We start from the raw sequence: 140,697 nt of genomic DNA on the forward strand, positions 1-140,697 counted from the left end.
CCTGAGAGGTGATTGCCTTTCTTTTGGATGGTGGCCAGATCCTGAGCCTGTGCCTACACTCTGCTGAAGGCACAGGTAGAGTCCCTGTTGGCTTGCCACAAGTCTGTTCTGGGTGTTGTCCCACGTTTTCCTTTTGAGATCTACATTTGGTGGTGGTTGTGAGGGAGAAGGAGTGGGGCTCATGTGTCTTTCTAGCCATTCAGTCTGTCCACCATTCATGTACCCAGGTTGCCCATTGTAAACCAAAGGAAAAGGAAGAGGGGTGCATCAACCCTCCTGGCTCTGGATGTCTCAAAAGTCTGGATCAAGGGTCACGCTTAAGGTTGTCCTTTTAGGCTTTGGATGGAGAAGGGAGGCAGGGGAAGAGGAAGCATGGAGCTGTGTGGCATGTATCGGGTCTCACTGGCCTTCAGAACAGCCCAGCTACAGGCTTTAAAAAAAAATGTGTTGATCATGGGGTTTGAACTCTGGGCCTGGACACTGTCCCTCAGCTCTTCAGCTCAAGGTGAGCACTCTACCACTTGAGTCACAGAGCCACTTCTGGTTTTCTGATGGTTAATTGGAAATGAGTCTCAGGGACTTTCCTACCGGGGCTGGCTTTGAACCGCGATCCTCAGATCTCAGCCTCCTGAGTAGCTAGGATTCCAGGCGTGAGCCAGCAGTGCCTGGCTCCAGCTGCAGGTTTCTGACTGAGGAAACTGAGGCTGGGAAGGACAAGAGGCCACACCTGGGGGGAGTCACAGGGGTCTTCAGGCAGGTGTGATGGATGGTGTGGGTCTTCAGGTGGGGAGAGTGCTTGGCTTTTGGCCACAGGCATGTCAGCTGGGAGACTGAGACGGGTCAGCTGGGGTCTGCCAACCCTTAAATGAGCCAGGCCTGGCTCTGGCTCCCAGGAACACATTTTTTTTTTTTTTTTTTTTAAGGCAGGGGACAGGATTTTGCTATGTAGCCCAAGCTGGCCTCAAACCCAGATATCTTCCTGCCTCTGCCTCTCAGAATTCTGAGACTAAACATATGAGCAACTGGCTCTGTTTGACCTCTCATACCTGCTCTTGGGAGAGGGAGGACTTCAGTGAACAGGAAAAGCTGCCATCTTGGGAAGGCGGTAAGTGGAGAACCAAGCAGAGCTCAGCAAGTTGCTGCCTCGGGGTCCCAACTATGGAATGCTGCCACCCTAGAAGCACCGGAGCAGACTGGACTCTGTTAAATGGCTGTGGAGCCCCAGCCCCTCTTGGCCCAGCTGCTCCCCGTAGCAGGGAGGGAGGAGGGGGCAGCGCCACACAGGCTCCGGTGTGGGGTCCAGGGATGGTCTCGGGTGGCCGTGGGAAGGCCTGGATCCTCTGCCTAGGCTCGTCCTCCCCTCTCCAGGTGGGGTCTACCAGGACACTGAGCTTGGCTTGGTTTCTGGGCCTTTCCATTTGTAGACTGGATTTGTGGCCCTGGTCCTTCCACCCCAGGCCTGTGCAGCAGAAGCTCCACTCTGCCGATTACCTCGAAGAGCACCTTGCAGCCCTGGGTGGCTGAGCCCCTGTCCCTGCCCCCACGCCTAGCGGAGCCCAGCCCTGCCCGGCTGCCCGGCTCCCTTCACCCCAGCCAGGTTCACACCTGCCTGGCTCCTGGTTGTCCCCTCGGCTTCATCGTGGGGCCTCGTGCCCCACTCCAGCTGCTTGGAAGTCTATTAATATTTCAGTTTGATGAATTAAAGATTCTTTTCTACCCTCCTCCTTCTGATGTCCCAGGAGAGAATTAAAAGCGCATCCGATCCAATCAAACGCCATTAAAATGCAGCCCACGAGGGTAGGAGCTGGCGGGTGTGGGCTTTTCTTCCCCAGCCATGCTTTGTCCTCTTTGGGGGGGATCTGTGTGGATGAGGGGGGGTTGAGGAGGAGGGCTGGGGCTGGTATGTGTCAATGATGCTGCCCAAGGGGAGCCAACCCAGCACCCAGAGCAGCTCAGGGAGGTGTGGGGAGGTGTCTGGGAGTGGGGGGCAGTGGGGCGGTCCAGCCATGACCTCAGCACCCCCCCCCCCAGGATACTCCTCTTCCTTGGCCCCTGTGGGATTTTTTCTGGGTCATCCGGCCTCCCTGGCGCTGTGTGCTTTGGAGACTCCACCACCCAGGACGAGCTCTGAAGCGGTGTCACCATCCCAGGTCCCGAGCTCTGCCAGCAGAAGCCTCAAGGTCCTTCCCCGTGTCCACCCAGCAGGACGGGGCTTGCTGGACAGGCCTGCGGATCTCCAGTGGGTGGGAGGGGGCCCAGGGAGGGGGGGCCAGGGATCTCCCCTCCTGCCCACCACCTGGCCCTCACCCTGGTCCCAAGGGCCTGGGTGGAGGACAAGGGCTACCAACCGTGGGCGTCTCTTACAAGCACTTCTCATTCCTGTTCACTTTCTGTCCATCCCCATGCAGCCCCTAGCTAGAGAGCCACCCCACGGAGATCACACCCCCACCCCACCAGAGATGACACCCTACCCCACCCGACATCACACCCCATCCCACAGAGCTCACACCCCCACCCCACCTGACATCATACCCCCATCCGACAGAGCTCACACCCCCACCCCACCCAACATCACACCCCATCCCACAGAGCTCACACCCCCACCCCACCCAACATCATACCCCATGCCACAGAGCTCACACCCCCACCCCACCCAACATCACACCCCATGCCACAGAGCTCACACCCCCACCCCACCCATCACACCCCATCCCACCCATCACACCCCACCCCACCTGCGATCACACCCCCACCCCACCTGACATCACACCCCACCTGACATCACACCCCACCCCACATCACACCCCATCCCACAGAGATCACACCCCCACCCCACCCATCACACCCCATCCCACAGAGATCACACCCCCACCCCACCCAACACACCCCCACCCCACCCGACATCATATCCCACCCCACCCGACATCACATCCCACCTGACATCACACCCCACCCCACCCGACATCACACCCCACCCGACATCACACCCCACCCGACATCACACCCTCACCCCACAGAGATCACACCCCACCCCACAGAGATCACACCCCACCCCACAGAGATCACACCTCACCCACCTGACATCACACCCCACCCCATCCCACCCGACATCACACCCCACCCGACATCACACCCCATCCCACCCGACATCACACCCCACCCGACATCACACCCCACCCCACCCGACATCAGATCCCACCCGACATCACACCCCACCCCACCCCACCCGACATCACACCCCACAGAGATCACACCCCACCCGACATCACACCCCACCCGACATCACACCCCACCCGACATCACACCCCACCCGACATCACACCCCACCCCACCCCACCCGACATCACACCCCACCCGACATCACACCCCACCCCACCCGACATCACACCCCACCCCACCCCACCCGACATCACACCCCACCCCACCCCACCCGACATCACACCCCACCCAACATCACACCCCACAGAGATCACACCCCACCCGACATCACACCCCACGGAGATCACACCCCACCCGACATCAGATCCCACCCGACATCACACCCCACAGAGATCACACCCCACCCGACATCACACCCCACAGAGATCACACCCCACCCGACATCAGATCCCACCCGACATCACACCCCACTTGTCTGAGATCACACCCCACCCAACATCAGATCCCACCCGACATCACACCCCACCCCACCCGACATCAGATCCCACCCGACATCACACCCCACCCCACCCGACATCAGACCCCACCCGACATCAGACCCCACCCCACCCGACATCACACCCCACCCCACCCGACATCACACCCCACCCCACCCGACATCACACCCCACCCCACCCGACATCAGATCCCACCCGACATCACACCCCACCCCACCCGACATCACACCCCACCCAACATCACACCCCACAGAGATCACACCCCACCTGACATCAGATCCCACCCGACATCACACCCCACCCGACATCACACCCCACTTGTCTGAGATCACACCCCACCCCACTGAGATCACACCCCTCCACACCTAGATCACACCGTCCACACCTCCATCGAGATTCACATTTGACAGTTCATGGACTGCTGGTCAGTACAGTAGATGTAGACCAGCAGTGTGGCCAGGATGATAAGAATGTCTACCTGAGATGGGGAAAGGGAAACAGGGTGGGAAGGGGAGGGGGAATAGGAGGGAGAAGGAGGAAGAGGAAGAAGAGGAAAGGGAAGAGGAGGAAGAGGCTGGCAGTCTGGTGAGATGGAGTGAGTGGCCAGCAGGAGGCGCTCAGGGGATGCAGCTGAGCTCTTGGCAGCTCTCCCCTGCCAGCTGGATGGTGCCTCCCCCTCCCCCCGCGTGTCACTGGGCGGCTCCCCTGGTGCCCAAGTCCTGCCACTCTGCCTAAGGAACTGGCTGGTGAGAGACTGAGGACGGGAGGGGCTTTTAAATGTTAATTGTATTTTGACATCAGGGCTGGTGACATCCATCCTAATGACATTTGGCTCCAGGCTGACAGCCCCCAGCCTTGGGGAGGGAGGGAGGGGAAGGGGGAGGGAGAGAGGGAGAGACAGAGACAGAGAAATTGCAGTGTGGCAAAAAAAAAAAAAAAAAAAGAAAAAGGCTGGAAAATCCTGAGTCTTAAGAAAAAAGAGAGGGAAGGAGGAGAAGGAGGCAGGTGCTCCTGCAGTCGGGTCAGCCATCCATTGCTTAGCTATGGAACATGTATTGAGCACCTACTGTATGCTTGGCACGCTGTCTGCCTTGTGGAGGGTCCAGGTGCTCAGTGTGGCTCTGTACCTCGCACCCACGTCTCTCACTTCTGAATCCTGCCCATCTTCCAAGGCCAGGCAGAAGCTCTCCTGCAGCTCTCTGCCTGGGAGGCCCCTCATTCCTGGACATCCTGGAGGCTTTGGGTAGCAGTAAGTGCTCAGTGCCACAAGAGAGGCCCCATCAAGACCTGTGCCCTGGAGCCTGGGGCCTCTATTTCAGAGGTGACCCTCTTGGGAACTGCCCTGCTACTTCCTGCCCCACCTTGGTGTGAAGCCTGGGGCAGGAGGGGCTCATTCTGGCCTCTCAAGGATCCTGCCTCACAGACTAGAGGCCCAGGATGGTGTCTCCTAAACAGATGCACCTGTGACCAGCATCCTGCTGGGGGCAGGGGGGGGGGGCGGGGGAGGGAATAGCATCTCCCAGAGTCAGGTTTTGGTGTTGGATGACTGTCAGGGCATTCTGGACTACAGAGTGCTAGCAAGGGGACACCATTTCAGTGGACTTGCTACTGTGAGCTGGGGTGGTGGGGAGGGTTCCTGGAGGCAGGTCCACAACAGATCTTCCCTGATGGGAGCACTTGTGCCAGAGCCCTGGTCATGCCTGTAATCCTAGCTCCTCAGGAAGCTCGATCTGAGGATCATGGTTCAAAGCCAGGCCCAGTGGGATTCTCCCCCCCCCCCCCCCCCCCAGTCCTGGGGCTTGAACTGAGGGCCTGGGCGCTATCCCTCAGCTTCTTTTGCTGAAGGCTGGTGCTCTACTACTTTGAGCCACAGCACCACTTCTGGCCTTTTCTGTGTATGTAGAACTGAGGAATTGAACCCAGGGCTTCATGCATGCTAGGCAAGCTCTCTACCACTAAGCCACACTCCTAGCCCAAGTCCATGGGACTCATCTCCAATTATCCACCAGAAAACCAGACGTGGCATTGTGGCTCAAAGGGATAGAGTGTTAACCCTGAGTAAAAGAGCTCAGGGACAGCACCCAGGCTCTGAATTCAAGCCCCATGACTGACCCTCCCCCCCAAAAAAAGGGAGAATGGTTTGCCCCAGGACTCTGACCCTGGGGGTGTGTGGGCGGAGACCCCACCAGCCTAGAACTCCTCCTTGGTGCCTAGAGGCGGCTGTGTCACCAGGCATTGTGTTCTGTCCAGCCTGCTTTTCATCTTGAGATGCCCTGCCCTGAGCAGTTAGTGTGCAAACCGACCCTCCACCCTAGCACACTTTCTACCTAAGGGCTAGTTTGGGGGAACTAAATCCCAGGAGATGCAGGGGCTTTGTGGTGGCTGGTTTGCTCATCACGGAGATCATTCACCAGGTGTCACAAGTCTGCTAGCCTCTTCTGGGGTCCTCAATCCTTTCCAACTCACTTTGACTTGTTTCAACAAGTCCTAAATTCAGAACTTTCAGAGACAATAAACCTTGTGTGTGTGCTCTCTCTTTGTCTCTCTCTGGTACTAGGGTTTGAACTCAGATCCTGGGAGCTCATTCAGCTTGCTTGTTTGGCGGGTACTTTGCCTTTCGGGCCATGTCTCCAGCCCTGCTTTGTGCTGGCTATTTTGGAGATTGAATCTCTCAGACTTCTCTTGTCTGGTGTGGCCCAGGACGGCTGTCCAGAAGAGCTAGGCCTCAAGCTGAGAACCTCCACATAGGCTGAGCCCAGAAACCCAGCCATCTGCCAAGCCAGCAGTGTTTCTTTTTTTAACCCTTGGGAAAAAATACAGCCTGCCCAGTCTTCTGTGACACAGCTGGTAGAGGGTGGGGATAGGATAATTGCGGCCAGAGTGAAGTCAATTCTGAGGGGCAAGGGGTGGGAAAGTAGCTGAGTTAGTTTCTCAATAAACTACAGCTTGTGTTATTTTCAGTTTCATCCATCCAACAAAAGGGTATTGATGATTGTATTCTCTATTAGGAAGTGCTGTGGCTCCTACTTACTTGTGGGTGCTAAACATGGCACAGATGCCATGTATACATTATTCCAGTCCCTTTTCTACCCTCTGCGTAAGCAGGGCCCAGACACTAGGGGATGAGTGTGCCAGCTGCAGCCTCAAGTTGTGGTGCCAACTCCCTGTGCCCCTTACCCTGGGGACCCCGTGCAGTGAATCACCCACAGCTGTCACCCTGGCACGCTGGCTGGACCCCGGCAGGCTGACCCCAGGGATAACGCCTCTCCAGGGATGGTTGGAGTCCCCTGTAAGCCTGGAGTGTGTGCACACATGGCTGGGTGGCTGGGGCTTTCCTGGCCTTTGCTTATATTTCCAAAGTGTTTGTGCTGAGGTCTGAGTGGCCTGTATGCACCCCTTCAGGGCAGGGTCACCATTGTATCGCTTATGTGTTCCCAGGGCCTTGACAAGAGCAGGATTTTGGTTACACACACACACACACACACACACACACACGTGCGTGCTGAATGAATGAATGCATGAATGGCCTGATCCCTTCCATCAGGCTTTAGACTGATCAGGTAAATGAGACATGTATTTGAGCCATTTCACAGGACAGTGAAGAGTACATGCTTGGCTAATAGTTATTCATTCACCAAACAGTCCCGGGGCTCACTGTGGTGGTGGTGGGGGGTGCCAGGCACTGAAGGAAAGATGTGGAATAGGAAGAGTTCTAGCCTGCATAGTCACAGCCAGGGAGGAGGGGGACCAAGCTGGTCTTGGGAAGAGGCAGGGCATTGGGTGATGGTCATGGAGGGAGAGAAGCTGAGGAGGAGGGACTCAGTCTCTTATTCCCAGACATGGCTCTGTGGTGGAGCATCTGTGAACATGAGGGGGTGGGCTGTGAGGGTGGCTGAGCGCCCCAGGCCTGGGCATGGCCACACACCAGGGGGCACTCTGCAGGTCAGCCAGGATGGCCAAGGGACTTGTGAGGAGTGCCCCTGGCCAGCCTCTTCCTCTGCCGCTAGACCCAGACTTCCTCTGGTTCCCTGGCACGGTGCTGTGCACCCTTCCTGGGACAAGGACTGCCACCCGCCAGGGCTCTGATGGAAGCCATTTCAGCAGTCTGGAAGGAGATGTTGTGGTTTTGTCTCTTGTTTCCTCCAGGCCCAGTCTAAAGCTCCTGGGATCTTCCAAGTCCACTTGAAGGCAGGCAGGCAGGCAGGCAGGCAGGCAGCCCGGCTCCCGCCTCCAGGGGCCGAGTAAATCTTTGCCAGACTCCCTGAAGGCCACCTGTTACATACCCAGCCGGCGTGGCCCTGCGGACAGCAGGGGTGGGGTGGGGGTGGGGGTGGGGTGTGGGGATGGTAGGGGGCTCGGAGGAAGCGTCCCCTCCCCTCGGCCTAGGGCAAGTGGAACCTCCTGTCTCACCGGCCGCAGTTTCCCCCTTTATGTGCTAGAGCTGGGGTGCTGGGGTGGTGGGGTGGGCCACCGGAGAGGCCACACGGCCCCGCCCGCCCTTCGTGCGCGTGGCTGTGTGGACGCAACGCCGCGGCTGGGGGTCCTGGCGGCCCGCAGGGTGGCAGTGGCGCACCCCTTGGCTCTGCTGTACTTTTCGGGGTGCGTGCGCGCGTGGGGAGGCTCTGATCCCCGACTCAGGGCCGTGCAGGGGCGGGGGGGGGGCGTCTCCGCTTTATCTTTGGGGTGGGGAGGGGTGGCACGGGCCCAGAATGAGGGGGCAGAGGGGGGTTCCGGGGGAGCGCGGCGGTGGATCGTGGTGATGGGGGGGCCCCATGACGGAGGTGGGGGTGCGGGGAGGTGGGGTGCGGGTCCCGTGGTCGCGCAGCGGTCTCTCTTTAAAGGCCGGCGGGAGCGCGGCGCCCGGCCGCCCTCGCGCCACTCTGGCAGCGCAAACTTGCGGGGCTGGGCTGGAGGCTCCCGGCGCGCGGCTGCGGCCCCGGGGCCCCGCGCTCCCGCCCTCCGCGCCCTCCCCGCGGCTGCCGCGCTCTCCAGTCTCCCGCTCCCTCGCTCGCTCTCCGGCGCGCTCGCTCGCTCGCTCGCTCGCTCTCATTTTCTCCCTGCCGCTGCTGCTGTCGTTGCCGCCGCGGCGCCGCCAGGCGTCCGCACCTCGGCTGGCTGCGCTCGCGGCTCCGCTCCCGCTCCGCTCGCTTCCGAGCCCGGAGCCCCGGCCGGACGCGGCTCCTCGGGTCGCCTCGTCCGCGCTCTCGGCTTGGACCCCGAGCTCCGCGGTAGCCGGAGCCGAGCTCGCCGCCGCTCCCGGCTGGCTCGCTTGCTGGCCCTCGCCGGAGCAGCCGCCGAACGCCGCGCGGCCGCCAGCTCCGAGACTCCGGGCGGCCCCGCGCCGGGCTCGGTCCGCAGCGTCAGCGCCGCCCGCCGCGGCCCGGGCTCGGGGCACCCCGAGAGCCGGGCGTCCAGCCTCCGCCCCCCGGCGCCCCCCGGCCGGCAGGAGCGCAGCCGACCCCCGGCCGCGGCTGAACCCTCGCCGGCGCGCGGTGAGTTGTGGCCCGAAGGGGACGGGCAGAGGAGACCGTGCCCGGCCTCGGGGGAGCGGGCGGCGGAGGGGACCCCAACGCGGGGCAGGCGGCCTCCGCGGGCGCCCGGCTCCAGCGGGGGAAGGGCCCCGCAGACGAGGCCGGGAGGCGCGGGACCCGGTCGAGGGTCCCCCCCCCCCGCCACCCCGGGGCGCCCTGGGGCCTCGGGAGGGACCGGGGAAAGTAGTGTGGTGTGCGGGCACGGGTCGGGCTCCCGGGGAGGTGGTGCCGACTCCCGGTGGGGGCGGCGGTGTCAGCGCCCCTCTGCGGAGAGGCCGGGCGGGCGGGCGCGGGCCATCGCCGCACCTCCGCCCCGAGGTCTCCGGGCAGCCCGGCAGCGCCGCCCCGGCGCCTCCGCTCCTCTCCGGGCACCGCCTTCGCCACCGGCCGGAGCGGGACAACCGCTGGCCCGCAGCTGCCGCGGACCTGGGGCGTCGCTGCAGACCTGGGGTCCCCCGGACTTGGGGCTCTGTGTGGACACTCGGGGCCGTCCCTCTGCGGGAGCCGGACCTCGCGCGGTCGTGTGTCCGCGTGTGCGGTGTGTGTGCGGGGGCGCGCGTGCGGCGCAGGAGGCCCTGCGGGTCGGGGTCGGTCTCCCCAGCGCCCCGCGGGCTGTGCGGCCCCCCTCCCCGCGTGGAGGCGGGGCCGGGAGCTCGAGGCCGCGACTGCGAGGGGCGCCCCCGCACCCCGCGGTCTCGGTGCTGCGCTGGGGTGGCGCGGGCGGGCGGCGGGGAGTCCTGAGACCTGCTGAACCGACCGACGAGCGCCCTCTGCCCCTGGGCCCGGAGACGCTCCTTGTGGAGGGGCCACCTCGTCTCACCTACCTGCTGGGGGCTGGGAGAAATCTGGCTTGGGGAGGGGGGGACACCGACAGCCTAGCTTGCAGGGTTGGGGTGCCTGAAGCCACACGTTTTGTCAGCCTGCTAGGCACTTGGAGGGGTGACGGGCTGGGGCGGGGGCCCGGGTGGGAGGGAGTGAGGTTCGGTCTCCAGTCATCATGCCTCTTGTCCATTCCGGAGGGATTTTTAGGCATTAGGAGGCCAGGGGTCTAAGGGTGTCGATACTGAGCACCACAGTCCCACAGCAGCCTCACGGCCCCCCTCCCCCCTCCCCCCCCCCCCCCCCCCGCCTCCCCCAGCCCTCGGCAGAAGTGGAGAAGCTTCGCAGGTCCCCACTCCAGCTCTTGGGATGTCGCCCCCTCATTCTGCTGGGCCTCAGGGGCTGACGAAGAACGGGGGACTCCAGGGGAGCTTTCCTGAGCAGCAGGGAGCGCCCTGAGGGCGCTGAGTGGGGTTCCTGCGGGAGGCCCAGCCCTCCTGGGCAGGCTGTGGGGCGATGGAGCGGGCCTGCGATGGTGAGGAGGGCATGTCGGAGCCTTCTTTCTGGTTCTCCCCCCAGAGGACCACTTCCCCGGGGGCTCCCCCTTCTCCCTAGCCATTGATCAGAGTCCTGTTTGGGATGGTACCCCTGAGCCTCCACTTAGCCCTGGGGTGGGCATGCCTGCCCACTTGGGAATTAGGTGACCACTGTCTTTATCTCCCCGACTTTTGTCCTTTTAAGATGCAAGCTTTCCCCACCTGCCCACAACTTCACACCTTAAGGATAAACTCACCCCCAAAAGTTGTACCCTTCCAGCAAGCCAGCAAGGCTTTTACCCAAAGGAATGTTCTGTGGATGGATTGTCAACCACTTGGGTGGGGGTGGGGGGCACCGCCTGTCACTTGGAGCACGTCTCCAGCAGGGGGGGCGGTGGGGAGGCAGGAGTGTGTCAGGACTTGAGCTGCTTTCCAGGCCTCAGTGGCCTGGTGCAGGCTGCTCCTCCCTCCTCCTTTCTCCTTCCCTCCTCCTTCATCCCTACTCCGACCTGCTTCTGGGCTACTTCAACTTCATTCTGTAGAAGTGGTGATGTCTCTGGTGGCAGCAGGGCTGGCAGGCCTGTGAGGGAACAGGCCAGAAGATCTGTGGAGAGGTTGGGGCAGAAGGGCTCTGCAGCTCCACCCCCTTCCCGAAGGCCCCACAAAGTGTTGGTAACCAGACCCAGTGGACCCTTGAGCCTTGTAATTATAGCCGACAAACCATCCTCTTCCCTAGACAAGCATGGAGCCTGCAGCCCCTAATTACCACCCATCCCAAGACATCTGCCCACCCCTGCCTGCTGTCCTCCTCTGCTCAGCCTAGAACCCAGCTTCCAGTGGGCAGGCTGTGCTGGCAGCCTGGGCAGCTGTGGGCTGGAAGGTTATCTCCCCTCTGCATAGTGGCAGCTGTGTCCCTGCCTGGAGGAGATATGGGGGCGTTGGCATCTTGATCCTTGCCCTACCCCCTGGGGCTGGCAAGAGTGCTGCCAACTGAGCAGGTCCACAGTGGGGAGAGGCCCTGATGGGTAGCAGGCCTGGGGCAGGGAGCAGCAGCTTTCTGTGGCTCCCAGCAGCTCCTGGGAAGAGTGAAGAGGCTTGTTGTGTCACTTCTGTCCTTGTTATCTGGGACCATTGGCACTGATCTGAGAGGTGGCCCTGCCCGATCCTGTAAAATGCAGACTGCTTTCCCTCCCTGTCCTCCTTGCTCTGTTCAGAGTTTCCTGTGTGGTCTGGGTCTCCTTTAGCCTCTCTGCTTCTTTCTCCCCATTTTTCCTGCCTTAGTTCCTCTGTTCCCTCCCGGGTCTGGCCCAGTCCACTGTTGCCAGTCTCCTAACCCCCCGGCAGTGGACAGAGGCTATTCTGAAATGTCTGTTTTTCTTCTGGGAGAAACAAGCATCCCTGAATACCAAACATTGTTCCTTAAATTCTAGGTGATGACTCCCGCTGAAATGCTTTATTATGAACCTCGTTGACTGGTCTCGTGGCACCACGAGGCATAAATATATGTGTACTCACATACATTAAGTAAGTCAGGAGACAGTGTGTAATGACATTATTGGGACCCGGCTCAATTAAGGTAGATATTATCTGTAGTAATTGGAAAGTGATAGCCCCTGACAGCCCGTGGTGTGTTGGGCAGAGTGACTGCCTGTCCTGGAGAAGGCCAGGCCACCTGTCAGTGTAACCAGACTGCAATGACTATGAGTCCAGGAGCGCTCAGCCACTGCTCCCCTCAGCTGACCCACTGCACTGGAGCTACGAGTTTGGGGTTCTGCGTGGTACCCCATCCCTGACACCCCCAGTCATTTCCCGTTCCCTAAGGGGACAGCTACTGCTTCCTGTCAGGCAGAACTTCTAGGACTTCTAGTAAAATTACTGTCCTCGCCACAGGACCATTTTGAGGTTTAAATATAGAAATGAAGATGGGGACACGACCTGGATTCCAGCTTCTGATGGGCCATGTCTCAGATGGCACTCACTGCCCCTTCTTGGTGCGTGGCCTTCTTGTGGCCTAAGGACCAAGTCTAACCAAGCAGGGCAGGGGAGTTGGGTGTGGGTGGGAGCTGGTATGAGGAGGAGGACCGGAAGAGGAGGAGAGGAAGCAGTGGGGGTGATGAAACCACAATAATAGCACCAGCTGCAGACCAGTCACTTGCCTGCTTGGGTCTGTGCTGCAAAGCCAGGGATGGTGGTGGCTCCAAGGAGAGGGGAGGGGAAGGAGGGGGGAGTCTACTGGACAGGAGAGCCTGCTGGTTGGGGAAGACCTGGCGATGTGGACATGGTAACTGAGGAGGAGGCAAGCCAGCACTGGGTGTTTTCTGGGCTGGACTGGCGATAGAGGGTTGGTGACACCTGCCTGTCTTGTGCCTGGCCATGGAGCACGTTGGTGAGATTTCCACCTTATGTGGGCTGTGGCTTTCACAGGTGGCCATCCTTCTGTTTCTCTTGTCACAAGTCCCTGTTTATTGCTGTGCTCTGAGCGCTCCAGGAGCCCTTCAAGGAACTCCTCATGTCTGTCTACACTGTAGCCCATGAAGTCTGGCTTGACTTTGGCTGGGCACCTTCTCTGGTTTCATTTCCTTATCAGTCCCTCTTTCTTCCCACTACCCCTCAGCCATGTTAGTGTCTCTACTAAGCCTTGCTTAGTACACTGGGCATTTGCACTTGTTCGTCTATCTGGATAGCCACAGGGCTCCTCCCTTTCCTGCTTTCAATCTGAATATAACCTCCTCAGAGAAGACTTCCTTGATGTTCCATCCCCCACTGGAATGGGAGCTCCACAGGTGTGTGTGTGTGTGTGTGTGTGTGTGTGTGTGTGTGTGTGTGTGTGTGTCTTTGTCACAGCAGGGCAGGTGCACAGTGGGTGCTCAGCTCACGTGTGAATGACACAGGAATAGCTGAATGGCCGTGGTGGGAATGACTGCCTTCACTGGGTCACACAGCAGGGCTGGAGAAATTTGGTGCAAGGTTGGAGACCCCCTCTGTGGAGGTAAATGCCCCTGTAGATCTTGCCGTGGGCTCTGCCTCTGCCTCAGAAGTACAGGTGGTTTAGGGGTTTTCCTCTTCCTCATTCTTGCTGGCGTTCAGGGAAGGAGTGACTTCTTGCATCCATCCTTCCTCTCTCCTGCCTTCTGTCCTTCCATATGTGTTCACACAGGGCTCTCTGCCCAGCACAGAACCAGGCCCTTGTTCTGGCTCAGGAAGTGGGCTCTGGGTTTTGGATCCCAGGCTGGGCGGCAGGGGCTGATGCAGCCCAGGGGAGCAAAGAGTAGTGGGAACAGAGGTGCCTTCCTTCTTGCTCTTAGAACTTGTCCTGAACCCATGCCCCAGATCCCACTATTATAGCCCTTCCTCTGCACAGAGACTCCTGTGAATACCCCACCCCACTTTCCCAGGCCTGCTGGGGTGCCAGGCATGAATGGCCACGGCACAGAGACTGAGGTAAACAGGGGCTCATGTCCATCTGGGGAGGGCTGTGTGCTGGGATTGCAAGGACCGAGTCAGCTATGACAGTGAGGCTCAGACTATGGGCTTTGTCACGGGGGCAGCTGCTGGTGGACAAGGGCAGGTTGGGATGGGGGTGCTTTGGGTGACCTCATCCTGGGTCTAGGCTCTGTCCATCCCTGTCCAGTAGCCACACCACCACTTAGCAGTGCAGGTCCTTGTGGCCTTAGGACCACAGGTGAAGAGAGGGGAGGCCTTTGGTGCCCCCAATCTTGCACTTTGGGGGAGCAGAGGGGAAGCATCTGTACAGCTCTGGAAACTACACAGATTTCACATGTCCATTTCTAGTCTGCAGCTTCTTGGGCATTTGGGCAAGGCCAAGGTGTGGAGAGCTTAGGGAGGCAATAGGCAGGCCAGGAGAGCTGAGGGTGTGTGCTGGGCTCCAAGCTCGAACCCAGGGGTCTCTTCCTTCTGAGCCTCCCCCACCCCCCAGCCATCCTGTGGACCGTGCCCTCAGAAGGCCAAGTTCAGCCCTGGCTTTACCCTGAGCCAAGCACAAGACGGGCTGTTCCCTCCCCATCCATGCCCTTTACTGTGGTGTTTGGGTTTTGTTCTGTTTCATTGGTTTTGCAAGAATGAGAAGCAGCTCAGTGAAAAATAATTGGGGGTTTAGTGAATCATGGTGGTTGTCTTGGGCTCTGGTTGTTGTTTTGTGGTTTGTGGTTCTCCCTGGCGTGGCCGTGGCTGGGCGGGAAGGACTTAGGTCAAAGAGCGTGAAGCGCCTCCTTGTTAAGACAGCAGTGCCACAGAGGCTGGGGAGGGGGTCCCCCGAGCCCCTCAGCAGCACAGACCCCCTCCCTTCTGCTGTCTTGTCTTCTTCCTCCTGTGAGAGCTCTGTCCTCCTTGGGACCAGAGATTAGCTAGGACCAGAGAAAAGGAGGGAATGGGGAGATGGTGGGCAGGCAGAGGGAAAGAGAAGGGAGAGAACCCCTGGGGGTGGTTGTCACATACCTGGGCCTGCAGACATCCTGGTGGTCTCTTCTGGGAAAGGGTTTCCCCCCATCTGCCCCAGGTCTGCACTTCCAAGCTATTTTGGAATTGCTAGGGAAAGGACTTCAGAGAAGAACCCCCTCCAGGCGGCCCCAGCCCCTCCTCCCTCTGCAGGTGGAGGCAGGCGCCCGGCAGCCCCAGCTCTGCTGCTGGCTGCTTTCACTGGGGTATTTTTACTTTGCCTTGTTCCTGTTACACGATCAAAGGAGAGAGGGGAGGCTGAGAGAGGCCGTGTGTGCGCGTTTGCCCAGCTCTTTGGAGGAGCTCAGCAAAGGCAGGCCTGGCAAGCCTGAGAGGACCTGCTGCGGTCAGAGGCTGGGGCCTCATCCCAGAGGAAGGCCTTGAGGGGATCTGATCAGAGGGAGCAGGGCCCAGGCTGCAGGGCTCAACGTGCTAACTGCTGACGTAGGGGGAGCCCACCTTTCACCTTTCTCTCCTCCTAGACTTCCTTCACTGCAGGCCTCTGTCCTTCTTGGGTGTGTGAATGTATAGCATGTGTGTGCATATGTGACTGTACATGAGACTGGGGTGAGTGCATGTGTGTCTATGGTGCCAGTGTGCATGTGTTCATGTAAGCATGTGTGCACGCATGTGAATAAATGTGAGTGTGAGCATGCATACATGTGCATTTAGTATGTTTGTGTGCAGAGTATATGTACATACACATGCACACACTTGTGTATGAGCATGTACACACATGTGTGACCACATGCACAAACCAGATGTGCATGAGTCTGTATATGTGAACATGTACACGAAGGAATGCACACACATGTGAGTGTATGTGCAAACTACATGTGTGTGGGGTGTGCAGGTGTATGTGCATGTGTGAGCATGCATGTGAATGTATGTGTGTGCCCAGCATATGAATGTGTATCCCTGTGTGTGTACACTGTTCAGCCCAGATGTGCTTGGCCTCCAGGGGAAGCTGTGTTGACCCCAGGAAGGATCTAGAAGCTGATGTTAGGTTTGGCTCAGGAGCTGCTGTGTCTCCCCCAGCCTGAGTTGGCCTGCTGTGGCCCAGTCATAAGGCCAGCATCTCTCCATGTGACATTCCTGGGGACAGTTGTTACTCCCTGAGTTAGGACTGGCAGGCCATGGAAGCCAATGGCTACTCAGTGTCCCCATGTTCTGTCACTGAAGTCTGAGTGCCTCAGTTTCCTCAGCTCATAGGGCTCAGGGGGCTGTGGGTTCCACCAGGCCTTGTGAGTGCAGCAGCATGGGCCTGGTACACAGTGGTGTGCTGTCATTTTCTGTGGACCACTTTCATTTGGACAGCACAGCATGCTGGTTGTCCCTGCCACAGAGGGCCAGGTGGCATCTCTGAGCCCGGCCTGAATGCAGGCAGCAGGTGGCTCCCCCACACGCTGCGTTAAACCCTTCCCAGAGCACTGGCCTGCCTGGTTCCAGAGGTCTGGGTCCTGGATGGTGGCATCACGTAGTATTCCATGGGCTCCTTAGATTCTCTCAGTATGGCTGATACTGGCTTCCATACCTTGATTTGCTGTGTGACTTTGGAGAGTTATGCAGTGCTTCTGAGCTCTTGGTTCACCTGAAGAATGAGGCTGAGTGGACTTGGTAGCCATATTCTTGCCTCTGAGGAGCTAATGGGGAAGGAACAATTTGTTTTGTGGCACAGGGCTAAGCAGGTGCTCTATCACTTGAGCCATGCTCCCAGCCCTTTTGCTTTTTTCTGTCTGTCATGGGGCTTGAACTCTGGGCCTGGGCACTGTCCCTCAGCTCTTCAGATCAAGGGGAGTGCTCTACTACTTGAGCTACAGTGCCACTTCTGGTTTTCTGAGTGGCTTATTAGAGATAAAGACTCTAATGGGCTTTCCTGCTGGGGCTGGCTTTGAACCGTGATCCTCAGATCTCAGCCTCCTGAGTGGCTAGGATTACAGGCATGAGCCACCAGTGCCAGCTGCTTTTGTTTTTGAGATGGGACCTTGCAAAGTTTTGGGACCTTTGCAAAGGCTGGTCTTGGATCTTGATCTTCCTGTCTCCCAGGTAGCTCCTGTCTCCCAGCCTAGGGAGAAACCCTTTGATGAGGGAGTCAGAAGTGAAGTAAGTGTCCCTGAGCACAGAGAAGATCACATGTTCAAGCTGGATTCTGGGGTATGCTTGTCCCTTGGCCCAGAACAGGAGCAGTTAGGGCTCAGGGGGAAAGACAGGTGAAGAAAGATGGCTCCAAGACCCGGCTCAACCTCTATGGCAGCACCATGTCTTTGGCCAAAGTTTCCAGTCTCAACACAAGTCTCTTTCAGCTTCCTGGGAAACTGAGGCACGGTATAGACAAATGCCTTGCTGGTCTTCATTGGACCAACCCACAGGGAAAGGCCTTGGTGTGCCTTCCCAGTCAAGCCCTTATCCCTGTGGTACCCACGTGTAAAGGAGGGAGCCTCTGAGCAGGGAGGCGGGGGTGAGGGAAAGAACCCCAGGGGAAATTAGCCCAAATTAGCAGTGAGAATAAGGAAGAGCTGGTGTTCTTTCCTCTACCCTCGCAGATAAATATTTAATCACAACAACAATAATAATGACGATGACCGTGATAATGTGCAGGAGCAGGCTGTAACCCGAGCCCCACTCAGAGGAAGGAAGAGCAGTGGAGAAGTAGAGAGAGGAGGAAAGCCAGAAGGGGGGCAGAGGAGCAAGTAGAAGAGGACTGGACACAGGGTTTACACCTGCCTAGGGCCTTTAGGCAGATGGGACGGTCGTGTGGGAAAGGAAGTTGCTCCTCGGGCTTTCTGATGTAGGAGAGTTCAGGGCCTCCTCAGCCCTGCCTCTCTCTGGCTTTCCTGCCACCTGCAAAGCAGCAGCTCTGGGCCTGGGCTCCCTGTGCACCCCAGCCTCGCAGGCTGCTTGTATTTCCAGAGGCCTGGGAAGGTTCCTTGGGACCTCAGTTTTCTCTTCTCCATCATGGGGTTGGGACAGCCAGATTGGCTTCTTGCCTTGTCTCCCCAGCCTTTCCCACAGCTCCTGGGGTGCTCTAAGGCCCCAGCCTCTGAGGGCAATGGGCACGGGCCCTGAGAAGTCTTCAAACGTGACCTAGTTTCTGCCTCCAGCTCTCCCATTTCAACCAGAGTTGAGCCGCAGCCTGGAGGAAACCAAGTCGAGATTTATGGAGGCCTTGGCGATAACCTCCCTCTCCTAGGCTTCTGATGAGAGATCAGAATAGCTAATGTCTTCTCTGGGCTTGTGTTTGATAGTCTCTCTCTCTCTCTCTCTCTCTTTCTCTCTTCCTCTCTCAGGTCGGTAGGAGGAGAGGAGCTGTTTTCTGCTTGATGCCAAGATACGCCAGGCTAGGAGCACCCTTCCCTTCCCACGGGCACCAACCCAGAGTAGGCCTAAAGGACGAGGGCACAAGCATCAAGGCTATCCTGCAGCCCCGGCCACTCCCTGCCGCCTGCGGGCCTGGACTGTTCAGGCACCTGAGCACTGAACAAGTGCTGAAGAGGAGGAGAAGGAGGAGAAGGGAGAGAGCTCAGGCATGGTCTGCCCCGTTGGCCACACTTGGCAGTCCTGCTGCTGAAACAGTCCTGCCCATGTGCACCCAGGCCGCGGGGCCGGTGGCCTGCCGGAGCTAGGAGGGAGGCCCACCGTTCATGGGTCTCTAGGGACTTCCGAGATGCCTGGAAAGAGAGGCTGGGGCTGGTGGTGGGCCCATCTGCCCCTCTGCCTGCTCCTCAGCCTTTCTGGCCCCTGGGTGCCTGCCCTGGCAAAACCCAAGGGCCATCCCCACATGAACTCCATCCGCATAGATGGGGACATCACACTGGGAGGCCTGTTCCCTGTGCATGGCCGGGGCACAGAGGGCAAGGCCTGCGGAGAGCTGAAGAAGGAGAAGGGCATCCACCGCCTGGAGGCCATGCTGTTTGCTCTGGACCGCATCAACAACGACCCGGACCTGCTGCCCAACATCACGCTGGGCGCCCGCATTCTGGACACCTGCTCGAGGGATACCCATGCCCTGGAGCAGTCCCTGACCTTTGTGCAGGCGCTCATCGAGAAGGACGGCACGGAGGTCCGCTGCGGCAGCGGCAGCCCGCCCATCATCACCAAGCCCGAGCGCGTGGTGGGCGTCATTGGTGCTTCAGGGAGCTCGGTCTCCATCATGGTAGCCAACATCCTCCGCCTCTTCAAGGTCAGTGTCCAGTTGGCCTTGTAGGTGCTTCTACCAGCAACGTAGCTCTCCCCAGCCCAGGGTGCCTGGCCAGCTAGTCCCTTCCTTCTCCCCGTCCTACCATCGAGAGAGTTTCCCTTTGGATCAGTGTCAGGGAATTGAGACCGTTCTCTGCTTCCAGGCCTCATCCTGCGGCCTGGCCCAAGTATGGACATGGCCGATTGGGGGCAGGGAATGGAGCCTCCAAACCCAGCTCTAGGTGCTGACCCTGGTGCTGAAGCAGCATCTGCCTCCAAGCTGAGTGAACACTACGCCCTCCTCTGGGAACAGCAGCAGGACAGGTGACTGAGGCAGAAAGACACACAGAGAGACAGACAGGTGGATGGATAGAAGGACAGACAGATTAAAAAAAAAAATGAACAGAAATAGGAATGCCAGAGATTGCAGAGAGAAAATGTGAGACTTGTTTTGACATTGTTTTCAAATGATTGCAATTCCCAGGAAAGAGATGTTTTTCTTTTGGTTAGTGGAGGGAGCCCCCAGCGGCCCTCCCGCTCCACCCCGTGACTGCGGTTGGAGAACTGGTTCTATATATATGATTTTTTTGGATGGGGTGTGGCTGGCTGGGCCTGATGGGATGAAATGCAGGTGAGGATGGGCACACAGGCCAGGCCATGGGGCTGCTGAGTCTGGAGCCCAGCTTCCCGTTCCTCCCCTCCCTCCTCACACACCTTTCTCCCTTTCCTCCACGAGCCCCGCCCTGCCCCCTCCACGAGCCTCTCCTCCTCTCTTCCGGGGGTAAGAGCTGCTGATTTGCAATTCAATTGGAGCCAAGTGCTTCGCTAAGCTGCTAAAACAACTGAAAGCTACTGGGTAGAGAGAAAAACATTACAAGCATTTTACCAATAATTATGTGCCCGATTTTTTCTCCCTGAGCCTGCCTTGTTTGCTCTGTGTGCGGCTGTGCGAAAGCGTGTGAGGGAGATAATGGGATGGGGAAGGGACAGGGAGGCTGATGGGTCCTGCGCTCACTATGGGGTCACTTTCAGCCCTTCTCAGTCTCCAGTTGGCAGAAGGCTGGGAGACATTGCACCACTGCTGTGTAAGGCAGGAAGAGCAGAGGCCCGATCCTGCTCACCTGAGCTCTTTCAAGAATCCATTTGCCCAGATGCTAGAATTCATCAGTGGTGGTGGTGGTGGTGGTGGGGCATCTCTGGAGGCTGAGGTGGGGGTGGAGTGAGTAGAGAAGAAAGTCCCTGTGTGGGGAGTGAGGGAGGAAGCTGGTGGCCTCTGCCAGTATGGGCGTCCAGGGCCCTCTCTCAGCTGGCTGGCTTTACTTGGTGATCTGGGTAGAAATGTGGTTTTAATTACAAATGGATGCATGTGAAGAAAGCCAAATGTGTGTGTGTTCTAAGAGGATCAGGAGGCCTAAAGGAAACTCTGCTCCTGTAGGGGACAAGGTAAAGAACCCTTGGGGACCCGAGTTGCCTGGCCGTGCCTCAGCTCCCAGAGGGTGCTTTGGGAATGGGTGGCTGGTGGGTCTGGTCTTGCACTGAGGTGTGGAAGTGGACAGTGGGGAGGGCAGGCTGACCACGTGGACCCAGGATGTCTGGTCTGGCTGAGTCATCATTTTGGCTGCCTGGCCAGGCCTGGGAGGGAGGCTGCCTGGCGGCAGAGGGACAAGCCCTGGGCTCCCTGTCTGCCTCTGGGAAGGCTGCTGTGGTCCCCTGACATGAGCTCTGCATTCAAACCTCTGAGACTCAGAGTGCTTTAGAAGGACGGGGTAAAGCAGCCTGGCCAGGCAGGGGCTGGAGCTATGACATCAGTGGACGTTCTTTGAATGAAAGGAGGGAGGTTGCCTGGTTTACCAGGACAGGCTCAAAGGGGCTGACAGGTACCACCAATCTGTGTGTGTGTGTGTGTGTGTGTGTGTGTGTGTGTGTGTGTGTGTGGTGTGACCTGACACATACAGAGAGGGGTGTCTCTGGGTATTAGGTGCCAGACAGTCCTTAGCTGTGACTTTTGTGCTCTTTTCTCCTGGGATGGGGAAGGTGGGGTGGGGGAGGGACCACGGTTACCTGCCAGGACTCATAGGGGCACCTTACTGTCTGTCTCCCTGGGCAGAAATGAACATGGTGAGCTGGGCATGGTGGCACATGCCTGTAATTCCAGTTACCTACCTGGGAGGCAGAGATCAGGAGGTTCAAGGCCAGCCTGGACAAAATGTTAACAAGAAATTTCCACCAACAAGCTGGGCATGTGATATTTGCCTGTCATCCCAGTTATTTGGGGAGTCATAGGAGGGATGTCACAGTCAGGGGATGGCTCCAGGTAAAAACTCAAGACCTTACCTGAAAAATAACAAATTGGGTGCCAGTGGCTCATGCTGTAATCCTAGCTACTTAGGAGGCTGAGATCTGAGGTTAGTGGTTTGAAGCTAGTTCAGGCAGGAAAGTTCTTGAGACACTTCCCTCTAATTAACCACCAAAAAGCCAGACATGGAGCTGTGTCTCCAGTGGTACAGCACAAAAGCTCAAAGACAGCACTCAGGCCCTGAATTGAAGCCCCAGGACTAGCATTAAAAAAAAAAAAATTGAACAAAAAGGGCATGGCTGAAGTGGTCGAGTGCCTACCTAGCCAGATCAAAGCCATGCAAACCCCAGTACAGGAAACTTCTTTGAAAGAAAAAAAATAACGAAATGAATGATGTAGCCTGTCTGAGTTGGATCATAGTGATAGAGTGGCTGAGACAGAGGTCAGAGGGGTCAGAGATGGGACTAGAGGTAGAGGCCTGGGGAGTGGATGGGGACCCAGGGGGCCTTGCTAAGAAGGAGCGAGGGGAGGTAGGAACCCAGATAGCTGTGGTCTGTGTTCCCTGGGTCCCTTTTAATAGTGTGAATGGCCTAGCTGGCGACAAGAGGCTTCCTCAATAATTAAACTGGTAGAAATGAGAGATGAGAGGCTGGGTGAGAAACTGAAAAGCCATTTACAGAGGCAGAAAGATTGCACGTTGGGGAGGGAGGTCAGGGGCCCAGGCTTGGGGAGGAGAGGCTGAGGGAGGGCACCTGAGGCCAGCAGGTGTCTGTTTCTCAGGCAGACACTGTCCCCAGGCCTGTGCCTGTGCCCTAGGAGCTGGACTCTTGAGGTAATGCTCCCAGCTTTCCTTGCTCCTCCCAGAGGAGACCTGACCTGGGTGGGAAGTAGGGAACAGGAAGCTCACTTCCTGCCTGGATAAATGCTACTGAGGTGCCGACAGGCCCCAGAATGAGCAAAACTCACCAATGTGAGACTGCAAGGGGCTGACTCCCAGCCTGGGGATGTGGAGGCTGGCCTCTGATTACAGGGCAGGGCTGGTGTCATGTCCCCTGTCCACATGCCTGGTGCCCTCCACACTGCTGCTCTTCACATGACGCTAGCTGTGACAGTGCATACTCCTGACTTCCTGCCCCTACCGCCTCCCTTCATTTAATGTTTGTCCCCTTCTCCCAGGTCCAAGAGCAGAGACAGGTGTGTTTACCCCCAGAGCGTATACAGTGCCATGCTCTGGGATCACCCAGATTCTGGAGTCAGACAGGCTCTAAGCTTGATTCCCTCATCCACTAGACTCACCTCACCTCCATATCTGTCATTAAAACCCTAGTGTGAGTGAGAATAGCCAGCACTGAGTGGGGAGTGGGGTACAAAGAGGGGGCAGAACAAACAGAGTTCAGGCGCCTGAACTACAGAGCAGTTTCCCAAATCTGGACTTGTAAGAGCTGTTAGGCATCCAGAAACCATTTTTCTGAGTCCCACATTGATTTTTGCAGTAGAGAGAAATGGGGTCCTCCACAAAGAGGAGGGTGTATACAGGTGGTGAACTTGAAGTCTGGCCAGACAGGCCAGGGCCTGACCATCTCGTGCTTGCCGAATGAGGCTGATGCTCATCCTTCCCAACCTAGCAGGCTGTGTGGGCACTGTGAGTGAGCGCTGAGCAGCCAGCATGGTGCCTGGCACACAGTCAGCCTACAGGAAATGTCATGGCGCAGCCTGGGCTGGACCTCAGCATGAGAGACTCCACTCGTGCAGAAGAGCATGGCGAGGGCGGGCAGTGACAGACGGTGACCTTTGAGGTGGATCCCAGAGAGTTCCCGCCATCTGCACTGGCGCCTCGCTTGCTCAGGGCACTGGCCGAGCAGCCGGCTTTGCTTTTGGACAGCAGCAGTAATTCTGCGGTGGCCTGTGGGCCCAGGAGGGAGGAGGAGTCTTGGTGCTGCCCTGACTCCGGCCCTGTCCTCACCAGGAACACTGAGGAGGCTCTGTTGCTTAGGTGACACCAGACTTCCTGTTGAGGACGTGGCTTTTGTGGCTGAGGAATGTTTCATGTGTGGCTTAGCCAGGAGGAACAGTACACAGGTGCTTTGTCTTTCCAGCTGCTACCTACAAACAGTTATATGTACTGTCTTCTTTATGTTCCTTGAAGATACCGCAGGGCCTCTGGAGACATTGACACCCTGGGGGCAGGGGTGGTGCTGATCCCTTTGGTTATCTCCATTGTCTTGTACCCTACCCCTCCCCTCCCCTCCCCTGCCAGACAGAAAGATCCCCTGGTGGGTATTCAGGCAGGCAGACAAATCTGGAGAGAGCCAGTGGCCCTAGGATGCGGTGTGCAAGAGAGTGTTGGGCCTGGCTTGTGGTCTGGAGGCCTCGATTTGAGGGTCAGCCCCGCCATCCTCCCTCCCCACCACGAACAAGCAGCGTGGCTTTCATTTTTTTTTTTTTCCAATTGACTAAAGCAGCATGTGTATGACCCAGGCAGGTTGGGCAGGAAAAGGCAAATGCTACTTTTTATTCAAGCGGACTTCTCTGCTTGCCAGGGGGCTGTGCTGGGGCGAACCCAGGAGACACAGGCCAGGCTTGCTCCAAAGTGCCAGAGCTGCCATGTGCAGCGATGGCTGGAAAGTATATTGTCCCGTAGGTTCACTCCTTTCTTCTTTGGAGTGGAGAGGCCCTAACTGGTTCTGTGAAGCCGTGGCCAGGGCGGTGTTTACCTCCTCTCTGTCCCCCAGGGCTATGGTCTGGAGGAGGAGGGGCAGCATTGGCTCTGTCAGGGCCTCCTCCCCATTCCTACCTTAGATTCTGGAATCGGAGATTCAGAAATCCAGTGTGGCCCCCATACTGGTACGTGGGAGGGGAGCAATGCTTAACCCCAAGGGATAAGTTCCAGAAGGAGACCAAAGGTTTAGGACAGAGCCTCTGTGTGTGTGTGTGTGTGTGTGTGTGTGTGTGTGTGTGTGTGTGTGTGCGTGTGCGTGTGTGCGTCCGTGCGCACACGTGTGCGCGCGCTCCAGTACTGGGGCTTGAACTCAGGACCTGGATACTGTCCCTTAGCTTTTTTTGCTCAAGATTAATGCTCTACCACTTGAGCCACACTTCTACTTCTGACTTTTTGGTAGTTAATTGGAGATAAGAGTCTCATGGACTTTGCTGCTTGGACCTCAATCCTCAGATCTCAGCCTCCTGAGTAGTGAGCCACTGGTGCCCAGCCCAGCTGGTCTTTTGTTGTGTCTCCACTGAGGGCCTTCTCCCTTCCACAGACATACTTGTGTTTTTTATTGTTTTATGTGGTGGATGGAGCCCAAGGCCTTGAGCCTGCTAATACTTACACACACACTACCACTGAGGCCTCCACCCAACCCCCCGTTATATATCTTGCAAATGATTCTAAGCATGTGGCAATGATAGTGAATACCGTAATGGACAAGCCATACCTACCACCTGGCCACATATTGATTTTTGCTCTAATAGCATCCAAACTTGTTTTTATCTTAGGATGAAAGGCCGCTTCCCTTCTTTTCCTCCAGGGCAACTGCTGCTTGGTCCTGGATATGTTTGCTTAAACCTTTTTATTCTCATGGACTTGAAGAAATATCTAACCATGAATAGTGTTTGGTTTTGTGTGCTTTAACTTGATAAAAATGAGACCTTATTCTATGCATTCTGCTGTTTTTTTTCCTCTTTCTCACAGTTTACCTGTGTTTTGCTCTGTTTCTTTTTCTGGCTGCATAGTGTTCCATAGCAGGACTCTGTCCCTGTGTATTTATGTATCCATTCTCCTGTGCTGTCACTCAGGCATTTCTGAGGACCTTCTTTGTGTGACAATGTTCTTGTAGCATAGCAGAATTGCACGATTGTGGGAACAAGCGTGCTGATCCTCCCAGGGGCTGATGCCTTACAGTTCCCGTTCTGTGCAGGGCAGGGCGCTACTTTGAGACCTGCTTCTGATGGGAATACTCTTGGGTTCATAAAACCACAAGCTTCTCAGTGTATCTGGGCCTCTGCTACACAGCCTGTGAAGTGACTCTCAGGGTACGGGGTTTTCTCCCATGCTCTTGGACTTGCATTTGGAGGTGTCACTGTCCAGCTCTTTTTTGGTTTTCTGGAGTCCTTGCTGGCTCACCACTCACTGGTTGTGAGCCTTTGGGGGAAGTTCTGGGCTGTGTCCTCATCTGTGGGCTGGGCAGGGTATGAGCCAGGACTTCCTGTGGGAGGTGGGTGGTGGCTGACACTCAGGGGCTATGATTGCCAGGTGAGGGATTTCCAGAGGAGGGAACACCGAGTACAAAGCCTGGCGGTCACAGGCCTCGGGGTGGGGGTGGGGGGTGCAGAGGTGGCTGTTGGGCCTCTGGGAGGCTGCTGGGACTGTGGGTCACTATGGTCATGGCCTGCAGAAGCTGGGGACGTGACAGGTGTCCTCTTCTCTGCTCCGGTGGCTCTGCAGGCCAGGCCTCGAGGGCAGCTGGAAGGGGCTTTCTAGAATGTCTAAGTGTGAGGAAATGTTAAGTGCCTTGTAAGTACTTTGATTATTTTAAATAGCTTAAGTGGTTTTCCAAGATGGTCCTAAGTATCCTGAGGACACAGATGTAAAATCAATTAGGAAAGTTCAACACACCATGGGGAGGGAAGTAGCTCCTCACCTGCCCCTGCCCCCACCCCTGCCAGGGCCTGGGCCATCTCTCTTTCTACCCTTGCTGCATGGAGCTCTGCTGGCCTCAGGATCTGCCTCCCTCTGGGCGTCTCAGGCTGCTGAGGCTTGGGTGGATGGGAGATGTGCCTGAGAGGGTCTCCTCTAAAGACTTCTCTCCTTGACTGGGTCTTTACCCAGCTGCCCTTGGGGGCCTGGAGTGCACCCTCTTCCCCACCATGGTCTCGTAAGTTATAGTGTACTGTTTAGTGCATAATCCATTCCTATGTTCTGTTTCAAGGTCCCAGCACCCAGGCTGGCACACGCAGGCTGCGAACTCTGGCACCCACTCACTGGTGGCCTTTGCTGCAGTCAGGGTAGGAAGCAACTGGGCACGCCCACCTCTCCCCCTCCACCACAGCCGACACCCCATGACCTCACCTCAGGGTATTGCTGGGGATTGGTGTCAACAGTGCACAGGCCCTTTCCTCTGTGAGGGTGCTTCCCATCTCCCCCTCAGGGAGCCTGCTGGGTCATGGTACTGATTACCTTGTATAGCTGTGCACTGGTCTGAGGGTGGATGTTTGTGGAATTTCCATAGACATGGCCACCTTAGCCTTCCCATCAGTAAGTGTGAGGGATCTCAGTGGTGCCCGGCAGTGGGGATCCCAGCCCTGTGGCCAGCCAGTCAGGGCATGACGGAGGTGGTTCTGGGGCCATCCCCACTGGCCTCCATAACCCATGCAGCAAGTCAGCACAGGGTTTTCTGTTTCTTCTATGGATCTCCACAGAATGCAATGGGAAGGCCAGAAAGAATATTTAATGAGAGGTGTCACTATGAGGAAAGCCATGCCCATGACCAGCTCAGAGCCAGCCGGACACAGGCAGCAGGTACCTGGTTCAGCAATGGATGGGCTTCCTGCTCATGAGGGGTCAGGTGAGTGGGTTTGGGCCTGTTCATATAGTTTTCTATAGTTGGTAAATTTTATTAAGGAGCTGCTGACTTGTTCTCAAACAAGGCGTGCTTTTCTTTTTTCTTTCTTCTTCTTGCTACTGAATAAGGAGGGTCTTTCTCTTCTTCCTCTGCTTCCTCCTCCTGTTCTTCCTCCTTTCTCCTTTCTCACTTTTCCTCCTTCTTTGGTACTGGAGATTGAACTCAGGCCTTGCTCTTGCTAGGTAGGTAGTGTTGTTCCACTTGAGTTGTGCCTCCAGTTCTCCTCAGAGCTTGTTGGTCTCCAAATGGGTTCCCGTGTATATATTTGAAGTGTGTCTTGGGGTTCAGCACTTGAATGTGGCTCACAGTGTTGGGAACTTTTAGATCAGAGCTGTGGACAATTTCTTAGAAGCTGTGGAGACAGAGGAAGGAGCTGGTGGAGAATGTAAAAAGGGAAATCCTGAGAGGCTTGTGTGTGTGTGTGTGTGTGTGTGTGTGTGTGTGTGTGTGTGTGTGTGTGTGTGTGTGTGTGTGTGTGTGCTGGCTTAAACTCAGAACCCGGGCACTGTCCCTAAGCTTTTGTGCTCAAGTCTAGTGCTCTACCACTTTGAGCCATAGGAACATTTCTGGCTTTTTGGTGGTTAGTTAGAGATAAGAATCTCACAGATTTCCTGCCTGGGATGGCTTTGAATCTCAGTCCTCAGTCTCAGCCTTCTGAGTAGCTAGGATTACAGGCTGGTGCCCATCAGTCCTGAGAGTTCTTTATAACCTTTCATAGTCACTTCTTGATCAAAATGGACAGGACACCTGTCCTGTTTCACAGATGGGAAAGCTGAGCCCCTGAGAAGTTAAGGGGACCACAAGCCAGAAGTCCAGCCTAGAGCTCTGTCCTTTGTATGGCTGGAAGCCATGGCCACATTGCTCTGGTCTTGTAGGTGCTTTTGGTCAGGAATTGGAAGGTGGCTATTGAGAGTCTGAAGGCTGGGGTCAGATGGACCCTCCCTCTGTCCTGAGCACAGACAGATGGTGGTGTGTGAGTGTGGCCTGATGCTCTGACTTCTTCCTGTTGTGGTTATAAAGAGCCAACATGTTGGTTGCAGGTTTCTGGAAGGAACTAGAAAAACATAAAGAAGCAAGTAGAAATTGCTCAATTATCCCCCTATCCAGGTGACAACCTTGATCCATTTGTGTATTTCCTCCAGGCTCTTCTGTGTAATTTACCAAGTCGATATGAAAACATCTATATGTTTCTGTAGCCAGTGTTTGTCCACCTACTGTAGTAGTGAGTGCTTTATAATCTCCTTAAACTGTCTGTGAGGCATAGCATTTGACGGCTCTAACCAGCACTGGAGCCTGGTATCTTTGAGGTACCATGTCCTCTGGGTAGGGGGTGGTTTGGATATGGAGTCTCAGTCAGGCTGCCTCATTGGACCCTTCTGTGCTTTTTTGGGTGAGAGGCTATGACAGTGTGGCCTGCAGCTATGTGGGGGTGCAGTAGGTGGGAGGCTCTATTGAATTGAAGTAGTTATACTGGAAAAGACAGGTGTTCAGTGGAGGATGAGTGGGAAGGTAGAGTGGAGGAGTCAGAACCCAGTGTCCTGGCAATGTGGGGGTCTAGGGCTCTGCTGAATCCTGGGCATGGAGGCCAAGGATGCTGGGTTTCACTGTAGCCCACTCAGGACTAAAGTCCTTGGAGCCCTGGAAATTAAGCTCAGAGACTTAAATCAAGCCTCTTGGCTGAGGGAGGGGTGGGCAGGGGGCCAGGCTGGCAGGGAGGGCAATGGCCTCCTGAGTACCAGTTGCTGTGGACAGGTGGCATATGTGGTGGGAAGGGCCTGGAAGGAGGAGGTGGGCACCCTGGGGGCACCTGGACTGGCATTACCACAGAAGTCCTATAGGGCCTGGCACCTTGTATTTGGTCACCTCAACTTAATTCCTTCCCTCCGGCCCTGCCATGGGACTGGTTCTCTGGGCCACTCCCTAAGCTCCATCTGCTGGCCCCTGTGCCTGATGGTCCTGAAGATTGCTCTGCATCTTTTGCCCCCAAACTTCTTGGCGTAACTTACCTATCATGAAATGCAGGCTTCATGTGTATAATGTATGAGGGATTTTTTGCTTTTGTTTTTTTTTCTGGTTGTGGGTCTTGAACTTGGGTCCTGGGTGCTGTCCCTGAGTTCTTTTGCTCAAGGCTATTGCTCTACCACTTTAAGCCACAGCGCCACTTCTGATTTTCTGGTGGTTAATTGGAGATAAGGGTCTTATAGCCTTTCCTGCCCTGGCTGGCTTTGAACCATGATTCTCAGATCTCAGCCTTCTGAGTAGCTTGGATTATAGGCATGAGCCACCAGCTCCTGGCTGTGTGTGTGTGTGTGTGTGTGTGTGTGTGTGTGTGTGTGTATGTGTATGCCAGTGCTGGGGCTTGAACTCAGGGCTTTGAGCAATTCCTTAGCTTATTTGTTCAAGACTGGTGCTCTACAACTTGTGCCATACCCCTATTTCTGGCTATTTGGTGGTTAAATGAAGATATGAGTCACAAACCTTCCTTCTCAGGCTGCCTTTGACTGTGATCCTCCACATCTCAGCCTTCTAAGTATCTAGGATGACAGGTGTGAGCCACTGACTCCTGGCTCAACCTGTGTGTTTTGATGGATGCAGGTATCTAAATGCCCATCATCACAGTATTGCCAGGGTCTAGAAAGTTCCCTTGAGCCCTCATAAACAGGTTTTCCTGCAGCCTGGTTCAGAGTGTCAGACCTGAGCTTCATCTGATGCCCATACTGAGTGCTTCCGGATTGGTTCTTTTGCTCCTTTGTGAGCCTAGCCCTGGGGCTAGGTGTGTTGATGGCTTACTCTTTTTTGTGGTGTTGTACTATTCCATCATGCCATTTAATTTCAGTAGTTATCCATTCTGTTACTGTTGGACATTTGGGCTGTGCCAAGTGTTTGACTATTATGAAAAAAAGCTGCCATGAACATTTGTGAATGTGTCTTTCAGTGGAGGCAAGTGCTTATTTTTTGTGAGTGTATTGTAGGTGGCGCTGCTGACTCCTCTAGTTATGTGAATGATTAGGTTTAGTCATTTTCTCAGAGTGTGACCTTCTTGCCATCTTTCTCTCTCTCCTCTCTCTCTCTCTCTGTCTTTCTCTCTTTCTCTCGGCAATATTGGAGTTGGAACTCAGGACCTTGTGTTTGCTAAGCATGTGTTCTACTACCTAAGCTATGCCTCCAGGTCCTTTTTTGCTTTGCTCTGATTATTTTTTTCTGATAGGATTTCCCACTTTTCACCCATGACTGGCTTAGAACTGTATTTCTCTAATAGCTTCCTACCTGGCTGGAGTGACAGACACATGCCACCATGTCCCGTTTGTTTGTCACCAAGGAGTCTTTTTTCCTGGGCTGACCTTGAATCACAAACTTTCTGATCTGTGATTCTTGAGGATCTGGGATTGTAGGCATGAGCTAGCTCTCCAGCCCCTGGCCATCTCTCTGCTTTGGGACTTCCCACATGCCTTCAGGCCTGTCTGTAATGCTATGTCTTCTACCATCTTGACAGGTGTCACTGGGGAATCTCTGGGGATCAGCTTCACACAGGGCTGTCTGTCTTCCTCCCTGCCTCACCTTCCAATGATCAGAATGTAGGAGATACTTAGTAAAAGGTAGGGCTGACTTGATGTGGTGTGTGCTAGGACTTTCATGGAGATCATTTGGTGCAAGTGGCCAACCAGGTGATGGGCATCACTGGCTCCACTGTGCAGGTGAGGAAACTGAGGCTCAGTGGAGGCCCTGGGACCTCAGCACTGTCTGTCTCCAAAGCCTGTGCTTATTTCAAGATCCAGACAGCAGTGTTGTAGTTCCTTGCTCTTTTTCAGCTCGCCCACTGTGATTTCACTCGGCCTCGTATTCCAGTCCGGGGGCTGTTGGATTAAATCCCATGGTGCCCCAGTTAGCTTGTGGTCCAGACAGTGCCTGGAGGATCCACCAGCTTTTGCTCTGCTGAGTTGGGGCCTTCAGAAAGGGATTTCCAGGCTGTGGTGGGTGGTAAGGCAACAGAAACCCACTCATATACACTGGCAGCTCTCTCCTGGCGTGGCTGATGTTGGTACACATTCTTACCTTTTCAAAGTCCCCATTCATTGATTGAAACCATCTACTAGGGGCAGAGCCTTGCCACTGTCATTTTGTACTTTCTGGGTGAAAACTAGGGTGTGTGTGTGTGTGTGTGTGTGTGAGATGTGTGTGTTCCTACTTGGCCCTGAAGATCAGAGTGAGGTCCTTGTACTCCAGCCTCTGGCTGTAGTATTTTAGGGACACTCTGTGTGGGTGGAAGAGTGGAAATCAGGCCTACCACAGCCCATACAGGCTTGTTCGCAGCCCCTTGGGAAACTAGAGAGCCTTTTTCAGGTCATTGATTGACTAAGTGGTCCATGAGAAGTCTGGAAGGTCTGTAGTGTCTTGAGGCTGCCTCAGAGTTGAAGTTCACTGTGGATGCCCAAAGCTGCTGTCCAGGGTTCTGACTGAAGTAGGTGTGGCATGGGAGGCAGGGCTTGCCCACAGAGACCTCTGGGCACTGTGCGGCCTGAGGTCCTCTCTTGTTCATGTTGGTGGGGGCTGGGCATGTGGCCAGGCAGACGGTATGTGTGCCTTGATATTTTAATTGAAGCCTGGAGACATGGTTGCTCTCTCTACTGTGCTAACAATGTACAGAATAAATAATTCAGCCATAGCTGTGCTGTTCCTGCTGTCCTAGCCCATGGGGGTGGCCACACATGTATAGCCACACATGCAAGCCACCGTGAGGGCCAGGGCTGCTGTGAGGGCCTGTGGCTGCATAGAGGCACAGCATTGCTGGTTTAACAGGACCCTGGCCACCTCTCAGCCCCACTGTATCTGTTTTCTCCCAGCTAACCCCTGCAGAGAGGGTAACAGAATGTGGGACCAACCTTTTAAGCAGCGACTAAGTGGCACTCAAAGGTCCATTTGTCCTCAGAGCAGCCTGAAATGCCAGCAACCTGGAGGCAGAGACCCTCTTCATGGGCCTGTGTCCAGGGCTGTGTTTGATGCAACAAATGTTTATGGTGCTCTAAGCTTGTGCAAGAGACCGGATCAGGTAGAAGGGTAGAGATTGCCCAAGTCAATAATTCCGAGTGGTTTCTGGTGAGGAGTTATGGCTTGCATGTAAGTGGTTACCACTCCATGTAGGATGAAGAGGGCTGGGTGAAGGTGCATGGCCAGGTCTGGGGGTTCAGAGGACAGAGAGAGCAGTTTTTCCCAGTGTGCCTGAAGGGTGGCTCCCAGGAGGAGGTGGCTGGTTTTCTGCACTAGAGACAGAGCCATGGTACTGATGTCAGTGGGGAGGCTGGTAAGGACAGGACCCCTGGCATGGCTAGCAGGGGTGAGGCGGGGCTGCTGTGTGGGGGTAGGTGGGTTGGTGGATCTGTGGACCTGCCCCTGCAGGGTGGTTCCCTGGCTGGATTTGGAGTTTTCCTTTGGGTCTGGATGCAGGGGCAGTTGCAGGAGGGCTCTGGGCTGAGAGAATGACTAGGACACTGACAGACAATCCAGTTTGGGGGCCATGCTGACTCACCATGGCGTATCTCATTCACTCATTCATTCATTCATTCATTCAGTAATGAAGTAGCTGGTGAATACTTTATGAAGCAGATGTTAAGATGAGTTGTCAATACAGCAGGGAGCAAAGAACTTGCCGTTTTCACTTGTATGGGGCTGCCTTTCCAGATGTGGTGGAGGACAGTGAACACAGCATCAGTTCATGTGGACGCAGGTAGTCTGGAAGGAAATTGCACAGGGCTAGGCTTTAGAGAATGGTGCAGCAGGGAAGGGTTCTTGTAACCAAGGCCATTAGGGATGCTCTGGACCCAGGTGAGTGAGGAAGGGGATCAGAAGGCTGGGTGGTACTTTAGATGTATGGTATAGTCAATGCAAAGGTCTTGAGGCCAAAACATGCTTGGCCCTCTGAGAAATAGCAAAAGCTTGTTTAGAGAGGAGAGGACAACGTGGCAAGGGCTGGGTCAGCCAGGCCTTGTGAGATCTGAGACAGACTTTCACTCTGACTCCAGGTGTGGTGGAGCCTTCGAAAGGTTTTAAGCTCAGTGATGTGATCAGATTTGTGTGTGTGTTTTTTTCCCCCTTGTCCTGGGGCTTAAACTTGGCCTTGGCCCTGTCCCTGACCTTCTTTTGTTTAAGCCTAGCACTCTACCACTTGAGCCACAGAGCCACTTTTAGCTTTTTCGGAGTAGTTATTTGGAGATAAGAGTCTTATGGACTTTCCTATCCGGGCTGGCTTCGAACCTAGATCCTCAGATCTCTACCTCTTAAGTAGCTAAGATGACAGATGTGAGCCATGGGTGCCAGTCAGATTTATGCATTGTTTGCCTATTGTTTCTCTGATTATTATTATTTTTTTGGGGGGGGTCCAGTCATGGGGACTGAACTCTGGGCCTGAGCGCTGTCCCTCAGCTCTTCAGCTCAAGGCGAGCGCTCTACCACTGGAGCCACAGCGCCATTTCCGGTTTTTTTCTTTTTGCTTATGTGGTGCTGAGGAATCGAACCCAGGGCCTCAGGCATGCAAGGCAAGCGCTCTACCACTGAGCCACCTTCCCAGCCCCTGTTTCTCTTATTATTTTTTGAGACAAGGCCTCACTGTGTAGCCCAGGGTGGCCTCAAGCTCATGCTCCTCTGTCTCAGCCTTCCAAGTGCTAGGATTACAGGTGTGTGCCACACCAGTTCAGATTTATGTTCTGAAGATTATGACTTTCCTAGAGTGTCATAAGCTCCACAGGAAACACCAGAAGAGGCTCCCAGAGACTTTTCAATTCAACAGAACTCATTTCCTCAAAGCTGGGACTTTCAGATGTCACCCAGGGCCTTCTCTGAGCCTCAGTTTCCCTCCTCTGTAAAGCTAAGCATCAGGACAGATGTCTTCCTCTTGGAGCTGACATGAAGTCCAAGTGGGGAGTGGTTGTGAAACCTGAATTTCCAGAAGTCTTCATTTAGGACTTGGGATTCCCAAAGGTGGCTCTAGTTGAAAACATATAAGGCTTGACGTTATAGGAAAGAATGGTTTTGGGGAGTTCCAAGGGCTGAGGGCTAGGGTTGTGGGGGAGGGTGCTATGATGCAGGCTGCTCTGGGCTGAGGAGATGAGGTGGGATTGTTCCTGTTCTCACCAGAAATCTCAGCTTCTCCTCCAGTGCCTTCCCACCCAAGCCGGGGATCTGGACACTGCTTCCAGCCAGGCTGCCATGGGTGCTAGTGGCCTCATGGAGGGGCAGACAGATTGTCAGTTCACCTTCCATACTTAGGCCCATAGCTGCCCCCAAGGGAAACTGGAGGTCACCTACCCCATCAGTATGATTCAACAACAGGGACCTCCCTCTGTCTGTCTTGGGGTAAGTGGTTGGAGTACTGCCCTTCATGTTTTTTGTTGGTCATAGGGTTTGAACTCTGGGCCTAGGTACTATCCCTGAGCTCTTCAGCTCAAGGCCAGCACTCTACCACTTGAGCCACAGAACTACTTCCAGTTTTCTGGTAGTTTATTGGAGATAAGATAAGAGTCTCATGGACTTTCCTTCCCCGGGCTGGCTTTGAACTGTGATCCTCAGATCTCAGCCTCCTGAGTAGCTAGGATTACAGGCGTGAGCCACCGGGACCTGGCTACCCTTCATGTGTATGGGAACTGGGGCTGTGCTAGTTGAGGGGCTCCTCCTGGGAACCCCTATGCTGATGTTGGGTGTGGAAGCACTGTGGCTGTCAGCCAGCAGTGATGGAGTTGTAGAGGAGCCGCTGCCTCCCCAGGTGGAGACAGGAGGGAAAGAAGGGCCTGTTTAATTTAATTCTGTGTTTTATCGCTTGTTGGATAAATAACCTTCATTAAGATGGAAGGTGGGGGGATGGACAGGGAGAAGTTTGATTAATTTGGAGCTGGTTTCTCATTTGTTAATTTTCTCCCTGTTCAGCAGGATCATTTAAACAAATCACCAAGCTGCTCTCTTTCTTGGGTAGGATAGGAGCAGAGTATGCGCAGAGTGATAGGTCCCTTTTCCACTAGCTATTTCTGGGAAGAGCCCTTATGTGTTGATCAGGGTCTCCAAGTCCCAGAGCCTGGTAGATGGTCCAGGCAATCAAGACATGGGCAGATGTGGCTGGCCAATGGCATCTCCAGCCGGCCATGACTGGGGCCTGGAGCCTAAGGAGAGGGCTTGTGAGGGTCCAGGAGGCAGACAGGCTTCAGACATGACAGTCAGGAGACAGTCTCTGGGCTTCCTTGAGATGACCTGGAGCCCGTGCCTCCAGACCTTCTGCCAACAGCCTCCTGGACATCGCCACTCAGATCCTTGTCCACCTACCAGTTCTCACCCACTGCTCTGCCCAGCCAGGCTGCATCTCCTGCTGGTCAGTCCCCTGCTGGGTGCTGATGGAGTACTTGTCAGCATACTCTGCTTGTGGGGCTGCTGGCTTCTAACCACTTTTCTTGCTGGACAAAGCATGGTAAGATTTGGGGAAGGGGTTCTGAAAACTTTGGTTTTTGTTTTTTTGGTCGGTCCTGGGGTTTGAACTCTGGGCCTGGGCACTGTCCCTGAGCTCTTCAGCTCAAGGTGAGTACTCTACCACTTGAGCCACAGAGCCACTTACGATTTTCTGGTGGTAGACTTTCCTGCCTGGGCTGACTTTGATCCTCAATCCTCAGATCTTAGCCTCCTGAGTAGGTAGAATTACAGGCATGAGCCACTGGCCCCCCACCTGAACTTTTTATTTCTCCCTCATATGCAATCAGTGCTGTCCCCATCCTTCCCAAGTCTGTATGTGCTTGTCCGGTTGCCTGTGCAGAGTATCTGTATGTATAGAGTGCACAGGATCTGTATGTATGTGTGCACAGGATGTGGTGCGTATGTTATGGGTACTGTGTATGGATGCACAGTCAAGGGCATCTCTCATTGTGAGCCCTGTAAGCTGTGTCCAGGAAGCCCATGTGGGACTCCAGGAGAGCCCCACCATGTGTATGCACACTGAGAGCTCAGGCTCCTGAATGTGTTGAGGTGCGTGTCTGCAGGTATCCTGTGTATGCCTGGGTGGACCTGCCTGCCTCTCTCAGACCACCCAGAGTGCATCTCCTGGGACATTGGTGTGGTGATTCATTATGTTCCAATGTGTGTGTGTGTGTACAGGTACCTGGTGTGGGTGAGCACCTAAGTGTGTGTGTGCCTTTCAGGACTCATGGTGGTGGAGTGTGTGCAAGGAGTGTGTGCAAGAAGTGTGGGCTGATTGTGCTTCTGCCAGCTGTGGGAATGGTTCGGCCTGGATGCATATCCATGAGTGTTACCTCTTCTCTGACCCCTGCACCATCAGCTGATACCTGAGATTGGGGCATCGGTGTTCACATTGCCTGATGGAGACAGGTTTCCATCACTGATTGCTCCTGACTACCTTGGGGCACTGGAGAAGTGCCTCCTGACTCTGTCATCCCCTGTCTGTCCTGGGACCTGCTGTGTCCTCCTTCCCAGGCCTGAGCTGGAGAAAGGATAGGTGGAGGAGAGCTGTTAGGCAGGACTGATGGCCAGGTAGCCTGGGCAAGGGGAGGCCAGCATCTTAACCTCTAGTGTCCTGTGGTCTCAGCCCCCATGATTCATAGGTTATGGGTATTGCTGGTCCTGAACCCAAAGCATGAGCATGATAGAGAGAGAGAGAGAGAGAGAGAGCGAGAGCGAGAGCGCGGGAGGGAGCAAGGTAAGGGTACATGGAGTGGGAATGACTATGTGAGATGTTCAGTACCCACTTCTCCAAGAGGAGATGTTTGATGGGGTGGCTGGGAAGGGAGTGGGTTAGTAAGAGCAAATCTCAGCAGGGTTGATATTGGGCTAGGTTTTTCTTTGAGGTGGCAGACCAGTGTTCTAAGTGGTAGTCCTGCCTGGCAGCATGCCTACCTGTGTCCCCTGCATGCCCATGTGTGCACAGGGGTGGTCCTAGACTGCACAGAACAGGCTGGGTGGTCCTGTGGGGCAGGAGGTAGAAAGGACACAAGACAAGGAGAGGAAAGATGGATCTTACTGGGATACCTCTGGCTGCCAGATGGGAGCGGACTGGGTAGGTGTGTGTGGAATGTAGGTATGGGAAGCAGGAGGCCAGCAGGGAGGCCAAGGAGCCACGTACCCTTCCAGCAGGATGACCTGGTAGGATCAGTGAGTTGTGGCTATATTCTGGTAGTTTTCAAAGTAGAGCCAACACCATTTGCTGATAAATCAGGTTAGGGCTGTGTGAAGATCAGGGATGTGACCATGCTTAGCCCTGAGCAGGGGGACAAATGCTGTGGTCCTTACTAGCCTGTAGCCTCTGGCCTGTGGCCTGGGAGATCAGCCTTACACCTGCTTGTTCTGAGCTGTTCATTTGGGGATCATGGAGGTCCTCAAATGGGCAGAAGCACCCCTAGTCTGCTGGATTCCTTGTGGGCATCCTGAGCTGTGAGTAACCTGTGAAACCAGCCAGTGGGCAGCATACTCTGGGGAGTGAGTGGCCAGGCAGACAGTGAAGGGCGGGGGTGCAGAGTCCTGGGTGAATAGTGCTGAGTTGGGATAAACAGAGGAGGCTGAGGAGGGCCTGCCTGGGTCAGATGCTGCTGGAGGGCTGGTACATGGAGGATGGTTGGGTGGTGCCCTGAGTCCCCACAGTAGAGTTTGGCATCTTGTGGGGGAACACTTGACCTTGCCTGCAGGGCTGAGCCTTCTTTTGATCTGACTTTGGCTTCCCTTTTTCTCCTGGGGCTTTGGGTCTCTGTTCCTCAGCGGGACCCGCAGAGCCTCAATGGGGCATTCTTCCCACCCTGTCCGCCTGGGCGGCCAGCCTGGCTCTGGCCTGGCTATGATATAAATTACTCAGAGTGATGGGGATGTGACTTTTATCGGTTCATGTGTTCAATAATGTTAATACATCCCATTATATCATATTATATTAATACAGTGCAATATATTACACACAGCACAGCACATTAACTTGCCTTGGGAGAGCACTGGGCAGACATCTCGGTTAATTTTCTCTCTGGCTGGCCACGCCTCCACCACTGGCTCTGCGGCAAAGTGGTCATCAGGATGTGGGCGCAATTACCTTCCTGCCCCTGCCTGCTGCAGCCTGTGGGAAGCTGTGGGTCTTGTAGAAGAGGCTTATGCGGGTTGCTACCACCTGTGGAGCCCTCCTCTGCCCTTTCTTGGGAAATGGTGGGGGTCTGTGAGCCCCCACTGAACAGATGCAGAAACGGAGGCGCAGAGCCCTGAAGCAGAATACCCAGGGGATGTGGTGAGGAAGAGCCAGGAGCAAGGACACCTGACCCACTATGGGCAAAGGACAGGTGCTGGAGCTAGGTAGACCTGGGTTCAAAGCCTGCTTGGCCCCTTCCTGTGTGATTTTGCATTGTATTTTCCTGGGCCTGTCTCTCATCTTCAAATGAAGTGTTAGAATCCTGCAGTTATCATGGGAGGAGTGGACGGGATAGTCCCTGTGAGATGCTTGGCACGGAGTTACTGCTCAGTAAATGAAGGCTCCCATTAGAGTCACCTGGAACATCGCTATATGCACCAGGCACAGCTGGGACTGTCCTCGCCTGCACTTTTGACCACTTGAGATAAATCTCCACTTCCAGCTTTTTGCTGGTTAATCAGAGATAAGAGTTTTGTGGAGTTTTCTGCCCGGCTGGCTTTGATTCTCAGCTCTCAGATTCTCAGATCTCCCGAGTAGCTAGGATTACAGGCATGAGTCACTGGCAGCTTTTAAAAATTTAAACACCCATTTTCCTATGTGACCCTCACCTTGAACTTGACCAAACCAGATTTTTACTGTGGTGCCCACTTGACAGATGAGACTGAGGCTCCACAGCATGATCAGTTGCTCAGAGTCCCATAGCGACTCATTTCTAACCTCCAGAAACTTGGCTTTGAGCCTTCCTTGGCTGGGGGCACAGGTAGTATAGTCTCACCTGCCTGTGTCTTGACCCTGGCCCTTCCTGCGTTGGCCTGGGGCTCCTCCTATCCCCCGAACGCCTCCCTAGCCCACTGCGGCATCACTCCTGGCAAGGTGCAGGAGTCAGCATGTAAACCTGCAAAAGTGAGTGTAATTTATTGATCTACATTTGGCTTATGAGGTAGGACAAGTGCTGATTTGAGGATCTTGTTTGCTCTCGGCCTGGCGCCTGCTTCTCCCCCACCCGCCTTCCAGCTCTTATCTGCCGCCAGCCTCCGCTGCACCAGCCTTGCTTCTTTGTTAGTGGGCAGAGCCAGCCTCACTCCCTCCTGGCCCTCCATTCTCCTCCACCTCCCTCCTGCCTCGTAGGGTGGGGGGGGAGGGGGGAGTGTTGGCTGGGCTCCTAGGAACACATATAGTGTTTAAAAGGGTGAGACAAGACCCTGAATAGTGTGCCTTCTGGGGGAATATTTGTTCAAAGGCCCCAGTGCCTCGTCTGTTTGGTTCTCTCCCAGAAAACATAATTCAGAACAGGCTGGGAAATGAATCCAAGAGTCTGAATGTTCTCCTGATAAGAAGCTGGGCAGCCTAGAAAGGGAGACTGAGGTAGAATGAGACAGGGCTCCAATGATTACCTTCAGGGCTGTCATAGTCAGAGGGACAAACTGTAAGGAGTCCCGGGAGGTGAGGGACAGGGGAGGTGGGAGAGAAATCTTAGAACATCATCCATGTGCCAGCTACACACTGCAGTTACACATTGGCTAGACCAGGCCCAGGCCAAGCATCGGGCCAGAAGACAGTCAGAGCTGGAAGCTGGTCAGCTCTGTGTCCCCATGAGGTGCTAAGACTTCACGAGTGGAGGTGAAGTCAGAGGTCATGCGTGTGGAAATCCTGGGTTAAAACTCCAAGGGTTGATGATTTTGACAGTGCGGCAGTATAAAGGTATAAAGCTCTGTGCAGAAGTATAAAGGTATTTTGTTAACACCACCTGTTGTGCTCCCAGAAAAAAGCTGATGAGTATTCTTTAGGAAGGGGACCTCTACTCCTGCCCAGCTTGAATACTTGGAGCTCTGGCTTCAGGACAATTCCAGTTGTGTGTGTGCGTGTGTGTGTGTGTGTGTGTGTGTGTGTGTGTGTGTGCTGAGACTGGGGTTTGAACTCAAGCCTGGGTGTTGCCCCTTAGTGTTCTTGCATAGGACTGGTGCTTTACCATTTGAGCCACAGCTCTCCTTCTGATTGACTTTTTGGCTTTTGTACTTAGGCTGGCTTTGAACCACGATCTTTTGATCTGAGCCTCCTGAGTAGTTAGGTTTATAGGGGGGAGCTACTAGAACCCAGCTATAATGCGGGTTCTTTCTAAGGCATCTCTTCATGGTGCTATCAGGAGAGAAGAGAGACCAATGTGCCTTGAGGGCTATGCTGGGATCAGGGGACAGGGAAGGGTCCTGGAGAGGGGTTTTGACCTGGACCATGGGACATTGGAGGTGGTACCTACACACCAAGCAGGTCCATGACCTCAGAGGGAGAAGCCAGGGGCATAAGTCTTCTCCCACAGCCTCGAGTGGGGTTGGTGATCCTAATTAAAAGCTGGGATCCAAAAGGCTTGATGATGGAATTTCTAATTAAATCAATTTCATCTCATCTGGGAGACACAGGTTTGCATACGATAAGCATGAAATTAATAATTATGTTTAGAAATGAGACGTTACTCAAAGCAAAGCCATTTACACAACACTCTGGGGCCCCGGCAGCACCTCTGCCCTGTCCTTTGTGTTGGAGACAGATGGGACACTTCAACCTGTACGGTGACAGCTGGGATTACAGCCAAGACTGAGCAAAGACAGGAAGCAGACTCTCCCCACAGCCAAACTAAGATCCTGTCCCACAGGAGACGTAGGCTCCCTGTGTGACTGAAGGCCTTCAGCATCACTCTCAGATTCTATGAGTATGTGTGTGCATGTGTGCATGTGTACGTGTGTGTGTGTGCGCGCGCGCGCGCGTGTGTGTGTGTGTGTGTGTGTGTGTGTGTGTGTGTGTGTGAAGATGTTGTGGAGGCCATCACTGTAAGGAGGAGACTAAGGTTTCATTCCACAGTATCATGGGAGTGAGTCTCTTTAGTTCAAATTCTGGTTCAGCCACCCTAAGTAACCTTGGGGAAGTTACTTAAGCTCTCAGTATCTCAGGTTTAGAAAAATGGGGAGAATAAAAGTGCCTACTTAATAGGATTTTTCTAAGATTGAAGGTATTACATTCTGCAAAACTACTCAGGAAGCCAAGTATAGTGGCTCACCCCTGTAATACTAGCTACTTGGATCAAGGTTCAAGCCTAGGCTAGGTAAACAATTTATAAGACCCTATCTCAGCCAATAAAAAGTTGGCATGGTGGCCTAAGCGTGTCATTCCATCTATGTGGGAAGCATAAATAGCAGGATGTAGGCCAGCCCAGAGGAAGAAAAATAAAAGAGAGATCCTATTTGAAAAATAATGAAAACAAAAGAAAGGAGATGTGGCTCAGGTGGTACAGTGCCTGCTTAGAAATGGTGAGGCCCTGAATTCAAACCCCAATACCCTGCCTTTCCCCAAAACATTGTCTAAAATTACTTAGGACAGTTGTCGGCTCATAGTAAGCATCTAATAAACATTAACTATGCTGCCTGATTGCATATGTACATAAATTATAAGGTACCAGCGGCTCACATCTGTAATCCTAGCTACTCAAGAGGCTAAGATCTGAGGATCATGGTTCCAAGCCAGGCCCAGGCAGGAAAGTCCATGAGACTCTTATCTCTAATAAACTACTTAGAAAAAGCTGTAGCTTAAGTGGTAGAGTACTAGCCTTGAGCACAGAGAGGCTTAAGGACTGTGCCCAGGCCCTGAGTTTAAGCCCCAGGACTGACAAAAAAAAATTCTTTTATTCCCAAGTAGCCTGTGATACATGTAAACCTGATCACCACTTCCCCCACCCCCCTGCCCCTGACTCCAAGGTGGAGATAAACAAGTCATGGTGCTGGTGCCTATATCCGTCAGTACAGGTGAGGTGATGATGCAGTAATAACTAGCTCGAAAACTTCTGTGGCTCCTGAGAACATAAACAGCACTGTGCCGCAGGTGGGCTGAGTGCTCTGCCGGTCTCCTCCGGGGCCCTGGCTGGTGTGGAACTCTGCTGTCACAGTAGTCGAGGGACTGCGTAAATGGTATCTCACACCTGTGGTGACACACTCAGCTCCCAGCTCACTAAGCAGCACTTGCCACATGGCCCTGGCTCATCCCAGGGGCTGGGGCTTAGAATGTTACATGTGCCAGTAGGCAGAGAGCTGGGAATGTTTGGTCAGTGGCCCCAGTGAGCAGCACCCCCCTTCCCAACCCCATTAGCTACAGTGTTCCCTTCTTACCATCCACCTCTCTCGCTAGGATCAGCTCCACCCAGGCAGGAATCTGCCTATCTTCACCTCCAAGCCTAAGAGATGCAAAACACATAGTAGGTGCTCAGGAAGCCATTGCTGAGTGGGTAAGTGAGTGAGCGGTTGGCAGCGTTTCTGAGACGGGTGGGAAGATGCCCTCTCAAGAGCAATGGAATGTGGACCTGGGGGCTGTGGGAGTGGGTGAGGCAGAGCGACCCAGCTTCACATGGGCGGGATTTTACTGATTGCAGTATGGACTAGTGTATCCTCAGTCATGATGGGGAGACTTCAGTCCATGGGGCGAGCAAAGGTCTCAGTTATGGAGGCAGAAGAGGTCCCAGTTTTCTGGGGTCTGGGCAGAGAAGAGGCCCCATCTACAGGCTAGGGAAGGGCAGCTCAGGGTGGGGTGAGTGTCTGGGGCAGTAGGACAGACATCAGGGGCTCAGCAGCCTGATTGATGGCACTGGGGCATAGGCCACAGGCCTAAGGCCAGATGGGGCGGTGGCTGGGCTGAATGGCCAGATGTTTGGAATGCTAGTTGTGGCTGGCCTGTGACCACAGAGTAAAACACTAAACTCTGATGAATGATGGACTGGCCTGGCTTGAATTCCCAGGGCCTGAGGGAGGTGACCAGGCCCCAGATGGCTCTAGCAGGTGTGGGAAAAGTGGCTGCCAAAGAGTATTCCCAGTTGGTGGCCCTGGAGGAGGCCTGGTTTGCTGGTAGACTGTCTCCCCATCTGAGTGTACCAGTCCTTCTGAATATATCCAGTATGCCAGGTGTTGGTGGCTCACATCTGTAATCCTAGTTACTCTGGAGGCTGAGATCTAGGATTATGCTTTAAACCCAGCCCTGACAGCGAGAGGGCAGAACTGGAAGTTCTGGTGGCAGAGCACCAGCCTTGAGTGAAAACCCACGTGAGAACATAAAGCCCTGGGTTCAAGTCCTAAGGCCAGCACAAAAGGAAAAGACCACCAGGGCTGCCTGCTGCCCTCCGTCTTGCCAGGGAACACTTTGTTCTTTGTTGGGGCACAGGTGCGTGCAGCCTCATGGGATGTCCCCAGCTGTTAGGGTCATTCTGGGATACCTGTGTGAGGTAGACTGGCAGGGCAGGCAGGACCCCCATCAGCTTCAGACCCAAGCCTCTACTGTGCACCTCATAGGATATCCCTGGCCTGCTGCCCTCCTCCTTAGCCTGGGCCTCAGCCTCTGCCTCTGCTGTCCCAAAATTTTTTTTTGCTTTTTGTTTTTTTTGGGTCCGGTTGTGGGGCCTGAACTCTGGGCCTGGGCGCTGTCCCTCAGCTCTTTAGCTCAAGGCTAGCGCTCTACCACTTGAGCCACTTCCGACTTTTTTCTTTTTCCTTATGTGGTGCTGGGGAATCGAACCCAGGGCCTCATGCATTGCAAGGCAAGCGCTCTACCACTGAGCCACCTTCCCAGCCCAGTCCCAAAATTTTTTGAACTCACCGTAGACCTTTTTCTAATAGATAACTTGCATCCAAATGTGGCAGGTAGCTCTGAAATGACTCCGGGTCCACTTGCTTTGCTAGAAAGAAGCTCCACTGTGTTCTGTACTGTGTCCCTGTCTCATGCTAGACTGCTAACCCCTCCCCCCATGCCGGTGTAGGCCAGGGCCATTCTGCTTCTCTAGGCCCCCCTTAGAATTCCAGCTCCCTGGAACTCCTGGAACCCCCCTGCCTTCTGTGGCATGGCCTGGGAAGCCCCTTGTATCTGTATCCACAAGCATGGGGGCTCCCATTCCCCATTCCCACACCCTGGCCTGGCCTCTCTAGGCTGCTGTCTGAGTCTGCTTAAGTCTGTGTCCTTTGAGCCCTGGAATTGGTACCGGGTCTCTGTTCGCCCTCCTGAGACACAGACATGGCTGCAGAGGGAGGAAGGGCGGCAGGGCACTGGCAGCCTTAGTGCAGCCTCTCCTGTTTCTGAGAGTGGGATCTCACAGCAAAGGCCCACAGGGGATACGAGGTGGAAGAGGGGAGGATGTCTGGTGGTGAGTAGTATGGGCACCCAGTGCCCTCTTCCCTGAGTCTCATAGCAAAGGCCCATAGAGGATTTTTGGTGGAGGTGGGCAGGATGTCTGACAAGGGACAGTGCAGGCAGCCAGGGCCCTCTCCCCTCTCCCCTTTGGCTACCTTCTCTGCACCATAGAGCCCCACCCACCTGCCTTTTATGTACCTGAAAGCCTTGCTGCCTTTTATCTGAGAAGAAAACAGCTCTCCTGAGAGATAGGCATCGAGGACTTGAGGTAGCAGGATCAGGAGGGCAAGGAGTGGGCAGCTAGCTGGCCGGTGCTGGCCCAGGCAGGACTTTCCTACTCCTCAGTGGGGAGTGGTGGCTGATTACAGGGGCTTCAGAGGTCTGGCCGTGGCATAAGGAAAAGAGCAATATGCAGGGGTGGTAAGTAGGCAGCAGAGCAGCCCAGCCAGGGCCTGGCTTCTGATGGTCCTGTGTCATCTCTCTGAACCTCAGTTTCCTCATCTGTAAAATATGCACAATGGTTCAAGGCATGTTCACCTCTTTAATAAGATCTTGCATGGCCGGGTGTGGTGGCTCACGCCTAGCTACTCAGGAGGCTAAGATCTGAGGATCTCAGTTCAAAGCCAACCCGAGCAAGAAAGTCTGTGAGGCGCTTATCTCCAATAAACCACTCATAAAACCAGAAGTAGCACTGTGGCTCAAGTGGTACAGTGCTAGCCTTGAGCTGAAGAGCTAAGGGACAGCGCCCAGGCTCAGAGTTCAAGCCCCACGATTGGAAAAAAAAAGAAAAGAAAAGAAAAGAAAAAGATCTTGCATGTGTGGAGGGTCCTTATAGGTATTATTCTAAGTCGTTTTTATATATCTAGGGATGAAGTGCTCTGTCATTATTGTGAGGCCCGTGTCATTATTGTAGGGGAAGAAACTGAGGTCCCAGGAGGCTGCCAACTTGTCTCAGAGCCACAGTAGAACAACAAGGTGGGGTTGCACAGCCTGTAGCAGGACACGCTGGAAGTTTATGTTCTGCATGAGGCTTAGGGAAAGTCAGCTCTCAGGAAGAGTACTGAATCGTGGCTCCCATCATGGGGATCCCCAATGTCCATGACAGTGGCCTTGGGCTTCTGGTTACTCGGCTGCCAGAGAACATGGTATTATGGAGCACAGGGTGAGGACTTCAACCTGACTGCCCAGAACACTCTTGAACAGTGCCCTGGGCTTCAGGGGCCATGGGAAATTGTGTCCTGTGAGCTCTGAGCACCAGGAGGACCCTGCCTCCTGCCCCATGGATGGTGCAGGACATGGATGGTTGCTCTCTGGAGGGAGCCTCAGATTCTGCTGCTTGGGCATCCTGTGGCCTAGAGCCATGTGGTCTAAGCACAGCAGCTGTGTCCACGCAGGGCCTTGTCTGCTTCCTCAGATGCCCACATGGCCCCCTCCTTCCTAGGGTCTTGACTCAATGTAACTCTGTCAGAGGGTGTCTTCTCTCTCCCCATACTCTTCCCTCTTCCTCCTTTTCCCTCCTTTAAAAAAATTACCATACCAGGCCCTGGTGGCTCACACCTGTAATCCTAGCCAGCCTGGGCAAGAAAGTCTGTGAGACTCTTATCTCCAATAAACCACCAGAAAACTGGAAGTGGCATTATGACTCAAATGGTAGATTACTAGCCTTGAGCTGAAGAGCTGAGGGACAGCTCCCAGGCCCAGAGGTCAAGCCCAATGACCACCACCAACAACAAAAATTGTCAGGCACTGGTGGCTCACACCTTTAATCTCAGCTATTAAGGAGGCTGAGATCTGAGGATTATGATTCCAAGCCAGCCAAGGCAGACAGATTTTTTTTTTTTTTTGGTCAGTCATGAGGCTTGAATTCTGGGCCTGGACACTGTCTCTCAGCTCTTCAACTCAAGTGAGCACTCTACTTCTGGTTTTCTGGTGGCTTATTGGAGATAAGAGTCTCACGAATTTTCCTGCCCAGGCTGGCTTTAACTGTGATCCTCAGATCTCAGCCTCCTGAGTAGCTAGAATTATAGGCGTGAGCCACTAGCACCTGGCTTCAGGCAGACAGATTTGAGATATTCATTTCTAATTAGGCTGCTAAAAGCAAGAGGTGGGTGGGGTAGCCTAATTGATAGAGCACCAAGCATGAGCAGAAAAACCCTGGAGTTCAAGCCTGGCACACACTTGTGTGTCTGTGTGTGTTTGTGTGCCAGTACTGGGGCTTGAACTCAAGGCTTGGGTGCTGTCTCTTACCTTTTTTGTTCAAGGCTGGTGTTCTACTACTTGAGCCACACTTCTACTTCTGACTGTAGTTAGAGATAAGAGTCTCATGGACTTTCCTGCCTAGGCTGGCTTTGAGCTGTAATCCTCAGATCTCAGCCTCTTGAAAAGCTAGGATTACAGGTGTGAGCCTGGCACCTGGCTGGTTATTATATTTGAGACAGAATCTTACTTTGTAGTCCAGGCTGGTCTTAAGCATGAGATCCTCTATCTTCTACCTTCTGAGTGCTAGTATTACAGGCACATACCACTATACCTGGCTTCCTCCTGTTCTTTATATCTATTGAAACCCTCAGGGCTGGGAAGGTGGCTCAGTGGTAGAGTGCTTGCCTTGCATGCTTGAGGCCCTGGGTTCTATTCCTCAGCGCCACATAAGCAAAAAAGAAAAAAGCCGGAAGTGGCGCTGTGACTCAAGTGGTAGAGCGCTAGCCTTGAGCTGAAGAGCTGAGGGACAGCGCAGGCCCAGAATTCAGGCCCCACGACCGGACCCCAAAAAAACAAAACAAAAACAAGAAACTCTCAGATTTTTCCTCCTCCCTGGCTGGAGTGTGAGCTTGTGCTTAGTGTGTGCTTAGTGTGTGCTTAGTGTGTGCTTAGTGTGTGTGTGTGTGTGTGTGTGTGTGTGTGTGTTCTGCTATCCGTGTTGGCACTCAGGGCCATACTGGCATGCTGTTAGTGCTGGTGATGGTTTGCAGAGGAATGAATGAATGGGTGGGGCCACGGGCTCTGGCATGTGCTGCGTACATGCGCGCACGCACATGAACACACACTCACACACACACACACACACACACACACGCCCTAGGAACTTCTCTTTATTGCTGCTCAATCCCAGAAGCAGCTTTTGTCTTTTCCCATGTGGCTGGGATTCCTGTCACTCTAGAAGAGAGGGAGGGAGGGAGGAGGAGAGGGAAGAAGGAAAGGAGGGAGGAAGGTGAGGGAGAGAGAGAGAGAGAAAGAGAGAAGGGAGGGAGAGAAAGAGAGGCAGAGTGGGAAGGAGGGAGAGAGGAGAGAGAGAGATAGGCATGCTTATTCATGCATTCCCTTCCCCTCAGTCATTCACCATTGTCCTAGCCCGAGTTCTCTTGGGGGCCAGCTGTGTCACTAGGAGGTTCAAGATCCCCAACCCCCCTGCAGTGGGCTAAGCTAACCGAGTGTTTTTCCACCAGCACTTTGCCTCCTCTGATGGTGTCTCCTAGGACATAGCAGGTGCCAACCAGCATTTGGGGTACCATGAGTCCTGTCCACCTCTGCATCACCCCAGGTGGCCTAGCCTTGAACAACAAAGAGCAAGGAGGAGGACAAATAAATGGAGAATCATGATGCCAGGAAGGTGTCCAGTGCCCCCACACTTGATGCTATGGGAGCAGTCCCTGGAGGCCCCAGGAGGGCTTCCTGAAGGAGGTGATATCTGAGCTCTCTGTCCAGGAGGGTTTGGTGCAGGCAGAGAGATAGCCCTAGCAGAAGGTCCTGAGGCTGGCCGGTAACTACTGGACTTGAACAATGTCCTTGTCCTTAACACTTCGATTGGCACACAGTAGGGGTTCTGTGTGTGGCCCAGGGGAGGATGGAAGCGAGCTGGGCAGCTGGCTGGCGTGGGCAGCGCTGCCTGCCTCTCTTGTGTGGCTGTTGCTAGAGGTGAGGGACATCTCTGAGGTGAATGTAAATGGAGCATTCCCTCCCTCTCCAGCAGGGCTGCAGACCTGCAGAGTGGAAGATGCATCACAGTCCCACATGGCCAGGTTGTCACAGCCGCCTGCTGACACGCAGACTGGTAGATTCACCCCATGCCCTGTGCATGGCGTCCCTGGCCCCTCCTCCACTCCCGGCTGGGGCAGAGTGGGACGGGCAGACAAGTTAGCATTCTCAGGACGTCCCCATGGCGATGACAATGGTGCGACTGTGGGGAGAGCACAGGCAGGCAGGCAGGGCAGGTCCTGGGAGGAACGGGGCGGGGGGGGGGGGAGTGCAGGGAGAGGTGGTAGGACAGGGGGCTGGGGAGGGGCAAGCTCAGCTCTGCAGAAAGCCAGCTGGAGCAGCCATTCTAGTGGTCACATGAGTCCCTTGGGTGGCTGTCACCGTCTTATTATTCAAAGGCTACAGTCACTGACCCCCATCATGCAACTAAAGAGACTGAGGCCTGGGGAGGAGACATTACCTGCCCGAAGTTCCAGCTGCAGGCAGTAGAGTGGGGATTGGAACCACATCTCAGCTTGATAACCTCTCTCTAGGACACTTAGGAGCTGGTTGGGGGCGGGGGGATGAGGACCAGGCAGATGGGAATGGGGTACATGCAGTAGATGGGGGCAGAGTGTCAGGTTCCTCGCTGGGGGTGGGCCTGGGCCCCACACCTGGACACACAGCTGACCATCTACCACTGCTTGTAGCAAGGGTCTAGAAGTGGGGGGGTGGCTTGGAAGGACGGATTTCAGGGGTTCCATCCCTGTCTGCCTCCAGCTTGAAGGTCTAGGTGTGGTCAAGATTCCTGAGTAAGTCTCTGCTGCCTGGGTCCCCCAGAGTAATCTCAGCCTGTGTTCTGGAAGATATCCAAAGTGGGGTCTCCTGCAGCCAGCTATGTGGACAGTATCTCTCAGGGTGTGGGAGAAGTGTGTGTGGGGACATGTCAGGCCCAGGGCCCTCCCCTGCTTCTTCTCGCTCCAGGCCCAAATTCAGGCTATCTCTCTTGGGAGGGTAGCCTAGCATTTTATTTTGCTTTTCTTAAATTTACAAGCTCTTTTTTAAAAAAAACTGGGCATTTCAGATATATACTAAGCAGAGCACTGAACAATTGTCCATTTCTTCTCCCTCCCTCCCCAGCCTCACCCCTGGTTCCTGTTTTGTTCTTTTTTTAAAGATTTTTATTAGCATATATTAATTGTACAAGAATTTCACGGTGACTTTTCTTTTTTTTTTTTCTGTCGGTTGTGGGGCTTGAACTCTGGGCCTGGGCACTGTCCCTCAGCTCTTCAGCTCAAGGCGAGCGCTCTACCACTTGAGCTACAGCGCCACTTCCGGTTTTCTGGTGGTTTATTGGAGATAGGAGTCTCATGGTCTCTCCTGCCCGGGCTGGCTTTGAACTGCGATCCTCAGATCTCAGCCTCCTGAGTAGCTAGGATTACAGGCGTGAGCCACCAGCGCCCGGCTTCACGGTGACTTTTCTGTACAAGCACACGGTACCTTATCATCCTCGGTCCTCTCTCGCTCTCTGTTCTCTTCAATTTTGTCAAGGCAGACCTCACAGCATCATGTCACCTCAGTGTATCTCTAAGCGGTTGTCCTGGACTTGGGACAGTCTCTTTCCCCAGGACATTTGGCCACATGTGGAGATACTTTTGGTTGTCACAGCTGGAGGAGAATGTGCCACAGACACATAGTGAGTGGCGGTGCACAGTCCTCCCCAGGGGGGCGCTGAGACCACCAGGCTGAGACCCTGCTCAAAAGCTGTGGTCTCTGAAAACCAGTGAGCTGCAGCCACCTTGCCCTCCTCCACCTCACGCATAGCCAGGGCTCTGGTATCGATCCCGGACAGGATCGCTGATGGAGTCACATCTCGGAGGGCGCTGTCTGCCTGCGGCGTGCGCCCCAGGGCAGTCAGTCAGGCTTGTGACGCGCTGACAGACGTGGGAAAGGAAACCCGTGCACTCATGTATATTCAAGTGTGATGTGAGTGCGTAGCTGTACACTCCAGATGACAGAAGGCACAAGGAATGGCCCAGCCCAACCCTGCACTGCCCCTTGGTGAGGGCACCACTTTGCTTCAGAGCAGCATGATCTATGCCTCTCCTCACGCTCACAGACATGCCAGGCTCCTTGATTGCCATTGTTTTTTACCCTGCCATGTCTTGGAGAACCCGTTCAGAGCAGGACAGGGAAAGATACCTCATTCTGTTTTCCACAGCTGTGTGACATGCCTTGATGCCTGCTTTAATCATCCTCTCTTGATGTACATATTGGTTGTTCCCAAAGTTTTGCTGTTGCATACAGTACCACAGTAAATAGCATAATGTACTCCGGTTTGTGGCACGGGGATTTGAACTCAAGGCTAGGAAGGCACTATACCACTGAATCCCATCTCCAGTTCTTTTTGACACTGGTTATTTTTCAGATGGAGTCTCACTTCATTTCCAGGTGCATACCTGGACCTCACTTGGCCTATTTGATGTTCCTTACCTCATCCATTCTCGTGGCTCAGAAAATGAAGTCTCAGAATAGTCTTGTGGGTTTTTCTTTTTCTTTCTTTCTCTTTGGTCAGTTGTGGGCCTGGGCTCTGTCCCTTAGCTCTTCAGCTCAAGGTTAGCGCTCTACCACTTGAGCCACAGTACCACTTCCAGCTTTTTCTGCTTATGTGGTGCTGAGGAATCGAACCTAGGGCCTCATGCATACAAGGCAAGCACTCTACCTCCAAGCCACCTTCCCAGCCCCTCGTGGATTTTTCTACCCAGAGTAGGCCTGGAACCTCAATCCTTCTGTTGTTAGTTCCCCAAGTAGATAGGTTTACAGGCACAAGCCACCAGCACCTGGCTTTGCACTCCATTTTATAAAGACCCCAAGAGCTACAGTGAAAAAGCCTAGGGAATTACCCTCTGGTCTCTCCAACCTCCCAAATCAATCAACTAAAAGCCGAGGGAATTAACTACCCTCTGGTCTTTCCAACCCCCCTAAGTCAATCAACTTTTTCCTTCCTCTCTCCTCATCCTGCAGGTCCCAGGGATTTGGGTTCAGTGGGAAGCATTGGTGAGGGGCCAGCTGGGAGGTTGTCTTGGGGGCTCTTTTGGTGATTGGCATCGTCGGTGGAGGGCAGACCCTTGCCCCATCTGTCTTCCCCTTGGCTGTTTGTTCCTTTATTATACGGTGGTTAGATTCCCTTCTCTGCTCCAGTCAGGCGGGTCTCTTGCTCTGTACTCACTGCTGAGCTCAGCCCATCTACCCGTCCCGGGGAGGGTGGGGCTGGGAAGAGGCTGGAGCAGGAGACTTGGGTGTGCCCTGCAGTTGCCCGAGAGGCAGCACCTGCCTCACTGGGCCCTGTGAGCAGATGGCAGAGAGAAGGGACCTTCAGAACCCCCTGCTCTGTGTACCTGTGCTTCTGTCCATGGTTGAGGGTGAGGGTCAGGGAGCTGGGACCGGGGCTCTCTCTCCTCTGAGCTGGCCAGGAGGAAGTTGCTGAGCCCAGAAACCCCGCTGTTTGGTCACTGCAGAGGGTGCTCCTGGGGCCAGAGGTTGGACCAAACGATTTCCTAGGGCTCCTTGGGTACCCATCTCCCCACCTTGAACACCAGGCTGAACTTCTTCCCCACTTGGACATGTTCCCCAGACCGGCATCTCCCAGCTGGTGGTATGGCTCCTGGCATGTGAGTTCGTGTTTACGTATGGCACTGGGAGGGGGTTGGGTGCATCAGAGGTAGGATCTGGTAAAGCTGGTGGGAAGACTTTGGGGGTAGGAGGCTTGATGCTTCTCACCCTGCTTCCCACCAGCCTCACCCCTGCTGGGGTGGACAGGATCTGGGATTACTGAGGGGTAAGAGGCGGGTGGCATGGAGCGGAGGCAGGGCTGACCACCCTTAGCTTTCCTGCTTCCTCCGGCGTCAGGTGAGGCTGGATCTGTCCTGCTCATGTTATGGGGTCTCCAAAGGATGAGGGAGTCTGTGCCCCTGGAAGTGCTGGCTGGGGTCCCAAGGCTGTGGGGTGGGAGAGGTTGGTGTGTGGGGCCATGGGGTTGGCTGGGCTGGGTGGACTGACAAGTGCCCCCTCAGTGTTCCCTCTCATTCCCTCCAGATCCCCCAGATCAGCTACGCCTCCACCGCTCCCGACCTGAGCGACAACAGCCGCTACGACTTCTTCTCCCGCGTGGTGCCCTCAGACACGTTCCAGGCCCAGGCCATGGTGGACATAGTCCGTGCTCTCAAGTGGAACTACGTGTCCACGCTGGCCTCGGAGGGCAGCTATGGCGAGAGCGGCGTGGAGGCCTTCATCCAGAAGTCCCGTGAGGATGGTAAGTCAGGTAGCCTCCGGCTGTGTGTGGGGAAGGAGGTGTCATCGCTGTGCAGTGATAAGGGGACCAGGCAGGACGTGAGCTGGGCCACCCTCAGCCGCACCTTCTGTGGGTCTCAGTCTCTCCTTTGAGCTGGGTTAGAACCGTGGTCTCCTGGATGCTGGGTACTCCGAGGGGTGTGTGTGTGTGTGTGTGTGGGGTGAGGCCCTTTGCAGACATGGCTGGCTGAGGAGGAGGGGCTGTGGGATGCAGCTGTCCTAACAGGGGTGTGTGTGTACATGTGTGGGAGTCCTCTCCTTACACCAGTAGGTGGGCTGTGCTGGTTTGGGCCTTCATGAAGACCCGATCCCTGCTGCTGGGATGCAAGCGGCTCTGGGTACGTGGTTTATCCTCCTCTGGTCTCTCCAACTAGCTTGTGTTTGCTAAACTGCCTCCCGCAGTGGCTCCTGAGACAAAGCTTTCAGGAGTCCCTTTGGTCTAGGGCTCTCACAAGCGTTGACATTGTGGCTTGTAATTCAGGGCCCCGAGGCCTGGCTGCTGATGCTGTGGTGCAGACCTCCTGAGGTGTCAGGCAGTGAGCCCCTGCCTGGGACCCCCTGTGGGGAGGCAGGGATCCCCATGTCCAGCCGGGCAGCCCGTCTTGTAGAATCCATCCACCCATTTCTGGCTTTGCTCAAGGCCCTGTCTCTAAGTAGCACACCTGCCACTCTTCACCTTGGATTGTGGTGTCCCTATATTTATACCTGCAGGGCTCCAGGACTGTAATTGCTTTTCCTAAGGACCACGGTGTCCGGAGGCTGGCGCTGGTAACACCCTGCAGGCATAATCCTGCTATAAATCTCCAACGAGCCCCTTTAATTGTACAGCTGAAGCTGCCTGGGTGCCACAGCACAGCGGAGGGGCGGTGGTGGGAAGTAGGCCAGCGCTGACTGATGGTCCTGGGCTATCCTCACCTCACAGACGGAGGCAGAGGGAGGGGCAGGCTGGCCAGACCTGTCCACCTGCAGGTAGCTGGCAGCAGCCCCTTGAGTGACAGTTTCAGAATGGAACCATAGTCCCCCATCTCCCCTCCCCTCTGGCAGCCCACACGCCCTTCCCTTTGCTGAGAGGTGACATACCACCCTCATAAACTCTGCTTCCTCTCCTCCCAATGGTTGACTTCTCCCCCAAGCAAGCCTGCTGCCTTTTGCTTCAGGTATGACCTTTCTAGCACTTGGAGATAAAGGTAGTGGACAGGGGAAGGGACAGAAGGCTCAGAGTTTTAGTGTCCCTCAGTGTTAGTCTTTGCCCTAGCAGACTTAGAGGGGCCCCTAGGACTTCCACGTACCGGCATCAGCTTTAAGGTGACCCCTGCCCTGTCAGGTGGGCACCCCGGTTTACAGGAGGGGAAAGAAGAAGAGAAGCTACCCAGTAACTAGCAGGTCACACAGAATGCAGAGTCAGAAACAGGGAAGCCTCTGGACTCCAGGAGTAGAGGTCTCAGCTGTTCCTGTCTCCTCGTTAACTCTGTCTTGTACCCCTGGTGCCCCCACCCCTTCACCCTTACTGAGATCCAGGTAGATCACCCCATGTGTGAGTTTGTTCCTGTGCGAGGCAGGCAGACAGATGGACAAACAGAAACACACACGCACACACAAACACTGCCAGGAGGGACGGGAGATTCATTCCAGATATTAGGTTCTAGGTGAAGGTAGAACTATGTGAATTGTTTTTACAAGCAGCTAATCAAGTGTTGGGAGTTAGAAAAAACAAAGTCTACTCAAAATGTAAAAAAGAATAAAAGCCTCACAGGCCAGAAAAACTAGAGACTCAGCTGCTATGCCAGGGCCCCCAGCCCGGGCCCTCCTGTCCTGGCTGAAGGGTCCCACACATAGCGCCCACCACCCCGGGTGCCATCTGCACATTGCTGAAGGTTTGGCTCCCTGCCTGTCCACAGACTCTCCTTCTGTACCAGTCTTTCCGCACTGGGCAGTCCTGGGGGCCTGGCCAGGCTATGGGCAGCTAGCTGGGTCCCCTGGCCCCACCTGTTCAATAGGATTTTATTTGGAGGAAGGTCTTTGGGTGGGTGTAAAAGAAAAGGAGAGAGAAAGCCTGGCTGCAGCCTGGCCAAATTGAAATCAGAATTGAGTGGCTGGTAGAAAGAGGCCGCTGTACCTTGTAGCCTAATCCCTGCGAAAGATTAAAGATGTCTTCGGCCGTATATTGTATTGATTTGTCCTCTGAAGTATAAATCATCTGCGAGTTGCTCAGAGGAGTTGGGCAGGGAGGGGAGCACACACTGGTCTCCAGCTGGGGGACACACATCACAGTGGGAGTGAGTGAGTCCCAGGCGCCTAGTCTGGGCTGGGCCCCATTCTGTAGATGAGTAGACAGGGGTCAGAGAGGGCAAGTGGCTTTCTCAAGGCCACACAGCCAGAATGTGGAAGAGCTGGGGATGGGCACCTAGCTTTGTCCTCCAGCTAGAGAGCCCCTATCAGTGGGGGCTTATCCATTGGGAAGCCCAGCCCTGTCAGCCCCTGCCATCCTTACCTTCTTTGCTCTGGGCAAATACTGAGGCCTTAACCAAGCCTAGCCTGCACCACACCCCCTACCTTCCTCACCCCTTTTCTTGACTTTTTTGGAATCCTGGTGAAACACAGCTAGGACACAGCCAGAGCAGGACATGGAGCAGGGCTTTGGGACCCAGGCTCTCCTCCCCTCTTCCTGCTTCTCCCTGCTGGCTTTACAGCCACTGCAACATCGTCAGCCTCCATCAGATAGAGCAAACTGGCTCTGTGGCCCTGGGAAAGTTGTTGAGCTTCCTGGAGGTTCTTCGTCTGTGAAATGGGACTGAACAAGGCTGTCTTCAGAATGCAAGGTGTTCGCGGCGCACGGAGCTGAGGGCTCAGGGACGCCCCCTAGAGGGCTGACGTGAGGGTCTGGCGCTTGGCTATTCTAGGGAGGGAGGCCTGGGGAGCCAGGGGACCCAAGAGGGCTTATGGGGCATGGACTGAGGCTGCATGTGGGCTCAGGAATGGAGCTAGAGGAGCCAGGCCAGTCGGGTTCTTGCCATACAGCTGGTCTGGTGGGCCGAGGGCAGATAGTCAGAGAGGGCTCAGGCAGGTGCATGCATGTGAAATCTGGATGGTGACTTCTTTCTGTAGGGGGCTGTGGCACACTGGGCCTCTGTGCGGTCTGGTACGGCTCTCCCCTTGTGCATGAGGGCGGATGGGGGCCCTGCAGTCAGGGCTTCCTCTGTGGCGTGAGGCTAAGGCTGCGGGAGTAGGAGCTGCTTCCCGCTGGGCTCCTCAGTGGACAGACAGGATTAGACTCTCGGAGCAGGCCCCGCCTGCGCTCCCGAGATAAGGCAAGTGCGTCACTAGCAGAGGGAAAAGCGGTGGAGGGGTGGCACAGATCTGAAGGTGGCCCAATGCCTTGTGGGTTGGGGCTCTGGACACTAACTTTTAAGCTGTATAGCTTTTCCATATCCACGGGGTCCTATAGCGAGCCTCAGTTTCCCCATACTAGTGCCCTCACTTTCCAAAAGAGGAAAAACAAGGCCCAGGCATGCTAGGGCCTTTGCAGGGCCACCTAGAAGCATGGAGGGTCCAGCTGAAGTCTCGAGACAGCTGTGTTGTACAGAACTGGCCAGGCTGGAGCTCAGAGAGGTGGAGTAACTCCCCTAAGGCCCCACAGCCAGCAGGGCAGGAGTGGAACCTAGCTCGGGGTCTCCCTGGCCGTTGCGCAGCCCCACCTCCCATGCTGTGACAGAGAGGATGCCGGCCTCTGGGGCAGGGCCCTCTGCTTGACGTTTGGCTGGCGTCTTGGGTGGTGGATCCTGTGCTCCAGAGCCGGTGGCTCCGGCCTGCTCCTGGAGGATGGCATGCCCTGTGCTCAGCAGGACGCTCAGAAGCCTCACCTCTGCGGTGCTCCGTGGCCCCATTGAGATTCCAGAGACCACGCCGGGCTGGGCTGGTCTGACCTCCAGGGCTGAGCGGCAAACTTGCATTTCCATAGCTTCAGTCAGAGCCGTGGCATGCTTGGCTGCAAGGCCCTGCTTGGGACGGTGGGCGCTCACAGCCTGCAGCTTCTGCTCCCAGTCCAGCTGTGACGGGGCTGGGTTTCCTCTCGTGAATGGACCCGTCCTGTTGGGGGACTGGCCGTCTGAAAAGACTGGTACTGCTCACATCTGGGGAAGCCGGATTTGGCTTGAGTCCCCTAGAATCCCCTAAGTGGACACCCAGACGCCTGCCACACCCCCTTCCCTGGCTGACCTCATGTCTATCCACTCTCCCCTCCCTCTCCTCCAGCTACACTAGCCTCTTCATTGGTTCTCAAGCAAGAGGCAGCAGGAGCTTACCTCAGGGCCTTTGCACTGGCTGGTCTCCTGCCCCAGAAGCATCCCCCCCCCCCCCCCGTTTTATCCGTGTGGCCCAGATCCTTAGTATTCTCAGGTAACCCTTCTTCAGAGTGACCTCTCTGGCCAACCATCTAAGTCAGCCCTTCCTCACTATTTCCCTCAATTCTTATATCCTCTTGATTTCCCTTCATAGTGCTGGGCTAATTAACGTGTTTTCTATCCTATGGTCCACGGGGCAAGGTTTTTTTTTTTGCCTTGTTTGTTCCCTGCTACACTCCGACTATTTAGCCCAGCCCCTGGCACATAGTAGTTGCTCAATAAACATTTGTTGATTGGATCATTGATCACAAAATCCAGCCTCCAGCCACTCATTTGTTCTTTAGTTCTCCACCTGCCTTGGGCCTCAGACATTGATCTCCCAGCCTATGAAGGAGAAGACTGAGGCTGGCTGTGCAGGGGGCTGGTCAGGCCACCCTGAGGCCCCAGCCTCCTCTTCAGTGAGCTGACTTGTCTCCACCCTCTGCTTGGATTCACTGAGGACAGAAGTCCTATCCAGGGGCAGAAGGCAGCGGTTGGGCACTCAGCAGCGGTGCCAGCTTTGCTTGTTTGAAATGTGGGCTTCTCCTCCCCTCATTTCTCAATGAAGTCCCTGCCCTGTGTCTCATCCTGAGATACAGCACCTCCTCGCCTGGCTTTGTTTCCCACCTGTACAGGAGCAGCGCCAGGCCTCACTTCTTGGGTCTGATCAGCAGCCGGGGCCGAGCAGGGCAGAGCCTGGGGCAGCACCCCTGCCTGCGGAAGCTAGCTGAGCGTGATGACATGTCCCGTCCAAGTGGAAAGACACACCCCAGGGCCGCAGGACACAAGGGGAGAGGGGCGAAAGGGCAGGCCACGTGGGAAGCAGCGGGAGGAGAGCCTGGGGGCAGGACAGCAGATGGGACCCAGCAAGGGGCTGGCCTGGTGTGGCCACGAGACAGAGAGCCCTGCGAGGTGAGCTGACGTCGGCCAGCCCTGTCATTTGAAATGCTGTGGCACGTGGGCCTTTGTGTCTGCTTTACGCGGTGGTGTACTGGTGCCTGCTGCCAATACCAGGTGGTTCCATCACGGCTGAGCGTCCACTCCCTGCAGATTTCCCCTGTACATCCCCAGACTCAGATGCTCCTGGCGGGGTGGGGGTGGGGAGGCAGGTAGGGGGGAGAGTCGTTCTCCTGTCACAACAGCCCTGGGTCTGCTGAATCTTCTACCTCTTCCCCGTGGCCTGGGAGAGAAGGAGGACCTGCTCAGCCCCAGGCCCCTCTGCCCCCACACATCACAGGCCTCCATAGATGTGCGTGGAGGGAACTGGTAACCAGCCCTGGTCACTAGAACCGCTGCTGCCATCTGGGGCTTCTTCTATCTGTGGCAGGCTTGGGACTTGGCCATCCCTCATGGAAGCAAATGTTCCTCCTGGCCTCCCCTTCCCTCAGTCTATCCTGTGGTCACCGTGGATGTCCTCCGGTGACTTTACTTGGGAGATGTCCCTTGGAGGAGTTTTGAATGGGCAGTGCCTTAAGGCTCGCTGTGTAGGTGTCCAGGGGTAGCTTTGGGGCTTGGTCTTTCAGCTGGGGAATGAGTGAAGCCGGCTGTGTGGGGTCGGTGCCTGGTTCATGAAGACGCCTGATGGGGATCTGGTGGAAATGAGCTTGGGGTGTGTGTGTGTGGGGAAGCTGCGTGGTCTTTGAGTGTTGAATGGTGTTGGCAGCTTCTCAGGGTAGACGTGGATATCCCTGCTGGCTGACTTTGGGGGCAGCGGCACCAGGTCATGGCCCCAGGTCAGGCCTGCATGCTGTGCCTTCAGATCCTGTATTCTCCCAGGACTGGGATGGGAATGGTCCTTCCACATAGCCATCCCAGCCTATCAGCCAGGCCAACCTGAGCCTAGATCCGCCCATGTGTCCTATCACTCTGCTTGGAGGAGAGAGCATGAATTAGACCCAATATAGAGGTTCCCTGCTGAGCCACAGGCCCACCAGTCACAGCAGCAGGGTCTCCTTCCCAGCCCAAAGATTGGCAAGGTGCTGGTGTTAATGTGACTACTAGTGATTGCCAGGTCAATTCTGACCTGTTATGAAGATGAACCCCCTGCGCTGGTCTGGCTCGCCTCGGGGACTTTGCCTGTCCGCTCTGATTTTCCTGCCACTCTAGCCTGTGGCAGGGTGCTGACATCTCTCGATTTCCTCAGTCCCTGGGGCTGGGTGTCATGAGGCCCTGCTGCTTTTCTCTTGGCGTGGCCACTCTTCCCAGGGCTCCCTCTGATGTATGCAGCCGGCCTATCACGGCAGAGATGTGAGCCTGCTGCCTCTGAGCTTGACAGCAGTGACAGGAGGAAGATGTCACAGGCTGAGCTGTGCTGCTCTGGATTTGTGTCCTTTCCCCTGGATGGGAGACAGCGTGATCTTTCGTTTGCCTCCTTGCTGGTTCCACATGTGTGAAGATCCCTTAGGGCTTTCAGAAATTCCCTTTGCCTTTATGGCTTTGGCTCTCAAAGCCTAATTGTAGCAGAACTGGGTGACTAAGAGGCCAGATGTTGGGGCAATTGGTCAGGTTCAAGTTCTGTCTCTCCACCATGAGCTGGGCCACGTTGAGCAGTCACTCAAGGCTCTTTGCTTGTTTCTGCCTTTGTCCGTGAGGGATGTGAACAGGGCTCCATGTAGGGTTGCTGTGAGGTTGGCACAGGCCTGGGCATGGCATTAAACACCGTGCTGGGATAGAAGGCTTCTGGCTGGGAGTCAGGGCTGAAAGTTCTCGTCCTGGCTCTGGACGGCTGTGTGACCCTGGATGGGTCACTGTCCTCTGAGCCTCAGCATTTTCACTGGGGTGAAGGGGCTGGTGTCGATTGTTGCATGCCGTGGCTCTTCTAGCCTGCCTGGCCTCATGTGAGCTTGGCCTCGTGTTCTTGCACCCAGTGAAGCCCCAGTGGAGCTGGTGGGTTTGCTCAGCCCCGGCCCCTTTGGGGCCTTTACAGGTGTCTCTGACCTAACTTCTGTTCAAGTTCATCTCGTCCTTCTCCTGCCTCCTTACTTGAGCCTCTGCAGTCACAAAGCTCACTGGGCTCCCGTGGGACAGGACCCCTTCCAACAGCCCCCTGCTGTCCAGGCCACAGACTGCCCAGCCCACTGCCACTGACCTTTGACCTCCGGGACCCCTCTTCACCTCTTTGCTGACTTCTGGGCTTCTACCTGCTTTTCTCTGTGGAGTGGAACTCCAGGCACCCCAGAAATCCCTCTGAATTCCTTAGAGATGCAGCAGAGCAAGCCTTTACATCAGCAAAGAAGCTCAGAGAGGGACAGTTACCTGCCCAGGGTCACACAGCTGCCTGTAGACTAAGTTTACACCCGGTCTCACTCGCTCCTCCTCCAGCCCTGCTTCAGGCCAATAGGGGGCCACTGTGTGCCAGTGGCCAGCTTCCCTATTCCATACCTGGTGACCTTGGAAAGGTCCCATCCTTTTCTGGAGAAAGGGGCGTATGCCTTCCATGGGTCCATGCAGGTAGACACTTCTGCCTTGTCTTCTGTATTTCCGGCCCAGTCCCCTTTCCCACAGTCCTTGAGCCTGCACAGATTCTATACTCCACACCAGCCCCTTAGCTAGCCGGGCCAGTGTCCTTAATTAATTAATTAATATTAGTATTACTTTGTGCCAGTACTGAGATTTGAACTCAAGACCTGAGAGCTCTCCCTATTTTTTTTTTCCCTACTCAAGACGGACTTTCTGCCACTTGAGCCACACCTGCACTTCTAGCACACCTGCACTTCTGGTCCTTAATTGGAGATAAGAGTCTGGTGGACTTTCCTGCTGGGACTGGCTTCAATGGCTCCCTAGTAGCTAGGATAACAAGTGTAAGCCACTAGCACCTCGCTTCTATTTTTATTTTTTCTCAGTACTGAGGATTGAACTCAGAGCCTCACATTTGCTAGGCAGACACTTTACCACTTGAGCCACGTTTGTAGCTCCCTTTTATCCTGGTCATTTTACGCCCAGGCTAGCCTGAGCTGTGATCCTCTTACTTGTTCTTCCCCGTGTCACTGGGCATGACAAGTAGATGTCATTCTACCCAGCCATTGATTGAGATGAAGGCCCGTGAAGGCTCATGCTCTGGCTGGCCTTGAACTGTGATCCCCCAATCTGTCTCCCAAGTGGCTGGGATTATGGTCTTGAGCCACTGAGCCTGGTTTGTCCTTTGTCTTAATGCACAAATGTCCAGGCATTAGCCATTGAAACAGAAGTCTAGTCCCAGCCTGAGACCCTGTACTGCAGCCCTGAGGAGTGGCCCCCTCTGATGGAGACACTTGAGGCCAGGCTCCCCAGGGCTTTCCCAGGCTCCCCAGCTGCAAGGGGGGGAGGAAAAGAAGGAAGGAGAGAGGAGGGGGGGGAGAGACAGAGACAGAGACAGAGAGGGGGGGGAGCATCAGGCATCAAGCATTCTTGGGGCCTCAGCATCTCAGAGATTTGAGTTTGGAGTTTGGACTCCAGGTCACACAGCTCCTGGGAGGGTGTGGCTGGGGTGTGTGTGTGAGCCACAGGGTGTCTTTGTCATCTTCCTACCAGTCTTTTCATTCCTGGTCTTTGCACAGCAATGCATTGTCTGCAGAATACATATTTATGAAGGATCTACGGACTAACACCCCTGGCCCCATCATCTGGCAAAAAGGCTGGAGGCAGCTCTCAGTGGACAGGTCCACACAGCACTGTTAATGAGATTTCAGGCAGGAACGAGGCTAGTGGGGGAGATGCCTCAGGTGAGGGTAACATAATCTGCCTTCTTGAAGACTTGGTGTTTGTGTTTGGCCAGAGCCCCAGTGCAGGGAAGGGGCCCATGGGAGGACTCTGAAGGTCCAGGATGAGAACAGTAAGTACAAAGGCCCTGAGCCAGAGCCTGCCTGGCAGATAGGACAACTGAGAGGTGGGAGCAGAATGAACAAGGAGGGGAGGAGAAGAGAGGCAGGTAGGTCACAGGGTGTCTCCTGGGCATCCAGAGGATTTTGTCTATTGCTCTGAGTGGGAAGAGAGCCACTGGAGGGCTGTAAGCTGAGGGGAGGGGGCACAAGGGAACTCAGATTTCCTAAACTTGTTCTGGCTCCTGTATAGGGAATTGCCTGGGGCCTGGGCAGTGAGGAGACCACTGCAGTCACCTAAGAAAGGTGATGTGTGGCGCAGGAAGTGGAGGTGGTGACACGTTTGGGGTGAACTTTGCAGCTTGGGCCCGCCCATAGGGCTTGCTTTGGGCTCTGTGGGCAGAGATGGGGGTACCCAGGCAGGTGAGGTCAGCAAGTGCTCAGCACCATGGACAGCAGCACTGGACGAACAGTAGGACTCTCTGTAGTCCTAGGATGCTGAAGCAGAGCAAACTATAAAGTGCAGGCTCCCTTCCCCTTGACTTGATTGTCAGTTTCTATTTTTGTTTTTCTCTCCCTCTCTCCCTCCCTTCCTCCTTCCCTCCTTTCTTTCATTCAAGTACTTTTATACCTGGGCAGAGCTGTGAACCAACCCTTCTTGGGACCAGGCCAGGCTGAAAGCAGCTATGAGCCGGGATGCATCACTGGCTAAGCTGTGTTTGGGAGGAGGAAGAGTCCAGCAGGAATAAGGAAGAGGGAGACTTGTCCATGGAAAGGCCTGTCCCCAGTGGGAGGTGTCCAGGGGTGGGGCAGCATCTAGAAGAGCAGCAGGTCTCTAAGGCTCTCCCCAAGCCTGCTAGCCTCGCAAGTCCTTGGACAGCTCTTGGTTTCTCTTCTGGAAAGTGGAGATGATTGTAGTCTGCTGGTTATTGTGAGAATTAAACACACACAAACACACAGATAAATTAATGTCTGGGAGGCCAGGCAGGGGCCAGAGGGGTGAGGTGCTATCTCTGCCTCCAGTCCCAAAGGTGAGCCCTTGGCTTCCTCATGATCAGAGTTCACCCTCCTCCTCCTGCACCTGCAACTGTCCTCACTTTCCTCCCTGACTGACTTGCACGGCGCATTATATATCCATGCCCCATTTTGCTGTAGACAGAACAATCATATGGATATTCTATGCAAATTCTCATTTTTAATGAGCCAGAGGAAAGCTAACGATGTCTTGGAGCCCAAGGGAAGTCTAGGATGGGAAGAGGAAGCAGGACAAAGTGACAAGCCGGAGGGAAGGGGGGAAGGGGATTTGCAGAGAGCCCAGGAAGAGGCTTTGGAGATGTGGGTAGATGGGTGGGTGGTGGGGGTAGCAGGGTCCCACCATGCCTGATCTAGGTGACAGATTCAGAGATGGGAGGACAGCTTTCCAGGTCACCTCAGAAGGTATGTGGCTGAGAGAGAGAGAGAGAGAGAGAGAGAGAGAGAGAGAGAGAGAGAGAGAAAGGGGGGGGAGAAGCTAGGGTAAGAGATGGCAGGCGGAAGGGCTGGGGCTGAGCTGTGGCACAGGGAAGGGTTTCATTTCCTTTTCTATAAAATGATCATATTTCACCAGGCATGAGTTGATTAGAGGTGCTAACTTGGGGAGAAAGCATTTACAGGGGTGAGTGAGAGAGAGGGAGAGAGAGACAGACAGACAGATAGACAGAGATGGAGACAGTGAACAGAGTGCAGGGGAATAAGTGGGAAAGAGACTTCTGGACAACAAGCCAGCTTTTTAAAAATTAACCAGTCCTGGGGCTTGAACTTGGGGCCTGGGTACTATCCCTGAGCTTCTTTTGCTCAAGGCTAGCATTCTACCACTTGAGCCACATCACCACTTCCAGCTTTTTCTGCTTATGTGGTACTGAGGACTTGAATCCAAGGCTTCATGCATGCTAGGCAAGCACACTCTACCACTAAGCCACAGTCCCAGGCCACCTTTTTTTTTTTTTTAACTTTTGGTTGGTACTGGTGTTTGAACCTAGAGCTTTGGACTCGCAAGGCGGGTGCTCTTCCACTTGCGCCATGTCCCAGCCTAGGCCAGCTTTTAGTTAAGTAATCCATCTATTATCTCATTCATCATCATCATTTGTCTATCCCTTCACTCCCTGGCACCTGTTGCGCACTTTGGAGGAGGATGTGCACTGGGCGAGGCAGGACCTAACTGGTCCTCTTTGTGGTGATACCCCAGCCCAGGACTGTTTCTGGCAGGGGTGTGCACAGCGTACTAGCTCTGAGTAAGGGATGGCGCTGAGCCCAGCAATGCCAGAGGCTGCTGTACTCAGAGTGCTTCTTCCAAACCTTTCTGTTCACGGCTGTGAGAGACAACTCAGCATTGGGGTTGCTATAGAAGTCTGGGGAAGAGAAGCCTGCCGACACCCAGGAAGTCTTCCTGCAGGAAGTGCACTGGGATGTCTGGGCTCCTGAGTCAGTCTGGAGAAAGACCTGGAGAGTGTTTTTGTGTTACAGGTGTTGGAAGCCTGGGGCAAATCACTGTCCTTCTCTGGGCCCCGGGCTTAGATCAGAAAGGAGCTCAAAATGCCAGGCGGTCCCATCCCACTGGGGAATCTGTGGGGACACTGGGTTGTCATGAGATGTGTGTGCAAATAGTCAGTGCTCAGATATGTCCTTCACACTGCAGTCCCATACTTGGAAAAGTTGTTCCACCTCAAATGCCAGTTAAGGAAAGTCAGCCAATTCTCCAGACCCCTCCCCAGGTTGGCATGTGGGAGGGGCCCCGCATCCCTGCACTGCCCCTGCCCTAGCTGTCCAGCTGACCCTTGCTCAAGGCTGGTTCCAGTGTCTCCTAGTCTCTCCCCTCCCCTAGTCCTCACCTCACTCTCCTAGGTCTGGCCCCAGCCTTGGGGCTCAAGGCCTTCTCCCAAGGGCTACACAGGAGCCTGGGAGCAGTGCTTTTGGAAGGCTCTGGAATCTGCAGCTCACAGCCCAGTCCAGATCTCAGCCCTGGACACTGGTCCACCGGCCCTTCTTAACTGAGTCCCAGGCAGGCTGGTGTCTCCTGGTGGCCTCTTGGTGCTCTGTCACCCTGATCCTCACCCTTCACTAGGTGCCAATTGATGGCACCTGGCATGTGGGCTAGTTCTGCCCTTCTGTCACACACAGCCCAGCAGGTTTGTTTTCTAGCGGAGGAAGCTGATGCCTGGTGGGGTGAGGGGTTCACCCAGTTAGAGCTGTACCAGGGCTGACCCAGGCCCTGCTCCTTTTGCTCTGTTTGTAGCATCAGGGGAGCAGCCCGGGCAGGCTGTTCCTCTCCGACTCTGGCATTTGGGGAGAGCCCAGGGCTGGCTGGTGTGGGTGATGGCTCAGTCGGACATCATTACCCAGTGCCGGCTTGTGGTAGGCAGGGGCTGAGCCGCCAGGGGCAGGAGACATACTTGGCCTGCCTTCGTAATTACATCTCAGAGTTTCATTTTGCTTGTCGGTTTCTAGTTCCTGGGGATGTGGGCTCCTAAATATTTCATTCTTTCTGGCCAAACTGCAGGCCTGGCTGCTGGCCCCTAACCCCAGCTCCTCACTCTCATGGTGGAGTGGAACTGGCTAGGGTGTCTTTCCAGTGACCCTGTCCTCACCCAGCGGTCTCTGACAGCAGGCCCTTGGTGACTTTTTTCTCACAGATATAAGGAAGAGACTGGCAGAAAACATAGCTGGAAATGAGGATCCAGTCAGCCAACATTGATTGAACTCATCCTTGTTCCTGTGAGGAGTTGTGGAATGTGAGGAGTGTCCTAGGGCATGGGGTCCTGGACTGGTAGATGATGCAGTAATAGTACTTGTCGGCTACTTATTTGCCTGGCACTGTTTGAAGCACCTTACCTATATTAACTCGCTCACTCATCCTTTTTGAGGAGACAAGATCCAGAGAGGTTAAGAAGTCACAGAGCAAAGAAGTGGCAGGATTAGGATTTGAGCCCCAGCTACTTGGTTCAGTCCTCTCCCTGAAGTAGGTAAATTACAGAAGGGACCACAGCCCCAGGCAGAGGATGGGAGGAGCAACAGAGAAGAGCAAATGGTGTGTATGATGGGATCCCTGTGGGAAGGTATGCTTGGAACTCTGGGAAGGAGCTGGGCAAGTTCTTAGCGAAGACTCAGGGAGATCAAGCCCCTAGGCTGGGAGGGTTGGGCAGGTAGGGAAGCAAGCGGGGAAGGAGGTGCCCCTGGCTCAGTGACCAGGGCTGGCAGAGGCTGGAGTGCAGGAATATTCTGGATGGGCTGGAGGAAGTGGTCCTGTTGTGGTGGTGGTGGTGGTGGGGTGGTGGTCTGTGTAGGAGAGAGGGGCACTGAGGGAGGCTGAGGGGGCAGAGGAAAGGATGGGAGAGCCCTGTGACCTTGCCATCTATAGGTCAGGGGTTGGGGCCAGATGAAGGAGCTGACACCATATTCTGTACATGGCTGTCTGAGTATGGACAGAGCTGTGCTCCCCTCTGAGAGCCATGCTCACTGCAGCCCTCCGCAGTGCATACCAGACCAGGACCTGGCTCTGCATGCAGCAGTCTAGGGCCTGTAGGGGCCTCAAAGGAGCCCCTCACTCCCTGAGTCTAACCTAAGAAATAGGTGGGCTCCCCCATTGCTGGATGCCACGCAGCTGCCAATGGGAAGAGGAGCCTGTGGTCTGAATAGGACAGAAACCAGCTTCTCCCAGTGCCCTGTTCCCGCAGCTCCCCCTCAATGCCCTCCAACCACCAACTACCTCAAACATATCCCTTCACTTCCTTTTTCTATTTTGTTTCCTGCTTTTCTCACTTTGAAGGTATTTTGCCTAAATGGGTTTGTGTTAAGATATTAGGTCGATCACTCAGCAAATTTCCTTCTGCTCAGAGCCTAATACCATGAATAATACAGCTCTAAATAATGCGTGGCCCCATAAGACTCCTGGCTAGAGAACAGTGGGGCTGGGCTCCGAGGCATGGAGCCTGCTCTGGCCAGGCAGTGGATCTGTCTCCTCTGCTATCCCCCAAGTCTCTCCCCAGGGGCCAGGCTATCCTCAGCCCGCCCTGTCCAGGGGTAGAGTGTGCCTACCATGTTACAGATGGGAAACATGGGTCAGGTGACGTGGCTGTTTCAGGAAGCAGTGTGTGGCCAGGATGGGACCTGACTGACTGTCCCCACGTGGCTGCTGGGTTACAACTGGACAGCTGTCTGAGGCCTGTAACCCCCACCCCCCTGCCCATTACCCTTGCACCTCCAGATTCAGCCCACTTGTCCACAGAGATGGTCTGGGCAAGGAACAGTGGGGACCATGGAAGAGATCAGAAGGAAGGAAAGTGAGGAATGGCCCCAGAGCAGGATCATTGAAGCTGTGCATTCCCATCCAGTAGCCAGGGCCCAGGTACCCTGTTAGGGCTCTGCAGTAGGTCTGGCCTCCCTTCCACGCCCGGTCAGTATAGAACTGCAGCCAAGGAGAGGCTTAGGTGACTTCTCCCTGGCTCCTTGGGGGCGGGTTGTCCCAGGGCTCTACCTTGCCCTGGTGATGGGGGCGTAGGCCTGGGGTACCTGCAGTACACAGTGATGAGATTCACCAGGGAGGCTTGGCAAAGGGTCTGCTCTGCGAAGAAGGATTTTGTGAGCCAGTGGAAAGCTGGAGAGTGGGTATGCATATGACTGTGCTTGTGCTGTGTTTTTGATTGTGGTGTTATAAGTGTGATGTGCATGTCTGTGTATGGGTACATGTGACTATGGTTGTATGTGTTAGGTATGTGTTCTGTGTGTGGTTGTGTGTGTCTGTGTGGCTATGTGGTTAAATATGACTGTGTAGTTCTTGTTCATGGTGTGAATAGGTGGTTTTGTGTCTCTGTCTGTGTGTCACTGTGTGTCTGTGTGTCACTGTGTGTGGCAGGGGAGCTGTCTATAGTTCTAAAGCACAGACGTGTGTTGGGGTGAACTTGAGCTGACATGTGCTGGCATGCGCAGCTCTGAGGCTGAGCACACATTTCATTGTGTGCTGCTATGCAGTTGCTGTGTGGCTGTGGATGGGTGAGGTGTGGCAGATTTGTGTATGTATGTCCCTATGCTTGCCCTTGTAGCCCGAGGCTATCTGAAGTGTTCTACACTCTCCACTGTGCTAAGAGGGGGCTAGGCTGGTGTCCATGGGAAGATCTGTGGCCCTGTGTGTAGATGGAGGGCTGCAGAGGGCTTGCAGTGCTTCAGATAACCCCTGGGCCATGGCCCTGGGTTCTGCCAGCACCCCATTTCTGAGGACAGATCTCAGTTGAGCTCAATGCTTCGACCTTAACTCCTGAGTTCCAGACCCCAATAGTCCTGAGTCCTGGCCTGGCTGAGTGATGAGGTCCCTTCAGGCCCCACTCTCCTGCTAGGCCCAGAGGTGTGGCTCCAGGGACAGACCTAGGCCTTTACAGTATCCTTACCTGATGGAGGTAAAGACCTTCCTTGTTTTAAAGAGGGAAGGCTCAGGGGCTGGGAAGGTGGCTCAGTGGTAGAGCGCTTGCCTTGCATGCTCGAGGCCCTGGGTTCGATTCCTCAGCACCACATAAGCAAAAAGAAAAAAGCCGGAAGTGGCACTGTGGCTTAAGTGGTAGAGTGCTAGCCTTGAGCTGAAGAGCTGAGGGACAGCCCAGGCCCAGAGTTCAGGCCCCATGACCGGACCCAAAAAAAAAAAAAAAGAGGGAAGGCTCACATCTACAGAGGTTAAGTAACATGCACAAAGTCACATGGCAGGAAGCAGTGGATCTGGCTCTCCTCCTCTGGTTGTAGGCTGAACAGGAAGAGGCAGCTTGACCCTGACATAACATTCATGTTCTGCACAAACCTAAGCCCACCAGGGCCCATCAGACCCTCTAGGTAGGAAATCAGGACTAACCCCTCTCCCCCTCCAGCACCTAGGTCTCCCCGATAACCTTTCAACTTCCCACAAGTGGGCCCACTGCCTGACTCTCAGGCTGGAGTCTTCTGCAGCAGGGATGGCCATCCCAGTTCCTGTTGTCTCTGTTGCCTGGTAATATTCAGGCTGGCCTTTGGGACAGGGCAGTCTGTGTGGCCAGCTCACTGTTTTCTGCTCCTGCTCATCCTTTGAACACGTTTCCCCAGCTCTCATGACAAGGAATTTGCTTCTAGGTAGAAGAGGTAAATTGCAGCGGAGGGCAGGTTTGAAGAAACAGCCATGAGAGCACATGGTGTCCCTACACGTATCCAGGGCTCAGGAGTGAGCCCCATAAAGCCAGCACTGCACGTGGCCAGCCACTGTAGCCCTGGGGCCCAGCTCAAAGTAGACACTAAGTACCAAGTGGGTGCCCAGTGCTGGTGCCTGTGCTACAGTGGCAGCTCAGAGGGGAGCTCACTGTGGCTCGTGGGCAGCGAGACCCCCCAGAGGGTTACATTCAGGTGGCCACCAGGGCTTTCTTTTTCTTTTTATTGTGAAAATACCATACAGAGGGGTTACAATTACATGGGCAAGATCATGAGTACATTTCTTATCAAGCATTGTAGCCTCCTCCTTTGTTTCCCCTTCCCATCCTCCCCTGCCCCCCACCCAATCCTCCTCCCCCCTCCCCCCACCTAATCCTCCTCCTCCTTCCCCCCCACCAAAGTTGTAAAGTTCGTTTTCGACATAACGACTTGTACATCTCATTGTTGCAATGGGTCCATCTGTATCACTATTTAAACGATTTGTTTTTTCCCTTCCCCTCCACAAATTATACCGCCATAAAATACAGTGAAAGCAGGGGTTATACCTTGGGGGAGGGACATACGAAGTCCACCAGGGCTTTCTGCTAGGCCTCTGTCACCAAGCCCATGCTCACAAGGTCCCCTTTTGTCCCTGTTATTTGGGTACTCTCATCTATTCACCAAGCAAGTGTGGGCCTGGGGCAGAAAGACAAACCTGAAGGAGAGAACCATTGCCTGGCAAGGACAGCAGAGCTCTGTGGACCTGCCAAGGTGTGGCTGTTTCTGGTAGAGGGAGCAGAGGGCAAAGGCCTTTTGGGCAGATGTGATGGGAAGGACAGGTCTTGGGGCGACTGCAGGATGTATACCCAGGAACCAGACGAGGCCTACAGTGCTGCATATCCCGGCACATGCACAGCGTTGTGCGCCCTGGCATGTACACGCTTATGCACACGTTTACATATACACATACACAGTGGGGTGCCGTCAGGTGTGAGTGGGCAGTCATGGCCTGGCATGTTGGAGAGAGGAGGGTGAAGAGGGCTGGGGAGGAAAAAACAGGGCGGAGATGGCAGCCAGGCCAGAGCCACAGCCTAGACAGACCTGAGTGTGTACAGCCCCAGAATCGTCCCCCACCCTCACTGCGGAGCAGCCATGGGGCAGGTGCAGCCTCTCAGGGCCTGGAAATCCTCCCAGCCCCCGATACGCCTCTGTCTTCTTCCCTGCCTTTGGGAAACACCATTACAGCTCGGTTCATCAGTGAACAACAGCAGTGCCTTCTGGGTGACCTGCCCCAAAGCAGTTTTGTCTGTTCCTAGTCCTTTGTCTAAGAGCAGGTTTGAGGAAGGGGTTGGTGAAGACCTGGCTTTCAGGGGAGGAGGGAAGGACTAGGAAGAGAGAGAACTGCATATGGTATGTGTGCGTGTGTGTGTGTGCACGCGCGCGTGTGTGTGCATGTCAGTGTGCACGCGTGCATGAATGCGTATGACAAGTCCTAATGGTCCAGGGAAAACTCCAGTCTCTTCCTGTCTGCCCCCTTCTTGCTAGAAACCTAGGGAATCCTGGGGGACCCCTCCCCTGCCCTGTGGGTTGTGTAACTCTCCACCTCCATCTCATTGTAATTTGCTACCTTCAGATTTTGCTGCAATGTAGATTTTTTTCCACTCGATTTCCTAGGGTTTGTCTTCGCATTGTTTTTCTCGTTTTTTAAATTGAAAAGGATTTTAAAAGGAGAAGAGAGGGAGGAGAAGAGGAGACTTCAGCTGGCTTGCAGGAGCAGCTGGCTGCTTGTGAGAGGCTAGGCCCTGCTGAGCCCTGGGCCATGCGACTGGAGGCAGAGACAGGCTAGGCCAGGCGCTCTGAAGAGGATTTCTGTCCTTCCTCCTGGAGCTCAGGGCTGGGATCATCAGGGCACAGGGGTGGATGAGGAGCCCCATGGGGCCATGGCCTAGGACTCTATTTTGGAACTGGCTGCAGGCTGGTAGATTAGATCCTGGGTAGGTAGCCTCAGAATCAATGAATGAGAGGTTTAGAGGAATTTGAGGAAGCCATGGGTAGGGGGTAGGTAGGTGAGGAGGATGCCCAGGCCTGCGATACACAGCTTCAGGTTTGGGGGAGGGTCTCTAGCATGTGAGCCCTGGTATAGGAAGACATAGGCAAAGACAGACTCCCATTAAGGAGACCTCTCTTGCCTGCCCAGGCCTCCTGCGCCTGGGGGTGCCTTAATGGCCTGGAGCTTCTTGGAAAGGGTAGCCTCCCAGGGGGATTAGAAAGGGCTGGGCACTATGGGAGCACAGAGGGTTCTTCCTGCCGCAGGCTGAAGGAAGGAAGGAAGAAGGAGGCTGTGTTCAGGTCCAGGTCACAGTGTATATGAACCCAATTCCATGGGCTCAAGGGGGAGACACCACAGGCACAGGCCACCCTAAGCGGTGGAGGGCAGAAAAAGGAATTTGCTTGTTCAGCGTGTCCTCAACAAAGACAGGATTTGCAGGGTGTAGGAGCAACCGTGTGCCCCTTTCACAAGCAAGCAGAGGAAGATCAGAACCCCCAAGAATCCCCCATCCGGCCATGCCCAACAAGGACTGGGGTGGCCTGGCTGTCATTGTGTCTAAAAGCTTTGTCCAGGGTTGGCTGGTGGTGCAGCTCAGTGTGCTGTGTGTTTGAGGCCCTGGGTTGTTCCCAGCCTGAGTTCTGGTTGCTATATTTGTTGCTTATATGTTCGAGAAGCCAAGCATTGTGGACCGAGAGTAAGCTTGTGATGGAGTCTCTTCTATCTTATCCCTCTCCTTCCCTCCCTTGAGGGAACCACTGTTCTGAAGGTGGTGAGTTCTCTCCCTGTCCTTGTTTGGTCATTCTACAAACACCTATGGAGCACCTATTATGTTCTCAGTTTGGGAAAGAATGCAGTGAACTCAGAAGATACCTCCTGCCTTCAGACAACTTTTACATGTGCACATGTATGTGCAGGCCCAGAAGAGAGAGATACATGTTATATGCAGTCTTGACACGGTATAGGATATGGGACTGAGCATGCAGTAATTTGCTTTTTCTAGTCCACTTACGTTTTCAGGACTTGTCATGTTGACATGTGGGAGGTGTTTTATTGATTTTTTTTTTGTGCCAGTACTGGGGCTTGAACACAAGGCCTGGGTGCTGTCCCTTAGTTTTTCTGCTCAAAGCTGGCATACTACCTACCACTTGAGCTACACCTCTACTTCTGGCATTTTTGGGTGTGTGTCTGTCTGTCTGTCTGTGATTAATTGGAAATAAAAGTATCACAGACTTTCCTGCCAGAGCTGGCTTTGAACCTAGATCTTCAGATATTGGCCTCCTCAGTACACAGGATTATAGATATGAGCCACCAGTATCCAGCTTCTACTTTTTTTTTAATGCCAGTCCTGGGGCTTGAAGTCGGCCTGGACACAGTCCCTGAATTTCTTTACCACTTGAGCCACAGCTCTACTTCCAGCTTTTATTTTGATAGTTAATTGGAAATAAGAGTCTCACAGACTTTCCTGTCCAGGCTGCCTTGGAACTGTGATCCTCAGATCTCAGCCTTCCGAGTAGCTAGGATTATAGGCTTGAGCCACAGGCCCCTGGCTCCACTGGACGAATATACTACACTTTATATCCTTCCTCCTATTGTAAAATATTTAGGTTGTTTCCTGTTTTTGCAGTCTCAGACAGTGCTGTGGACAACAGTTTTGTGTGCATCTTGTGGTTTCCCTGGGGAATGGGGAGGAGGAGTAAGTGCTATCTCGAAGACAACCAGCACAAGAAGCTTTACCGGAGATGGTGGCATAGCTCTCTAAGTGTTTTGATGGACACTTTTTGACCAGATGTCCAGTTGAACGACAGGATCAAGGATGCATCCAATTTGGTGGGTGAAATGGCACGGAGAGAAGGCAGTAGTATGGAGGAAGGCAGGATCAGGGACACAGCCTGGTGGCTACAGAGGAGCCTAAGGAGCAGGGGTGGAGCCTGAGGGGCAGGGGGTGGAGCCTGTGAGGCAGAGGCGGAGCTTGAGAGCTGGAGAGGTGTCTGCTTTTGTCAGAAGCAGTCAGAAGGGTCCTGGCTTTTAAATGTCCTTTTAAGCCTCTTCAGTGGTCAGAGCCTCCTCTAGAGGGAGGCAAGCTGGCTGCTGTGTGCCCTTGGGCAAGGCACCCCCTCCCTGGCCTCAGTCTCCCTTCTCCATCCAGTGTAGGCTGGGAAGTCTCCAAGGTACTACAAACTCCTTGTGCTCAGATGTCCTTGGCAAGTGGCAGTGGCTTTCTGCCCCTGGCCCAGTAAACAGAGGCCCTGGCTTGGCTGGGCAGCAAGGCTTGCAGCTGGCATGCGGCAGTTAGACTCTGGTCAGGGTCTGACAGCCAGGAGGCTGGGAGGGGGCTGGTTGGCCATGTCAGGGGGCTTAGCAAGGGGGACCCTTGGAAGACCCAGGGGACCACTGGAACCTCAGATGCCTCCAGCCACCCTGTTCTATACCTGCCTTCAACTAGGGAGTAGGTTTGGTACCTGATGGGTCTGCAGGCTTGGATTTGATTCTATTACTTTGGAACACATGGACTTTGACCATATCCACAGTGAGAGCCTGGAGGACAAGGGTGTGGGTGAGGAGGGGAGTTTGAGCTATGGGCAGTCTCACTGTGATGGCTGCAGGGATGGCCACAGCTACTGGTGGTCTGGGGCTTGTGGTCTGTGGCAGAGTAAGGGCTGCATGTGGGTATGTGCTTGCTTGTGTGCAGCTACCCACCTAAACAGCAGAGTTCAGTGAGATAGGCACTGACATTAGAAAAACCACCCTTTATTCTTGGTGGGTGTTGTTCAGGGATTACTTTGAAAGTAAAGGGGTGACAAGCAGCGGGGGAGTAGGGAGGGCTGGGGAGGGCTGCAGGAGACGGGGCCTGTGCCTGAGGGACACTGGACACCAATTGTGACCACAGTTCCACAATTCCTCGGTCAGGCTCAATGGTCCCTCTGAGCCTCAGTTTCCACATCTGTCAGATGAGGATATTAGCATTGCGCCCCCCTCCCCCCAGGGGTGTGAGGACTCATCAAGGTGTGCCCTGTACGATGCCAGGCAAGGTGTCCAGTTAATGCAGCTCTTCAGGGGCCACGCCAGTCCCCACTGTGTCAGAGGACAGAAGCTGTACCTCCCCAAGAGCTGTGTGACCTAGGAGAGCCATTGGTGAGAGCCTCGTCCCCATCTCTGTCACCCCTAGTTGTCATGCTGCCCGTGGCAATGAAGCCAAGGGATCTGTGTTCAAGCTGTGCCCACAAGCCCCCATCCTCCACTCCTCATTCCCTTAGTTCACACTTGACCCTTTCTGGCAAGGTGGCCATCAGCTGACCCTGGGATCAGATAGCCTTGGGCTCTGCCCCTGGCGGTTTCCTTGACATCGGGGAAGCCACGTAGTTGTCATCTGGACACTGAGGTGTGGAGATGGCGCTGGCCTCCGAGGAGCCAGTCCATGGGGAGTCTCCTCAGAGCCCGCTCAGCCTGCCCCGACCCCACAAATGTTCATTATGTTGTGGATCTCAGCGTACCTACCACCCATCCACACCCCTCTTATAGTAGCAAGAATATCAAATGTTCCCTAGGTCGCCACACGTCCATCTCAAGGCGCCAGGCCTGGCTCCGTTCTCCCTCGCCCTCTTGCTATATAGAGTGAAGCCTGTGTGCCATGCCCTACCCTGCCAGGTGGGCAGCACACAGAAGCGCTGAGAGGGCATTGCTTAGAACTGACAACTTCACAGTTTCTCCCTGTTTGAGAGCCATTAACACCCACCCAATCCCTCCGGCTGCCTCCTGCCCCCTGCGGCCAGGTGGCCCATTTCCTCCCCTCTCAGGCCAACTTCTTCCTCTTGTCCATCTGTCTCCACAGATGGGAGGAGAAATGTCGCAATTGGCCCGCTTTCTAACTGGAAGGAAACCATATGGAGGGGTGCGCTGGGAGCCAAGTGCCTTCCGCTGTGTGAGCGCACAGCCAGCATGTGGACTCTGGGCTGCCCCCTCCACCTTGGCTTCGTCTGTGCCTTGGGAGGGGATGGGTCAAAGGTCCCTCCAGGAACCCTAGTCCTGCAGCCTTGCTCATATCTCCTGATGACCACCCTTTTCTCCAGTATTGGGATTTCTTGGGTGGCTTAGCGGAGGCCTCTGTGTGTGTGTGGGGGTATGTGTGTGTGTGTGTGGGTGTGTGTGGGTGTTATCCTGTGGGGCACCTGGCGCACACACAGTGATCAGTGGTGGTCAGCATGTTTGTTCTCCTCAGATGCCCTACCTGGCCACTCACACCTTCTGCCCTCTCAGACTAAGGCTGGTGTCCTCCTTGGAATGCCTTGCACCTCCCTGCCATGGATGGGTGCTGCAGGGGTGGGGCACTGTGGGTCATGTTCTTTCTATCCCCTGCCTGGGGAGCACAGAGCTCCCCAGGTCCCTGCACAGAGCTGCCAGGTGCCTTGGGCACTGGGTCTGTGCAGAGGGCTCAGGTGGAGGCCAGGGATGTCCAGCGGAGCAGTGGGGACCTGCCACAGTGGGTGACAAAGCAGGGCTGAGCCCGCAGCAACCCCATTTTGAGCATGACCCACAGGGGACAGGTTAGGTAAAGGATCCAGCTTCCTGAACATCCAGTTCTTGTGGCTCTCTGTTGACAGCCCTGACTCCATTGCCATGGCCTCGAGGGGCTTATTCTGGTGGGGCAGGGCACTGTGTAGCTGGTAACAAGCAAGCTGTGTGGGTCCTCCAGCTTCCTTCAGCGAGATGTGTGGTCTGGGATGTTTTCTCACCCATTGGGTGGGATTTAAGTACAGGAATGACATCTGTGCTCTGGCAACACTGTGGCTTGGGAATTGGCTGGTTCAAAGAGCTAGGTATCTAGTGGCCACACAGCCTGGGTGCAAATCTCAGGGACAATGCATCTGTCTGGACAGCTTCGGTCAGCAGCCATGCAGCAGCCCTGACCCAGGGCAGGGGTCTCAAAGACCAGAGCCCTTAGAAGTGTGTGGATGTGGGTCTGGGGATGCCAATGGCTAGGGTGGCTCTCACTCTCAAGATTTATCCCTCTACAAGACATTCTGAGAGTGTGATGTCAAAAACAATCAACATTTGCTAAATGCTATGTAACCAGATAATTATTGTATTTGTATGAGCTAACACACTTTACAACAACCCAGTGAAGTAGGTGGGTTCATTATCTCCAGTCAATATGTGATGTATCTGAGGCTCAGAAACTACCTGAGGTCACACAGAAGTAATTAGCTGAGCCAGGATATGAACCCTGGCTCCTAAAAGTCACACTGTACTACTGCCTCTTGTTATACTGCCTCTAGTTTTTTTTTTTTTTTCTTCCTCAGTCATGGGGCTTAAGCTCTGGGCCTGGGCGCTGTCCCTCAGCTCTTCAGCTCAAGGTGAGCACTCTACCACTTGAGCCACAGTGCCACTTCCAGTTTTCTGAGTGGTTTACTGGAGATAAGAGTCTCACAGACTTTCCTTGCCCTGCCTGGCTTTGAACCTCGATCCTCAGATCTCAGCCTCTTGAGTAGCTAGGATTACAGGCATGAGCCACCCGTGCCTGGCTTGCTTCTAGTTTTTATACAGGGAAACTGAGGCACATCCAAGCTCATCACTGGTGTGTGGAGCCAATATCTGTGCTGTGGCTGCTGTGGTTGTGCAGTCTGTTGTGTCATGCCCGGAAGCTGGGGGGTTAGCCCCCTCCTGGGGTGTGTGTGGTGGGAACAGAGGGGAACTGGGGCTCCCTCCCCACCCAGGCTGACTGTGCCCCTCCTGCAGGTGGTGTGTGCATTGCTCAGTCTGTGAAGATTCCCCGGGAGCCCAAGATGGGTGAGTTTGACAAGATCATCAAGCGCCTTCTGGAGACATCCAATGCCCGGGCTGTCATCATCTTTGCCAATGAGGACGACATCAGGTGAGGGTGGGTGGCGGTGGGGGGCAGGGACAAGGGCCCCAGTTCTTGTCCTGTTGGAGACTTCCCAGGAAAACCTGACTCCACGTGGGATTCAGAGAGGCGTGGATGGGGGTGGGGGGGGTAAATGTGAGATGATGAGACCGCCCCCTCTCCCAGACTGGGGTCTGGATACTGTTAATGGGGCTCCCTTCCCCTCCCCCTCAGTTTCCTGCATTCTTTCACCATCAGGAATGGCGAGCAGGTACTTTAGTGAGGGCTAAAGCTATGGGCTTGGGGCCATACCACTTAGTTCTAATCTCACCCATTAGCGCTGTGACTTCAGGTTGAGTTTCTTAACCTCTCTGGCCTCTTCGCTGTTAAAAACAATACTGAGCTAATGATGCTTGCCTGATAGTGCTTAAGAACTGAACACAGGAATGTACATAAATGGCTTAGGGCAGGGCTGGGCATGAAGTAGGTAAATGTTGGCCCTTGTTCAGCCCCTCCCTCTCTTCTCTGGTTTGCCAGGCACAGGGGAGAGGGTGGGGCCTATTTCCTGACTTGGTCCACTCACACTGCAGGCAGGATGGCCCCTCTCCTCCCCTCCCCAGGCTTCTGTCTCTGGGAGCAGATGGGTCTGGTGTCAGGACCCCAAGGTACAGAGACCCCCTCCAGCCCCTCTGTGTGCCTCTGCCCCAGGATTAGGGTCACAGGTCACAAGCTGGATAGCTCTTAATAGACAACCTCTAGGTGCTCCTCCTAAACAATTCCCTTCTTCTAGATTGTTCTCTTTTCTACTTCCTGAAAAGTCCTTATACTGCAGTCCTAAGTTATAGTACTGCAGATGAACCCCAGGGACATTGCTGTGTCCCTGAAAGAATGGAGGAGAGAATGCTGGGAGATCACTGGGGCCTCAGAAAGCCTCATTCTGATGGAGGTGTCCTGAGTAAAGAAAGGTGGGGAGTGACCCTCAGCCCTAGGAGTAGACAGCGGCAGCCTAGGGCCTTAAAGTGTACAAGTCCCCTAATTCTGGCTGTTCATGATACATGCAGGCCAGTGTTTGCAGATGGAGGACTTCTGATCCATGATGACCCCTGTCCCATCCCCCAAAGCCTCGCTGGCTCACTCTGTACCCCGTTGCTTCAGGGGACAGTTCAGCTCAGCAGGACCCACGGGCTGGGAGGAGAGGGTAAAGGGCTGGGAGGAGAGAGGAGGTCCCGAGGGGAGGGGACTCAGGTAGACCCCATAGTGGTCCCGGAGCGTGCTGGGGGGAGGGGGTGGAGCTGATTTTAGAAAGCTACGTGCATTTTCAGAAGCGAGGGAAGTAAAAATAAATGCAAGTGCTTCGAAGGGATGAAGGGTGGGGAACACTGGTCCCCTGGGGCTGGCCGGATGCAAGTGGTATTAATAGGGCTGTGGGTACGGGTTTGGAGAGCAGCTCCTGCATTAGTGGTAGCTTGAGGTGGGGGCTCCTGGTGAGGGAGCAGGATATGATGGAGGCAGGAAGGCAAGGTGGGGCCAGGATGACCACCGGCAGCTCTGGGACCTGGAGCTGCTTATATTTCTCTGGAAGCCCAGGCCCAGCACTGGGCCTTGTTGAGGGGAAGGGTAGAGACCACCTCTTACGAGGTCCTTGCTTCCTCTGCTTGGGCCCCTCCCTGAGGGGAACTGAATGAAGGGGATTCCACCCATTCTTCCTGACTGTCCCTCTGTGGGAAATGTCCCCAAGGACCACTTCATCCCTGCTTCCAATCAGTCTGATGACATGCCCCAGGGCTCCCTGGCCTATGCTGAGCACCTGGTCCCTGGTTTGACGTTTGGACCCAATTTGTCACTGCCAAGTAGGAGGAGAAAGGAGCATCTGGCACCTGACCCTATGTCAGGCAGGGGTAGGAGTGGCTCTTGAAGGGCCTGGATTTTGGCACAGAAGACTGGATAGAGAGGGCCCTGTGGCAAGGTGCCATGCACAGAAGGGTCAGGGTTTTGTGTGCGTGTGCATGTGTTTGACCATGTAGGAGGATGGGCCAACGGATGTGGTGTGACATGGCCTAAGCAGATGTAGTTCTGGGGCCTGAGTCAGACAGAGGGCAGATAAGGGTATGGGCAGACGTGTGTGGTTTTTGCAGGGACTGATGTGGATCTGTAGGCAGATGTAAGCCCTAAGCTTGGGGGTATCAGGGTGGGGCACCGAGTTACCCTGGTGACAGGTATGGGCTGTGACAGGGACTTGTGTGTGTGTGTGTGTGTGTGTGTGTGTGAGAGAGAGAGAGAGAGAGAGAGAGAGAGAGAGAGAGAGCGCTGACAGGCATGGGCCAGACATGCCTGGGCTGGGCTGGTATGTGTCCCCACAGGCGGGTACTGGAGGCAGCACGGAGGGCCAACCAGACCGGCCACTTCTTCTGGATGGGCTCGGACAGCTGGGGCTCGAAGAGCGCACCTGTGCTGCACCTGGAGGAGGTGGCAGAGGGTGCTGTCACCATCCTCCCCAAGAGGATGTCTGTTCGAGGTAGGCCCAGGAGCCCAGATGGTGGGGACCACCACACTCACCCCACCAACCACCATCCTACTGTTCCTGCTCCACCTCCTCCTCACCCCCTCCCGCCCCCCATCTTCCAACAGCTTGTCTGTCTGTCCCCTGGCCTACACCATGTGTGTCCCAGTGCTGGGCTGGAAGGCCTTGTGGGCCACATCCTAGCTGGCACTTTTTGAGTGCAGATTCAAGACCACTTCCTCCTCCTCCTCCTCCTCCTCCTCCTCCTCCTCCTCCTCCTCCTCCTCCTCCTCCTCCTCCTCCTCCTCCTCCTCCTCTCTTCCTCCTCCTTCTCCTTCTCCTCCCTCCTCTTCACCTCCTCCCCTCCTGCTCCCCCCTCCTCCTCCCCTCCCTCCTGCTCCTCCTCTTCATTCTTCTTGATACTTTGGGGGGTGTGGGAGCTATGTGTACATGTAGTAGGCTCTGCTTACCTTTATCCTATCTGGGACATAAGGGGCAAGACTCATGCTCTAGCAGGGAGAAAGGAGAGAGGGAGAGAGGAGAGAGAGAGAAAGGGAGAGGGAGAGAGGGAGGGAGAGAGAGAAAAGGAGAGAGGGAGAAAGGGAGATGAAGAAGAGCAAGAGGGAGAGAGGAAGGAGAGGGAGAGAGAGAGAGGGAGGGAAGAGGGAGATAGAGATAGAGAGAGAATCTTCTTGCAGAAACTGCTTGGGTCTAGAAGGCCCTGTACTGTGTCGGGCCTACCTGCCCTGCCCTGCCCTGCATCCCCTCCTCTTGGGACAAAGCCCACAGCCACCTTGGATAGGATGGAACTGTTCTGGCCAGAACCTTGCAGGGCCTGAGGTGCAGTTCCCCTTAATGGCTTGACTTGGCAGGGGCTTTGCATTCTCACCACAGGGGAGGCTGGCTCCCCAGGCCTTCTTCACTGCCTTCATTCTGCTCAGCAGAACCAGGGTTGATGGAGCTGTAAGGGACCTCAGACATCAGGTCTCCCAAGAGTCCAAGGCCTGAGAAGGGGAGACACTTGCTCAAGGTCACAAAGCAGTATCCTCTCTTCACCTCCAGAAGGGAAGGGAAGAAAGCAGGCACAGGGAGTGGAAATTTCCATGCCACCCTTCTCACCCCCAAGCCATGATCAACACAAACCAACAACAGCTATGGCTTACTGGTACCGATGAATGCCAGGCTGCTTTCAGATACCTCGTGTAGTCTTCCCAGAAACCCTCTGATATACTCTGATCCCTGCTTGGTGGCTGGAGGCCTAGAGAGATAAAGTGACACATGACACCGTGAGTGGCAGAGGTGGGATTTGAATCCAGGACTTGCCTGACAAGCTCTTTTTCTTCTGAGACATCAGGGTAGCTTTTAGAACCATAGTTCTCATCTGTGGGTAATTTTGCCTCCCAAGGGACATTTGGCCATGCCTGGAGTCACTTTTGCTTGCCATGATATTACTGGCAACTAGCGGGTGGGGGTCTCAAATGCTGTTTAACATTCTAGAACATGTAGGACTGTCCCCCACAACAAAGAATTATCCAGTCCAAAGTTCCAGGGCTGAGAAGGCTGGCTGTGTACCAAACCCAGCCTTTCTCCCACAGCCGTGACAGTCATTTAACTACCACTTGACCCCTTCCACGGACAGGGAGCTCAGCACACAACATGGGTGCCATTGTGTGTTCAAGCCTTCTGGAACATTCTATGCAACTCAATTACCTACTCAGGACAATCAATGCCCAGAGCAGACATCTGGATGGAGAGAGGAGGCCTTGCTCCCACCAGCTTCCTGCCCAGGGGCAGGACTGCTTGTGGTGCAGAGCTAGCGTCTAACAGAGGTCATGGAGGAGTGAGGCAGCCTCTGTGACAGGGACATTCTGGTCTCCAAGGGGGGAGGGGGACCCAGGTCCTGCTCATGCAGTGTGCCCTGGGTGACCGCTACCTTCTCAGCCAGGTCTCTTCAGGCATTCCCAGGCTGGACAGCTCCACCAGCCACTCTGCTGTCATCTCAGGAACCCTCTGTGGCTCCTGCTCAGAAGCCTGATGTTGGCATCGCAGTGGTGTAGGCCATGGAACCATCCCTGTCGTCATGTTCTTCTCTTCCACGAAGACAGCAGTTGTAGACTCCACATGCTCCCCTGGGGACTCAATCCAGTTCTTTTCATTTGGAATGAAATGAAATGTTCCATGTTTTGTTTTTGCTGGCTGGGCTCTCAATGAGAGAATGTGCTCTTCCCTCCCTCTGCCTGGACCATCTCTAAGGACGAGGGGCGGGGGGTCAGTAGAAAGAATGGGGGTGTGTGGGGAAGGCAGGGTACTAGAGGCCCTGATGTCCGGGTTCCCTGCCAGGCTTTGACCGCTACTTCTCCAGCCGCACACTGGACAACAACCGGCGCAACATCTGGTTTGCTGAATTCTGGGAGGACAACTTCCATTGCAAGCTGAGCCGCCACGCGCTCAAGAAGGGCAGCCATGTGAAGAAGTGCACCAGTGAGCATGTGCCTGCGGGAGGCCTGAGAGAGCGGGGCCTGTGGGGAGGGCCAGAGGGAGGCAGGGCCAATGGGGCTGGGCCATGGGCGGAGTCATGGAAAGTGAGTCTGGGGGGGGGGGGTGGGGCCTGTGGGGCAGGGCTAAAGGCCTATACCCCCAGCGTTTCCAGGAGAGAAACCTGGGGCGGGGGACAGAGGGGGAGGGGAGAGGGGGGGAGAAGAAGAGGGGAGGGGGAAGAGGAAGGGGAAGAGGAAGACGGGAGGGGAAGAAGGAGAGGGGAGGGGGAAGAGGAAGGGGGGAGGGGAAGGGGGAGGGGAGAGAGAGAGAGAGAGAGAGAGAGAGAGAGAGAGAAATTAGCTGAGCCTAAGGGACGGTGGTGCTGGTGGTTGCGTGCATGGAGATTGCAGGCATCCAATCTGAAGTGACTGAGCTACAGTCAGTTTAGGGTGTAACTCAAGAGGGTGTGGGGGTGGCAAAACCCATCTCCACTGTGATTCCGTCCAGCCTCTTGTCTGCCTGGGCTCATGTGAACATCTATAGGCTAGTCCGCAGGGCTGCACTGGCCCCTGCCTACATGCCCTGCATCCAGTCCTGATGCCCAGTGGTCACCCTACTCTAACCCTCAGGGGTTCCCTCAGGCTCTGCTCTGGCTCCCAGGACCACCTGGCCCCATTCAAAGTATGGTGGATGCAGTAACAAACAAGAGTGGAAATACTCTTGGTGATTTTATTCTAATGGAGAGGAGGATGATAAACAAGATAAATAAATTATGGACTATGTCAGAAGGGAGATGTACAGAAATGAAACAGATAAGGAAAAGACTGGGGAGTGCTGTGGGGGAAGGGAAGTGGCTACCTAGCCCTGAGAGAAGAATGAGCCGCATGGGGTGGGAAGTAAAGGAACCTGAGCTCACATAGGAGAGGAGTGGTGGGGGCAGGATTTGAATCCAGGTCTGAGCTCCAGGCCCAGCCTTCTTAGCATCTTTCTTGGGTAATGGGTCCTGTGTATTCTGGGTTTGAGCAGCTCAGTAGCAGGACACCTCAGTGACATGGGGGTGGGGGAATTGGGTACCTCACACCCTGAGGGGTACCTAACCAAAATGCCACGTTCCCTCCTCTATTCTTCTGATGGGCCCATGTAGCTTGCGTGAGGACCAGTGTGCTAGGGGTATGCTGCGTGACAAATGGTGTCTCCCAGGCCCGGGAGGGAGCCAGGGGGTCCAGTGGATGAGTGGGTGGTCAGTGGCAGTATGCTGCCCTCTGGTGGCTGGAGCTCACAGGGACTCAGCCACTGGACCTGGGGTATCCCCAGGGGACCCTGGCATGGTTTGATCTACAGTGAACATCGTGAGTGGTGTGTGGGTTGGGGCAGGGGGTGCAGTGTGTGTAACTGTGTTACACACATGAGTGGTGAGCCACCAGAGTGTGTGTGTGTGTGTTCGTGTGTGTTCGTGTGTTCTCTGGAGGCTTATGCTTTCCTGGGGAGCTAGTACTTATAAATACCTTTGTTTATTATGTGTCCACTATGTTCCAGACACCTGAAAGACACTATCTCATTTCACACTCAAGTCAACTGTAGGAGCTCTTACACTTCTCATAGACAAGGATGTGGAGAGTCAGAGAGGCTAAGCATTGTGTCCAAGGCTGCACAGCAAATCCCTTTATCAGACAGCAATCCCAGTAGAGGTGTAAGAGGCACAAACATGTGTGTCCCCAGAGTCTAGGTTGCCCCTGGCTCCGTCCAGACTGCAGGCCTCAGGTCAGATCGGTCATGTCTCTGTAGTCCTGGGAGGAGTCTGTCTGCCTGTCGGAGAAGACAAGGGAAGGAGGACAGGGCAGGTTTCCAGAGATCATGGGGTATTGCAGAGAGCCTAGAGCAAGCTCTGTGACCTCCAGAGTCTTTGCTTGCTCACTCGAGAAATGGGGCTGACGTGAGCCGGCTCAGAGGTGTCTGGGAAGGAAGCAAGGGAGCCAGCACTAATAGAGGTGCTCTCTGAGCTGTAAAATGGTAGCGCTCCAGCCTGGGTGTGCATTAACATCACCTGGGGAGCCTTGAAAACTGTATGGGCTGGGGGAGGCACGCCCACCAGCTGGACCAGCGCCTCAGGGTGGGGTCCAGCTGTGGGTTTTTAAAGCACCCTGGGTGAGTTTTAGTGTGTATTTAGAGCGAGAGCAGTGGTTTCCAAGCTTTGTCCACATTCAATCAGCTGGGGAGCTTTTAAAACTGTAGATACCTGGCTCCCACTCTGGGACACGCTGACTTCACTTCTATGGGCATTTGCACACCAGGATTCCTAAAATGTGCCCCGGGTGGGTCTATTGTGACCGACTTGGTGGTGGTGGGAGGGCGTGGGAGGGCACCCCTGGTAGGGGAGGGCATGAGCAGGTGGACTGGGCAGATGGGAAGGGACAGTACTTCCCAGATAACCCCAATCCTTCCTGACAGAGGCTGATCAGGGACCTTGTGCAGCCTCATATCAGGCAGAATGTTGAACCACCCATCTCTGGGGAGGTGAGGGTCTGGAGCTGCTGGGAATGGATGTGGGACTAGGAGGGGGTAGGGTGGTACTGGCTCCCCTCAGCCTTGCCCAGGGATGAGCTGGGAGAAGGCCAGGAGGGCTGGAGGACACCCCAGTGCTGGTTGGATGCTTGCCCTGTAACCTTGCACAAGCTCTTCCATGGCTGGTGTTGGTAGGACAGGAAGTCACTGCCCACCTCTGGGGCTGTGAGGACAGAGCTGCCAGGAAATGGTGTGTGTGGCTGGAGCTGGCAGGACAATGGCCATGGTTATGTAGAGAAGAGGAAGGAGAGGTGGGATTAGACAGGTAACTGGGTCATTTCCATACCTTTATCCATGCCTAGACTTTCTGCCGTCCACCCTGGAGAAGGGAGGGGGCCATCCTGAGGGCGGGTAGTTTCTGTGGTCACAGATGTGGCATCCATCATGAACTGCGAGGCAATTCATGAACATTGAAGTACTCTAGATCCCTGCTCTCCGTGCCCTGCCTCTACCTCACCTTTCTTCTCTCTCCCCTCCCATCCTCCATGGGCCAGGCCGGCCTGGAGCCCCTAAGGACCGTGTCCCCACCTCCTCAGAGAGGTGGGGCCTCTCTCCTCCTTCTTCCCAGGTGGGCTCTGCCATCTTCCTGGCTGCAGGATCCTAAGTCAGCTGCTGTCTGTCTGTCCCCACCCCTTGCCTTCCCAAGATCTCACAAGAAGCAAGCACACCTTCTGTGTTTGACCTTTGCTCCCTTCCCCCATGGGTGGGCTGCGCATCTTCTGAGAGGGTGCAAAGGGCCAGCTCCTTACTTGGGAAGAGTGCTCAGCTTCCCAGGACTGGCTTCCCTTGAGACAGGAGTTAGGGAGGCAGCACTTTGTTCGGGAAAGGACCCCAGGAAAATAGAAGGCCACTGGAATTTAATTCTTGGTGGATGTTGGGGACAGAGCAGAGTGGGCCTAACCCACATCCGGCTGGAGCGCTAGGAGCCAGGGTGTGCCGGAGGGTGGTGAGGTTGCGGGTCATGTGACCTTGGGCTGGTGACCCAGCTGTCTTGTCTATAATGCTGAGCCCCGTCTCCAGTGTGCTCCTCCAGGCCTGGTAGGAGCCGACCCACAGGCTGCACTCACAGAGGCCCCACGGACAGCCCATCCTGTGCCAAAAGGGTCACGGTAAAGGGAGTCCCCAGAGCTGTCAGGCCTATGGGAAGGCAGTCCCTGCTTCTCTCCTCCTTGCCTGACCCCTCCCTGGAGCTCGCTGAGCAGGGTTTGGGAATTAAAGTCATAAACAAGGCAGATGTGGCATCCATCTTTTTGACAGCCCTGCCAGCCAGGTGATGGCTGAGCGGAGGAAGGCTCGGTTTATGAGGAGATAGGAAAAATTTACTGCCTGCTGTTCCAAGGGGCTGGGAGCTGGGAGAGGGAGGGGAAGCACATGGTGATGGCTGGGGCTGGGTGAGGAGACGCCAATCACTGGGCTAGGCTAACAGCAATAATAACAAAGACAATAAAACAGAAGGATCACAGCAGCTAATATTTACATAACATGTATCAGTGTGCAAGCTCTGTCCTAGGGCTTTCGGTACATTTTTAGAGCAACCCATTTTACAGATAAGAAATGGGGGCTCAAGGAGGCTAAAGACTTGCCCAAGGTACCAATGAGCAGAGCTGGGATTCGAACCTGGGTCATCTGGCTTCAGATATGTCCTGCTTGGGCCACCTGATGCCCCAACCCCGGGTGTTTTCAGCCTTCCTCTTTTGCAGAATCTTCCTATCTCCATATCCCCAGAGGGATCACGGAAGGACAGCTTTGAGACCACCTATTATGTGCCAACTATGTATTCACTGGAGATACCAGTGAGTTGTCACATGGGAGCCAGTGGTTCTTCCCTGCCACTGTTTTCCAGTTGTTCAGCCAGGAGACCAACCAGTGTTCACTAAGCAGCTGACCGTACCCAGGCTGTGTGTCCAGCTTATGCTGAGTTCTGTCAGGGACAAACTTGCCTGAGAGCCCTCATGCAGTTAGGAATCATCTGGCCTTGCAGACAGGGGTGCAACAAGACCTGACCAAGAGGCAGGAGGAAAACAATCCAGGAGGCTCCTTGGAGGGAAGCTAGGAGTGCTGGGAGATTAAGTGTCTCATACATTTGAGTTGTAAAGTCTCACTGAGACAGTGACACTTGAGGAAAGGCCTGATGGCAGAGAAAGAGCAAGCCAGGTAGAGATCTAGGAGAGAGGGCAGCATGCGCAAAGGCCCTGAGGTGGGCTTGGTCAGGTATGGATCTGAGAGTCTTGTAGGCAATCCTGAATGAGACAAACCAACTGTAGCTGTGAAAGAGTGTGGAGGGATCTGATTTGTGTCCTCACTACTCCCTCTGGCTGCTGCCCTGAAGAGGAAGCTGGGCCAAGGGCAGAGCGGGGACGGTGAGGTGGCTGGTGCTATCATCCAGGTGGGAAGTAATGGGGTCACATGGTAGTGGAGAGAAGGGGTTGGGGTTTTTGGCAGATTTTCATTACAACTATAGAGTTTGCTAAAGGACTTAAGGTAAAAGAAAGATGACAGAAAATCAAAGGTGGCTTCAAGTTTTTTGGCCAGAGCAAGGAGAGAGTCAGATGGGCGAAGGGCGGAGTCTGGCCTAGGACTGAGGGGAGATGTCTGCACAGATTGGGCAGCCTGGGAGCGAGAGGCGAGTGTCATTATAATGATATGTGAAGGCAGCCTTGGATACAGGCAGGTTGAAGGGCAGCAGGCAAAGAGGAAAGGGGGACCCCAGCAGGGTGTTCCTGATGTGAGGGGGAGCGGCAGGGAGGAGGAACCGTGAGCTGAGAATGAGAGGACTTAGTAACCTGGGTGCTCCATGACCCCCCCAGCCCCACCCCCTATGGCCCAGGGTCCTTGGCCGTGATGGCGCTGCCTGGGGAGGAAGTGGAGCAGCCAGAACGCCGCTGACAGCCTGGCTGTGAGCAGGGGCAGAGGAAGGGAGGTGTGCTGGGGGAAGGCTGGGCTGGGAGAGGGCATGTTGTATACATGGGATAAACTATAGCTACTTTCACATTGGTGAGAAATACCTGGTAGGGGAGGAGCTGGATACCCACACATCCCCACTGGGCAGTTCATCGTGTTTGTTTGTGACAGGGTCTAGCCAGGTACCCTAGGCTGGCCTGGAACTGATGATCCTCCTGCCCCAGCCTCCTGAGTGTTGGGATTACAGGAATGGACTACCACACCTGGTAGCTCATGGTGTTGGACAGAGGCTTAGGCCTAGAGCTGTCTTCCTCACCCTGGACTCCAGCCTCCTATTTGGAAGAGCAAGCCAGACCTCAAACCAAGATGTGGCAGAGGCCTTGCCTTTCCTTGTAGCTACTGGCCATCAGTGCTAGATGTGGCCTCTGTCATGGGTACTGCTTCCCTCTCTTGTGCCAAGTGCCAACCCCATTTCAGACAAGGGTATCACAGCTCACAACGCATCGGGCTCAGCTGGAGAATCTCCAGTTGGTCTATCAGATACTTTGGTTCAGGTTCTCGGGGACCCAGGATTTCCACGAGGAACCTTAATCTTTGTGGTTCCAGTTTGATGGCTCTTCTCTACTGACTGGATATTCTTCTTATCTATGGGGACCCTGGAAGTCACTGTCAGAGCTGGGACTCAGTTTCTGATGCCAGAACGTTCATCCTGGGGTAATGTTTGTGTGTGTGTATGTGGAGGGGTTTTGCAGGAGCTGTTTGTTCTCAAAAAGTTCCTGTGACTAGTGTGGAAGGTGGAGGAGCAGGAAGTGTGTCCCCCTGAGATCCCCAGGCTAGACAGAGTTAGGAGCCCCTCCCTGGCCAGGTGAGGTGGGCATCATCTCCCTGTGTCTGTTCCCTCACCTCTCTGATGGTGATCTGTCTGTTCCAACTCATCCCTTATACAGCAGGGTTCAGGGCCCCCCCCCCCCCCCCCCCCCCCCCCCCCCCCCCGCCACTCCCACAGGAAGGAGTGGGCGTGGAGTTTAGGGGAACAGAGCTGGGATGAAGGAGTTGAGGCTGAGTTGCTTAGAGACAGTGGGACTGGAAAGCAGGCAGGTGACTGAATGGGTTCGGAATTCAAGAGGAGGGGCCAGCAGAAACCGAGGTGTGGGGCTAAGAGCCAGAGGGTGACTTGGGGCAGGGGGGACCCTGGATGGGAGCTTTTGGGAATGCTAAGCAGGATCAGGGGACAGTGAGCTGGCCCAAAGGAACGGGACTTGAGTGGCATATGCGGAGGGGTGATGGGGAGATGGAATGGCTCTGCATAGGGGAAGGGAGGATGAGGGTGGGGAGGGGAGGGAGGGAGGAAGCTGGAGGACACAGAGCTATACTCTGACTAGACTGACCAGGAACCCTGTCCACACGCAGTAGGCATCCTGGCCTGTCTCACAATAGTAGCACTGAGAGCCCTAGTGGGGGAGCTGGCCGGGGGTATCAAGGAAGAAGGAGAGCTGAGGCTAAGGGGACATGTACCCAAAGTGGGTGGCTCACTGTCTCCTCCTGCGCCCCAAGGCCAGTTTCCCCACTGAATTCACCCCCCAAGGGGACTGAGGCTCCCAAAGGCCCATTGGTGGTCAGGTTACCTAGCTGGTCTCTGGTCTGAGCCAGAAGTAGCTCTGGGGGAGCACTCTCTGGGGGAGGCTCTGGGGATGAAATCTGGTGTAACGCACTTGTGTATTTGTATGTAAATACAAGTTTGCAAGTGCAGGTGTGTGTGTGGCATCTTTGTGTGTAGATCTGTGCTCCATCACACACACTGACCTGTATACGCATGCTTATGCAGCTGCTGGTGGCTTCCCCACTCCCCGTCCTCTTTCCCTCATTAGCCATGTGTGCCCCTCAGGGCAGCTCTCAGCCCAAGACTGGCTCGTCTTCTGCCAGTGTCCCAAAGATCCCAGTAGGACAGGTCCTGTCTGCCTCAGTTTCTCTGCCACCCACTTCCCCTCTAAATGAAATACCTGCCCACTCAGCCTTGTCAGGACCTGCTTGTGGGACTGCCCAGCTTAGGATAGGGGTGGCTCTGAATGACCCCTTTCATGCTGGTTTTTGTTGTTGTTTTGCCAGTCCTATAGCTTGAACTCAAGGCCTAGATGCTGTCCCTGAGCTTTTTTGCTCAAGGCTGCCTCTCTATTACTTGAGTCACAGTTCCATTTCCAGCTTTTTGTGGTTAATTAAAGATAAGAATCTTGGGGCTGGGAAGGTGGCTCAGTGGTAGAGTGCTCGCCTTGCATGCCTGAGGCCCTGGGTTCGATTCCTCAGCACCACATAAGCAAAAAGAAAAAAGCCGGAAGTGGCACTGTGGCTCAAGTGGTAGAGCACTAGCCTTGAGCTGAAGAGCTGAGGGACAGTGCCCAGGCCCAGAGTTCAGGCCCCATGACTGGACCCCCCCAAAGAAAATAAAGAAAAAAATAAAGATAAGAATCTCACAAACTTTCTTGCTCAGGCTGGCTTTGAACTGTGACCCTCAGCTTCAGCCTCCTGAGTAGCTAGGATTACAGGTGTGAGCCATTGGAGCCTGACTTTGTGCTGGTTCATTTTCCCTATGTAGCTACGGTTAATTATATATATTTCTATGGATGCCAGTGTCTGGCCTGCCTGTGTAATGCAAGTGTGCGCATCTGGGAGCCACCTCTGGAGTGTGTGCATCCAGGAACGGAGCACCCTGGGCATGGCTGGGTGGGGCTTGTGGTGGAAAGGTGAGGGGGGAAACAGAAGGATTCTGATTATTTCAACCTTGAAAACTCATTTCAATTACAATTTACAACCTGCAGACAAAGGCTGCAGTCACCGCGGTAACCACCGCTCCGGGGTTTGATGGAGAAAATCCTCCCGATGGCTCTCCGGCTGCCTGTCACCCGTGGCTGAGCCAAATGCATCTCTGCTCATGGTGCCCGGGGACACAATTAGGACATCTTCAAACTGTTGCTGCTGTCACTGCCGCCATGTGTCTGGAATTTATCTCCTCCAGTAGCTCTCAGACATGTGTGTCTTGCCTTACTCCCAGAGCTGAGGTTCCCTGCCTGGGCCTGGGGTGACCCTCTTTCCTCCTCTAGACCTGTAGATAGGGGTCCTTAACCCTCAGTGAGGCCTGGCCAGACAGAAACAGGTCCTGGGCTCTGGGAGGGGAGGAGGCAGCAGGGGTTCCATGGAGTAGGGGCAGTTTAGGTGTGGAGACTTCTGGACAGTTCCTATCTCCAATATGAGAAGCACTTTAGGCCTGTCATTGTTGCTTCCTGTGGAGCACAGTAGTCTAAGGCTGGGCTTTGAGAGAGAGGGAGAGAGAGAGAGAGGAAGTATGTGTGTGTGTGTGTGTGTGTGTGTGTGTGTGTGTATGAGTCACAGTCAAAGGCAGGAGGTGACCTGAGTCTCCAGGAGCCCATGGCTGGCCCTGCGGCAGCTCTGGCTGAACAATCCGAAGAACCACTAAAAGCCTGCAGTTCCCTGAGCCCCTGGTGGAGGTGAGCTTTCCTAGTGAGGGTGCTCCTGTGGGGTGTTCACTCTCCTGCATCCATACCACTGGCTTTGGAGCCCCAGCAAGAACACATAGAATGGCCCAGGAATGGTTATTTCAGCAGGACTCTGTGTTGGGGGGCAGGGGGTTCTCATGGGAAGTCAGGAGAAGAGAGGCTAAGGCCAGCTTAGAAGTGCCAGCTTAGAAGTGGGGTTGTGTCTCACCAGAGGGCAGCAGCCCCTGGCTTTGAGGTCCTCTTGGCCTTGGGAGAAAGTTGCCTCCTCTGAACTGGCTGCTGTCTCCTGTTCTATCCCTGCTGGGAATTCACCTTATCCAGATGAGAGGGATGTGAGGGGAGCCGAGGAATGGGGCGCTGGGCCTGGATGTGGGATCCTGAGCTGGGCCCTGGCTCCAGGAGGGGATTTTAGTGATGCTTCCCTGGTCCCCCCTGTTGCCCTCTAAGGATGGGATTGTCCCTTCTCTTTTTTCCCCTGGTTCCTAGAATCCTGTGATCTGAAGCCTTGGACAAGAAGGCAGGATGGGGAAGCTGGAGAATTTGCATCTCATGTTCTTCCCCGCTGTTTGTGCCTTGACCTAGAAATAATGTTGCCTGTTAGCAAAGCTAACAGCTCTGCTCAGCCGAGGCCCCAGGACAAGTGCGATCTGGGAGGAGTCCGGCTGGGTCTGGAGCTGGAGTGCTCATCCTGTCATCAAGAGGCACAGCCCCTGGCTGCGTGACCTAGGTTTCCTCTCTGGGGCCCTGTTTTCTTATCTGTGAAATCTCATCAATTGGGGCCAGTGACCGTGGTGGCTCTGCCATCATAAGCACAGTGGTTCAGTGGTCTTTTACATCCTTTTGGCAACCTGTGAACATCTACCCGGAGACAGGCTAAGGATGGGCTCCTGACCCAGGGGGAGAGTTGAGTGACCAGGCTGGCCATGGGCTAACAGATATCACCACCCAGTCAAACCCTCCTCGTGGGGTGGGGTTGGTGAGCATCCTTCCTGACGGGAGGGGATTTAATGGTAGGACAGACTCCAGGAAGGCAGCGCGCTCCCTCTCCAGCAACATCTGCCTCTCAGGCATCCAAAGCAGGAGGCAGAACATTGGTGTGACCTCTGGTATTGCCAGAGAATGGAACATTGTCATTTCCAGGCAGGCTGATTCATCCTCCTGGTCCCCACTGGGGAGGTCTCTCAAGTCTCTCAGACCCATTCCCCTAGAGCCACGTATAGGTGAGGCCTCCCCTAACACTTTTTGAGGAACTAGGTCTACACTGCTGTGCCTTCTGGAGGACGGCTGGAGGACGGCTATGACTGCCAGTTCTGTCCTTGAGAAGGGAGCTGTGGTCCGGACATGTCCAAGGCTATGGCCTTAGGAGAGAGGCCAGGCCTCCCTAGGCTCTTCCCACCCTCTTTCTTTCTCTCACCTAAGTTGCAGCCTCTCCTTCCTGTTTTCCTGCCCTGTCCCCACCCTGTCCAGCATAATGCATAGAGGCTTGGAGCCAGAATGTCTGAGTTCAGATCCTGCTGTGCATGGGCCTGCAGCATTTCTCAGTTTTGCTGAGCCTCACTTTCTACATCCCCATCTTTGTAATGGGGCCAGTTACTCATTTTATAACATTGCTGTGGGAATTCAATGAGTGGCTCTCCACAGAGAGCTTAGCACAATGCCCAGCACGCAGCAGGTACTCAATAGATGTTCCCAGCTGGAGTTATTTTTAATCGCTGTCATGCAGGGACCAGGCCAGGAACCTCCTCCTCCAGAAAGACTTCTTGGCTACCACAGCTCAGCTTTGCTGCCATCATAGATGTTCTGACCATGCACACACAGAGCATCATGGGAGGTCGCCCACTGTGCCAAGTGCTTTCTGCAGTGGGTCTCCCTGCAGCCTCACAGCCTCTTCTGCTGATGGAGACACCGGGGCCTCTGGTAGTGGAGGAGCTGTGGGCTGCTGAGCAGAGAGGCTGGGTGGCACTGGGGGGGAGGGGCGTGGACAGGAAGTTAGACCTCCAAGGCCCTGGGAGCCTCTACTGTTGGGAATGAGAGGGCAGTGGGGAGGGGCATCCCATTTGGCCAACCTCTCTCACCCCGGCTACTGGACAGGCTGTTACTGAGGGGTGACAGCTTGTGACTGGGCAGCTACTTGCTCCACTACCTCAGGACAACTGGGGAGAAGGCAGCAGACACCCATGGGAGACCCCAGCCTCTGTCTTCGGAGGACAGCAGGCGATGGGCACTTCTGTTCCCTGTGCATCAGCAGGACAGCGGGGGGCAATGGGCCTGCTGTTTCACCCCTTACAGTGATCCCCAGACACCTCTACAAACTATGTCCTGGGGTAAAGCAAGCTCTGGGCTGGGCTTCAGGAAATGGGCTGTGCCGCTCTTCAGGCCCCAGGGGCGGCTCTGGCTCCAGGGTGAGAACTGCGTGCCACAGGCTCCCTGCTGGTGTTGCCTTGCAGACCGGGAGCGCATTGGGCAGGACTCGGCATACGAGCAGGAGGGGAAGGTGCAGTTTGTCATCGATGCCGTGTACGCCATGGGCCACGCACTACACGCCATGCACCGTGACCTGTGTCCTGGCCGTGTGGGGCTCTGCCCTCGCATGGACCCTGTGGATGGCACCCAGCTGCTTAAGTACATCCGACATGTCAACTTCTCAGGTAGGATAAGGTGTAGTACTGCTCTGGGGGGGTCCTGGGCCATGCAGCCTGGGAATAGAGGCCTGGGCTGGGAGTGGGGATCTCTGGATGCTTCTCAGTGGTGACACCCCCAAGATGATCCATGGTGGAGTCTCTGCCCCAAGATGTCTCTGTCCCTAAGTGCACGAGCCCCCTTGTTCCTGAGTAAACTTGGCAAAGACCCTCCCCTCTTCCCAGGCATTGCAGGGAACCCCGTGACCTTCAATGAAAATGGAGATGCACCTGGGCGCTATGACATCTACCAATACCAGCTACGCAACGGCTCTGCAGAGTACAAGGTCATTGGCTCCTGGACCGACCACCTGCATCTCAGAGTAAGCAGAAGGGTGAGGAGGGGCCTTCAGTGGATGGGGACATGGCTAGTGCCATCCCAGGCCAAGAGGTGCCTTTGCCAAGTGAGAGGTCTTTTCCAGGGCCCCTTCTTGACCCTAGAAGCCCAAGATACAATTCATTCCAGCTCCTGCCCTCTCCTGGAGCATGGGGCCTTCAACCTGCTACCCACAGGGAAGGGGTCTGGATAGATGATTTCCCACCATGGTGAAATGGCCAAAGGTGTAGAGGATGTGGAGGTGAGAGCAGGTGGGGAAATTGTGTTTGGACAGAGGGCAGAGTCTAAGGCAGTAGAGTCTAGGCGAGGCTTTGTCTCTGCCCTACAAGGAGAAAAGGGTTAGCCAGGCTCAGGGTGGGCACAGTGTGATACCTTGAGGTCCAGGCTCAGGACACCTAGTCCTAAACTGGACACAGCCCTCATTTTTCCTGGATGGTGGCCAGCCACACAGTACCCTGCTCTCTCCTGCAGTGATGGGGAGCCCCTCAAGCCCTTCGAAGCCTTTCTACCAAGATCACACATAGCTCTCCCAATAGCCGCTATGCCAGGGGAAACATCTCTGGAAACCTGGCCCTCAGGAGGCAAAGGGCTTTTCTCAGGCTTGTAGGAACAGAGTACATCCATAGTGAGGTCCATACATGCTGAGCAGAGGGACCGCAGCGCATACTCGGGCAAGGTGTGAGTATACCAACCAATGGGCACACTTGGCAAGGTACCAACCAACCAATGGAGGTGTCTAGTGTGGGTATAATGGCAAAGCCCGGCCAGTCACTGTAGCAGCAGCAGTAGTGGCAGCAAGCTGATACTTTTGAGAATAGCTGGGTACCTGCTGCTGTCCTGTGACTTTCCTGTGAGGAGCGCAGTTTTGCAAGGCAGGCACTATCCTTGTTCCTGTTCTACAAATGGGGGAGCTAAAGGCAGAGGTGGACATGTGGGCAGGGCCCCGAAGGTCTCCCTAGTGATATAAGACCCTTATGCAGCCAAACCAGCCCCATGGCCCAGTCTGAGCCAGCCTCTGATATCTTCTTGAGTCTCCTCCTCCCAAGATGGAGCTGAGGTGGCAGAAGGAGGTGGGGTGGGGCTGCTCTTACCTCACCGTCTTGAGTGGCTCCATTTGGGCTAGACTGTAGGGACCACAGCAGGCGAGTCTCTGGGAGCCAAGGAAAAGGCCTAGAGCTACCTGGCCACTCACTGGCTCCCTGCTCGGTCTGAGAGGGAGGGGCTATCATCACAGGTGTCTGCCATCTCCTGGGCCTGGTTACCTCTACTCCACAGAGGCTCCCTGTGACTCTATTAGGTACTAGCCCTGTGCTGGAGGACTGCAGGGAAGGCTTCAGAGCCAAAGAAAGGAGTAGAGTGGAGGGGGGGTGGGGATCCAAAGATGGCCATCCAAAGATGGAAGGGCAGGAAGCAAACCTTCTGGACACATTTCTCCAGGAATGACAGCCCAGCTGACAAGTGTGCCTGTCTAGCCAGGCTTGCTGCTGAGAACAGGTTCTGCCCATGAGCTGCTTTGTTTAGAGCAGACTCCCTTCACCCAGCGCCTGCAGCCGTGTTAGGCCACTCACTCACTTTCCACCGAATCATAACACATTCAGTAGGGCGTGACAACCCTCCCGTGGCTCTTTTGCTCCCAGTCATTGTATCTTCAGACACTATGGAACTGTGAGTAGCACTAATTTAGAGCAAGATGTAAAGAAATGCTAACCCCTGGGCACACATTAAGTGTCCTCTGATTAAATCTTTGTTCGTTGCTCTCTGCTGCACACAACTCCCTGCACCACTCCATGGAAGCTCCACAGGCTGAGCGATGGGGCCATGTATCTCCCACTCCATCTTGCCCGTCAGTCATGTGGAGGTAGGGCGTGTGGAAACACAGATTTGAGTAGCAAGGCCTGGGCAGGGCTGGAATAGAAATTTCCAGCAAGCTTCTGGTGATGCTGAAGTTGCCAGACCGCTGTGAGTCACAAGGCCTTGGGGGCAGAGTCAGGCCTCCTGGGTTCTCTCTGCTCTGTTCTTGGTATGCGTGTGACTCTAGGTTGCTCCTCTCTGGGATTGCTTTCTACAGATGATTCTTGAGAGTTTTAGATTCACTCAGGATTCCCACAGGCAGCAGTGGGAAGTTCGCACTTGTGTAAATTTAGCTGTCAGTCAGTTCTGGTGGGTCCAGACAGCTGGACTTTTGGCCAACGAATGGGCTGATTCAAATGTAGGGACCAGAGGGCACTGCCCAAGGGAACTGTCCAGGTACTTGGCACCAGGTCCTGAGGCCTGCTCTATGGTGCTGTCATTGTCAGATAGAGCGGATGCACTGGCCGGGGAGTGGGCAGCAGCTGCCCCGCTCCATCTGTAGCCTGCCCTGCCAGCCGGGTGAGCGGAAGAAGACAGTGAAGGGCATGCCCTGCTGTTGGCACTGTGAGCCCTGCACGGGGTACCAGTACCAGGTAGACCGCTACACCTGTAAGACCTGCCCCTACGACATGCGGCCCACCGAGAACCGCACAGGCTGCCGGCCCATCCCCATCATCAAGCTGGAGTGGGACTCGCCCTGGGCCGTGCTGCCCCTCTTCCTGGCTGTGGTGGGCATCGCTGCCACTTTGTTTGTGGTGGTCACATTTGTGCGCTACAATGACACACCCATCGTGAAGGCCTCTGGCCGTGAGCTGAGCTACGTGCTGCTGGCAGGCATCTTCCTGTGCTACGCCACGACCTTCCTCATGATCGCCGAGCCCGACCTTGGCACCTGCTCCCTGCGCCGCATCTTCCTGGGGCTTGGCATGAGCATCAGTTATGCGGCCCTGCTCACAAAGACCAATCGCATCTACCGCATCTTTGAGCAGGGCAAGCGGTCAGTGAGCGCCCCGCGCTTCATCAGCCCTGCCTCACAGCTGGCTATCACCTTCAGCCTCATCTCCCTGCAGCTGCTGGGTATCTGCGTGTGGTTTGTGGTGGACCCCTCCCACTCAGTGGTGGACTTCCAGGACCAGCGGACGCTGGACCCCCGCTTCGCCAGGGGTGTGCTCAAGTGCGACATCTCGGACCTGTCACTTATCTGCCTGCTGGGCTACAGCATGCTGCTCATGGTCACATGCACTGTGTATGCCATCAAGACACGTGGCGTGCCTGAGACCTTCAATGAGGCCAAGCCCATTGGCTTCACCATGTACACCACCTGCATCGTCTGGCTTGCCTTCATTCCCATCTTCTTTGGCACCTCACAGTCTGCTGACAAGGTGGGTTTGGGGGCTAGGGATAAGGGGAGGGGGGGACAGCCTCCTGAGGCTTCTTTCTTGTCTTGCTTTCTTCTCTGATTCCTAGTTGCAAGTTATCTTTCTTTTCCCTCCCTCCCTCCCTCCACCCGCCCTCCTTCCTTCCTTTCTTCCTTCCTTCCTTCCTTCCTTCCTTCCTTCCTTCCTTCCTTCCTTCCTTCCTTCCTTCCTTCCTTCCTTCCTTCCTTCCTTCCTTCCTTCCCAAACCCTGCTTACCCCTCCCATCTCCTTCCTTCCCCTCCTTTCCTGTCTGTCTCCCTGCTTCTAGCAGCTTTCTTTCTGTCATCAATGCATAGAAATATAGTGCTTTTTTTTTGATACATTCTTTCTAGATCCTCCCTTCTCTTCCCTCTTTGACCAGCCCCATCTTACTTTGGCCCCCTCCTCTGTGCTCCCTCCGAAATCTACCCTCGCATCTTTCTGGGCCACTGAGATGTGAAATGTTTTGAGTACTTGCTTCCTTTCTCCCCAGAACCAAGCTGCCTGAGGTCCAGGAGCTTGTCAGTGCCAGCCAAGAGCCTGCACAACTGGAACTACAGACGGGCCGCCTCTGCATTCAGTACGGCTGGGCCTGAGGGTCAGCACGTACCTGAGGGTCCTGAGGCTCCTCACTGCCTCCTGGGGCTAGGGAACTATCTTGAAATGCTGGGGATCATTAAAATCAGGTCTCATGGTGGACTGGGGAGTCTAGCTCCTGGCTTGAGTGAAGTCCATATCTACCTGGGTCCTGGGCAGGGAACCTGGCCTTTCCAGCCTCAGTTTCTTCACCAGTAATTTGGGGCCACAATCCTTTCCCTGCAGTTCATCCAGCTGTGCAACCATGGTATGGACCCCGTGGTGTAGATGCAGTTTACACCTGCTGAGGAGAGGGGAGATAGGGAAGCAGAGGAGGGTGGTGAGAATCAGGTCAGAGATACAGACAGTCCTTGGAGAGGATGTTGCTCTTACTGTGAATGAGAAGAGAGTCCTGTGGGCTCTAAACCTGGAGGCTTTAAAAAGATCAGAATCAGTGTGATCAAGAAGAGAGGAGGGACTGTCATGATCTAGATGGGAGGCAAGGGCAGCAGAAATGGTAAGAAAGGAGTCTGGGTGGGATTGGAGGTGGTGGGTGGGTTTCTGATGGACTACACATGAGAAGATGGAGGAGAGTCATGCATGCTTGTAGGGGTTTGGTCTGAACAATCAAGGCGTCTCCATAGGCAAAGGAAGGGGACAGGATGACCTGTGCAGGGGCCTTTGCATGTGCCAAGTTTGGGCGGCTGTTGCATCATGGCTGAGCATGAGAGCTGAGTGTCAGGCTAGGTTGTCCTCAGCCTGCTGTGGCATTTAAAGTTGAGTTGGGGGCTGAGCTCTGGAGACACTTACTTGACCTTCAGTGCAGCAGCCATCAAAGCTGCCAGTCTGTGCCAAACACTTTAGTTAGTGGCCACCAGGCCCCACAGCAGTGGGGACCATCCCCTCTTACAGGCAAGGACACAGGAACAGAGAGGGGAAGTGGTTTGCTTGAAGTCATTCAGCCAGTAGATGGCACAGCTGGACTTGACCCCATCCTGTGTCAGTAATGCAGGGGCCTCCCACCTCCAGTCCACACTGTCCTGATGTTCCCCCAGCTCCGGGACACCACTCCAGTCTCCTGGGATTTCTGGTAGGAGCCTATCTTTCCCTAGCCTCTCCCCAAGAGCTGTGTCTTTCACTCTGAATCCTCTGGGCTTTGTCCAGAGGGGCCTATGGTATCTTCCAGTGGTAGTCTTGCCCTGGGGGCTACAGGCCAGAAAGAGGGTGCTAAGATATCATTATGGGCCTGTCTGCCCCATCACAGCCTAAGGAGGGACCTAAGGTGGGAGACCAGGCCTGGCTTTAGTAGTAGTGCCACCCCACAGGCCTGAGCCAAGCTGCCTCCTCCAGCTCATACTAAGCTGGGTATTTGGTCCCCTTCTGGGGCACAGGTGCTGGCAAGGTGCCCATGATTCCTGTGGGTTCAGTGGTCCCACACCCCAGGAAGCTGGCAGCTTAAGAAGTTATCTCACAACATCAGGAGGTCCCTCTCCCCTCTCCTCAGGCAGTCTAGGCCTGCTGTTGGGAGGCCCTAGAATGGGGTTAGATTCCTCCCCTCCACTTGTACCCCTCCCCAGGGGAGCCCTATCACCCCAGAGACCCCTCCCAGCACGGGAGATGCTGATATGATCCCTTCAAATTCCAAAAGGGGACAGACTTGTCTCAGGTCACGTTACAGGCTGTACTCACCAATTACCCAGCCTGGGGTGTGGGACATGCTCTCTGCCTCTATGGGCCTCTAAATGGAATCATGTGTCATTTAGGACACCAGACTTCTCAGAGGTTCAACTGACCCTAGGCTGTGTCTTGGCAGACAGGCAGATAACTAGGAAGTACCCCGTACAAGCTGTGGGAGGGGCTACAGGGCTTGAGTGTGCATGAAGATAGATTGGGGCTGTGGTCAGGAGCTGTGGCCTGAGTACACACGTGTGTGCAGATGGATGTGAATGTGCCCTTGGTGGATGTGTGCATGCCCATAGTGGATGGGCTTGTTGTGAGTGAGTATGTACAGCGGCTGAGATGGGCTGATGTGTGTGCCAGGGGATTCACAGCTGCCAGTGAGTAGGTGGGTGTGCAAACTGAGTGTGTGTTCACATGGGTTAGAAAGTGGATACAGGTGGCTCTGTGTAGATATTTTTGGGTACATTTGTGTATGTGTGTACACCCAGCTGCATGAAGAGGGGTCAGGTGTGTGTGTAGCTGAGTTTTAGTGTGTGTGTGTGTGTGTGTGTGTGTGTGTGTGTGTGTGCAGGTATGCAGGTGTGTAAGCATGTTTGTGTGTAGCTGAGTAGCTGTATAGTTCCCCAAGGTGTGGGATGAAGCCGTCTGTGCCGCTCTGGTGAGCAGGCAGATGGATCGCCTAGCATTAGTCTGGATTTCTGGGGCTTAACACCGCAGCCTTGTGGCGTCACCCTGAGCCAGCCTGAGCGGCCTTTCTTCTGTGTGAGGTTACAGCTCAGTCAGGCTCGGGGAGGATAGAGCCACAGAGGTCGGCCAGTGTGCCCACCCGGGGCAGCCTGAACAGAAACAAAGCAAGCAGAGCTCTTTATCCCTGACCCTCACCCCCACCTCACCCCCACCCCCATTTGTCAGGCCTAGCAGGAAAACCGGAAGCTCATCAGGCTCATGAGCTGCAGCTTCCCTGTGCCCAGCTCTGTCAGCCTGCTTCACTCCAGGAGCCCGTGACTGGTCCCATGCAGGGATCCTCATGGAGGAGGACATTTGGCCAGGCTTGACTCACTCTGGAGCAGGAATCAGGCCCCAGTGTGAGAGAGAAGATGAGATGGTGTCCTGAGGTCACTTTTTCCTCTGATGACTTTAATACCCTCCTGATGCCTGGGGTCCCTCAGAGGTACCCCTGGGGTCTAGAGGACATACTTCTCTAGAAAAGCGCACCTGCTACCATCTCTTGAGACCCTGTTCACCTCCACATGGAAAGCCAGGGAGTGCTGGAGCCAGAGGCTGGCTCCAGGGCTGGGGTGGGGATTCTAGGCTCTGGCAAGGAGGAGGGACAGTTAGTCTCATTTCTGTCTGCTGTCCAGGGCCTGTCCTTTAGCCTGGGAGTAGCTAGTGGAGCCCCCAGAACCATGCTGGGAAGGAGAGGTCCCTAAAAGATTTAGAGCCAGCTTTGTTGCCACTTGAGTGGTTCACTCCTGCTGTGTTTTGTCTTTAGAGCGCCAAGGCCTGCTCACACCTGTGTGAAGTTACTACCATGATTTTCAAGACCCCCTGTCAAACATTATTTAATATTTAAGATGGTGATGGCAGCACATTATATTAAGCGTGGGCCCTTCTAAATACAGACCCCATGAGCTGACTCTGCCTGTGTTAATGATGGGGTCTTGCTGCCCAGAGAGGGGAGCAGATTTGCCTAGTGTCTCACTGTGGGCCAGGCCAGAGTGGCTTCAGGAACCCAGGCTCCAAACCCCTAAAGCAAGGCTGTGTCCTCTGCAGAGCTTGAGTAGCTTCAAGAGAGGCCTTGATTTGTAGTCCAATCACCTGGGTATGGGTCAACTCACACTCCACCCCCATTAATGAGGGACACAGGGAAGGGAGAGGCTTGCAAAAAGTATAAGATAGGATGAATCATATGCCACCAGGATCACCGAACAGCCACCAGTATGAGAGCAAAGGCAGCACCTGCCCCCAGGAACCCTTGTCTAAAGAGGGGGACACACTTGCCCAGTCTATAGGGAAGACCCAGATGACAAGCCTGCTCCTATCTAGCCCAGCCGACAATTCCCTGCTCCAGAGTCTCTGGAGCCTGGCATCCCTCTAGCGTTTCTATTAGTGTCAGGAGAAAAGTGCTGTACCAGCGGTGTGTGTGAGAATTGAGGCTTGTCTGGGTGTCTTGGGGGACATGTGTTGTCTGGAGGACAGACCATTTCTCCTTGGGCTTGTGTCATTGTCCTGAATCAATCAGCTCTTATCTGGAAGCTAGGCTTTGAGCTAGGGAACATCAAGACTGTCCAATTGGCTATGTCCTGTCCAGTTTCAGTCCAGACCCTGTGGCCAGTGAAAGTGTCTTTCCTGTGGCCTTGCAGTCTGAGGTTGGGTGGCTTTATAGTGTGGGGGGAAAAGAGGTGCCATTGCACTGGTAGGAAAACTTACACCTACAGAGGGGCAAACTTTCCTCTTAGATCCTATAGCTTCTCTAGCCTCTTACCCAAAGGCTGAAATGGAGGTCTTCTCCTCCATGGTACAACTTGTGGACATAGAGAAGAGACAGGAACAAATATGGTAGTGGGAACCCCTGGCCCCTATCCTCAGTAGGTCCCCAGATGGGGCTAGGGCTTTTGTGATCTCAGCAAGCAAGCCCCATACTGCTGGGCTGCCTCAAGAAGAGGGATGTCACTGAGGTCAGATCAGCCTTCCTGCAGGAGGACCATTGAGGGAGAGGGGACACAGGTCCAGGCTCAGCAGATTTAAGAACAGGGTGATTCCTGTCTGTACCATGCCAAGGAGACCTAAGTTAGGTCCTTGGCTTTTGGCTGGCTGGGGAGCAGGGGAGGGCTGGGAACTAGAGGACTTGGAGGAAGGTGGAGGACTTAGAAGGAGGAGGGAGGTAGGAGAGAATCCTAGCGGGGCAGTGGAATTGTTTGGTCCTGCCTGGAAGGGCCTACTACTGAAGGATGGATGATCCGACACTCAGATTAATGGGCTTTCATTTTGTTAAGCATCTGTCACCGTTAGTGCTGGTGAATGAGCATGAAATGAGCTTTGACTGTGCTGCCACTGCTGCATTGTGCCAGGTACTTTGGGTCCCATGCCCAGGGCCTGCTCTGCACAGGGTGGCACATGGGGCCTGGTCGGAGGGGTGGTGACATAGCCATCAGGGACCACTCTAAGGCACCAGTGGGTGCTTACTTCCCCTGCAGCTCTGAGCAGGGACTGGTCTTGAGAGGGTCAGCTGTGGTCCCCAAGGCTAATACAATGAGACAGAGTCTTCCCTGTCAATACCAGGCACAGGAAAGTACTTCTCACATGGTACTTAGCACAATGAAGTAAGTCCTCACCAGAGCCCTAACAGGTTAAGAACTGTGATTATTGTGTCCATATTTTATGTGAGGAAACTGAGCCACAAAGGCCAACTTGTTCAAGATCACACAGCTGGAAGCAAGACCCGAATCTAGGGATTATGGCCTAAAAGCCTCAGCTTGGAAGCGGAGTCATTGCTCAAGTGGTAAAGCACTCGCCTTGAACAGCAACAACAAAAAAAATACAAGCAAGAGCACAAGGCCCTGAGTTCAAGTCTTGGTGCGGATCTAGTGGCGTACCCACCCACACAGTGCTCCCTTCTGCCCTAAGCCAGCAGGCGCAAGTGGTGCTCTGGATGGGTGGAGTCTGTCCCCAGAGGTGCTGGCACTGATGCTGTCCCTCCTCACGCAGCTGTACATCCAGACGACCACGCTGACGGTGTCCGTGAGCCTGAGCGCCTCCGTGTCCCTGGGGATGCTCTACATGCCCAAGGTCTACATCATCCTCTTCCACCCGGAGCAGAACGTGCCCAAGCGCAAGCGCAGCCTCAAGGCTGTGGTCACCGCCGCCACCATGTCCAACAAGTTCACGCAGAAGGGCAACTTCCGGCCCAATGGGGAGGCCAAGTCTGAGCTCTGTGAGAACCTGGAGGCCCCAGGTGAGTGTCTGTCCGGCTTGGTCCCTGCCTCAGCCCGCAAGGCCACGCCTCTCCTAGGGGAGGCGGAGTTCCAGGCCACGCCCCACCACTCCTCTGGCCACCAGGAGGCCACAGGTGAGCACCAGACCAGAGGAGCAGGTTAGAACCTCTCCTGGTTCACCCCAGTTCCTGGTGGCCTTGAGAGAGTCTCTGTCTTTCCAAACCCTGTGCTGGCTACACCCTTCCAGAGATTTCTACCCCACCTGGAGTGAGGCCATGGGGAACTGGCCCTGGATGTATGATGAGATACTGAGGCCACATCTCAGCCCAGCCCTCCCGTCTCTCCAGGAGAAATGGCTGTTTCAGGAGGCCCTGTTCACAGGTCCTTGGGCAACCTGGGAAGGGTCCTGGTCCCAGATAGCTGTTGACACCCAGCTTGGCTTTGTTTAGCAGCCCTTTAGAAGGGCCTGAGAGATGGGGGACCCAGGGGACGGGCCTGCTCAGGACAGGCAAATGAGGGATGGAGTTAGGCTTTGGGACTTGCAGAGGTTGAGGGCCTCAGGTAGCAGTGTGTCACCAGGGGCTTGCCAGGAGAGGGTCCTGGGATTTTTTTTTCTTTTTTTTTGGGGGGGGGTGTGAGTGGGTGGATTAGCTTTTGCTTCAAAATAGAAATATGCCTCTATAGTAGAACTGTGCGCTGAAAATGTAGACTGGCCAGAGAGAGAAGGAAGCATGGATTTCTTATCTTGTGGGATGGACACACTAATGCAGGGTCAAGATGATGCCCCCCCATCTTTTTCTACTCTTTCTTCTTCTTAGACTTAGCTGTGTTTGGGGAGCTGAGGCATAGAGAATTGGAGGGATAAGGATGCCATTGGCAAGGTCCCAGTAAGAATGCTGTCTAGTCCTTGAACCCTGACTGTGGGTAGACCTACGACCTACCAGCTTTCATCCCATCTACCACCTAAGGCAAGACTTGTACTGTGTGCGAGACGAAGAGGAGGACCAGAGGTGCTCTAGGGACTTGTGCAGGAGACACAGCGTGAATCACAAAGAAGCCCAGAGCCTGCTCCACAGAGGAGGCCCTGTTTCATTTACCAGAAGATTCAGAGAAACAGGAGACCTTGACTCCTGGGTGTCTGGGCCGGGCTGAGGCTCTGGGTGAAGCATCTTCACCCATGAAGATTCTCCAAGATGAAGGCCCCCCTCCAAAATCCCTCCCAAATCCAGTGGGACTTTTCAGGCTCCAAATCCTTTCCTATGTTGGGTAATCTTCACAGAGGGTTTGAGAGGCCCAGCAGGGCTGGGAATGTGTAGAGCTACTGGAGGTGACTGGTAGTCTCTCGGGGAGGGAAAAGAAATCCAGGCATAAAGGGACTCCATTGAATCCCTCGTTGAGGCCCAGAGAGAGCAAATGTCTCTGAGATCACTCAGCATGATAATGGCGGACTGGCCCCACCACTGTGTTCTTTCTGCTCTGACTTCTATCAGCCTTCTTGTCTCCCAGGTCTCATTCTCTGTACCTGACTTCTGACATGACCCTTCCCCCTTTGATATACAGCCCTTGAAAGGCTTTCCTGTCCCAAGCAGGGACCCTACCTTCTCCCACATCTCCCCTTCATTCTCTGGAGATCTAGCCAGTCATCCCATCCCTCCCAGACCCCTGGGTGCTGGGGACAGACACAGATCTGCACCTGGCCTTCACCTCTGGCTCCGGAGAACAGCATGACGTAGTGGTGCTGTGATAGGCCAGAGGAGACCAGAGAAGATAGGGGCCATTATAGCCACACTGGTCCCTATGCTCTGCTCAAGCTGGTCACCCGTGCAGACAAGGAAGCCCTGCCAGGGAAAGGTCCCAGCTCAGCACCCTACCCCTGCAGCCCGAGCCAGAGGCAGGAGCTCCCCTTACCCTCAGTCTCTCAGCTCAGTGACAGGGCCAGGGAGGTGCTGGGTATTAATTCCAGGGACAGCCCCAGAGGAGGGGGTGTGAGCTGGAGGAGTAGGAAGGTGTCACTCTACTGGAGCAGGGACATTTTTCACCCTGTCACTTGCAGGCCACGTATCTTTAAACAAACAACAGAATAAATAATTTAGGGGCCCGATTGCAGGCAGATTGGGTTGTGGCGACAAATGGGGACTGTCAGCTTGTGCCTCACGCAGCCTGTCTGCCAGCTAATTGTTCTGAATCACTGTTGGCAGCAAAGCAACAGAGAGGGCCTGGACGTCAGCGGGGGCCTCTGCCACCTTGCCCTTTCCCCTCCTAAGAAGGTGCTTCTGCAAGGTCCTGGGTTCATCTCTTTTCAACCTGTATTTTGCAGGGTTATAGTGTTTTCAGCTACCCTGGGCCAAGAGCCAGCTGTGCATGTGCTCTGCGTGTGTGTGTGTGGGTATGTGTGTGTGTGATCATCACCCCATTTACAGACAAGGGAACAGTAGCTCTGGAAGGGTCAGTTAGTTCATGTGTCACATGGCTGGTGCTGAGGTCCCCTATTGGAGGAGCCTGGACTGGGCCCTAGGGCTCCAGCTCCTAGATGATTCTTCCTTCATGACTCACCGATAGGCTGTGGCCCTCCACTCTCCAGGGTAGTCTCACCATTCCCACTTAACTCATAAGACTGAGGGGCTCTGCCCAAGTGCTTTAAGACCTCTGGCTTGTAGCTGAGGGCAAAGGACCCCCTCTCCCAGGCCATCGAGTTATGAATTGGATATTTTTTAAAAGAGGAGACAGACAGCTGTGGACTTAGAGGGACAGGACACAGCTGTCCCTCTCCTCTGTCTCTTGACTGACTCTGGGCACCCTCAGTATCCCCCAGGCTCACTTCCCCCTGCAGCCAGGGCGTTTAACTGCTGCTACTGCTGAGATTTCCTTCCACCTCTGAGCTTGGAGCCGCTGAAGGGGTTTATAGTTTGGAAACTCAACTTTATCAGTTCACCCAGGGGGTGAGGGAGCCCTAGGGAGTTTGATTCACATTGGCTTGGTTGGCAGGCAGGTGATTAGCAGAGCCAGCTGCAGGCTCATCTCTTGACTATGGGAGTTATCTGTATAGAGGTGCTGGAGGTGGCTTGTAGCCCCTCAAGAAAAGTAGTGTGTCACAAAGGGGCACCCCATTCATTCCAGTCATAGGCTGTCACCGACCAGTCAAGTGACGATCCATCCTCATTTGAATATTTCTGTGAATAAGGAGTACACGACCATATAAAGATGCTGGCTCCAATCTCGCCTTTGCCCAGGGGAAAGTTCTTGCTTAGTTAAACTGAATCCTGGTCCACGTCCCTCTGCACGACTCCCATGGTGGCCACTTGATTGACTGCCTATCTGCAACAAGTTTGCTTCCATCTGATGGACCCCTTAGACCCAGCAATCTCGCCTGTGTTCATGGGCTTTTGGTTATGCTGCTATGACAGAAAGGTCTTAGAACAGAGAAGTTCAAATCAGGCGGATGTTTGTTATGAGTATGCAGTCGGGGGGGGGGGGGGCAGGAGTGGGAGGAGGGCCCAGGTTCCCTCCATTTTGCTTCTCCAGCAGCTCCAGAGGGTTGAGGATTACTCGCCATGTCTGTTCTAGTCATGGAAGGCCAAAGAAGGAAGTACAGAGGGAAATACTGTCTTTATCAAATGACATGGATGTTGCACCCAGTTCCTCAGTCACACACTTTAGTCGCAGAAGGTCCCACTCAACTGCAAAGGAGACTGGGAAATGTAGTCTTAACAGCCATCTGCCAGCAAAAATGGAGGAGAGGATTTGGGGAACAACTTGCAGATCACCCCACTGCTCTTCCCAATGGCCTCTCCTTCAGGCCAGTACTCTAGCTCAATCAGGCAGCTACAACTTCTCTTCTGAGCTGACAGGATCCCCTTTGGGGAGCAGAGCAGCTTTAAGACAAAGGCAGTATGTTTTCCTCCCATCCAATTCCTTTTCTTGTATTAGCAGACCAGCCTCACCCTAGGCAGCAACACTGCCCTTAATTTACTGCCGCCAAGGGGGACCTGAAACCTGGCAGTACCAGTACAGGGCAAAACTGAGGTCTAGCCAGGCTCTTCCCTCTTCCCTCCCAGCTCCTTCTCTGTCAAATGGGGCTGACGCTTTGGCTCCTCATTCGGCTGCTATGATGCTCCAACCCAGTGGGATGGCAGACCTTTGTGAGGCTAATGCCAGCACCTGGGGGGGAACTGGCCCTGGGCTGGGACTAAGGGGCCAGGCCAGGAGATGGGAGGTGCCCACAATTGCCATCCCAGTGCCAGTTGTGGAGTGAGAGAGGAGGAGCTCTCCAAACTAAGAGGAGATAGAGAAAGAAGGAATGGAGAAGGGCGAAATGAGCAATGGTTATTTGTGGATCTAGGGCTTTGCATTTTCTCTGGGCATGGGGTGTGGGTCAGGTCTATCATATTCCTCTGTTTCTAGCCAAACAAAGCCCCTGTGATTGTCAGTATTTCCTCTGCTCCTATTTGCCACTCCTTTTACTGTCTACCACTGCCATGTGTTGGGATGTGTGTTCTTCACACGTGTACTCTTCCAAAATGGTTGAACTTCTGAAAGAATTCCCTCAGATAATAGTTTAGGATTACATAATCATATCACAAAGAAAAGAATTAGTTTAATGTGTGGTAGAATTAGAAAGCAACATGGGCTTCATGGCGGGGACACCTTCAGAGGAATGGGCTTGTGGGGAGGGGGGTCACCTCAAAGTTACATAGTGGGGGGAGGGTCACTCCAGGCACCAGCCCAGCAGGGTCAAAGGTGTGGAGAGAGGGAGAGAGCACAGGTAAGCCCAGGGGCTGGGGACAGCAGGAGGAGCGGCTGCATAGATGAGTGGGTGGGTGTGGTTGGAGGTATATAGATGGCTCTGCTTAGGAGCCTGGGCTGGGTGGTATGGGTGATCAGAGCCACAGTTGGCTCTTATGCAAGGCAGTGGCTGGCAATGGCAGTGAAGGAGGTTTGAGAAGCAACCCCTGCCTCCTGGTGATGCTGGTGTCTCTCCTTCCAGGACTTGCCACCAAACAGACCTACGTCACCTACACCAACCATGCAATCTAGCTAGGCTGCCAAAGCCAAGTGGGCAGAAGCGGAGCCACGACCCATGTGGAAGGTGCGTTGGGCCAGGGCCGCTCCCCAGGGCCCAGCTGATGTCCTGCCTGCCCGTGGGTGCCCACGGACGTGGCTTGGTGCTGAAGACAGTGGAGGCCCCAGCTGCGACACTGGCTAGGCAGCCTGGGCAAGCCAGGTGGGCAGCAGGGAGTCTGAGGGGCCAGGGAAGTTTCTGGCCACCACAAGGAACTTTGCTTGGATGCTGATTCTCCAAGCCCCCAAAGCACAGGGGCGCAGGATGTGTGGGCCCGAGCACTGGTTTTCTCTCTCTCCCTCTGCCTCTGTCTGTCCTGTTGGTGACCTCAGTCTGTTTCTACCCCATCTCTCTGTTCTCTTATCTCTGTGTCACTGTGGTTTTTTCTGCACGTCTGGTTTGTTTGGGTTCTTGGCTTCTGTCCCTTCTCTTTCTGCTCTTGCCCCCCCTGCCTCCTTGGCCATTTGCTCTGTTCTGCTCTCCTTGCTTCTGGGTCCCTCCGTGTCCTTCTCTTCTCATGCATTTTTCTTTCCTCTTCCCCCTCAACGTTATTTTCCTCTAGCTGTGGGCTTTCCCATCTCTCCCCCTCCTCCCCCCGACAGCACCCTTTCCTAATCTACCAAATCTTCCATGTCACAAAGAGAAAAAAAGGAAAAAAAAATCAATACACAAAAATGCCAAAACAAAACACAAATCTTGAGTGTGTTGCAAAGTGCCACAGCCTCCTGGTGGCCTCTGTGTGTTTCTGTGGCCCGCAGCCTGCCCGCCTGCCCTACCCCCAAGGCTGTGTGTCCTGCCCGCCTGCCCTCCCGCCCGCCCGCCTGCCCCTCTCGCCGCCGACACGGAGTTCAGTGCCTGGGTGTTTGGTGATGGTTATTGATGACAATGTGTAGCGCATGGTTGTTTTTATACCAAGAACATTTCTAATAAAGATAAACACCTGGTTTTGCACCTGGCCTCCACGTTCACTGAGGGGCTTGCCGTGGGACCCTGGGCTTAGCCACAGCCGGTGGCTTGGAGGCAGGGAGGAAGAAGACCTTGGATGCAGGTGCTGCAGTAAGCTGGACAATGGGAGTATGGTAGAGCCTTGGACAGGGAGATGCCAGGGTTCAGGTAAGGGGTAGGGCCAGTCTGCAGCCCCTGCCTAGAGCCCACCAGCCCCTATTACTGACCTGATCCTCTCCCTCTAGGTAGGACAGTCTCCTCTGAAGAAGTGAGTTCTGGGCCACCGGCATCCACAGCCCCCTGTCTAGATGTTTTGTCTCTAGGTCCAGGTGCTAAGGTGATGGGTGTTAGTCCTGGAGAACCACATGTGTGGCCATCTGTCCACATGTCCACGAGCATACAGTGCAGTGGATGTACAGCTCCCCTTGTGCTGAGAGCACATGGAATACACGCAGGCTCTTGGCATATGTGTGTTTGCCGTGCATGTGTCCGTTTGCCTGTTTAGGTGCCGGCAGTGTGAGTCATGAGTCATGCATCTCAGGCTGGTGGAAGTGTGCGGGGCATGCGTGTGAGTGTGTCTGCCACAGCTGGCTCCCTTGATGGGTTGAGGGTAGGGAGTGGGGAGTAACTTAGGGGCTGGGCCCTGCTAGGGAAAAATTATAGAGTCAGCGACACAATGAGGCCACAGGCAGCAGCTGGAGCCCAGGCTCCTTTTGCCCACCCCTCCTCCCCCTCCATTGCTAGCTGAGAGGTGTAGGAACACCATAGCTAAGGGACTGGAGGGACTCTGAGTGGCTGGGGTTGGGGGGAAGAGTGAATGGAAATGAGGCAGGGCACTGTATAGTGCCAGATGTTGAGGGTGGCTCCAGGAGTCAGCCCTCCCTCTTGGGGGGCACTGCACACAGCTGTGCCCAGGAAACAGCCCCCCTCCAGGTCTGCACAGGGCAACCAGTTCATGCTCAGTGTCTGTCTCTGTAAGAGAAGGAGGGAGGAGGGGTTGCTTGCTGACTCTCTGGCCCCTGTAAGATAGCCTTAGGCCTCTACCCAGAATAGATTCACACCCAGTGCCAATACTCAGTGACACAGAGTGAGGTTGCTGCACCCAGAGTGTCTGCTCCAGTTTTACCTTGTATATGAGAGACTGGGGGTAGAGTAACAAGCCATCTTTCCCTGAAGCAGAAGCACCTGACCCTCTCTGCCTCCCCACTCCCACTTTTCTGCTACTAGGTTTGAACTTGGGGCCTCAGGTTTGCTCAGTTTGCTTACTTAATTGGTGCTGTACCACCAGCTAAGCCCAGCTTTTCGCTGGTTATTTTGGAGATGGAATCTCATGAACTTTCCTGTCCAGGCTAGCCTTGACAGCAATTCTCTGCATCTTAGCCTCTTGAGTAGCCAGAATTGCAGGTAATTCATGCTCTGAGGTACAAGGTTGGATAGGCAGAGGGCCTGCTGGCCCAGGGCCCTAGGGGTAAGGCCCAACCCAGGACTTGTCAGGTTCACCTGTGTGGGGAACCCCATCCTGGTTGATGAGAATAACCACCTTCTTCAAGGAGGTGCTGCCTATGGCTCCCCAGGACTCAGGCTGGGAGGGGGAGGAGAAAAGGCAGTGGGGAGCCTGAAGTGGCTGGTAGGGGCCAGGACAGTCAGGAAGCCAGAAACCCGACCCTATCTTCAAAGATTTCTTGTCTGATGGAGGAGGCAGCCCTCAGGGAGTAGAAAACCAACCCTATCTTCAAAGTTTTCTTGTCTGATGGAAGAGGCAGCCCTCAGGGAGTAGAATTGAGTTTAGAAATGCTGCTGGTCCTGCAGTAAAATAATGGTGGGAGTGACATGGATTGAATAGGGAAGCGTTGGGCGGGGGAGTGTTAAGCCCCTGAATGAATCTAGAGTGCAGCCAAGTGTATAAGATCTGGGAAGCCAAGGTAGACAGGAAGGGCCCACAGAATCAGACCTGCTCTGCAGTTCAAGTGGGAGGACACATGTGGCCGTTGGAGCCCTCCTAGAAGGCACAGGCAGTGAGGTCAGGCGGGGGCATTCTGATGTACAGGGGTGCAGGAGGTTACCTGGGCCCTTCCTGGTCCCGCTTGATGACTCCTATGATTGATATCAAGGCTCATGAAGGACACAAGAGAGATGGCTAATCACTCAGAAGGTTCAGGGTTTCGTAGTTAACAAGATTAGGCCAGTAGTCCCCAGTGGGTCTGAGGGGTTACAGCAGGCCCAGTGCTCACCCTTTTCCTGGGGCTGAAAGGATGGAAGGATGGAGTGAGGCGAGTGTGCACACCACTGTGCACTTTCCAACCCTTTGGGGAACACTTTCAGCCCTTCTTAGAGTCCCAGATCTGAACCGCTGGGTGAGACTGAGCAGGCGCTGTGTCCCATGAAAGGTACATGTGGACTGAGTGGGCCAGACCTCAGGGTTTGTGAAGCCAAGACCTGCAAGTTTGTCTGGGGCTCACGTCCAACAAGGGACCCAGCCAGCCCTGAGCCAGCTGGCTCTGCACCACCCAGCCCCCAGGCCCCCAGGGGAGCCCCAGGAGTATGTTCCACCTGCAAGAAGCTCCTGTGCAGGACAGGCCATGAGTCTCTGTCTCTGTCTCTCTCTCTCTCTTTTTGGTCAGTTGTAGGGCCTGAACTCTGGGCCTGGGCGCTGTCCCTGAGCTTTTCAGCTCAAGGTGAGCACTACCACTTGAGCTACAGAGCAACTTCCAGTTTTCTGGTGGTTCATTGGAGATAAGAGTCTCACAGACTTTCCTACCTGGTCTGCCTTTGAACCCTGATCCTCAGCTCTTAGCCTTCTGAGTAGCTAGGATTACAGGCGTGAGCCACTGCTACCTGGTGCTCTCTCTCTCTCTCTGGTCAGTAATAGGGCTTGAACTCAGCACTTGGGCACTGTCCCTAAGTGCTTTTGCTCAAGGCTACTGCTCTACCACTTTGAACCACAGCTTCACTTCTGTTTTTTGAGTGGTTAATTGGAGATAAGAGTCTCACGAGGACTTTTCTGCTTGGGCTGGCTTCAAACCGCAATCCTTAGACCTCAGCTTTATGAATAACTAGTATTACAGGTGTGAGCCACCAGGGCTCAGCTGAGCCTCCTTTCTGATGCTCTCACTGGAACCCTGCAGCTCTCTCCCTTCAGTGTGTTTCTTACTACTCCTGGCACGGAGGGGGAACTAAGGCACAATCCCTGGTACCTAGAACTCTCCTCCATCCTCCTGCCTGCCCTGTACTGCCTTGGCTGCCCGCCCACAAGTCTTGGCCCTGGCACACTGAGCCTCACAGGGCCTCCCTGCCTCCCCTTCTCTCCCCCCCCCCCCCCGACAGCCCAGCATTGAATGGCACACGCGCCCAAATCTCACTCGAATTGGCAAAAGCAGCAATTAGCATCTAATGAGGCTTCTTGCTTTATTTTTAGGTAACCTCTAAGGCCCTGCCTGTGTAACTCAGCCCGCCATTGCGCGGCAGATAATTAAAGCATGTCACCATAATTTGCCTTTTTTTTTTTTTAAATGAAGCCCCGTAATTATGTTTTTATTGCAAGTGAGGGGGAAAAAAGAGAGGGGAAAGAAACAAAGAGAGGCGGGATTAGGGCAGGAAATGGGGTCTTCTCAGCCAGGTGCCTCTTCCTTCAGCACAGAACCAGGAATGACCCCTCAATCTGGGCTCAGCTTGTCCCCTGAGACCCACTGAACACCCAGGTCTCTCTTTGTGGTTTACCTATCACCCCTTCTCCCCTTTTTCTCCTAAAGGCAGCCTTCCTCAGCTTCACTGCAGCCCAGCATGCTGGGAGGGGAGATCAGAAACCATAGTGCTGTAACTTGATTTTGGGGCTTCCCATGAATGGTGGAATGGGGGTGCTTTCCATCAGCTTCCTTCTGCGTGTGATGGAAAATTTCCATAATAAAATGTTAAACAAGCTGGGCGCTGGTGGCTCACGCCTATATCCGAGCTACTAAGGAGGCTGAGATCTGAGGATCATAGTTCAAAGCCAGCCAGGGCAGGAAAATCGGTGAGACTCTTATCTCTAATAAACTACCAGCAAACTGGAAATGGCTCTCTGGCTCAAGTGGTAGAGCACTCTCCTTGAGCTGAAGAGCTGAGGGACACTGCCCAGGACCAGAGTTCAAGACCCATGACCAACCAAAAAAACAAAAAAGTTAAGACAAAACTCCACTCCCAGGCAGGGGGCTGCTGACTGCTGGGTCTAGAATCTACTCTCAGAGACTTGTTCTTTAACAAGTTCTTTAACAAGTGTTCTTTAACAAGTTCTTTAACAAGGTGAAGGGCTGCCTTTAGCTCCAGGAAATGCATTCTTTTCATTGGTGAGGCTGCTTAGCAGTAGTCCTTCCTGGGGCTTCTCCAAGGCTGAAGGCCTCTCTTCTCCAAGGAGGCAGGCAGAGCAGCTGTCCAGTGAGCCCACAGACTTCCAGTATCTTTCCAGCCTGCAGCCTGGGTGTCTCAGATTCTGTGGTTAAAGCTTCAGGCTTCTTTTAGCTGGATAACAGTGGCTCACACCTGTAATCCTAGCGTCTCAGGAGGCTGAGCGCTGAGCACCATAGTTCAAAGCCAGCACAGGCAGGAGAATTCTTGAGATTCTTATCTCCAATTAACCAGCAAAACTCCAGAAGTGGAGGTATAGCTTACATGGTAGAGCACCAGCCTTGAGCAAACAAGCCAGGGGAAAGTGGAGGGGCCTAGTTTCAAGCCCCAGAACCAGTACACACACAAAAGAACTTCAGACTTCTGGGCCCAGGACTTGTTTACTGGAAAAACACCAACCCTGGCCCCCTGGCACCCGCACTGAACCTCTGCATCTGGACACCCAGGGTGAGTGACCCGGGACAGGTAAGTCTAGAAGGTGTTTTTGGAGGTCACCCTCACTCCAGCAGTAATCCCTGCATCTTGGGGGGGCACCACTGAGGTCCTGGACCACAGTGTCCCCTCACTGGCATCAGCACCCCCTCTCCATATGTCAGTCCCTTCGTGGATGTCAGTCTCCATGGCAGGGGTTTGTCTGTGTGATCATGGTGGGATCACACGGCCTAGCACAGTGCTCTGAGCCTCAATCCCCAATTCTGATTGGGTCATTTCTTCCCTTGGGAAAGCTTACTGAGGCTGTCCCCTAACCCTGGAGAACAGGGCTGGATACAGCATGCTGAGCCCTGGGTTAGCAACTGATCTTGGGGAATCATAAGACTTGGATTCTAGGTTAGGCCCTACCATTGATTTTTACTGTGTGCCCTTAAGCAACTTGTTTTCCCTCTCTGGGCTTGTCTCTTCAGACTTTACAATGAGGAGCTGAGCTAGGAGCTCTCAGAGCCTGAGTAAGCAGTTAGCATTCTAGCTCTATAGAAAAGAGGAGAAGACGGCAGAGAAGTGTCTTTTGGGGCCAGTTGCTATGGCAACTGTGCCCATAATAAAGGGTGGAGGAGGGGTCTGAGAACTCACATTAGACCCTTCATTTGGCTTCCTTAGCCTGGGTTGTCTGTCTGCCATGGGAGGAAGGAGGCTTTGTTACAAAGGATCAGTGGAAGAGGACAGAGGGAAGATGAGGGGTCCAGCTGAGAAGTTCAGTCAAGGGGTAGGGGGCTCTGTCTGTGGCAACACCTTCACTTGCAGATGGAGAAAGCGTAGAACTGTTTATGTTGGATAGGTTTCAAGGACAGCTTACTGCCTACATCACACGCATGGACAGGGAATCAGTCAGAAAGCTAGTCAGAGCTTCTAAGGCAGCTAGGTGCAGTGGCTCACACCTGCAATCTCAGCTACTTGGGAAGGGAAGATAGAGATGGAGTAATGACAGTTCCAGACCAGCCCAGGCCAAAAAAAAAAAAAAAAACTTCAAGAGATTCCATCTCAACTAATAGCTGGGTGAGGTGGTAGATGCCTGTCATCCCAGCTACAGGAAGCAAGGAAGTATAGGAGGATCGAAGTCCATGCTGGCCCAGGCATAAAGGGAGATTCTATCTAAAAACTAACCAATGAAAAAAGGGATTGGAAAAAGGAACTGGTTGAGTACTTCAAGTGAGGCATAAAGGGAGATTCTATCTAAAAACTAACCAATGAAAAAAGGGATTGGAAAAAGGAACTGGTTGAGTACTTCAAGTGATATAGAGCACCTGCCTAGCAATCTTAAGGCTCAGAGTGCAAACCCTAGTACTACTAACAGAACCAAACCTGAGAGGGTTTCACAGGACTTACCTTGCCATGCAGTCCAGGGTGGAGCTCTGTGCGATGGTGAGGGACAGCACAGATGAGGTTGACTGGGGTCTGCAGCATTGACCCAGGCTTCGGTGTCTGCCAGGGCCTGGGAGCTCTGCCAGGGTCTGTGGCTGGGCATCTGAGTCCCCTCACTGTCTGAAACTCACCTTCTGCCTTAGAGAGACAGATCCCAACAGCTTTGGAAGGTGATGTTGAGACTGTATAATTGCTGCCAGATACCAGGAGAGTAGGTGAAAATGTGAGCTCCAGCCATGAGGTTAGCAGCCTCTCCTTCCAGGACACAAGGCTGTCCTGGGCCCTTTCTCCCACCTGGATTCCCTTCTTCTGAGGTTTTTTTGAGGGGTCTTTCTTCCCCTTGCTCCCCCCCCCAATCCCCAGTTGCTACGTCTCTGGTGCTTTAGACCAGCATTTCATCTCTTCTTCACTTCAAGACTCCAGTGGCCTGTTATTTAAGTTTGTGGTTTTATTATGTAAAAATGGAACTTGAAGGTAAGGATGAGAGGAGGAAAATGGGGGAGAATGATGGAAGGGGGGTAACATCAATCAAGATGCATTATATTTATAATGTGATGTATGGAATTGAAACCTCTTTGTACAACTACTTCATAATACAAAAGAAAAAAATAATGCTTATAGTACTTGGCAAATATTCCTCACTGCCCCAATATCTATCCCAGACTCCCTTGCAGTTGAGAGGTCATGTGACTATGCTAGCCAATCAGCTGTGGGCAGAAGTAACACCCATGGCTTCAGGTCTGAGGCTCAGTGTGTGTCCTCACATTGTGCCCACGCTGGAAGTCACATGTTGAGATGGTGGAATCTAAGATGAAAAGCAACTAGGTTCCCGAGTTGCCAGATAGAGGAGAGTGGAGACTTTCTGCCAACCCACAATGAACTTTCTGTGAAGAAGAAATAAGCTCTTATGTTAAAATAAATAAATAAATAAATAAAAGATGCTTCTGGGTGCCGATGGCTCAGCCTGAAATCCTGTCTACTCAAAAGGCTGAGATAGGAGGGTCATGGTTCAAAGCCATCCCAGGCAGTAAAGTCCGTGAAACACTTATCTCCAATTAACCACCAGAAAACCGGAAGTGGCGCTGTGGCTCAAGTGGTAACACACTCACCTTGATCTGAAGAGCTCAGGGACAGCGCCCAGGCCCAGAGTTCAAGCCCCACAACCGACAATAAAAGAAAAGAAGATATTGCAAGTTCAGGGCTTCTTTGTTACTGAGTGGCAGTGTTTCTCATCCTAACATTCCACTGGATGAGCATGAGTTTTGCGCCTCTTCCAGCCCCATGCTTCTTCCTGAGACCTTCAACTGGCTACCCAGCTCTCCTGCCAGTCCCATATTCTCCCTGTGTGGGTGATTTGCACCCAGAATCCTGTCCCATCCGGGGCCCTTTCGCCCTCTCACCTGTCCATAGCCTCTCTGCCCCCTTTCTATGCCCACTGCTGCCTCCTGGGCTCACAGCCTTCATCTCTCCCTGACCACCATCTCTGCCATCCAGCTCTACTAACTGGGCCTTCATTTCAGCCCTGCTCTCTGCCTTCCAGATTGTGTAGCCTTCAAGGAGCGTCCTTATCTTTGACACCTTCCTTGTCACTGTTCTTTGTATATAATTAATGTCTCTGTCCTCTGGCTCCTTGTAAGTTGTCTCTTTCTTGCTGGTTTTAAGCAATTTGATTACCATTTGAGGTAATATCGTTTTCTTCATGTTTCTGGTAGTTGGATCTATGGAATTGTAGCTTCTGTGATATGTGGAAAATTTGGGGCCAGTATTTCTGTGGAAGTGTTTTAATCTTCTGTTCTCCAGAGACTTCAGTCACACATGGCAAGCTTCAAAGTTGGTCCATAGCCTAGTGAGGTGCTATTGGGGTTTTTTTTTGGTCTTTTTTTTCCCCTCTCTGTTTCATTTTGTCTCATTTTTTACTGTCATGTCTTCAAGTTCACCGATCTTTTCTTCTTCACTCCTAATCTGTTGTTCATCATATCCAAGCTGACAATTTTTTCCCATGTCAGCAGTGGGTTGAACTCAGGGCCTGGGGCCTGTCCCTTAGCCCTATCACTCAAGATTGGCATTCTACCCTTTGAGCCACAGCTTTTCTTCTAGAGTTTTGGACGGTTAACTGAGATAAGAGTCTGGAGGCATGACTTTCTTGCCTGGGCTGGAACTGTGATCCTTAGATCTTTGAACCATGACCCTTAGATCTCAGACGCCTGAGTAGCTAGGATTTCAGGCATGAGCCACCAGCTCCTGACTCTGATTTGAATCTTTAAAAATATCTCCAGCTGGGTGCTGGTGGCTCATGCCTGTAATCCTAGCTACTCATGAGACTGAGATCTGAGGATCGTGGTTCAAAGCCAGTCCTGGCAGGGAAGTCTGTGAGACTCCTATCTCCAATAAACCACTGAGAAAACAGGAGCTGTGGCTCAAGTGGTAGAATGCTCGCCTTGAGCTCAAGAGCTGAGGGACAGCGCCCAGGCCCAGAGTTCAAGCCCCATGACCGACAGCAAAAAAAAAAAAAAAAAAAAATCTCCTACATCTTTAGTTAGATATTTTCTTCCTCCCTCTAGCTTCTTGACCATGTGGGATACAAAGATCATAATGGCTTCAATATCCTTGTCTATGAATTCTACCATCCATGTCATATCTAGGTGGGGTTCTGTTGGCTAATATTGTTTTTAACAGGCCACTCCTTTGGCTCTTCTTCGCAGGCTGGCTATTTTATTAATGTGACTTTTCTTCGCTGGGTGTCAGTTATTTTTGTAGACAAAACAATTATCTTGAGCTCTTTCTGAAAGGTGGGTTGTTACTTGGAAATGGTTGGGTCTTTTGAGCTCTTGCTTTTCAGCTGGTAGGACTAGAAAAGTCAGCCCTAGTGGCAGAGCAGGTCCCTTCTGGTTTCTAGACCTTTCTGGAGCCCAATGTGTAGCATATTCTTACAGTATTTGTCTCTGTCCCTACTCCCCCGTCCTTCTGTATGTATTCTGTGTGCACAGCACACGCTGGGGAGATAACATGTCTTCTCACGGGGAGCTTATGATCTAGTGGTAGAAGGAGACGTCTCTCAAATCGACATGCTCGTGTGGATAATTACAGTCTGTAGTAAGTGCTCCAAAAGACGTAAATAGAGCTCCAGGAGAAAGAATAACAGTGTGTATGTGATTCGAATAGAGAGTCAGGAAAGACCTTCCCAAGGAGGTGGTCATTAAAATGAGACCCAGAGAAAAGGAAAGTCAGGGAAGAGAGGGAAGTGATATTATGAGGCAAACAGAATGGCTTGTGCAAAGTCCCTGTGGTGAGGTGGGGCATGGAAAATGAAAATAACTGAAGAGGATTTGTGAGCCTGGTATGGAGGGATAAAAGGAGAGGGGAGGGGAGGCGTTGGAGGCGCAAGGGAGGTCACCCAGTACCTGGCAGGATTTAGAACTTTCTAAGTGGGGTGGGAGTTAACATACATCTTCAATGTATGTTAAGGATGTTAATGTAAGTAAGTATGTAAGTTCATGTGAGTGCCAGGGATTAGGTACACGCCTTCTCCTCTACACTTGCTCCCTGCGGAGCTCGTGGGTCCTATAGCCTTCACTCCATGCGTACAACTCAGGTCCTTCCCTTGTACCTACCTGGCTGCTCCCTTTTCCCCAGGCCTGCCAGGCACCTCCATCCTGACCTCACACCCAGACTCCTGACCACACCCTCTGCCTGCTCCTCCCTCTGTGCCCTCTCCATCCTCTGGGGCAGGAGGAGGGGTCAGCCCCAACTCCCCTCCTCTCCCCTGCCCCTCACCTAGTGCCTCAGCAACCTTGGTTGTCTTGTCTAGGACAACTGCTCTCCACGGTGGCGGTGCCAACCCCCAGCACCCTCAGCCGGAAGGCGTAGAAGCCCCAGGGCCGGCCTGCTTCCTCTCAGAGGGGCCATGCAGACATAATTCTGCCTTCACCCTGCTTAGGTTCCCATTGTACCAAGCCCAGCAGATGCCTCCCCAGGACCCCTCCTGGCCGGGGCCTGTGGTCTTCCCCAGGCTCTGTCCCTTCTCTCTCTCCAGCTGCCTGGCTGCCCACTGTGCCCCCCACTTCAGCTCTGTCCCTGCACCCTGGGACCCTCTTTCCCCTCACTCTGGCCTAGCTGAGTGCAGCGGTCCTCCCAGAGGGGTGCTTCCTGACAGCAGCTGCCACGGCGGAGGCCCCCAGACACCCACCGTCTCCCAGCCCCACCCACCACTGTGCCACATGCCCCCAGTATCCCCACAGACACCCCGTCTCCCAGCCCCACCCACCACCATGCTGCACACCTCCAGTATTCCCACAGACACCCCGTCTCCCAGACCTCCTTCAGAACCTCCCTTTGTCTCTCCCCAGGAGAACATGGCATCATTGTGGAGGGGACCTGCTGTTTTCTGCCCAACTTTCCAGGTTTAAAGTGCCCGGCACTTGGAATATGGTTTACAACTATTTCTAGAAGAAGTGAGCTACTGGATAGCCTTTTAGGGAACGGAGGCCTGGCTTTGCTGTGTGGAGGGAGGTGGAGAGGGTGGTGGCCTTGGGGCCCTGCAGGAGGCGCACTCTGCTTTTGCTCTGCTTTGGAATAGGCTTGCTACTTCTCCATCTCCGCAAGGCAGAGCCTTTGAGCGATTCATGAGATGGAAGAGAGGCCACCCCACTCACTCTGGAGAAGTCACGAGTGTGAGTGCTGCTACCTGAGTGGTGTGTGTGTGTGTGTGTGTGTGTGCGCACGCGTGCACTCACACGCATGGCTGTACCCTTGAAGCATTAAATGTTTTTCCCTAAAGGCACAATTGAGTACAAGATGCCTGTCCCAACATGGGGTCTAGTTAAGATGAATAACTTGGACTCTGGGACATGCATTTCAGTTATTCCAATCATCCTGTGCAGGCCCAGAGCCCCGCTCCTTCTACTTGCTTGTGCATTCATGTGGTCAGCATTTAGCCCCAGGTACCTGGAGACCCAAGGTCTAGAGAGGCAGAAGTTGGCTTCATGGAGCCAGGTGGGGCCCCCAGGATGGTGGAGCTTTTGGATTTGGGGTCCCGGAGCAGCAGCAGCAGCAGCAGCAGCCGCTGTGGGCATGTCACAGTCCTGGGTCTGTCTCTCTTGTCTCTCCAAGCTTCAGGAACACCTTCTCTCGTGTCCAAGTGTGCACTGGGACACGGAGTGCAGTGAAGTAGAGGAGGTGAAAGGTGAGAGGTGAGAGAGGCGAGAGAGCTGGGGAGCCAATGTCAGCAAGGTGGCCACAGGCGGGGGGGGGAGCCAATGTCAGCAAGGTGGCCACAGGCGGGGGGGGGGGGGGGGGGTCCGCTTCACAGGACTATAACAAACACCTGAGCCAATAAATTTACGAAAAGCTTTATTTTGACTCACAGCTTTGGCCATTCCAGTCCATGATGCAGTGGCCCTGTTGTTTTGGGGGTGCTAGGAAATGGAAAGGAGATAGAAGGGGCCCAGGTTCCACCATCCAAAGACCACACCCCTTAAAGGTGCCATGGAGTTCCAAAAGCAGTGCTCTGGGGAGCAAGCGTTGAACAGCAGGCCCTTGAGGGACATTCCAGACACAATTACAGCAGAATGACAAGGGGACATCTTGAAAAATCCACTACCGAATTCCCTTAAGTGCTTATCAAACAGCATCATCCCCTTCCCTGCCTCCCGCTCACACCATGGTTTAAGCAAGCATGGGTCTCACCTGTGTGCTCCTAGAGGGGAATTAACATGAATGCACCTGTCTTCCTGGCTGGAGGAAGCAAGAGGAAACTGTCTGGGAAGGGGCACAGATGAGCTTCTGAATAGGATCCCCATGGATAAGCCCAGCCGAGCTTGAAATGATCAAACCCAGAGTGTGTCTGTGTATATGCCTGCTTAAGAAGCTTGAAAAGCTGGGCATTGTGGTCCACGCTTGTAACTTCAGGTTCTTGGGATCAAGAGCATTGTGGTTTGAGGCCATCCTAAACAAAATGTTAATGAGACCCCATCTCAAGCAAGGTAGGCATATTAGATTATGCCTGTGTTCTCTTAGCTAGATGGGAGGCCTACGTAGGAGAATTAAGGTCTGAGGCCAACTTAAGACCCTATCTGAAAAATACTAAAGCAAAAATGGGCTTGGGACATAGGTAAGGGGTAGAACCCTTGGCTAGTAAACAGGAGGCTTTGAGTTCAAAGTTTAATATCAGCAATATCTAGAATAAAATGCTTAAAGAAATTAAGACGAGAAAAGCAAGGCAAATATGAAAATGAAAAAATAGACTCAGAAATGAGAACAATAATGTTATAATTTACAATTCCACGGAAAGGCTAGACAGCATATTAGACACTATCAAAGAGATAGTGAACTGAATCAGTAGCCATAACACAGCACAGGGAGAAAAATCTGAACAAGAGGAAAACAGATATGAGATAGATGAAATTCCTAAGGCTTCATCTAGGAATCTCAAGGAGATCTTGAGAGAATCAGGAGAGGAAATATTTAATGACATATATTAATGAGGAATTTTTCAGACATGGTGAAAAAGACAAGTGTGGGCTGGGAATGTGGCTTAGTGGTAGAGTGCCTGCCTAGCATGCATGAAGGAAGCCCTGGGTTTGATTCCTTAGTACCACAGAAACAGAAAAAGCTGGAAGTGGTGCTGTGGCTCAAGTAGGAGTACTAGTCTTGAGCAAAAGAAGCTCTGGGAGAGTGCCCAGGCTCTGAGTTCAAGCCCCAGAACTGGCAATAAAAAGACAAGTCCAGAGAAGAAAGCACAAAGAATCCTAAGCAGAATAAACAATGAAAAAGCCAGACCTAAAAAGGTCTTAGTGAAACTTCAGAAATCTAAAACAATATTAAGAATTATCTTGCTGAGTGCTGGTGGCTCACGCCTGTAATCCTGGTGACTCAGGAGGCTGAGATCTGAGGATCGTGGTTCAAAGTTAGAACAAGCTAAAAGTCTGTAAGACTCTTACCCTCAATTAGCCACCAGAAAACTGGAAGTGGAGCCATGGCTCCAAGTGGTAGAGTGCTAGGCTTGAGCAAAAAGAGCTCAGGAACAGTGGGTAGGCCCTAGAGTTCAAGTCCCACTGCTAAGAAAAAGCAAAAAGAATTAAGAGTATCTTAAAAGCAGCTAGATAAAGCCAATGCAGGTGGCTCACACCTATAATCCTAGCTAGTCCAGAGGCTGAGATCTAAGGACCGAGGTTCCAAGCCAGGCTAGGCAAGAAAAGCCATGAAACTCTTATCTCCAATAAACTACTCAGAAAAAGCCAGAAGTGGCACTGCAGGTCAAATGGTAGCGCACTTGCCTTGAGCAAAAGAATCCCAGGAACAGTGCCCAAGGCCTGAATTCAAGACCCAGGCCAAAAAACCAAACTAAAACCCAGGCCAAAACCAAAACTAAACCCAAAAACAAATCACAACAAAACAAAAAAACAAACAACAACAACAACAAAAAAAACCCACACAAAAAAACAAAAAACGATTAGCTAGGTCAGATTAGCAGTAGCCCCACAACAATCTACCGATGTCAAAAGACTCTGGGGACAGAATGACTAGGGGTGGGACTTGAGGAAAAAGCCTGGGCTTAGACCTTTCAATGGGGGCTTGGACCATTCTGTTAAAATACTTGTAAACAGGATCATAGCATCTCTGCAAGCTGGCGGCTTTACATCCAATGGGCAAGGATGTGTGTGTGCGTGTGCGACCCACTCATCCCCAGGCCTGGCCCCTGTTGGGGAGGGCTGTGGACCAGGGGGATGGGAAGCATCAGGATTGGACGTTGAGGAATGAGAGAGCCGATATGCCCACTCCTGGATTATCCAGGCTGCTAGGGCCACTGCTCTGAAGGAATTCTGTGGGAAGTAGAAGCTGGGAAGAGGGCCCCTGGGGGAAAAGTGGGGGAACCATTGTGTACAGACTATGGGGGGGGGTGGACAGAAGCAGGGTGTGAAGGGAGGGTGCAGGGAAACTCATTTGTAGGTGAGGCTAGCATCTCCTGTCCCCACCACACGTGCACAGGCACACACGTGCACACATGCATATGCACACACATGTGCATGCACAAACCCACACCCACGCATGCACACCCACATACACATGCCCACCTTCTCCATTGTTGCTATGAATTTCTCACCAAACAAGCTCCATTAATCGTCTAATAACCGGATTAATTAAGGATGCTGAAAGTAAACAGCAAGAAGGTAATTTGTTCCTGATTACTGGGTAATTGCGGGAGGACGAACTTATTTGCATATGCAAAGAAGCCTCCAGACAGAGTGACAAAGGAGGGAAGTGATTGTGTGTCTGACCTCCCTCCTCCCCTCCCCTCCGCCCCCCTCCTCCCCCAGCACCCCTTATCCTCACTCAGGTGCGGGGGGAGGGGGAAGCCCCGGCAGCCTGGCTCCACAGCCCGCCCAGCAGCTGGCTCCTCCCGCCCTCCCCTCCCGGGAGGTGGGCCTCTGCTCGGGGACTGCGGGTGCCAGCCTCCTCATCACCCTCCAGCGCCCTGGACAAGCTCCAGGCTCAGTTTCCCTAGCTGCAGAATGGCTCCCCATTGGGCCCGACAGTGTTGTCACTAGGAAGATTAAACTCAGAGACAGTGAAGCTCTGGGCAAAGCTTGCTGGGCATAATTTTCCACGTGGGCCAAGGTTTGTTGAATGTGCTCTTCAAAGACCGCGGCCTAGAAGCCCTCCTCCTCCCAGAAGCCTTCTGGGACTGAGCTCTCGGCGGAGCCGGCTTTCCTTTGGGAAAGGAAAAGCCTTTGATCATTTTGCAGAAAATCGCCTCATGATTCGGGCTGCTCGTGCCTCCCAGGGATTGCAGGAGGGCGGGGGGCGGGGAGGGGGCTGCTCGTGCCTCCCAGGGATTGAAGGAGGGCGTGTGTGGGGGGGCTGCTCGTGCCTCCCAGGGATTGAAGGAGGGCGGGGGGGGGGGGGCTGCTCGTGCCTCCCAGGGATTGAAGGAGGGCGGGGGGGGGGGGGCTGCTCGTGCCTCCCAGGGATTGAAGGAGGGCGGGGGGGGGGGCTGCTCGTGCCTCCCAGGGATTGAAGGAGGGCGGGGGGGGGGGGCTGCTCGTGCATCCCAGGGATTGAAGGAGGGCGGGGGGGGGGGGTCCTTGCCCTCTCACCGAGCCTAGGCTTGGGGGGTCGTCTCAGCACAGGGCGCCCCCCCCCCGCAGGCCTCAGTCGCCAAATTGTTTTCTGATGACAGCCTCGTCTCCCCTGAACTCAATTTGCGTTTTCAAAGCAGCTAATAGACGCATTAAAAAATCCATTTTCACTCAGGATTGAATCTGACTGAGCGAGATCAATCCGCAGACGACTTCTCCCCGCCCACCGCCGCGGCCCCGCCCCGCGTCGCCATGGAGACCGCGAAGCCGCCCCTCCCCGCGCGGCTGCGCCGACGGGGGCGCAGGGGCGGGGCGCAGGGGCAGGGGCGGGGCGGCGGGGGGGGGGGGGAAGCAGGGGCAGGGGCAGGGGCGGGGCGGCGGGGGGGGGGGGAAGCAGGGGCAGGGGACGGGGCGGCGGGGGGGGGGGGGGGAAGCAGGCGCAGGGGCAGGGGCGGGGCGGCGGGGCCGCGGGCAAGCGTGGGATTGCCGAGCTCTCCGACCCCTCGCCATCCCCAGGGTCCCACACTCACATTTTGGCTCATCTACACTCCCTGCGCATCTTCTTCCAAGAGCTCACACATCTTCCCACCACCCCAAAATCAAGTATGCAAGCTGGAGTGCTGTGGGGGGGCTTGACTTATCCATTGATGTATGCCAAAGCGGATCCCCCACCATTGCTGACTGCTCAGACCCTCCCCCTCCTTGCAATGGCTTGGCCCTTGGATTTGAGAGGCCCACTGGCCTGGGTTCAAATCCCGATGCTCCCCTGTGAGGGCCTGGTTAGCTTTGTCTCTTTCTGCTCTAGTCAGCATATAGCTGTCACCGAGGAGCCAGGCCTGCCGGAGCTGAGCTAGAAGGCTTACTTACAGGGTTGCCCACTCTTTGTAAAGCGGCCGTTCCCATTCCCTCGTCTATCTCCCCTCCCCTGTTCCCCTCTGCCCACCCCCCCTCCCAAAACTAGTGTTGTGCAGGATCACTCCGTAGCAGTTAAGGAAGGGAACTTTGCAGCCCAGCAGAAGGGAAACTAGAAGACAGGCCCGGTTTCTAGGGTCTGCACTGCCTCCTCCACTTCCTGCTGGGCAGAAAAGTTGTGGAGATTATCTCCAATTAATAACCAAAACCAAAACCAAAAACAGAATTGGAGCTGTGGCTCAAGTAGTAGAACGTCAGCCTTGAGTGAAAAAACTAAGGGGTAGTACCCAGGCCCTGAGTTCAAGCCCCAGCCCAGTACCAGCACAAACAAAACAAAACAAAATACCCAACTCCCCTCAGCCCCCACACAAAGAATCAAGCAAATAGGAAAGGAAGCTGTCATCAGTCAAGATCATGCAATGTGATTGGTTCACAGGACAGTTTAACCTGGCAGGTAGCTTCAGTCTGAAGTGTCATCTAAGAGCAAAGCCAGTGGGAGACTATGAATAAATTACTTGCTGAATTCAGCAAGCCTCAGCCTCCAAAGCAAGTGATGTTTAAGACTTGCAACCACAAGCAAGAGAGCTAGAGAGTTTATTTAGGTTTTATTTTGAAAATCGAAGTACAACGTATTTATAGTAAAGTGTACCAAATCCACAGCCTGATGGAGAGGCAGCAGCTGTCCAGAAAGATGGGATGGAGGAGGCAGGGTGGAGAACCTGGCCCAAGTGGCTGCGTGACTTTTTCTCTTGATTTATTGCACTATTATTTTTTCTTGTGCTGATACTGGGGGTCAAACTCAGGAACTGTCTTGGCTTATTTTTCCCCCCTCAAGCCTGTTGCTCTACCTCTTGAGCCACATCTCTACTTCCAGCTTTTTGTTGGTTAAATGGAGATAAAAGTCCCATAGTCTTTCTTGATGAGGCTAGCTTCAAACCATGAGCCTCAGATCTGAGCCTCCCAAGTGTCTAGGAAGACAGGTGTGAACCACAGGCACCTGGCTGCTTCATTGGACTTTTCCGTCACTCTGCACCTTTGGATTTCACTCCACATCTTCTGTGTTCCGACCTTGGCCCCAAAGCAACTTGCTGAGGGTGAGCTTGGGGATGGGTACAAGGTCCCTTCTCTGCCAGGCAAGCTCAACCCACCTGAGAGGCTGCGCCTGGCTGCCTACAGGGCCAGGTCCAAGCTGGTTCGGGGGACCACAGATAGTTGGTGCCCCCATGAGGGGTGCTGGTCCTGTCCAGGCTGGTCACTCGGCCACCTGCTCAGGCGTCGGGGCTAGACCTCCCATTCCTAAAAGATACTAATTAAACCCTTGGCAGCCCCAGCTTTGTTTGCTAATCACACATTTTGTGCTGACAGAAGCAGTTCTTGCCCAGATTATTCTTAAAGGGGGCAACCCCTTTTCTGACTGAACATTTGGAAATACAGTTACATGGAAGACAGTGATTTTAAAATACACTTTACTAAGCACTTTCCCTTTTATTTAAAAAACACTTTTATGGCACTTGTCAGGGGCTAAGCACCTTGCAGATCTCATCTCATTTAATCCTGGCTCTAACCCTGTCATTACCACCACTGTTTTACAAGTGAGAGGTACTATGAGAGTAATTAACAGACTCCCTCCTGGAGGGCAGCCAGCAGCTGGACTCCATGCCTCACCTGAGGCAGCTGGCCTCTAGGGGGGAAGGTGGGCCCCTGGAGCCTCTCTTTCAGTGCTCCTTTCCTGGAGCTGTAACTCATACACTTCAAGCTCTGGGAAGAGCCCCCTCAGTCAGCAGCTCCTGGACTAAGAGTGGAGCCTCTGTTCCCAGGGTGGGTGGGGCAGGACCTGCCTGAGTCTGCTTTCTGGTCCCTCAAACACAGGGTCTAAGAAGCCAGGCATTGTGACAATTGGCTTTGCATCAATGCATGGGGAGACAGCAGTCAGATAGGACAGGATTCTGGGTTCTTGGCATAGAGCAAGGGCGTGGATGCCTGTTGGTCAGGAAGGGTAGCCAGGCTGGCAGAGGGGGTGGAAGACTTCAGGTGTGAAGGGGGCTCCAAGAGAAGAGGCCCCTAGGGCAGCCTGACTTGTGTCTCTTGAATCTGGTCCAAAATACTCCTTTGTCGGAGAGAGCAGGATCAGGGAGGATGGGAGGAAGGAGGGAGGAGAGACTGCACTCAAAGCTTTTCATCTGCAGGCACTTCCCCAGGTTTCATGTGGCTCACCCTTCTACTTCCTTCTTGTCTCTGCCCACGTATCACCTCCTCAAACAGGCCTTCTCTGGCTGCCCCATCTAAAATCGCACACGCTCTCCTGGCACCCTGCTTTTGCTTTTATCCCCCTCCATAAGTGCTATGAAAATATTGTATGTATCCACTGCTCTTACTGCTTCTCTGCCACCACACTGCGAGTGTGGGGAGGGCAGGACTCTCCCCCCCCCCCATTCTCCCTGTGGCCTGGTGCTAGGGTGTGGCTAGCACATGGGCTCAGGTGAGCGTACCAATGAGTAAGAGCCGCCAGGCTGGACGTGGACCCCGCCTCTCTGCATCATTTCCTGTGCGTATGATGGCAGAGCCAGTGGCTGCCTTCCGTCCGACCAGCGGCTGTCAGGACAGGCTCAGTGGTTCTGCACTGGTGCTGTGGTTTTGGTAAATGTACCCCAAGGCCCATGTGTCAAAGGCTTGGTCCCCTAGCCATAGGTATTATAGGAAGGTAGTAGAACTGAGGGTAGGGGTCTTCTGGTCACTGGGGCATGTCCTTGAAGGGGATTGTGGGATAAGCTTCGTCTTCTTTTTCTCTCTTGGTTACGAGGTGGGCAGTTGTGTGTAGCCTCACCACAGGCCTAAAAGCAACAGGGCCAACTACGCATGGACTAAACCTTCACAGCTGTGAGTCAAAATGAACCTTCTCTCTTTATAAGATGACTGCCTTGAATACTTGTTACAGGCACGGGAAACTGACTAACGGGTCACAAGCACCCCCAGGCTCCGGCTGGGCTCTGGCTCTGTGTCTTCTGCTCCTGTGAGAAGGGCAATGGGTATGAGGACATCTTTCTGGATCAGAGCCTCTGTGACTGTGAATCTCTGGATTTAGGTTCCTCTCCTCACCTTTGGCACCTGAACTTCAGACCCTGGTCCTTCCTGCCTGTGGCCTTTGCATCCTGGCATAGGACAGCTGTGTTCTCTTTCATGGGAGGCAGGGAGGCAGCACACTACCAGCAGGAAGTGAGGCTGTGTTGGTGACAGAGTAGGAGTCAGTGAACTTGGGGAGGAGGGGGAGACCCAGCCCAGGAACAGCATCTTGATCAGTGCATAAAGCGCTCCCTGTGTATACTGTTGGCCAAGTGACCATCATCGGGGTGAGTGTGGAACCCAGCAAAGCCCACAGCAGGATGCAGCACGTGGAGAATGGGTCTCATCCCAGGAGGGAGTTCAGTGGGCTTCCCAGAGGAGGTAGCACCATGAAGAATCTGCATGGCTGAAACTTTGTGCTTATGAGAGGAGGAGATGCTGAAGCTGCTAAGGCAGAAGCCGAGGGGGAGGCAGAGGGCCGGGCTTGACTGAAGGATGGAGCCAGGCCTGTCTACAAATGCATGGGGAGGAGATGGGGGGGGATCAATACCTATGTGGGTCTTCAGGCACTGCCAGAAGTCTGCTGTCAACAAGGCAGGTCTGGCAAGGCTCACGGCAGGGATGGTAAAGCTGCCAAGGCCGGGCAAAGGAAGTGAGGCAATGTGTCTCATGGTTCACATCCGCCTCTCCTCACCCGGCCTCCTACTCGTCCCTGAGAGCCTGGGCCCCTGAAGCCACCTCGATTCTCTCCAGGCCAGCTCTGTACCTGTGCCACACTGCCTGAGTGAGAAGCACATTGCACTGTTGTTGCCTGGTGTCAAGGCCCGGGCCACCCCCTAGGGGACCTTCTGTATACACCGCCAGACGAGCCAGATTCTAAGGGAGACTTCGTTCCCACTGCTGGCTTCATTCAGCTGAGAATTCCTGTCTTACCTCCACCTACCCAGGCCCTGATCATCATTCAAGACCTCCCCAGGACCTCATGTCCCAGGCCCGTCAGAGCCAGGTTGCTTCTGTGGAAGGGCCTGGCTCAAAGCATGGCCAGGAAGGTCAGGTGCTAAGATCCTAAAAGAAAGATCTGGACCAAGAGGATCAAGAGCAGGAGAGGTTCAAAGGAGAGTAATAAATACCCTGTGTTAGGCAGTTTCCTGATACTGTAACGAAATATCTGACACAGTCAACTTGAAAAGAGGAAAGATTTATTTTAGCTTACAGTTTTTGAGGTTTCAGTTCATGATCTGTTGGTCCATTGGACTGCCGAGCGCAACGCTAGGACAGATGACCTCAAAGCTATTGTGTCTGAGGACAGTGTCAGCCTCTTAGAGACACAGGTGACCTTCTGGTCCATACTACGGGGACCACTTTGTGATCTGTCTGTAACTTGGGCAGGGGCTTCCGTGATGGTGGGCTCCCAGCATCTAAGGACTGATCCAGGTCCCTGATATGGGTTTGTGCCCCAGCTCCACGTTGTCATTTTCTGTCCCCAGACAAACCCTGGGGTCTCCAGCACCACCTCTCCCCCCTCCTCCCGGCCCTGCCATGGGGATTTGGAGTCAAGAGCTCTTATCTGGCCTTGCAGCAGGTACGTGCACCGGCCTCTGTCCTCTCCGTGATATGCAGGGAGCTGACATTCCAAGCTTAATCTTCTTAGGCCATCCTCTCTCTCTCGCCACTGTCAGATTCCGACTTAGACCTCAGATCTGCTGTCACATTCTCACCCCACCTTGCTTCCCCTGACAAACCCCTGAGTCCGTACCCTGGCTAACAGTTCTTATTTGGAGCCCAGGAGGATGGGGGGGGTCCATCCCCTCAAAACCACCCTGGGCTTTGGGACTCATTAGATGGGAACAATAACTCCAGTGGGGTAGTAGTAACAATAGTCGTCCATATTTGAACGCCTGCTTTCTGCCATCCTGACTTCTCTGGCAGGTCCTACTAGGAACTGCTTTTCAGAGGCGGAGCCTGAGGCTTGGGCTTGCTGGTCTCTGCAGGGAGGCATAGGGAGGTGGCAGATCTTTTTCTCTTTTTCTTTGTCACACTTTGACGCTCCCCCCTCCTCCCAATCTGTCTGTGTTCTCTTCAGGGCAGGGCACCTGGGCATGGCCCTGGGTTTTCCTTCTCACCAGTGGGTGAGAACCCAGCGGGGTATGAACTGTGGCGGGGGCAGGGAGTGGACAGAGGCTAGGGCGGATCCAGGAGGAGTATTAGGGCAGGGCAGAGGGATCAGGGCAGGTGGGAAGGAAGCCCAGGTTGTGTACTGCACAAGAACAGAACCCTAGGGCGGGCGCTGGTGGCTCACGCCTGTAATCCTAGCTACTCAGGAGGCTGAGATCTGAGGATCGCGGTTCAAAGCCAGCCCGGGCAGGAGAGACCGTGAGACTCCTATCTCCAATAAACCACCAGAAAACCGGAAGTGGCGCTGTAGCTCAAGTGGTAGAGTGCTCACCTTGAGCTGAAGAGCTGAGGGACAGCGCCCAGGCCCAGAGTTCAAGCCCCATGACCGACAAAAAAAAAAAAAAAAGAACAGAACCCTGGGGCAAGGACCTCAGCATTGGGTGAACCCCTCTTTGCAGAGGGTCCCTCGGTCCCTGCCAGCTCCAGGTTACATCTGTCCCCTACTTAACACCCTCAGACCTCCTCACTCCTTCTGGGCCTTGGGTCCTGATCTCCTCAGGCCTCTGACTATTCTCAGCACTGGTCCATCTCCAGTGTCCTGAGCAGCCAGCGCAGAGCTTCTCTTGGCACCCTAGGCCTCAGTGTCTCCCCTGACAGCGCAGGTGGGGGTGGCGGGCAGTAGACAGTGATGCAGAACTGAGTCCCAGATAAACCTGTCAGTCCTCAGGTGCAGCCTCGGGGGTGGGACATGTGGCAATTTGGAGAGCAAACTCTGGGCTGTTTACCCACTGGAGTGGTTATTTACTTTTCTGTGATTCCAGGAAGGGGAAAAATGAACAGGGCCCTCCAGGGGTCTCAGCAAACGGAGAGACACCTCCTGTTAACTGATTCTGTCAGCAGCTCAGCCTCCGGGCCTCATAGAGGCCATTGGCATGCATAGTGAGTCTTGGGAGCTTGGTGACAACACAAAGGGCCCAGCATCTGAGCCAGGGGGGGACTGAGGAAGTCAGAGAAGCTGAACCCCCCCCCCCCCACTACCTCACTGTCCAGAAGAGAAGACATGCCAGAGAGGGACGGTCACTTCCTGGAAGTCACACAGCCCCGCCAGAACAGAAACTGTGCAAAGGGTCCAAGTCTCAGCACCAGGAAAAGGAGCCTCCAACTTCTGGAAACTTCGGGCCCTGAAGCTGGGGTCCCAGGCAGGTTCTCAAGTTTTGGGGGCTGAGTCTCTCTGTTTTTCCAGCTGCAGTGTTGAGCTAAGGATACCTGCTGATTAATTAATGATAAGAGTCTCACTTGACTTTTCTGCCCTGGCTGACTTTTAAGCCAAGATCCTCAGATCTCAGTCTCCCGAGATAGGATTACAGGCACGAGCCACCAGCCTCAGACTGCTGTCTTTTGAGACCTGAGGGCTTTGTAGGTCCTGAAAAGCTTAGTGGACTTGGATGAGCTGCAGAGGAAGATGGGCTCACAGCTACTTTCCTGCCTCATAGGAAGGAGGTGGCATGAGTTCTTTTCCCGGAGGAGGCAGATGAGGATCTGGGGGCCTTGGATCTCGCCGGTGCCAGGGGAATGGCGTTTGCTTTGGGTGTGCCTGTTGTGAGGGGGATAAAGGTGTATGTTCATGCTCACCGAATTAACCCCTGTTCTGCTTGATTATTGGGTACCATGTCACCCCTCCCCAAAGTCACAGGTGGCTTGGCATAAGCCGAGGTGGTGGTGGTGCCAGGCTGAGCTCGGGGGCAGGGTGTCCTCACCACCTCACACTTGCAGAGAATAGGAGCCACTTCCACAAGGAGTGTTTTTGATGAGCCCATCAAAATGATGTACTTTATTAAACCTCTATCCTTTTGTCTTCTAATGAGTATGGCAGAATGGGAATTTCTTCCCAAGCATTCCAAACAATGGGTGCTTTTTCTCATGGAATAGCACTTGAGAGATGGAGCTGGGAGCTGAAATTGCCATCCACTCCCCTCCACCCCGCCCCAGATTTTCTTGAGAAAGTAATCACAGACCAACTATAGCTGCTCAGTCTACAGACTTGGCATCCATCTTCCTGACAATGAATGGAGTAAGCCTGTCTCGTCAACAAAAGCAAGGGATGGTATTTGTTGCCAATGAGAAATTTTTGAGCTTTCAAGCAATAATTTGAATTTCTGGAAAGCTTCCATCTGCTTCTATGAGCTTACAACTTTCCCATCCTTAAAAGTCTTCATTTCCAAAGAGCCGGGGTATGCATGGCTTCAAGGGTAAAAGATCCATTCTGAGTATAACATGGACTAGGACTTTGTTTGACAGAGTAGGAAAAGGATGGATGAGGTTTTTGATTCTGGACTGCAAGTAACTCTCAAAAATCACCTATTTAAGCCAGGCACCAGTAGCTCACACCTGTAATCTTAGCTACTTGGGGAGGATAAGATATGGAGGACTGTACTTCAAAGCCAGCTCATGCAGAAGAGTCAGAGAGATTCCATCTCTAAAGTAACCAGCAAAAAGCAGGGCTAGAGACCTGGTTCAAGTGGTAATCAGTGGAGAAACCAAGCTGAGAAAGCTTGAGGACCTGAGTTCAAACCCTGGCACTGGCAAAAAACAAAAACAAAGCAAAACCTAAAAAAAAAAAAAAAAAAAACACACACAAAAACCAAAAAACCAAAAAACCCACCAAAACCCCTTCCATTTGGTGTAGTATCACAGGAGAAAAAGCCCATATCAACTAAAGGGTTAGAATTAGCCTTCCACCAACTCCAGATGTGGGCGATGCCAGATTTTCTTAATCTACTTCAACCAAAACAACATATTGCCAGAGACAGAGGGTAGAAGCAGAAGAGAGGGTCCAGCTGTCTTCCATTAAGCCAGACTCTGGAGAGATTTGCAGAAATGTAAAGCTATGCTACTCCCCCTTCTTTTTTGTTGTCAAAATAGTTATCTTCAATTAACAGGAACTGAGTTTGTTTCATATTAAATAAGTTAATAAGTGAATATGTCAAACTTTTTCCATCTTAATGTTTAACATGCTAAAATATCAATACATTCACATAAACTAACACTCTGGGGAGGGGTCTTCAATAAGGTGGAAGTTAGGGGTCTGGACACGTGGTAGGAATAAGCAAGAAGCGGGGCTCTGGAAACATGGCCTTGTACCACGGTGCTGTGGCTGGCCGGAGATTGTTCTGGTTGTTGAAAAACTGAGGGGCTCACAGGAGGAACAGCGAACAGCAAAGAGCTCCCCAGAAACCAATGTGAGCTGTTGCGACCACTTAGCTGAGGGGGATCTGAGCTGTTTTGCATAGATCAAGGTTGTTGGATATTTACATATCCCTGCCCTCCACCAACTCCAGGGGGCCCCATGCCCACCTGGCCCCAGTGTAGTCAGACCCAGAGGCCTCAGGATGGCCGCTTTCTCTGACCCACTCAGAGAGGCTTTTGGGCCCCCTTGGCCAGAGTCAGGGAAGGGATAAATCACCAAGACTATGCCTGCTCAGTCCTGTGCCAGGGCCTTCTGCCAGGGCCAGCACAGAGCCTGGGCCTCCTTCCAGGGCCCTCCTTTCCTCAGACTGGGTCACTTTCTAGTTGCAGGCAGCTGGGGCTGCTGTGAGTGGGTCAAACAGGGAAGGACTGGCCTTTTAGAGGTCTTCAGTGGGGCAGGCCTCTCTCTCCAAGTCTCTCACACCCACGGCCAGGGTCACACAGCATTGGCATGGTGACATCTTGTTTCCCATGATGGGACCACTGTTACCAGCAAGCCAAGAAGGGTACCCAGGCCAACACAACCCCTCCCCCAAGCCTGTCCCCCTAAATATCCCCACTCCTACCCTCCTCTGCCTGGCTTCGGGGGCAAGGCTCCAAGGTCAGAGCTGGCACACAGCAGCTGTTCTGCTGCTGGGAAGAAACTTCTGGGGATGGGTCAGGGAAGGGAGCTGGGCTGTGGACAATGTCTTGGGCCCTTCTGCCCTATGTATGACTCATCTGAATTCCTTGTGTCCCCTGCAGACTGCCAAGGTGACAATCTCACACCTCCTTGTCCTCTGGAAGAGGACTTCAGGGCCCAGAGACCTCTGCCAACGCTGCACAGCTGGGCACCTAGGACTAGACCTAGGACCCCTGGCTCTTGGCAGAGTGACCCCTGCCAGCTATGCGCCTTTCCTTCTCACCCAGCACTAGCTGGGCTATGTTCTCTCTGGCTCAGGGGCACGGTTCTCAGGGAAGTCTGTGGACTAGAGATCTCTGTCCAGGCCCCTGTCCCTCTTCCCAGCCAGCTCAGGACAGAATCCAGTAAATAACATGCTGCCCATCGATCTGAGGTCACCAAGGCCAGGGCCAATCGATGGCTGCAGACAGCTGGGCAGGCGGGTAATGAAGTGCCAGCTCCTTGGCGTGGGCGCTAGCTGGCCCTGGGATTTAATCCTCTCCCCTCCCCCACAAGGCCCGCTCTGGTGACAGGAGGCAAGACAGATGAGGGAGGCTCTGAGGCCAGCAGTGGGGTGGGGTGGGATGGGTGGGGGTGGGCTGGGGCCACAACTGCAGGAGTGTGTGTGCGTGTGCGTGTGTGTGCACACTGCACATGGAGCCTAGTTCACTGAGGCTCCCCTAGGCTGCCTCCCCTCCCCCACAACCCTCCCTAGGAGCCCCCCAGAAGAATGTGTACTCCCCCCTCCTTCACCCCACTCCACACAGGCACTATTCATTCCAATCACTATTCTCGCTTCTGGGGGTATAAAGCTGTCCCCGTTTAAAAAGAGGTATTTGGAGGGCAAGGAAGGGCACAGAGAAGGTGCCAACTCAGGATCCTGGGGCTCTGCACACGTCATCTTATTTCGTCTTCATACTGCAGAGTGATAAATCTTATTACATCCGTCCTAGAAAATAAGGAAAGAGGCTCAGGTAGGAAGAGTTGCATGAAATGGACCAGACCAGATAGCCTCATAGGTGGTGAAGTCCCCGTCACTCTGAGTAATCAAGCAGAGGCCAAAGGACTACAGAGGAATTCTTGTCGAAGGTGGGCTAAGGACCATGTGGCTCTGGGGTGCTTCCCAGTTCTGGGTTTGTTTGTGTCTCTGGGAAAGCAGGAACACTTGGGGACAGGGGCTGGGCCCCCAGGGAAGGATGGCCAGTCCTGATGTGGCCCTTCACCTGGAACTTCTCCCCCATGTCCGCAGACCCCCTGCTCCTCTGGAGGCAGATCAGAGCCCACAAGTGTTTCACTCTACTGTCAGTGCTAAAACAGTTTTAAAAACGAACAGGTTTGGAGAGTGAGGGAAGGGGTGACATTGTCCAAAAAGAAATGTACTCTTGCCAGGTGCTGGTGGCTCACACCTGTAGTCCTAGTTACTCAGGAGGCTGAGATCTGAGGATCATGGCTCAAAGCCAGCCAGGGCAGGAAAGTCTGTGAGACTCTTATTTCTAATTAGCCACCAGAAAAACAGGAGTGGTGCGTTGGCTCAAAGTGATAGCGCGCTATCCTTAAGCAAAAAAGCTCAGGGACAATGCCCAGTCCCTGAGTTAAAGCCCAAGAACTGACAAAAGAAAAAGAAAAAAAAGAAATGTACTCTTTATCTGACTTATATAACTTATGTAATCTTATGTAACTGACTTATGTAACTTATGTAATCTCTTTGTACACAATCTTTATAATAACAATAAAAAATGTAAAAAAATCAATAGAATGCTAATTAGTAAAAGAAAAAAAAAAAAACCACTCAACCAGGGTGAGAATTAGGTTATCTAACTTTCAGCCCATTTGAAGATTTGCTTTGGGTTGATCCGGGGCTCAAGTATGTCCTGTAGCTGCTCTTTTGTTTTTTCCACAGTGCCAGGCAAAAGCTAACCACTGAGTCACACCCCAGCAATTCTGCATGTGTATTTAATTGATGAGCACTGCAAGAAGATGTAATGAATGAAAGAAAAACCTCTCTTTTCACTCATTGGTATGAACAAGTAACCTTGTACAACAAGAATGCAAAGCAGACACAACAAGAATGCAAAGCAGACACAGGGATAGAAGAGAGGAGATAAGTCCCTAGCAATCCCTTATTCGCGCTGTTTATTCCACAAGCAGCATGTTCTCACCTTATCTGGTCTTTCTATGATTTTGTTCTCCCTCGTTAGAGGGGTGTGGCCTGCCAGTGAACAGATCAAGTGCATTTGTACTCACAGAATATGTTTTGTTTTGTTTTTTGGTTATGGCACTTGAACTCAGGACCTGGACGCTGTCCCTGAAATTTTTTTGTTCAAGGCGAGCACTCTACCACTTTGAGCCACAGTGCCACTTCTGGTTTTTGAAGGGTTAATTGGAGATAAGAGTTTCACAGGGACTTTTCTGCCCTGGCTGGCTTTGAACCGCTATCTTCAGATCTCAGCTTCCTGAGTAGCTTGGATTACAGATGTGAGCCACTGGTGCCCAGCTGGATTTTTTTTTTTTTTTCTGGTAAGGCCTGAACTCTGGGCCTGGGCACTGTCCCTCAGCTCTTCAGTTCAAAGCTAGCGCTCTACCATTTGAGCTACATCACCACTTCTGGCTTTTTCTGCTTATGTGGTGCTGAGGAATCGAACCCAGGGCCTCATGCATGCAAGGCAAGCACTCTACCACTGAGCCACCTTCCCTGCCCATGGAATATGGTTTTTATATTACAATTTCACTTAGGTTTGAGAAAAGCTCTGCTGTTGAGAAAGCAAGGCTGTCACCTCAGGCCTTTTCTTTTTTCTTTTTGGAAGTACTGAGGTTTGAATTCAGGGCCTTGTGCTTGCTAGGCGATGTGCTCTGCCACTTGAGCCAGGCCTCTGGCCCTTTGTGCTTTAGTTATTTTTGGACTAGGTTCTCATGTCTGGATCAGTCTGGACCACAATCCTATTTGTGCTTCCTGGTTACCAGAATGATGAGCATATGCCACAGTGCCCAGCTTTTCTTTGTTGGGATGTGGGGAAGGTCTGGCTTTGTCTGTGCAGGCTGGCTTTGAACTGTAATCCTTTTGATTTCTACTACCCCAGAGATGAAGATGACAGGTGTGAGCCACAAGGCCTTTTCTAAGCTAGCCAGGATGGTGGGGCATTCAAACCCACAGTCTCTGCCTCAGTCTATTCAGGGGTTGTGACTGTGGTAAGCCTATAATTGGTCCACACCTGTGGCCAGCACTGTGGGAACCCTGACCAAACAGTACAGGGGTGGGGAAGAAAGGGCCACCTGGAGCCTTTGGACCGGCTCCTCCTGAGGCCAGAGGCTTGGGCTGGAACAATACTGGTGGTGGTCTTTGGTGGTGATTGTGGGAGCACTCAATGGCCTACAGAGAAAGCCTGGAACACCAGACCCAGGAGGCCCAGATCAGGGAAAGGACAGGTAAGGCTGGAGGTTGCGATGATGGGCCAATGAGACTAGCCTCCCTCCCAATGGGAAATGCTCTTGACCCTGCTCGGCTGGCTACAAAAGAGGTCCAAAGGTGGAGGCTACCTCCCCATGTGCCTTCCCCTTCTAGAATTTTCTCTGGGACTGCTAAGGCTTTCCTGGAAGCCATGAAGATCTGCATAGACCCCACTCTATCCCTCATGGCTGCCGCTATGACTTTTTTGGACTCTAGCAGGAGTTTGGGGGAGCGGGGGAGCTGAAAGGAGCTTTGGGAGAGCCAGATGGGAAGAGAAGCCAGGGCAGGGCATGGGGATGGGGAGGGGAGGGGGAGAAGCAGGCCCAGGCCCTCTCAGGAATCTTTTGACAGGGCATTCAGAGCTGGAAGAGAAGGGGAAGGAGAGACCCAGGGAGGAGGGAAAATCAATACAAGATCTTTTAAGATGTCTAAACATTATCCAGTCACATCACTGTCCAGTGGACTCAGCAGCTTTGTCAGCATCCCAAGGGAAGTTGCCAGCCTTTCTGGGCCCCCCTGAGGAGGCACCATGGCTCTGCTGTGGAGGAGGTGGGGGGAGGACTTGGGGGGAGTGGGAGGGGTTGATGATCCAGGCTAAGACACAGGGAGCAAGGGCTGGGAGTGGGAGCATGCAGGCTGTCTGGACTGGTGTGGCTGGCGTGAGGTGGAGGCCAGTAGGCACAAGTCTGAAGGAGGAGGCCAGGCTACTGTGGGCAGAATGGGGATCTGGGAGGCGTGGCTTGCCAAGGGCCCGTTCTCCGTGTTTGGCTATCCTAACACTGGGGTTTCCTGCCTCTCTACCTAACCTTGTTTAATATGGCAATTAAAATTTAAAGGCCCATCAGTTTGGTCCCTGAATGCCAGCTTCTTCCTAGACAGAATTATTTAATAGACTGGATGGCAACTCTGGGGTCCCACCTTGGGCCACCGATCCACTGAAGCAGAAAATTAATAAAAACTATGGCTAACCCCCACCCCCCACCCCCTGCCCTCCCTCATGCCCCTTCTCCTGCTTGCACAGAGCTAGCAGGGCCGGATTTCCCATCAGGGGCAGCTGGAAAGGTGGGCAGCGGAGGACAGCAAAGCCTCACAACCTTGGTGGAAGGTCTTGGGGTACATTGGCTGGCCTCAGTCCTCTCATCCATGTAATGGAGTCACAGAGGTGATATATGAAAAGCTCTGGGCAGGATAACCAGCCTGTGGCAGGAATTCATTTATGTCAACAGGTTCCTCCCTTTTGCTTGGGTGCTGATGTCCTTCCCCTGGCCAGAGCGAGGGCAGAGGGAGGGTTCGAGACAACCACAGTGGTAACCAGGAAGCTCCTGCCTTCCCAGGCCACAGAGTCCCCTGGTACTTGAGCCTGTGGCAGCCACAGGGAGGTCCCTGTGTCTGGCATCCTGGGTGGAAACTTTGCGGTCTTTGTGAGGCTTCTTGGTCTCAGAGTGCTCAGCCACAAAATGGGACAGGGAAGCAAATTTGTAGGATGGTGGGGCTTGTGGGAGGTGCTTTAAGGGCTCTGATGAATAGCCACTGTGTGCAGGGGACAAGAGCATCTAGGAAAGTGGGAGAGGCCCCGAGGCCTCCTGAGTCCCTGAATGGGGGGGGGGGGGGGGAGGAGGGTTGAGTGATGGCTCACACCCAGCCCTGTTCCAGACCCAGCACCCCTCTGGCAGTTGGATCAAGATGGTGGCAGAGTCCTTACCCAGGCTCCACAGTCCCCTAGCATGTATAGATGGAGTACTTACTGTGTGCTCAGCTAGGTGCTGAGGACTCAGAAGTGACCACAACCAGGTATCAGTGGCTCACATCTGTGATCTTAGCTACTCAGGCAGCTGAGATCTGAGGATCAAGGTTAAAAAACCAGCCCAGGCAGGAAAGTCCATGAGACTCTTATCTCTAATAAACCACCAGAAAACCGGAAGTGGCGTTGTGGCTCAAGTGGTAGAGCGCTTACTTGGAGTTGAAGAGTTGAGGGACAGCGCCCAGGCCCAGAGTTCAAGCCCCATGACCTACAAAACCAAAAACCAAAAAGCTAGAACTGTAACTAGGTCTCGAGTGGTAGAGAGCTAGCCTTGAGTGAGCAAATCTAAGGGACAGTGCCCAGGCCTGAGTTCAAGCCCCAAATGATCACAAAAAGACCCTGTCCTCATGGAGTTGATAGTGGAGGCGGCTTAGCTTGTGGACAGGGAAGGGGTGAGTTGAAAGGTGGAAGAAGGGGGTTTGCTTTTACTATGGGGCATCAGTAAGAAAGGTGGCATTGGACAGAGCCCTACAGCAAGCAAGGAGCTATTTGGACACTGGGCAGAGCTGCCACAGAGCAGAGAGAAGCCAAAGGCCAGGAGGCAGGAGTAAGATGGGCTTGTTTGAGAAGGAAGAAGAAATACTGTGCCAGGGGAAGGGAGGAGTTTGGGCATGGCCCTATTTGCACTATTTTACTCAGGACTCAGAGGCTTCTGGAAACAGCCCCTCATCTCAGGGATTGTCCCGTGAGGCTAGTTCTTCCTGTACACACCTAGCAATGTGTGGGTGGTGGGGCCTGCCGTGCCCCTGCACTGAAGGGAGGGTGTGGAGGAGGCCCTGGCCCCACAGCTGGAGCAGGGAGTGGGCTGTGG

At 54.1% G+C, this 140,697-nt stretch overlaps 1 protein-coding gene across 1 annotated transcript; it reads left to right on the forward strand.

The window, feature by feature from the left end:
- The first annotated feature begins 12,875 nt into the window (after positions 1 to 12,875).
- On the forward strand, positions 12,876 to 109,192 carry Grm4 (glutamate metabotropic receptor 4). Its single transcript, XM_042684167.1, has 11 exons — positions 12,876 to 12,928; positions 18,285 to 19,177; positions 52,433 to 52,649; positions 76,819 to 76,954; positions 79,285 to 79,439; positions 81,765 to 81,905; positions 93,322 to 93,522; positions 93,739 to 93,875; positions 96,187 to 97,122; positions 103,102 to 103,348; positions 108,313 to 109,192. Exons 2-11 carry the CDS (start codon positions 18,662 to 18,664, stop codon positions 108,360 to 108,362), a joined length of 2,736 nt encoding a protein of 911 aa, XP_042540101.1. The 5' UTR covers positions 12,876 to 12,928; positions 18,285 to 18,661; the 3' UTR covers positions 108,363 to 109,192.
- The last annotated feature ends 31,505 nt before the right edge of the window (positions 109,193 to 140,697 follow it).

Source organism: Dipodomys spectabilis, unplaced genomic scaffold (assembly GCF_019054845.1).
Source record: "Dipodomys spectabilis isolate Male_0828 unplaced genomic scaffold, ASM1905484v1 ptg000085l, whole genome shotgun sequence".
NCBI lineage: Eukaryota > Metazoa > Chordata > Mammalia > Rodentia > Heteromyidae > Dipodomys > Dipodomys spectabilis.

What these genes read in the sequence shown, in the direction of transcription:
- Grm4 (XM_042684167.1), top strand. Translation starts at nt 18,662, where the DNA reads ATGCCTGGAAAGAGAGGCTGGGGCTGGTGGTGGGCCCATCTGCCCCTC. An exon ending in ACATCCTCCGCCTCTTCAAG is followed by an intron (nt 19,178 to 52,432) that starts GTCAGTGTCCAG and finishes CATTCCCTCCAG; the next exon opens with ATCCCCCAGATCAGCTACGC. An exon ending in CCGACCACCTGCATCTCAGA is followed by an intron (nt 93,876 to 96,186) that starts GTAAGCAGAAGG and finishes TGTCATTGTCAG; the next exon opens with ATAGAGCGGATGCACTGGCC.